The sequence below is a fragment of the Sinohyriopsis cumingii genome, unplaced genomic scaffold (assembly GCF_028554795.1).
Source record: "Sinohyriopsis cumingii isolate HCF-2022 unplaced genomic scaffold, ASM2855479v2 utg001437l, whole genome shotgun sequence".
Lineage (NCBI taxonomy): Eukaryota > Metazoa > Mollusca > Bivalvia > Unionida > Unionidae > Sinohyriopsis > Sinohyriopsis cumingii.
Window position 1 is genome coordinate 362,304 of NW_028315999.1, and position 144,179 is coordinate 506,482.

The window sequence follows — 144,179 nt, forward strand, 5'->3', positions numbered from 1 at the left end:
TGATCCCCAAAATGAAGAGTCTGGAATATTTTCATATTCTCTGCTCACGTGTATTTATGTACATGCTGAAAATAAGTATCTACAAACACAATCTGTTATTCTGTTTTCTTTACTTTATTATTTGAAGTATATGTTATGTGTCTAGCCACTTTCTTGGTATCCAATGTGACTAAGTATCCTAGTAATAGGTTGAATGCAAAATGTACAAAATGTAAGACATTGGCCTAAATATAACCATATGAAGCTGCCTTCTTGTATCCTACATTCTAAAGTACCCCATGTCGCTGCAAATTACTACACTGTACAACATTAAAACCTAATTTCCCCAGTGTTCAAACTTCATGCACAAAACCACATAAGTAAATGCAAAGTAAAGCAAAACTATCACAAAATCCCTACTCCTATGTGTTTAAGAAGTAAGTGTCAGTTCGTCCCCTATATGTGGGATATTCGAGACGCACCTGACTCCACTGCAGAAAAAAACACGTATTTATAAATGTATTGATGTCATATTCACTGCAACTAAACACGTTGCGCTATATGTAGTTTAACATTCAAGATAGTGACAGTCATACCATCTAGCAGGTCGCTATTATTAGTACTATACTTTCAATATGGAAAGTTTGATAGCCATCGCGTTACATGTATAGGTATAGTATGACTCGAGGAAGACTAAAAGGCGCCCTCATTACATGGCATCGTATTTGCCATTATATGTAAGGCCCACTTTTCTTGAAAAATGTAACGTTCGTTGTATCTTGCTTAGTTTTTGTGCAACAATATAATTACAACACAATTTGTCAATACTTTCTCAATGTCGTGATCTGAAATGCAATATAAAATTGCCTATTTTAGCTTAAAAATATACAATTTCCGTAAAACAGATTGTCCCTAAACATTTAAATAACAGTTTTTAAGTCAATGAAATACAACGTTTAACTTATTACGTACCAAACGTAATATTAGGCTATACCATACACATCTAATCCGTTAAGCCTATTCGTATTACAAATAGCACATAAATTAAATTTCTGGATAACAATTGCTCTTTAATAACAGTTGCCCATCATGTTTGCTAAGAGTTGCTCATCATCTTTAATTTTAATTTGTGACCGATAATGCGTGCAGCAAATAAAGTTACTACTCTACACAGGTAATTTCTCCCCCCCCCCCCCACGCACACACACACAATCTCACGACAAACGCAGTCATTTATTATTTCCCGATTTATTTGCATATAATTACATATAATTTGAATACGGTTCGGTTTAAAATACGTGGTTCTGAAACTCCGGTATGATAGTACCTCAGTGTATCTTATGTGATAAATGCCTTATAATTCTTTTCTAATGCACACATTAAGTATGGACTCTGAGTTGGAGGTTAATGTCTCCAGTGTGCAGACAATCAGTCATAACTACGCAGTTGTCAATTTAATGCTAATAAAGCAACATTTACAATGGACCACTTTGTAAAACATATCAAACAGTCCAACAGGTATGTGATAATTATATTGCATTCCTCGTCTAAAATGCACCCACAAACATTTGTAAAAATCGGTAAGCATTCTCAAACTGGCGTCATATTACTATCAAATTATCAGATAGTATAAGGCTTAGATAATATCATTAGATACCTTTCTTTTCGGTTATCTTTACGTAATTGATAGTCGAGTAAACTGTCTCCTAACACCTTAACCTTTGAACAGTCCAGCAGGTACGTGATACTTATATTGTATTCCTTGTCTAAAATGCACCCGCAAACATTTGTAAAAAGCGATAAGCACTCTCAAGCTGGCGTCATATTACTATCAAATAATCAGATAGTATAAGGCTTAGATAATACTTATATTTACAGAGACAAATTCCCAAGTTAGGCATGCTATCACAGGACAATATATACAAAATAATCCAAAATGTACTTTTGGATCTAGGTTAAGTATGAAACAAATAAACACAAAACTATGCAGGCGGAAACAAATTATTATCAGGCAATTGAGTACTTTGAGCAGCAATGGGACCCAATCTAATATCATTGGGTAGTCTTATATCAATGGCAGGTTCTTTTGGAATAAAAACAAGCAAAGTTACGGGTTGGTAGAAAATCAATTAAAGAAGTATCTTACTGTTGAAATGGATTCGTAGATAAAGGAAATTATATCTCCAAGGACACGGGATATAATGTTACGGCTGACTCATGCGCGTGTGCTTTTCGTCAACTGTACATACCGCCGTGTCAATACCTGTTCGCACTTAGGGCGAAAGTAGATTGAAACACTATTGATGAATTTCTAGTACCTACCCGTTGGTCACGAAAAATAGACGTTGACTAATTATGTGGCACCCATTCATGTATCAAGGGGTATGCATTATCCTCTTACACATCCCCGTTCGTAACAACAGTGCTATAGAGCGGCTTATCACGTTTTTCAGAGAGTTGCAAAGTGTGCAGCAGATCACACGGAAGCAACGTTCAACGTAAGGCTCAAGCAATAAAACGATATGTTATGTTAATGTGCACAAGGCAAACAAGCGGCTATTGATGTAACTGTGTGACGATCCAGTAGACAATTGTACATCATTCATGTTACAATTGAGAATGGTCTTGTGGGAACTTCTTTGCGAGGAGCCAGACATATGTGTGCTAAACGGAAACAGTCTCGAGGAACTCACGATGCGAGTATACGGTCAAGTTATTGCTAAAAAATGGAAGCGGACAAAAAGCGTATATAAAATTAGGCTATCATATATCCATGATACTAACGATGATGATCACATTAATGCCAAAAAATAACAACTAAACCCATATTATGGATAACACTTAAATTTCCGCTTACAAAACCGCATTTCGGGATTTGGTAGGGTTCTAACCATTCATTTCTGTGAATCTATGTATATATGTGCACAAATTTGATGTCATGTATGTGCTTGAATATCATTATTTTTTTCTTCATATATTAAATGCGTAGAATTGCCCGCACATAGATCTACATAGATCTATAGTCTGTTTAAGGAATTATAATTTAACGATCCTTAATATATTTTTCTTGTCAAAACAATAACAAGTCAGAGACGCTTCTGTCATTTCAAGTACAATACATACCATTAAACCCCCCAGAACAACAACATTACAAAACCACACGGAAAGAGAGCAAAAAAGAATACAAGACAGAAACATACAAAGATGTGTGCTCCGTGACGAAAGCGTCTCCTCGTGTTGTAACCAAGATGCTTATGAATACATGCATTTTAATTGCACAATTATATGTTTTATAATTACATTCAGCTTGGACTGTCTGTAACTGAAAGCTGTTAATATACGAGCCAGACGATCAATAAGACCTTAAAGATACTGTCACATTTTTTGGTATACCTGGGTCTACATGGCTCACTGAATAATATACAGGTAAAAGTACAAAATAAACTAACATAAAATATTTTTTTTTAAATTATTTATAAGGAACTGTGGTTATATCTGTATCTTAGCAAAGTTCCGGAGAGGAAGATCTGTTTTACTATGCTTTAGATATATAAGTGTGTTTTGTAATCGATTTATGGTTGAATTCCAAAACTTAACTGCTTTGAATTTTTGCCATCTGTAGGTGGATACACAACTATACACAAAGTGGCGGGAATTATGCACTCATATAGGTGAATTCCATAAATATGTATTTTGATTCTAAACAACTACGAAAATAATCCAAAATCAGTACTCTTAACTCATGCATATAGTTAACTTCCATATTAACACACTAAATTTAAATGTATATTTTGTAATACATTTAATTCATCCATATGTGACTGTACATGTACACAATTTTGAAGAAGCCTAGTCGTCAGAAGTTTGTAAAAATACAGAAAACACATATCCATTAAAATAAACTAATCAAACATTTGCATGCCAGGTGTTCAGTTCAAACTATTTTACTGACATGTTAATGAGTTTTTAAAGCATACTTATTTTAAAATGATTATACATGTCATAAATATAATTCATGTGTAATCAAAAATAAAATTTTAAAAAAACAGACAAAACAGTGATAATGATCGAATGAATCTGAAAAAATGTGAACCCTTTCAATAATTATAATCGGGTTATAAGGTTATTCCAAATGTTCATGCACACGTGGCATCCATAGTGCCGTGTTGCATGTGTATGGATGAGGTAGTGAGGCAGGCATAAGTTATACATCCAAATGCAACTTAAAGTTCAACAATTTATTTATTTATTTATTTATTTATTTATTTATTTATCATTTGCCCTGCGTCAAGGTTAAACTTAATCAAAATAGAGTTTTGCCTGTGCATTGAATTTCTAGATAGTAATTTAATTTTACTAGCAGGTTTCAAAGCATAATAATAATAATAATAATAATAATAATAATATAATAATGAATATTACTAGTATCATCATCATTATTATAATTGCAGTATTAATACCAGTAGTAGTACTAGCAGCAACAGCAGTAGTGGTAGTAGAATTTGTCAGATAATTGCCATAGAGACGGTATCTGCACAAGCAAGACACAAATCAATAAGCTGAACATTTTGATCAAAACAAGGTTTGTCAGTTATAAGTGGATTAACTACGACCTTATCTCCAGCGAGGTCATTGTCTAGTAATAAATGATTAAGTATGTCATAGGTCCTGAGACTTTATTTGGATGTTTAGTTTACACAAGGAAGAGGAACATTAACAAAGCCACACTTTAATCCCAAGTAAGAACACTTTCACTAGAAAAATTTCTAGATAAAGGCAAAGCACCTGAATAAAAATTGATTTGAAAAGCGTATGTGTCCCTAACAATTGTAGTAAGAATTGACATGAGAGAATCATCAATAAGTTATTAATGGTTCATACCTTTCCATAACAGAATCAAACCGGTATTATCCAAAAGTGTTATTTTTCAATATACTAATGAGACCTTGACCTATTAGAAAGAAGAGCCTTAGTAATAACAACTCATTATGTTGCTGATTTTCTACCTGTATCAATCAGAAATGACATGTTCATTATTTTTCCAATAAATGTACGTATGAAGAGATAAGGATTTCTGATCTGTCTTTTCAGACGTTTGAGTTCTAAAAGTTGCACCAGTTTGGATCTACTTGTATGAGACCTAGATGACTGTTTACCAAACGAAAAACCTGCGAAGAGTAATACTTATTGGAAAATGAATTTTTTTCGAGGAATCTTCATCATCTGCGCGATGAGCATTTTCCATAGTAGCCTTCCTTTGCTCATCAAGTTAAGTCTTGAGATCACAATGGATGGAAATAAACTCTTCAATTGTCTGAGGATATCGTAATCTTAATCAACCTTCTTGGCTAACGACCACCTATCAGATAGTTGTTCTTTTTCCTTGTAATTCGACATTGTTTGTCCAGTTTCTTTTCTACAAACCTTTGTCCAATCATTTCAAGTACTAATTCATAACCGTTCTCTCTCTCTCTCTCTCTCTCTCTCTCTCTCTCTCTCTCTCTCTGTATATTTCCTCTCTTTTTGTATCTCTTTCTCTTCCGTTCCTCTCTCTCTCTATCTGCAGTTTTACTTGCGTTTCTTTTACCTCTTTCTGTGTTTGTACCTCCCCGATTCATTCTGAAGTTGAAGCTTTAGTTCCTAATTCCAAATGTTTTTTAAAACTGTAATGTCTTTAAAATTTTATCAAACCGGACACCGACTTTCCCAACAAGCATAAAGTATGGTCATCCAATCTTTACTTTCCCGCCAAATACTGAATCAATTTAGGTATTCTTTATCTCTGTATTTATTGATAGATGCTTTCGCTTTCGAAAGATCATAGTGTCTGGCAAGCTGAAGCAATTCGTACTCTAGTCTATTATATGTAGGATTTTAAATTGTGAATGCTTATGGGTATGACTATAAGTTTCTCAAATGTGTGAAATCAATGTTATTACCAGGGAGAATGAAAACTCCGAAACAAAGTAAATTCAAATCTTAAAGGCAATTTTTAACAATTATTACATGTTTTAAAGAACTTCACTGTAAACCCTCATTAATACATTATAAACCAAGCATGCATACCGCTTTGCTGTAATTAATATATATATATATATATATATATATATATATATATATATATATATATATATATATATATATATATATATATATATATATATATATACATACATACATACATACAATTTTCTAAATAATATACATTAACGTATTAATAACAACTATTGTGTTATATTTGTGTTACAAAGAGTCGGAAAAATGTAAAATAATTACATAAAATTATAAATAAGATATAGACAGAAAGATAAAATATACACATATGACGTAAATTTTCTGTGTTTACATTCTCTGATGAAGTATGGTTTTTAAACCATAATAATATAAATTTTAATACCATAGTGTGTCAGTTTTTATATTTTTTTTTTTTATCCACAGGCTTGAGATGGAATCCGTACTGCTTTCACAATGCAAATTCATGATATTAACGTACCATTACACAACATGTAAAGTAATGGTTAAACTGGCTTCATAAATACAGCAATGTACAATTCTTCATTCAAGCTAATTTCTTTGGCGTAAAATGGTGAATAAATATTTATTACTGAATATTTTTAGTTGACTGGGTTCAATATTTATGATTCAGCTTACATTATCGGCGCGTATATTTTTATCTGTGTTAATTCTGAGAATGATAAGGGAACTGTGACATATTCTTCTGTGAAAATATACTTTGTTTTCAAATTAACATAATCAAATGATGACAAATATATGTTGATACCAAAATCTTATTTCAATATTGCAACACAGTCTTATAGTCTCACTTTTGAATGCTTAGAAAAGAACATAAGGCTCCTCATTCCTCTGAAGGTCTTGGACATGTGATGTCCAGGGCACCCCAAATCACCTGACATTCGTAAACAAATACCGCTATTCGATAGCTAAGGAGACCTGAAGTCTGGGTCAAGTCTAGATCTCGAACGTCTGTCCCAGGATCTTCATACTATTGATCGGGATCTCCTCCTGATTCTAAGCTTTCTTCACAATGACTATACCCAGCACTTCAGCACTTCAGCACCTAATCGAAAACAATGGTGCCCTCTGCACACACACACACACACACACACACACACGGCTGCTAATGTCACATTTCATATGTACTTGCTTTCTTCAATTGATGTGAAAATGAATCCAATTAAATGAAAGCGTAAATATAATAACGTAAACCTTGTCAAGTCTTCGTCCTCGGCGTTCAGATTATCCACATTATCAAGAAATCATTTACTTTTTCTTCTAAGTCTATTGTATAACATGTGAGGGAGAATGAGACGTGGATGAAGGAACCATGCCAAACGGTTCTGCAAATATATATTCCAGTTCATATTAAAATAAAAAGCAGTTACACTAAATATACTTAATGTTTGAACAAATTATGATTAGGAAAAAACAAATTAAAAAAGAAGCATCATTTACTACACAGTTAATGATTCTTCCTTTTATTTACATTTTTGTCATGGATTTTTCCCAAAAATCTAGACAAAAGTTGTTAATGTAAATAGCCAGATAACATGTTAGACTACTCCTCGTCAGATAAAATTGACATACTTTAATTTACCGAATGCGCCCAATAAAACTTCAAAATCACAGAAATTTATATCCAAGGGTCATAAAATCTCAAAGTTACAGTTTTCTATAGTAAAATAATTTTCTTTTAAGATTACGTTTACTATTTCTTCTTATTTTTATAATCAAACCGTCTAATGATTGTTAAGATTTGATGGACTTCTACAAACTTTCATTCCATGAAACTTCGTTAATAAAATCGAAGATACACGTTGTAATTGTATCATCTTCTATTCTTTTAATATTGCAATTTTCTTAAAATATTAAAGTTTCTCCAAGGAACAAAGAAAAATGAAAAATAGCTTGAAAAAGTGAAAAACAATTGATTCAAAGTTTTTAGTTTCAGATGTCCATATAATTAGAAAAATCAGAATTTGAAATATGCTCAATTATGTTTAATACGCCGTACAGTATCTATGTAAATTTATTTATAAAAAATAAATATATTGTTAAACAAATCCTTTCGGCAACATTTACGAAAGATAATCTCTTCATCATGTATGAAGCAGAAAATTCAACATATATGCGACTTTTGCATCATTGTGAGTCGTAAAGGTCATAATTTTCTGATGCTTCCGAAGATGTTGAACAAGCATCCATTCTTGATTTGCAAGGATGAGGTTATCTAGAAATAATTTCAAATGGCAACTTAACATATCGGGACAGTCACAACCGACCCTATTTTCATCGGGTAGCAGACGACATATTTTGCCTTTCTGTGATATTCCTCGTTTCCTGGCATTATCATGTACGGACGACGGAAAAATTTGCCAGTGAATGAAGACTTTAGCATGTTGTATGCATCCAGTAATTTGTCCCACAAAAGGTAGAATATTTTTCATACACATCTTGAAGATAAACCGACTCTATTTAACATTAATCCATACAGATGTAGAGTCAGTAGGGAAATTTTCGTTTGGAATTAGATAAAGATCTAGGTGGTAATTCCGATTGCCTGTTTGTGGAAGAACCACCTACTCAACTATTCTCTATACTGTTGTCCTTGTTCTATTTTGTTTGTCAGCAGTAGGAGAATACTGACGCTACGGCAAAGCAGCTTCATTAAATTTTAGTATTATGTCTTAAGGAAAGGTCATAAAAGACTCTGTGGACAAAAGACTTTGCATAAGCTGCTTCATTTTCAATCAAGGAGACTATATAAAATAGATATACATTCATGATAACCATCTCTCTAAGAAAATTCTTTATCAACGGGCTCCACAGTTCTGACTCATGAATTGTCAATGATTTGTTTTACAACCATAACTACTTCTATTTCATTCCACGACTAAATGCATACCATCTTGTGTTTCATCTCCTTGCCTGGAGGGACATGGAATATAAATGTGCCTTGAAGCTTTATGTTTGATTCCCTTTTTTACGACTATTTTCAGAAGAATATTAGAAACGTTGGTCTAGTTCGACTTTGCCTGGATCTATAAAATGGTTGTACAGTTTGGAAAGAAAGATGATGTTTTTGGTGACTGTCACCTTGCATGAAAATAATGTTTACCAACCAATAGTTTTGCCAGCTGTGGTATGATGCTATAGATTTGTTGTTACAGTATATTTTAATTCCCATGAAATGAGAACGGCCTGTAATTTGCCAAAACACAGTGAAGTTTTCCACTTCAACCAGAGGATATCCGTCTTTGTCCAGAAGATATATATTGGCATGATACGCAATCAACGTTTCCGGTACGATGTTATCTGTCGTACATAAGTATGAAAAGAGTACTCGATCACGTAGAGACTTCATTACCTTCAACCTACACATTACTACTGTAAAGAGCGGCATGGCTCCAGGTCGTGACGGAGTTATTGCATTCAAAATAAACGCACTTGTTTGCAGTGTCCAATCTAGTATGACTAGGTGAATTTGCGTGTTAGATTGTGTTGATATCATGATGTTGGTTACGTTTGGGTTCGCAATACATTCATCAGATTTTGCCCAACATTCTTCCAACAATGCGAAATATTCCTCATGTGTGAATCTGAGTTCTCTGAAATTTTACCAGCTATCGTTCTTCAAAAGACAAAACGCATATTAGGTTGTATATGAAAAAATATGCTTTGTTTGCAGCATCTCTCTAGACGAATTTGCACTTTCCTCATGACTCGAACTTTCCATTGACTTATTCTTTGAAAATTATAAAGGAATTTGAACGTTTTTCAGCTGAGATAAAAACTTATTTAATGGGTGATGTACTCACTGGAAGGACTTTACGAAATTTAATCTTACTTCTAAGTCTTGCAATATTATATTAAAGAGACATTTTCCTACCTAACATCCAATATCACCATTGCGCCAGAAACTATTTGCTCTAACAAAATGTTTAAAAACAAATGATGCTTCTTGTTCACCAGTGTTAACTTTCAATTGCTGGTCTTTTTCTTCAGTTGTTGTTGCTGTTGTACGAACTTGTGGTATTCTCATTTTTGTTTGAGGTATCAATCCTAAAGCAACCTGGAGGTATCGCAACTTTCTCTACAAAGTGATGCACTGTGTCCCTTGACCATAGCTTCCGCGTTCGGGATTAAATTCTGATTGGTAAAGAGCAACTAGCATTTATCTCCAAGATGATGTCATCTTCTGTTTTTATCGATGTAAAACATAATGCCTGATGCCCGATGTTTTAGATACAGCATAAAAACTAGTCAGGGCCAAATTTCTAAAAATATTGTCGCACCATATTGTTTTCCCGATGTTTGTACACCGTTAAAAAAATGATGTACTCTTCCTCTAATGTGCTTTCCTCCAAAATGATGACCTGATAAAATCTTCATCTTTTACCTAACCACTGCTAACGGCGGATACAACTGGTATCGATGGCATAATATCATGAATCTTTGAAAGATTCCAAGAAGTTTACTTTTGCATTTTCTACATGAAAACTATGGCATACGCAAAAGTTTTTCAACTTTACCAAACCAATGTTTCCAGTTTCCTGAAGGCGTGTGACGGTTCGCTTAATTCATTCAGTGCATTTAGAACCCCCTGATATTGGTTTGTGGTGTACAGCGATGGAAACATTGTTTCCCTTTCACATAGTTTGCAATCCATTGACCACCCACATTCTGGTGCTTCTTGCTTTCAAAAGGTAAAATGGTCGTTCGTAGATGGACTCTATGGCAGTCTTCAAACAAATCGCACAAATATAATACCCTGTAGCGATCTCTCCTATTAGCTGATGTTGCCAGTGCAGCTGAATACCATTCCATGACCCACGCAGTTCGACTGGTCAACAAGTCTTCCACCAAGCAGATGTTTAGCAAGAAACCATCTCAGGTTCGTGTGAGTACTAACAAATTCAATCTGGCACAACTTATATGAATCAAACTTCCGATAAGACTAATCAGACATCCTTATCTCTTCCTACGTGCATATAGTGCAACCAAAAGGGCACATAATTTTGATTGGACAAATTAAAAAATAAGCAACCAATTAAAGATAGATCTATTCAAATGCTCTTTTTACTAAGAGGCGAATGTCATGGTCATTTATTGGAAACAATACGTTAGTTGGGCCCATCAGACCTCCATCTGATTTTGTTATAGAGAATTATGAACTGTTCGTGTCGAAAGATTCAATATCTCTTATTGGTGATTCTTCCAACCCTATCCCTATTAAAATATCAAGGGATACGGGAGCTTCTCCTAGTCTTTTATTATTCTGTTATTAAGTATTCTTCTCAAAATCCTTTTATTCACATTCCGCTCCATAATCTTAATTTGTCATAAAAGTTAGTTTCATGACTATTGACTATCGGAGCAATGTAAAATCTGCCCCTTGAGGGTGTTAGCATATTGCAAGGCAATGACTTGACTGGAGATAAACTTGTGGTTAATCCACTTGTAACTGACAAGCCTTAGATCAAAAGATTGATCTTATTGAAAATGAAACCATGAATTATACCCTGCTTGTGCAATTATTAGAGCTATCGCACAAACGAGCTCTTAAGAATGATGTTGGTCAGAAAATTATTCATTTGGCTGACACATTTATTTGTTCCAGAACACTCACCCCTGCAGAGGATTAAATATGCACAGATAGAGAAGGAGTGCCTTGCATGAGTGTGGGCCTGTGAGAAGTTTTCATGATCTCTTGTTGGACTGGGCTCGTTCAGATTGCATACGGACCACAAACCTTTAGTGCCACTGATCAACATACATGATTTAAATAAAGCTCCTTTAAGGTGCCAACGACTCTTGATGCGGTTGAGATGCTTCAACGCAAAGGCAGAGTATGTAGCTGGGAAGCTTTTGGTAGTTCCAGACACCCAAATGAAGCCCTCTCCTGGGCCAGGAAGCCACATACGAAGGAAATAGAAGTTTTTATAGAGTCATTGGAAACATACAGGCCAATTTCCGATATGAAATTATAATAAATAAAAGAAGGTTACATGAGTGACCACCATCTGCAGACTGCAATGATTTTCACCTGAAATGAATGGCCGGATAAGAAACATCGCTGTCCCCTAGATGTACATCCATACTTTGCTGTACGCAGTGAACTCTCGATTCAGAACGACCTATTTCTCTTCAGGGACAGAGTTATCATACCTACAGTCTTAAGGCCCGGAATTCTTGATAACATTCACGAGGGTCATCAGGGATTAGCCAAATGCCGTGAAGCAGAAAGTGGTGTCAAAATAGCAAAGTCCATACTTAAGCAGGATGATGTATTCCTTGCCTTGATGGCTTATAGAGCCACACCGACGGATGCGACAGCCCAGCCCAATTGATGATGGGACGCCAGATGCCGACCACTTTGCCCATTATTGAAAAGAAGTTAAGCCCCAAGCGGCCAAACTTGATCAGGCAGAGAGACCTTAAGACAAAACAAAGATAGTAATTATTTTACAACCTGCGCCACATTACGCATAATTTGCCAGATATTACAAAAGGAGACAGTGTCAGAATCAAATGGCATGGAAATGATAACAAGTGGTCAACACCAAGCATAGTTATTGAAGCCGACAAAGACTACTTGGTAAAAAGTCCCCAAAGGATATACAGGCGCAATCGAATCCATGTACAGCGGATGAAAAGCCCTGAGAATCTACTTCAAGTCAAGACAAATACGTCTACAGACATTGCAATAGAATTGGACTTTTAGGTTTTCTATAGTATTATAATATCCTGTGCACTTTTACAGTAACCAGTTATATAAATCAATTCTGTTAAATTCTTTCAGTGGACTGTTCAGATACAAAGACAGTAAATTCATCGCTTACTTATTGGCGGAATTGATTCATTTTTTCCTATCTACTCATAAGCAAAATCTTAATCTTAAAAGAGGGGAGATGTGTGGTATCGTATTTTACTTGGTAGTTCTAACTAATAATTGCTCCCCTTTGTAACTGCAACATTAGATAGGGACTGCTCCCGGAGGCAGTGGGAGCCGCGATCCATCATGGAAGTTTATTGATGTGTACTCAGGACGTGTGTGAATAAATATTGTTTGTGTAACAACTTGAGACTCTCTCATTTTCATGACAAGTAACGACTTCGAGAAAGAAATGTCTGCAAAAGTCCCACATGTTTCCAGTATTAGCAGCGCCATCGATTACTATTAAATATCTTGCTGCATTTTAATATAATAAGACCTAGAGGACCACGCTGTTATTGTAACTTTAAGCATTATGTAAGCCCGACACTACTTGACTAGTTGCAAGGATAGTGACGCCAATATGTGTGCTTAACCCAGTTTTGGTCAATGTTAGCAGGTGCTTTGTTAGATAATATCAGTGATACGAACTTTGGGTTCAACTGTTCAAAGCTTGACAAAACTGTTGACCCGACCCTGGACCACACAAAGGTCATAACACAACGTGTATGACAGGAATGTTGTGTAAAGATACCAAATGTGTGTTATGACAAGTCTCCGTTTAGCATTATGTCCATATTGCATAACCATAGCATAAATTGTCAATATTTGTTTCTGAGGAAGTCTTTCTCATCATTTAATTTCGAAATATTAGGTCTGCTTGATGTAACCGTATTGAGGGAAAATGTTTCATTTAGATAGACAGACTGACAGATATATATATATATATATATATATATATATATATATATATATATATATATATATATATATATATATATATATATATAGAGAGAGAGAGAGAGAGAGAGAGAGAGAGAGAGAGAGAGATATGTAGGTAGGTAGGTAGGTAGGTTGGTAGGTACATAGACAGATATATATTTTATGAGAATGTTTTCTCTTAAACTCTTAGCAATGCTGATTTCCAGACCAGAGAGAGAGAGAGAGAAGAAGAAGAAGAAAAAGTTCATGGCTACATCTGGGGTATATGTCAAGCGGAGGTACGGGTTTCTGCAAGAAAAGACAGACAGAGTCTCCTGATTCCTCGACGAACGATTATTTATTTAAATAATATATATATATATATATATATATATATATAATACTACATTCTAGGAATACATCAATAAAGCTTTATATTTAAAATACACCAAATTCTTATAAGATTACACTTTTCCTTCGATCTTACCAACTTCATACTTTTGTATAATTCATGCATTGTAGAATATAATACAGATAGTTAAATCCTGATTAACTTCGTGATATCCAATGAGTCTAAAATTCAATATTTGCGATAAATGCAACAATCATTTTGAAGAAATGTATTTTATTAAATTTAAAATAGAATACTAATTTGGAATAGGTTACTAAACATTATTCTTTATTACTTAAATAATATTGTATTTCCAAATTAAATCTAAGCATGAAGTTGGTAACGCACTCGTCTTTTCCAATAATAATTTCCATATATACAAATGAATAAAATTCTTTAAAACAATTAAACGTTTCATTACATTATAATATAAAATAGAAAATCTCAGAAAAATGTTGCGAAAATATGAACTTTACCGTTAAAATCTAAAATATTAAAAAGTGCCTATTCTTTAAAGAAGTTTACTAACACAGACTATTCTTACATGCAAGAAAAGACACAGATTATCCTGATTCCTCGGCGAACGATTCTGACTTTTTATGTCCAAATATGGATACACATCTAGTTTACTTGCGTTCGTTATACACACACACACACACACACACACACACACACACTCACATATATGTGTGTGTGTGTGTTTTCATATAGTAAATATCGTCTTGATCACGGGAAAAAGTAAATTGGATTTCTGTTTGCTGTACGTCATACAGAGAAAACTGTAAATATATTGTCTGAGGTATGATTGTTGCCTAAATTATATAGCAGAAGTTCTGCTTCAAATATTTTTTCAACAAAGAAATGTCTGGAACCTCCATACATTTTTTTCGTTTGTTCGTTTTCCTTGATGTCCTCAGAGTCATAGTTTAATTGTTAATTATACAATTTATTATTGCCTTTTAAGATATAAAGACCTACATAACTAAGTTGTTATTGTAAACTGAAACACTACCTACGCCTGACATTAAATGACTAGTTGTAAGGAAGATTTCTTAACGTCGTTTTTATCAAAGTTAACGGGTGCATGTTAGATAAGGCACTCTATAAGTATCATACAAGTAGTGAAGGGGGGGGGGGCACATTAACGACAATGAAAACTACATTATAGACCCTCCCTGGGCAGGTTTAGTGACAAAATTTATAAAGACAATGGGAAAATACATTACAGACAACGCTTTTAATCACACCCTGGGCACGTTTAGCGACAATGGGAATTTAACATGGGACTATTGGGCCTGTATGGCGACAAGGGAAATTTGGGTTGTTGTATAGGTACAAGAGAAATGAAACAGAGATAACACAGACAACGGACACTAGAATTATACAAACAACTATACAACACAATAAAAACATTTTTGAGACAAGAAAGCAAATTTTTTCGAGGCACATGAGTGGCCATGAAAAGGGCCTTTGGGTTCTTCTATTTTCTCCAGTTCTTCCACCATGTCCTCACTTTGTCAAACATTCTTTTCTTCTTCTTTTTCTCTTTCTCTGGCATCCAGTCAGGATGTCCCATCAATCTAAATGTTTCTTGCATCTTCATCCAGTTTTGATTTAGTCTCTCAAACTCCTATTTTTTCCTTGTTTTCTTTTTCCTTTCTTTCCTTAGACCACCTGTCTGTTATCATTTCACTTTTTCTTTAAACACTTTTCTCATTAGTTCTTCTGCTTTCTTTAGTTGTTCCATCCCCCATTTCACAAAAGACCACTGTGTCCAATGCATTATGTCTTCCAAAAAACACCTTATTTTCATTACATTATCAAAGGCTACCTTCAAGCTACCCACTCTCAAATACGTAAGTTGAATGAAGCCTTGTAACTTTTTGACTTCCTCTTCGATCATGCCCTGAACCAGATCCCTGGCTATTTTCAGACTGGTCACTTGACTTGTCACAAAGTCCTTGGTAACTGTATACCTCCATTCCTTCTCTAGCCTTTCCACCACATAGACGGCATCCATCATCCAGTACCAACTGTCCTTTAACTGGTTAAACAGTTATATGGTCATCTTAGTTTATTCTGTGTAAGAATGGCGCAAATGACTGACTGCCTGACTGGTTGAATTAAGATCGTTTATCGCCCTTTCGGGCATGTACGACCGTTTTATTTCCCATTTGGGATTGATTGATTGGTGCCACTTCCCCCAACGCATTAATGCACTTAACAAGTGCTGTTTGATTCGTCCAATTTCGAGACATTTATGTCTCACGGGACTAGTGGTGAGTGGGAATGGTCCACACGCACTCACCTAGATGGTACACGTCTGGAGGCGGCAAAGGAGGATCGGGCTCAGTGGAACGGATTCACCCTACATCCGGTATCATTTTTTGTCCCCAATTTCCGAATAGTAAATGTTTGCCGTATTTATAATTTTGGAAAATCATTTGTGCTGTTTGCAGAAAAGATATAGAGATAGATAGTAAAATGAATCTCCTAATCTAATTTAGGGAGAAAATTATTCAATCGATTGATATTTGGTGTTTCTATTCTAAACTCTAAATGTTTCCCCCCTCTGCGAAGTGTCTGACGACTGGGTTTTTAGCCACCTTAGATCAATATTTTAAGGACATAATTCCTAATTATATAATTTGGTGCCACCTTGTTTGGCTGGTCCTGATGGCTTTGGGGTTTTAGCCACCTTATAGAGCTAGTTTTGTGTTGTTACTCTAATTTTCTAGTTAGTTTATGGTCAATGTATTGCCGCATTGTGCAGCGGGCCATAATTGCTGCGATTTAAGCCACCTTATAATTTTTAATTTTGTTGGCCAGTCATAATTAATATTTTATGTCGATTCATCATGCTTTAAGTAATGATAGAAGATAGATGTTAGTATGTATGCTGTTTCCCTGATTACCGGTTACTTGTTACATTGCCTGATAGATAGACTATACATTTGGGCAGCTCATGGCGCTGAAGTGATAGGTGCAAGTGTAGCATCAGCCCGCTCACTGGCGGTACTTGCCCCTATTCGGGCTGCAAACCGTATGCCGTACGCACGCACTTTCCCACCCAGCCGCACTAAGAGGGGTGTCTAATGATGTATGGATGTTTATTAATGTGTCCTATTTCTAAAATTATACCTTAGAATATATTGCTTATGTAGTCGCCCTAGGTGTCCGGTCGGTCTGAGTATGGATTTGGTTGGCTTATAAGTTACTGATTTTGTCAATTTCCTTAAGGAAAATCAACATAGCAGCAATTGTTTGATTGGAGTCTTGGTTAGTTTGGTAAAGAAGTTCGGAGTAGATATATGTCCTTAGTGTATTGACCAAATTGTTCCTTTGTTCGTCATGTTACGGACATATATTGAAAACAGGCCGGAGACCTTCATCATCAAGGCAATTGGGACACTTTGCTCCAAATCCACGATTAGCCAGGACATATTTCCCCATACTGCTTACAAGTAAGCTTTTTCCTGTATTGATTCGGTTAATGATCCGTTGATGATGCTTGATATTGGTTTTCGGTACTTTGGTTTTGCGACTCACTGTTTTTTAATCGAGTACAGCGTACGTCCTTTGAGGCATGTATCCCATTGTGTTTGCCATTTAGAGACAATTTTTGTGGTTATCATGCTGTACAATTCTGGAACGCTGTAATCGATGTGGGTTGGTTCAAGTTCACTTAATGCGTTCTCTGCTGCTTGATCGGCCTTCTCGTTGCCTAAGATGTTTATATGTGATGGAATCCACATGAGTTCTACAATTTTGCCTTGTTTTTCCATGTTGCTAATTAGCAAATAGTTTTCTTTAAGGAGGTTTTCACGCCCATTTGAGTTGCCTGTTTCCAGTGTTTTAAGTACACTTAGTGAATCGCTTACTATTAGTATATTCTGAATTTTCTGTTGGTATGCTATCTTTACTGCTTCGAATATAGCCTAGAATTCTGCTGTGTATATTGAGCATTTGTCCGAGAGTCGGCTTCCTATTTCGTTATTCAGTTCCGGTATAGTGAGTGCTGCAGCAGTTCTGCCTGGATTATTTGATTTGGACCTGTCTTATTTCCAAAGGATGTTCTTCTTTGGATCCGAAGGTTGTTGTGAGGGTGTGACAGTTGGTTTTTTCCTTGACAATGAGGTAGGGTCAAGAGATCGTATTGATTCTACACGAAGGCAGTCGAGTTGTAGTTCTTTACATAATATGTGGATAATTTTCCCAGATGGCGGGAATGGGACGAGTCTCCGGCTAAATGGGATGTTGCATTTGTTTATGATGTTCCTTGTTGGGTGGTTTGGATTTTGTATTGAAATTCGGGCTGCATATCTTAATATCAATTCTTCTGTCCTTAGTATTAAAGATTTTTCGCCTGTTAGGATTTGTAGAGGTATTTCGGAGTGTGCTTGTGCATATACGTAAAGATTTTCCTGGGAGTATGTCTAGGTGTTTGAGTATTGATGGTCTAGCAGATGCATAGATCTGGTATCCATAATCCATTCTGGATCTAATTAAGGCCCTGTAGAGTGTTACCAATGTATCTTGGTCTGTAAGCCTTTGATGTTTTTCAGAAGATTAATGGCGCGAACGACGAACGCTTTGACTTTATAATTGTCAAGCACGGACGTGAAGGAAAACATTCCCTACACTCACTTCACATATTATCTACTATCCACACCCAACTCAAATAAACAGTTATTTTCAGACATGTGTAGGACGACATTTTGGACTATTACCCTGGAGTCTAGGAGTACCTACCTGTGCCACGAAATTCGCCTACACCCGATCACCCGCTCGTCCCTTGCCTCGTCTGGACATCAAAACACATGCGTGCAGGGCACGAAAAATGCAGACCAAGTCATATGAGTGTGTGCTGGGTCTAATCCCAGTCATATACACTTGTAATAGATAGCAGCTGAAACAATGAGTGTGCGTGGATCTATTCCCCCTCATGTAATAGTTTTACATTCAGGTTGTTAATAGTCCTACAATCTGACGGCTAAAATTAATAAGTGTTCCTTGAACACATAAAAGCCTGGGGGATGTAAATCTCTTTCCGTCCCCCAGAAGCAATTAATAATCCTACCGTTTAGGAATAAAGCAGAGATACATGCCCAATTGGGCGCACATCTCTATAATTCAAAAGGTTTGTTAGTTACTATCCACACACGGGAATGAGCAAAAAGTAAACCTAAATATAGGGGGCCCCGTGTGACCGAGTGGTCAAAAGCGCTCTCCGTTACGGATCACTGCCTCTGTCTGCGTGGGTTCGAGTCTAGGATTCGACCAATGTGGGTATGTGAGAAAGCTTGCCAGTAGCTTCTCGTGGGTCGGTGGTTCTTCCCGGGGCTTTCCCGGGTTCTTCCTCCACCATTAATACTGGCCGCCATGCATAGCCTATCATGTGCTGAAAATGGCGTTAAACCCCACAACAACAACAACAGCAACAACACCTAAATATACTATCTACACACGAGAAGGAGAAAAACAAATCCTTATTATACTATCTACAAAACCATAATATACTATCCACACACGGGAAGGACAAAACATAACCACAAATATGCTATCCACACACGCGAAGAAGAAAAAAAACCAAGCAGCAAATATACTAACCACACACGTGAAGAAGAAAAAAACTAAACACAAAAATGCTATCCACACAAGGGAAGGAGCAAAAGCAAGCCACAAATATACTATCCACACAAGCAAAGAAGAAAAAATTAAACCCAAATATAACTATTCACACAAACCTACGCAAACGCTTACAAACCCCAAATATACTATTCACACGAGCGTACGCGAGCTCATACAAACACACACACACACACACACACACACACACACACACTACTACAGCAGTAAAGGAGTGAGTGTTTATATTCACAATACTCCACATTTACAAGATTAGCCACTTGAATAGTCTATTTTCTGCAGATTTGGTTAGCCCTGAAAAGGGCTGTCTTTTGAAACTTCATTTGTTTCCTCGTTCGTCTCCTATGTTATACCCAGAGATTTAGTGGCTACCGTGCTTGGAACTCCAAATCCCAATCCTCTGTATGAAGCACAATGAACACTGGAAAACTGGCCTCATCGGGAGGATTATGTCTTTTTCCTTCCCCTTCTCTTCTTTCTTCTTTTCTTCCTCTTCCAACTTCATTTCTTCTTCATCCTCCATTGTTACCTCGTCTATGATACGTCTGGCATTCTCCAAGTGCATTTGGAGCTCTAAGAGTTTTGAAATCCTGCTATTAATTTTCTTTGCAGTTGACTGGTCAACGATGGGTAGCCAGACTGATAATCGTTTCCTTTTATACGTGTCAAGTACGGACGTGAAGGAAAACATCCCTTACTAAAACTTACCATATCATTACCCCAACAAACCTGGATCGCGCGGACTTAAAGGAAACACTCACTCACTTTTTACTTACAAACCCTAACTAATATAAAAAATTCACTGACTATTTGACAAGCAACGGAAAAACCAAGTGATTATAGACATACTTCTAACAAAATTAAAGAAACGAAGTGCTTATAGGCACACTTTATTTTTTAAACTTACTAACATACCATTAGCAATTTACTTAGTATCTCTTTTCTAGAGTATTCGGTAGCCCTGAAAATGGCTGTTTTTGTGGACGAGGAAGTGTGGCAATCTTTTATTGTCTAAGATTGCGTCCCCGTCTGGCAGCAGGCTTTCCCACAGGATAGGGTCTGTTTCTTCGGAAAGAGAAGGAGAACTCTTTGGTGTCTACACGACAGTCGACAAATCCTCTGTCTGGTTCGTGCTGCTGTTGTTGTTGCTGCTGTTTCTGAAGTCTGTACTTCTCCGTCCATTCTTCTTTCTCCTTCTTGATTTCCTCTCTGAAGAGTTCTTCTATCAGGTCTTTAATCACTTTCAATATTCTGATATTCACTATCTCTGCACGCTTCGGTACGAGGCTTTGCCTGACACGATGCAAATTCACGTAAGCTTAGTTCAACTTCGCTAGTCTTGAGCACATCTTCATGAGTCAACAATGGATGGTCAGACAGGAGACTACTCCACTTTATATGGTTCAAAAGCGCGGACGCGATCAAAAACATCCCTTCACTGTTTAGAGTCAGAAGGCTAGGATAGTTTGATTTGAGGGAGAGGGATAGAGAGAAGTCATAGAGCATGGTTCATGATAAAAATGGAAAACAAACGACAGACGACTTTTTCAAAACACAACATTTGTATTCAAATAACTAACATCCAACAATTAACAATGAACATATTTTTAATAAACAATCTAATAAACTAACAAACATTTTTTCTAATAACAAACTATTTTGGACAAGGTTGACAACGTTGTGAACTAAGTTAGACTTCCAATGTTGGAAGTCATTGGGCCATTGATTTACACTACGTTTCCTATCTAAAGACAAAAGATAACCATAATGTTCACAAAACCATCGATCTACTTTCACATCGTTTCTAGATAAGTGACGATCGAAATAAGTCACTAAATGTTCTAAAGAATATCCAAGACTGCGTTGATGAAGAAAATACACACAATATTGTCACCACACCATGGAATATGTGCCTTGTAATTTCATATTATTGAATCGTGTTGTCTGAACATTTCTTCTCATAAAGTCGATGATGTCTTCCAAAGAGGGCAATGCATACAAATCAAAATACACCAAACAACCTTCTTTAGAATAGTGGGTTGCTGGGAGATGACTATCGTCCGTGCTGATGACATGACATAAGCTTGATGGTCTTGAGGTTTGCGACGAGGCAGTTGATCTTTTGCACACACGACATGATTCCAAAAAGCAGTGTAGGAACTGTGGTTCAAAAGGTAATAAAGTTCCCAGGTACCCATGTTTTGTGAAGCTTTTTTCTTGTTCTTTTTTCTTCACAGGTAATAATAAGTGATCAATTCAATACTGACTTTCTGTTTGAAAATGTCTGACAAGTAACCGTTTTATCGTTTTGTCTCTGTACTCTGAGCCAAGAGAGCTTCGATGTGATGGATCTCTAGAGTCATCCATGGAGGAAAGGAATGATCACGCAAGTCTTTATACCAGTGATGCAACACGGCTTCTTCCGAGATGAGACTCTAAGCTTCGTCCAGATACTCGTCCAATTTTTCTTCTTGACTAAGCATCATAAATTAATCGTGTTGAATTTGACTGGGATGATTGTTTTTACATCCTTAGCAATCTTTCTTGATCAATTCCGTAATATTTTCTGCCAGGTGTTTGGCAAAACCGGAGACTAAATGTTGTTTTTGTTCTGGCCATCTGGACTTCATCATCACATCCTTTTCGTCTTTGTCTTGGGGTTCTGCTTCCACGGGCTCCTTCCATTCCATTTCCAAAGATTATCCACCATTCAAAGAGGAATAACAGTCTTCCATAGCTTCTAATAGGCTAAAATGAATTCTCACAAACTGTTGATTTCTATGGTATTATCGAATTCAGCATACAGGATGACGTTCACCGTGTTGTTTACGAGTGTTGGCTTTGCAAACTGAAGTTCAACACGAATCTGTCCTGATTTTATAGGATGGAGATGTCTCTCGTCGCTGCCTTGGTCTGGGGTGAAATCGAAAGCCCAGAAAGTGTAACCTTCTGCATAATCCTCGTCCGTAATACTGTGATTAGTGTTGGTTCCAAACTGCCCTTGGACACATTGTAGTGCTGAAACTTAAAAGGATTTTCCTCGAAGGCTCCACTGAAGGCTGTATTTTTCACGATACCAATGATCAAACGTTTGGATAACTGTGCTTGGAACAGGTGATATTCGATCATGGATTGATGTCCAGCTGGAATGGTAAGGTTTTCGCTTTCACGCGTCGTATCGGATACTTGGCGGTCGTTCTGCTCAAAATGTGACTGATGTCGTTTCCCCCTTTAGGTAACACTTCCACTCGTCGCACGTAGAGCCTGGCTTCTTGGATGATGGTTTTGTAATAGACAGCATCACTTATCAGATGGAAAGGGACACTGCGATGATTCAGTCTCAGGCGGACATCCACACCGTTCAGCAAATACTTCTCTTGCAACCACATATCTAAATGCAAACGATCCATCAGTTCTAAATTTTTGTTGGGGCCTTTGATTTGGTTTCGTCGGGCATTGAATCCCACATTGTGGTTGGGGTCTTTATCTGTAACCAAAAGGTATCGTCACACTTGCCCGCTGTGTCAGGTTTCCATACCACACAAGCATCCAGATGGGTGTTCTTCGTTTCTTTTCTGCACGTCAAGAGATTTTCCAGGTACGCCTCGTAAGGGTTAGTGTCCATGCCGATACTGACCAGTTTGTTATTAAAATACAAATCCTCGTCCTTTACATCGGGACCGTGTGTCGACGTGTCGATCACTTTCACTTTCAAGTACAAGCAACTGCTATTCAGATCGATGTAATCTTCGGGCTGTCCTTTGATTTCAAACTCGATGGGAGCTGATCCTGAGTCCTTGACAGAAGAGATGGGATGAAATTCGACCCATTGGGATCCTTGCATCGTCATCATAGTAGGCGGCATGGCAAACAGATCCAGTTCCGACATGGAACAGACGCAAGACTCTCGGTGCATCATTTTTGTTTCTATTATTTAATCATCAAAAACGTCTAAGTCTCGAGCAATTCTTCTTTTCTTAGTCTTTCTAGCTTTATGAGTGTGATGTCTTCGTCGTCTCTTTCTGCCTTGTCCTTGCTGTGGTGTCAGGGAAACGGGAAAACCTGACTCAGTAGCGTTCATGCCATTTATAGGAGTTTCTCGTCGGCCAAAAAGGTTTTGCCCGTTTGAAGCAAGACATTTTTTCCTGTTCTCAAGAAATTTTTGTGGGGGGTTGTTTGTCAATGATGACATTTTGGAGAAATTTTTTACCCTGCGTAAATGCGGAATCATTTAAGGCGTGAAATCCTCGTGTCACCATAGGTTTTAACACCGGAGCCACCGAACGAAAGGCTGATTTCAACATATCTCCTAAATCATGTCCTCGCTGTCGAACGACTCCTCGGTACACTTGATACATGACTTACAATTCGTTAGAGAATCGTTTTCGAAAATGGAGTTTCACCGTGACTTTTCTTTTGGAGAATGGAATATTGTGTCCCAGATCTCCTTTTATAATAATGTTGACAGTGTCGAAATACTACTTACTGACGGGTAAATAGTAAGGATGTACAAATTCACGGTGAAAGTGATAGGTTTGGAAACGGCTTTACGTGTCCGATGTGCCATGAGAGTAGAAGTCGAAGATAGTGGTAGAGGTGGTGGTAATGGAATGGCTTTCGTCTTCTTTTATTTTTTACTTCTGGTTTCACTTCTTTCTTTTTCACTTCTGTCGAAGGAGGAGTGGACATTACCTGTTTAACCGAAGCTTTCATTTCTTCTCGTTGTATGTGGTGGAAGGGGTCAACAAGGACGCTGCAATCTTACTAGAAATGGGAGCTGCTGCCGGTATTTGAAAGACTTCTCGTACCTATTCTTCCTCAGGCTTTCGTGGGGTTGCATCTGCCGTGACCAATGGGGGTAGTGGTGGTGGTGTTGGTGATGGTATTTTCATCAAGACCTTAAAATCTTTCAGAGTGGGTAGACCTGTTTCGTCTAAAGCTTTCTGGTGAAAAAGTTGTAGTATTTGCAAGAGTTGACCGTACTATTGCGATTCGTGTTGTAACTGGGACATCTCGGTCAAATTTGGATTGGGAGGCAAATGCAGGGTCTGTTGTTCTTGCCAACTATGGTATTCCATCCATCGTTTGTAAGGGACTAAGCGAATGTTCGTCCTTCCTTTCGATTTCAAGGGTCACGTCTGAGATTTTTGGACTTCAGAGGTCCCTTTTATCTTTTTGATCCCGTTTTATCTTGCTCCCTCGAGTCCTCCCAGCATGGTTCCCAATACTCCTTTCAGCAAGGGTTCTAACAACAGAGGCAAAATTCATCCGCGTTGTACTAACATCTTCTTCTTTTGACGAATGGGCATTTTCTTTTAAATGATTTGGCGAAGAACGTGACGCTGTTTGGCTAAGCATTGTTTCTGGTGTTTGGACAAAGGTATCGTACCTTTCAAGACGTTCAAACGACATTGGCACACGGTATCGATGACATCTTTGGAGGCGGTTTGAATGAGTTTTTTCACATGAGTATTTTCCGCATGGGTGGAGACGCTTTGGACAGGACGGACATGTCCCCATGTTTAACTAAACGAGGAGGGAGTCCTTTCCTTTATTTCTTTTGGGGGGTGACATATTTGGGTCTTCAGGAGCACAAAAACGCTGATACCCATGCTTTGCCTCAGGCCTATTTTATACTGGAACTCGTCGCCACTGATGTCAACTTGATGACGGGCATTACGCGTCGTGGAGAAGTTCGCAACGGACTAAATCAGGACAGCTCTTGCTTGGACAAATACTGTAAACTCTGTAACATACCCAATCTCTCTTGGACTTTGATTTTGGGAGCAGGTACTTTGTGAGCAGCTGTCACTGCACCTAAAGAGGAGAGTGTCACAGCTGGTGGAGAAGTTTTGGAGACGCGGGTTTCCATTGTTTCATCAACTGAGGAAGAACAGGTGACAAATTGGGTTTGCCAGACATCACCAACAACGGAGAAGTGGAAGAACCTGAGGCTACTGGAGATGTGGTCACCGTCGCTGAAGGTCGTGGTTTGCGAATGTAAGGTTGCGTCCTTTCCGAAGTATCTCTCTCGCGGGTAGAAGCTGTTTTCTGAGGGCTTTTCTTTTTCTATGCGCTTTTCTTTTTCTGGGGCTGTGACCTGGTCTTGACACCGTTGCTCATTTTCTTCTTTGGGCTTCGTTTGGCTTTTTTGGAGTGTTTTTTTTTTCTTGGGGAGAAATTTGGGGGGGGGGGGGCATTAGGATCCTATTTTAAGAGGGAAAGAATGATGACACCTCCTAGAAAACCGCTCCCTCCAGGTTTCAAAATGGTTTGCTTTTTGGTTTGAGTGTCGATGCGGAGATCGGCCAGTTGCGTCAAGGCTACTTTGTTTCTATCAAAAAAGCTTTTGGTTTGATGAGGAATGTGAATGATACCTTGCAGTAATTGACGTGCTGTCACCGTAAACCATCGTAAGACTTCTTTGAGACTGGCTTCTAAGACACGATTTTTTCGCACGAATCAATTTGACGGGAAAATGAGACTGAAGCGACGTCATGTTGACGTTGTGTGAGAAAGACGCAAAGTGTCCGAGGTTTTATAGATATATTTTGTTGTTAAGTCGACGACGAGGACGTTTACACGAAATGCCCTCCGTCTTGACACCAGTGGTGAAACAGATGGGTACGAAATCGCAAATCATCGGTGGGGGGGGGGGTAAATCCACGAGTAAATAGGCGTGTGGGGTTTGAGTGGCATCGTCGTACGTATGAGTCAGCCAAGACGTTCTTAACTGTTTGGCTAAGACTTGCACTTGTGATTTATCTCTAGGACTTTTAAACAAGACCACGTAATGAGCATTGAAACTGATGGTACAATGGGGTTTACTTTGTTGAAACAAATTTTGAGTAATGTAAATGACACTGGCATTACGATGATGCCCTTTGCGCCTAAACTAGAGTTTAATTTCTTCTTCGTCTTCTCCTAACTTGTCATCGAAAATGACCAGATGCGTTTGACTGGGGTCAGACACGATTCCATCGTCTTCGCTTTGAATCCCTTCCACGAACACGATGGAATCGTTTTGACTTTCTCGCAAGAGGCTGTACGCCGATTGCCACTCTTTGTAACACCACACGATTCGTTGAGGTGGACGATCGATCAAATGATGTTTATGTTCGATCAAACGTTTGACAAATTCGGGTTTGACTGAACCGCTAGGTCTGGCAATTAACATGTTAAAGGGATGGCAAGATACAAGGCCTCCCAACTAGCACGATCTAAGTGTTCGTCGATGACTTTGAAAGGGGAGCAGAGACAGCAGAGGTAGCCATAGCGTAAAGAATGTCACTTTTGACACAAAGACAGACAAAACAAGAGTTGTATATATATATATATATATATATATATATAGATATAGATATATATATATATATATATATATATATATATATATATATATATATATATATATATATATATATATATATATATATATATATATATATATATATATATATATATATATTCAGGACACGTTTATTGCAAGTTAAAATGGAACAACACGAAAGACAAAAATACATAAAAGCCAAATGGTTAAGTACAACGATAAAATATACATCAAAACGATCAAATTGATATATAAACAAGTCACTGTACAACATGTTTTTGGTACCCAAGGTCTCCTAGGCACAGTGTGTAATGTTCTTACAATCTCTACATGGGGTAATGTCACACAAATGTCCTCCTGGAATGGTCTTTCGGGAATGTCCATGACAGTCCTGTCCTGAAGGGAGTGGTTGTCCTCGGTGACGGGTTATTCTGGTGCTGTCAATAACACAGGTTTAAAAGTGACTTTTTCCTTGGACGTTTGAATGAAGGATCACAACTCTTGAGCATAATGGGCCACTCCAAGCCTCAAAACTCCAATTTTTCTAGTTACGTACATCTGTCCAATGAGGGTGTAAGTCACAAGCTACACACACATCGTCATACACATCTTTGGTACCTAAAAGTTGACGAATCTTTTTTTCCCCATAGAGGTCGAGAAGTATCCAGATGAAAACGCAAGGCTTTGAACAAAATGAGTTTCTCGTGCTCATTTAAAGGGAGCACTTTCATATTTTATTTGGTGGCAAGTACTGATCGTAAAGAGTCCACAAGGAATCGGCTGGTAAACGAAATCCCAGAAAGCAAGTCACTAAGTCACACCACACGACGACCCAAATTCAATGGACACAATTCTTGTAATAAATGTTGGTAATCTTCCACCATTTTAATACTCTCATTGATTACCTTGCACGGAATTGGTTGTATCGCTTCTGATAAAGGTTGTGGCATGGTAGCCAGTTTTATACCCTCTTTTGTCGGAGGTAATAAGTGTACTTTTTGAACAGCATCGGTTTTATTTTAGTTCCGTACCAAAATGATTTAGTCAATAACTCACACACCACACTTCGTACAGAAGTTTCCTCTTCAACCAAGATTTCTTGGTGTAACAGATTTTGGTAATCCTCTGTCTCGTCCGTTGGAATTCGGTGTATGAGGATCACCTTGAAGTAGAATCAGTGGCACACAAAATTTTATGAATGTCATGCGAACCATCAATGTCCGACCAATTGAACACATTTAAATGATCAGTCCTCTTATACCATTCAGGTAACAATGGTTTAAACACCGGTGACGTAACGGATGCAATTGTTCTTTGCGTTTCACTTGTATTTTGACCAACTCTTGGTAAATGCTTTCTCTCAACTCCATAGGCAAACCACGAATGTTCTCTTGTAAATTATCCATCCAGGGATTACTGATATTGTCCCACTAAAGGCAAGTAGTGACAATCCGGAGACCATCGAGCATGTTCCAGGTATGCTGAATCTTGTTGTTCCCATTGGTGTAGTGACACACCACAACTGAAGCACTTTGACTTTATCCCCTTCGCCCAAGTAGAAAAATCCGGCTCTAGTTAATTCTTCGGGGGTAGGTCCTCCCAGGTATTTAGGCCATTTTCCTTGGAACGATTGAAAACGATTTTCAAAGTAGCAGTATTCAGGCAAACAGGGAACGAATATTCGTCTTTCACAGGTTCATGTCGATGAGGGAAGGGTGAAATAGACAGAAGTTTGCTCAGTTTTGGATGAGATCCGTAGGGTGGTAGACGCATGGCCTCACGTGAAGGTTGCCATTGACAATGAAAACCAGTAAAGAGTCCACGATAACGAATGGCATCGCTTTCGCATCAGTCAGGTTTGACACGCACAGTATCACTTTCCATGGTAGGTGTAGTTGTAGTAGTAGTTATAACAAAGTTCCCATGATGCTTTACTGCATCACTGAGGTCACAGCGTACGGCATCGCTCTCATCGCAAGGAACAGCATTGCACTCCACTTGAGAGTCCCCAAACTTCAATGATGTCTGTGTAAAAGGATTCATCTTTCTCGCTTGGTTTTCGTAGTGACAATGAACTATCGATCTAGGACGTTGTCCCTTTTTATATGCTGACCAATATCGACATGACCGTATGGTAAAGTGAAGTGGTTGGGAAGCCGCACTCGCTTCTGGTACACAATTTGATACAGCTTTTCCAAGGGTCGACTGACGATTTGGTGAGTGGGTAAACGTACAGTCTTGTGCGGTTCGTAGGTAGTCACTTTAAAGTTTCCATCCTCTCCAGACTGCAAGGCTTCTTTCAATACACCAAAGTTCACCACTCGACTGGTGCGATAATTGAGAGTCAATCCTTTCACTTTACACTCCGTGTGCACTTCACCTTGCTTGTTCCGATATTCGTAGCCGTATTTTTTAGGACCACCACTTGCAAATCTTGTCGTCGGGTTGTTCGTCTGTCCAGGCTGCTAAACGGTCTTCTTTGATGTCATGGTGATGTTGACCCGGGCGATCGATGTAGATGCAACTGTCCGTGTCAAAGTATAAGACATGATCACGTAACAGTTCTAAAGCTTCGTACAACTTTAAGCGAGCATGGGTTGTCACGTAAGCCGCAATGATGACATTTCCAAATTCGTCAGCTTGTACAAACTCCAGTTTTTTTTCGTAATTGACTAAGATCAAATCCTCACGAACGACGTCCACGTGTTTCGTGTATTTGGTTTTGTCGTGAATCATCTGGAAGTAGCGGGAAGGTTCTGTCAAATAGTCCGTCTTAGGTAAACACGGCCGTTGCGCCATTTTACCCCACAAGCAATTTAACATCACTTTGGCAAACGATCATTGCCTTCCCTTGCTTTTCACCACGTGGTCTAAAGTGGTCCACCAGCTTGTAACTTTCCACGATGCGTTTAAACTCGGGATCGGTTTTTAAACGGTGATCGTATCCGTGTTCCCACATTTCCACCACTTGGTATCCTTGCTGTTTTAACTTCAGGCGCCGTTGACAAGTGGCCTGGTACAAGTCTTTCGTTGTCGTTGTAAAAACTGATTTTTAGTGCCACTTTGAGAGTAACTGAGAGGACATCATTAAAATAAGCAACCATTAAACTCGTACACGATCTTGGTGTTTTCTAAGTCCCAACCAAATACGTTCCAATGGTTTTTTCGCCTCCTCCGTTACGGGCGTGCTGAATCCATTTGGCTTTCTTGTCACACAAGTAATGTAGCTAACGTAGGGCTTTGACCGAGTATTGACGTTTGACAAAGTTCGTCGTTTGAGGACTAATGACGGCCAGTGTTTTCTCGGGCGTGAATCGTTGACTGTACACTAAGGAACAGGCTTTGGCAATGGTGCAAGCCTCTTTCAAATGATCGATCCCTCCGTGTTCCGTTCTCGAAATTTTCCACAGCAACGTCATAAAATGTCCACGTGGGATAGACAATACTTTAACATTTCTTCCTAAAGGTCGAAGGGGTCCGAGGAGTGAGCCTAGTACCAAGCGTAGAAAGCTTCTCGTCGTTCGGTACGCATGTTATCTCGGTCGTAGTCGTGAGCCTCAGGCAAATGGGGTAGAACGGTGTTTTGAATGGCTTCGTTATTGAAAAAGTGCGCAAAGTAGCCTTTGGTCATTTCTGTTATTCCAAACGTTTTAGACATTCGAATCAAAGGCATGGCCAAGTAACTCATCGAATCTTTAAACTGTACTTGACCCACTTGCATGGAAATGATTTTGGCTTGGTTCAAAGTCACTTTCGGACGTTCGGTACTTTGTTCCGTATAGTATCTCAAAAGAAACTGTCCATCGTATCGCGAGAAATTGTGTGCCATAACCGTGCATGGCGATGACAATCACTGTAATGTTCGCTGTCCTCTTGGCTCCACGTCTCGTCGATGGGGTCTAAGATCCATTGGGCGAATGTGGTCAGCGTGTTCGGTCTCCGAAAAAATAATTCACGTCCTCCAGGAATCTTGCTGCAGTGAAGGCATTGACTAAAGATAGGCTCTTGGATGCACTTCTCGCACGCTCGATGAGCCACGCAGAAATTAGGAATGTGAATGGCAGTCTCTTGCATGCATTCGAACTCAAAAAAGATGAAATTGCTTTTCTTCTGGTCATCTTCCTCCTCTTGTTTGGAATGGTATTTTTGAATGTAGCATTGGTGTTCCAAGTCCACGATTTGGTGACAAATGTGACATCGTTTCTTTCCTGAACATACGTATGCCTTGATATTATAGGTACGTATGCCTTGTCCTCAAGTAGGGCACAATCTCAGCAGTTGACAAGCACTTTTCTGCTATGAACCTTGCGTCTTCAGATGCTGCTGGTAACAGGCAGGGCTGACAAAAGTGCGCTGACAAGCAGGGCAATGCACTCGTTGTTGTCCTTCATCCAGACAGGGTTGAGTGGGCAAACATCCTTACATTTCGATCCACAATGCTTGTGTTGCTCTCGGTTGTTATAACCATGGTCACATTTCTCGCAATAATAACTGTATCCTAGGAATGCAGTGATACTGGTGATGGCATCGAAATGTTCATCATGATAATAAACGTGAATGTGTTTTCCGTCTTTGAAGTCTTTGCTTCGAAACAACAAAGGTCTGCGCACTTCTTGAGAGTGCACTTTCAAGGTGTAGCGTGGAGCCAAAACGTCTTGCAAGTTTTGCATTTCAGGAATGCCACAGGATGTGTATTTGGACAGGTCAGCTTGCTGTAACAGGACTACTCCTTTTCTTCGTTGTTTGGCACGATTCGATTTTTGAATAGTTGTCCAGGCTTTTTTTCCATTCTACCGTGTCGTCCTTGTCGGCATACGTTCGTCCCACCACGATGGCACGGGCTAAACACATCTGGTTTTGAGAGTTGTTAACTTGAACGAGGCCCTTTTGGGTGCTGAAAAGGTGTCGTGGGTGCACAGACCGATACAGCCGTCCACATCATACGGGCACTGTTCTTCACATGGGTTCATTGAGGAGCATTTTACTTCACATGGGTTCATTAAAGTCGCCTGCCTATTCCAAACAATCTAGTGAAACCCACACCAAAAATAATATTCCAATTTTGGGGAGGGAAAAACTATATATTATCTCTCTCTTTCACCTTCTCTTACTAACCTCAAAAACAACACAGGATTGCATCAGTTTCTCTTTGGCTACAATAATCAACCAGAATTCAGAATTCACCCTACACACAAACCTGGATCCAGTGGACACCACAAAATACAACAGACGACGGCTGCCGCGCCTTGAAATAGAAAATATAATACACATTTGACATGAGTGCATGAAGGGTCTATTCCCACTCGTGTCAGCCTACCATTCAGCTAGCATGAAACATTATGTTTCGCCAGCTGACGTCTAAAATTATCAGCACTCTTTGAGGGCATAAAAGCCTGGGGGATGAGGCACTGTTTCCTTCCCTCTGGAACAATTATCAGGCTGCGGTGCAGTCATAAACCAGTGGTACATTTACCTATGTACGCACGCCGCTTTAATTTAATGAAGCAAGCAAGCAACTACCTACATGTTTTCTATCACGTCCGTGTGATAGAGATTTTCGATCCGTTTTGGGATGCTAAGGTATTTCAAAAGTAACTATGAAATGACTTGAAACATACACCAGAAAATTATAGAACTTTACTAAATCATAATTGTAATTAACAAAAGAATAACTCCCTTTTGATAAGTATACCATCATAAATGTGCACTCTAAAGAGAAATTACTAGAGAGAGATTTAGGACTAACACAGAAAAATTCAATCCCTATATCAGATGCTAAGGCACTTTCAAGTAACGTTTGTATGCAGTGTGCATAATACACTAAAGCAACAGATTCGTAATGTGTTCCGTGTAATATTGACAGCTGTTTTCGGTTATTGTTGTTAATGAGGTTACACTCTCATCGTATTTTAATTTTTTTGTACAATAGCTTCTCGTTTAAAACCTTCGCCACAAGCCCAAGTATGTTACCAAATCCATCTAAAAGTTAGAGATACATTAAGTCATGTAATTACTGCAAGATCTAATGTAACAGCCGCTATCAGGAACACTTTCCATTCCAAAATCTGCAAGTTAAACGACCAATATGCTTTGTTATAATTTTACCTGAAACTTTTGTTATGTTCTATCTCTTTATCTCTTTAACTAAATCATTCCTCATGTCATTAATTTTCATGGAGCTAAAATTTCTTCCAAGGGTATTAAGTCGTTTATCACGTAAAGCTATTCATCTATGTACCATTTAATTAATCTTTTTACATATATATATATATATATATATATATATATATATATATATATATATATATATATATATATATATATATATATATATATATATATATATATATATTCCATTTTAATATGATTATTGGGAAATTAAAATTGGATTTATTTGTGCTGCATATCATATAGAAAGATATGCAAATATTTCGGCTGAGGGATAATTAAATTACTTTAAAGAGAGCGTAAAGGAAATGTCAGTAATTTTGTTTACAACATCGGCCTGAAAAGGTTGTATTTGATAAAGCCTTCTTCGACAAGGACATGTCTATATCATCCTTGATATTTTATTTGATTCGATTATTGCATTCTAGAAATTAGAAGACAATGAACTAATTTGTTATTGTAAATTTAAGCATTATGTAAACCTGACACTAATTGACGAGTTGTAAGTATGTGGCTTCTGGTTGAGTCCTAAATCCAGTTGTTATCAGTTGTAGCGGTTACATATTAGATAAAGAAAGCTTTGAAGTATCACGAACACAAAGGTGAACTGTACTGTTGAGGACCCCACCATCGATTACGTAATGATCATAAGGAGATCAAACAGAACAGGAAATTATGTAAAAGTACATTCTGCGCATTCCCTTCTTGCAAAACAAACAAATTAATTTGCCCGAAATACTCATTAAAATATATAACCTGAAATTGTCGTCCTTATGTTTTATATTTACTTGGTTTGTAGTACCTCATTGTAATAGTTTATATGGACTACTTATATCATATTTGATGAAATCACTGTGAAATAAATTTTCAATAGTAAAGACTAACAGACTATAGCAGGAACTGCTTTTGTACTTATTTATATTGTTTTGATAATCGAGGAAAATTTATAAATGTTCCGGCTTCAGATATCCGCAACATATTTCTTATTTCGTAAAGTTATTTATTGGTCTCTAATTATTAAATCCTGGAAATTTTGCGTTGCACTTGGTTATATAAGATGAGAAATTATGGATAGGAAATATTAAAGCATTAGAGTTTGATTTCTGCTCTCCAATGTGATTTCGTCTTTCAAATATTCTTTATATTTACTGCTCAATGACGTTTGTATCCAGTGTGTATAATACACTAAAGCAACAGATTTGTAATGTGTTCCGTGTAATATTGACAGCTGTTTTCGGTTATTGTTGTTAATGAGGTTACACTCTCATCGTATTTTAATTTTTTTGTACAATAGCTTCTCGTTTAAAACCTTCGCCACAAGCCCAAGTATGTTACCAAATCCATCCAAAAGTTAGAGATACATTAAGTCATGTAATTACTGCAAGATCTAATGTAACAGCCGCTATCAGGAACACTTTCCATTCCGAAATCTGCAAGTTAAACGACCTATATGCTTTGTTATAATTTTACCTGAAACTTTTGTTATGTTCTATCTCTTTATCTCTTTAACTAAATCATTCCTCATGTCATTAATTTTCATGGAGCTAAAATTTCTTCCACGGTTATTAAGTCGTTTATCACGTAAAGCTATTCATCTATTTACCATTCAATTAATCGTTTTACTTATATTGTCTATTTGTCTGGAAATATCACTTGTGCATTTAGATAGTCAATCATCAACTGATCTTAGAAAATAAGACTATTTTTATTATTTATTCTGTACCCATGTGTGTTGCATAATTTATTGCAAGTAAAAATCTTTAGGTGAAGCAGTGTCCATTCCCATTGGAAATTAAAAGGTGCGTGATTTGGATCGCATTGAGGCATATTATTTATATTGGTCCTACACATGAAATTAATTAACAGGTTTAAGTTAGACACACAAGAAATAAAGAACCTAACAATCAAAATTAATTTTTAAGTGTTTAAACTTTGCTGTGAGAAATTATTAAATCAACCGTATTTACATTTGCATCTATACTGATGGCAAATATAATAGTTCACGTTAAACGTTCTCCTTATTTTAATAAATCATCACTAAAAATTTTGAGTCTTTATTTAATTTAATGTCATGTATAGTGTAAGGGAGATAAATGAATGAAATACATAAGTGTGGTGTTTTTATGTCCTACAACATATTATACGTGTAATATAAATTAGTATATACAAACTGGTATTTAAATGCATGTAATTAAATTATCTCAATATAAATTATTGATAAAGTGAGGAACTAAAATTCAGGTTCCTGCATGTAACGGAGACCTTTAAAATGAAATTATTTTTTTTACTGAAACGAGGCGGTTGCCCCATAACAGATGGATCATGTTCTCTAGGGTGCAGTCAGAAATAAATATGATTAATTTAAAGTCAGTAGAGTGTTATACATGGGTTTATGCAAATGTCAATGAAAAATGCTGACTTAAAGAGCTGTTTTTGTCGGCATTCCTGCTTCTTCTACAAAAGAAAACTGAAATAATTTTAAGGCAAGAAAATGTACAAAAAGGACCAACTGTTAGCAATAAAACACGAGAAGGAAGACTATATCTGTATTAAATTACTTAAAATTACTCACATCACAATATCATATATGATACAAAGTGATCAACAACAAATGAACTTCCTTTTTGTTTATGGCCCGAATTACAAGACTCAGATAGTTATTAACATGCGTTTTTCCTGACATGCTGGTAAAATAGTTAATCTTTGGCGAAAGTCATCCACACTGTGTTTACATAGCTTATCTTGTTGCACTTGCGCCAATGTTCGAGCTGACTCGGCTGAAACAAAGCCATCAGGACATACAACCCCTATCTGTCATAGCTATATGTATCAAAAAATCTTCTCCAAAGCAAACATATCCTATTTTCATATATTTTATTGCTAAAAGCCTGTCAATATTTGACCATAAATCTTAAGTGTCCATTTGTTTTCTTACATCGATCTAGTACAGTTTATAAATGGTGCCCTCATGTATGCGTTTATATGGATGCATTATGATGCCGTTGTTGCCTATAGCTATCATAATACAAATTATTTTTCCAAGGACCTCAGTGCTAACGTACGGTGAAATAAATATACTTTCTATCACACACTGTCCTAGAGGGCAATGTTAGATTGCACTGGTCAACAGTGAAATCATTACTGACTTGAAAAGGCCCTAATCTGTAGTATTTTGGTGTGCCGAACACGAATATAACCGTGAAAAATTTGTATTGGCTCTCGTTTTGAAGATATTCATATACCTCATTTTCTATGTTTCACTGTGTAAATTTCTCCAGTAGGACTGCAGCAACATCCGGAATAATGATGTAACATTGCATAATACCATCATGCTCACATCATCCACAGTTGATTGCATCATTTTCTGATGCAATGCAATACTAATGCCATGCGGCTGCTGAAGTAAGTTGACGTCAGCAGTGTACTATACATGTGTAGGCCTATTATACTAATGCCAGGCGGCTGCTGAAGCTGACGTAAGCAGTGTACTATATAAAGCCCAATCAGATAGGTTCAGCATTTAAAATATTTTAGACGTTGTGCGAGACAGTTCAAGCTACTGTTACATAAAACTTATTATTTTATCCATTTAAGAACAGTAATGCCTCGAAAGTGTGTTAATACCGCGGACAATTTTTGCTATATTTGTGGGGAAGTGACATTTGCCAACCAGAAGAAAAGTATCAATTCTCAAGTGAAGAAGGCATATCATCTTTACTTCGGATGCAAGGTTGGTGACCAAGACAAGCCTTGGGCTCCGCATATATGCTGTGCTACATGTACAACACAGCTTTCACAGTGGTTGAATTGCAAAAGGTCATCAATGCCGTTTGCAGTCCCAATGGTGTGGAGAGAGCCAAGCAACCACCTAAATGACTGTTACTTCTGCTTGGTTCCTCCTCTTTCCGGCGGAATAACGAAGCGAAAGAAGTCGAGAATAGTCTACCCAAACATTCCGTCTGCATTGAGACCAGTTCCACATGGTGAGGGACTTCCTATTCCAGAACCTCCAGCAGAATATTCTCTTGATTCATCTGACGAAGACAAAGGTGAGTCGACCTGTTCTTCTCCTGGTCCATCAGCATGCAGTGATCCAGATTTTCACTGTGGTGCATCATCAACCCCGCACAGAATAACACAGGAAGAACTAAATGACCTGATTCGTGATTTGGACTTATCAAAGAACAAGGCAGAATTGCTAGGATCAAGACTCCAACAATGGAATCTTCTAGAAGAAGATGTCACAATTACTGCATATCGAAAGCGCCACCAGCAATTGGAGCCTTTCTTCAGAAAGGAAAGTAATCTGATATTCTGTTCCGATATTGAGGGCCTCATGAATGCTTTAAAAATCACTCATGACCCACAAGAATGGAGACTATTTGTGGACTCTTCGAAACTGAGTCTCAAGGCTGTGCTTTTGCACAATGGAAACATTCTTCCATCTATTCCAGTAGCGTATGCTGTCCACATGAAAGAGACATACGATAACTTAAGGCAGCTACTGAATTCCATTGAGTATAACAAGTACAGCTGGCACCTCTGTGGTGATTTGAAGGTAGTTGCCCTTTTAATGGGACTGCAGCAAGGATATACAAAATACATGTGTTTCTTATGCGAGTGGGATAGCCGAGCAAGGGAAATGCACTACATGAGGAAGGAATGGACTCACAGGCAGAATGTAGCCATTGGAGAGAAGAATATCCAACACCCAGCTCTGGTTGAGGCTCAGAAAATCTTGCTACCACCCCTTCACATCAAACTAGGTTTGATGAAGAACTTCGTGAAAGCCATTGACCGGACTTTGCCAGCATTCCGATACCTGCATGAAAAATTCCCTCGACTCAGCGAAGCAAAGATTAAAGAGGGAGTTTTTGTGGGTCCTCAGATTCGAGAGCTTTTCAAAGATGACCGGTTCAACAACTTGCTGGAAGGTGACGCGAAACAAGCATGGAATGCTTTTCGCCTAGTTTCTACAAACTTCCTCGGAAATGTTAGGGCAGAAAACTATAAGGAACTAGTAGAAGACATGTTGATGAAGTATAAGAAACTTGGCTGCAATATGTCTCTAAAGATTCACTTCCTTCATTCCCATTTGGATTTCTTTCCTAGCAACTGTGGTATTGTTAGTGATGAACACGGCGAACGTTTTCATCAAGATATCGCAACAATGGAACAAAGATACCAGGGAAAATGGTCCACTACAATGCTGGCTGACTACTGCTGGACACTCCTCAGAGATGCTCCCGAACAGCTGTACAAGAGACAGGCGAAGAAATCTAAGATGTAGTCAATGACTTGATTTTTTATAGGTAGGCTATTACAGTTGACCTTTTACTATTGGAATGCATTTCGTTATGTAAACATTAATTTCTTGCAGATTACAAAAAAACTAGAGCCAATTTTGCAATTTGACTGTCATATTCGTGTTCAGCACATAAAAATTGATAAGAATTGACTAATTTTATTTCAGTAACATGACTTTTGTAAAAATTTGTTGTCCAGTGTTGTCAGTCTGGCAAGCACACACATGGGTACTTCATTTGCGTTTAAGAGAGATAACTCTGCTTGAACTAAACTGGGGTAGGAGTTATCCAATCACAATATATACAATTTAAAAATTATGTGTGTCACGGCTGTTTAAAAATATAAAAAAAACCAAAAAAAAAACCATGATCTATATATAAATTAACATAATCTCACATGTTGCCAAGAGTCTCATTTTTTTTAACCCTGACAGAAACTACAACCTTACATAATGCACGAATCACAGCTATTTTGTTTGTTTATTTCTGAATACAATGATTCCAACAAATTTAGTTCGGCCCCTGGGTATGTTCAGTTGGGTAACAATGAGAATTTGAAGATGGTTTTGAACGCAATTTTACCGCGGTCAGTCTAATACATAACAAATTAAACTGACTAATTCGCTAGGTACCATATTAAATTGCTAGTCTTAGACTGCGATAGTCTTAACATCCATGGCTTCGAGAGTGATTGATTTTTAACTGTGATAACGGTCAGAGAGATGGACGAGGCAAGGTGAATTTGTATTTAAGTAGCGGGAAAATGACAAAGTGGAGATGATATAGAGACAGTTTTGTTAAATTTGAACTATGTGTCATAAAGTGAAATTCTCAAAGAATCGGATTACTTAAGAAAAGAGGAATAGAGAGAATTATTCTAAGTTCGATGATAATTTCCTAATTTTCGGCGATTAGATAAATATAATCACAATTATCTAAGCTAAATAAGGAGTGTGTATTCCGAGACGAAATTCAATGTTTAAGTATTCCCCTCGCAAACTTAGTCAGTCCAAGGTATTGGCTCTGGTGGAATCGAACGTATTCTCCTCTTATAAATTATCTAAAGGACGGGTGTCTGGAGGTTTAAGAAACACGGAACGTAAAGCTAAGCAAACGAGTATTGGAAAGCACGACATAATTGTTTCCATTTCATGGTATGAGTTCATAATTATTTCCATGAATTTATTTGTATTATATTCATACATCATTTTTCCTTTGATTACTTCGGGAGATAATTGTTTGCTTTCATTCGTCTTGAATTATATATGCCTCGTTTATTCTAACAATTTCATTCATTATTTTTTATACGAGTTTGAGAGAATTCGGTGAATTCATCCGTGTTAAATGATATAAATGATATAGGCTAGTAATTGATATTACTATGTCTGGAAATGTTATGCCGATGAATTTTTAGTTAGCAAATATTGTTATAAGACATGAAGTGCATTTCGTGAATTCATTTGTATAATCAAAATTTAAACTATTTTAACCGAGAATCATTGGTATTAGCATTAAGAGCGTCTGCCGGCTGACACTTAGTACAGTTAATGATTTATAGTCCACAGCTTAGGAATGGTTCATTAAAAAGTCCAGAGTATGTCATAGTTCAATTAGGGATACTGAATAGCCGTCAGCGGGAGACATTAATCATCTGGTACTAGCCGAGTGGTCTAAAGCGCTCTCCGTTACGGATCACTGCCTTCTCACCTCTGTCTGCGTGGGTTCGAGTCAAGGATTCGGCCAATGTGGCTATGTGAGAAAGCTTGCCAGTAGCTTCTCGTGGGTCGATGTTTCTTCCCGGGGTTTACCCGGGTTCTTCCTCCACCATTAATACTGGCCGCCATGCATAGCCTATCGTGTGCTGAAAAATGGCATTAAACCCTGCAACAACAACAACATCATTTACTAAGTTTGTGTTCACTGATTTATATTAGCCTTAGTTTCTTTGAATTACGATATGACGATATATTACGTAACGAGAGAGTAAGTAATGTTCGACCTAGAAGTAAAAACCTGACAAACATTTAGTTTGCTTATTTATTTAATTTGAAAAGAGAAATAGCTCATACTATAAACACACGTACAGTGCACAAAGGGAAGAGACAACCATAATCACGGCCATGGACCGGAAAGGAAGCTGGAGAGAGAAGATGAAAAGGAATATGTCGACTATAACATATCACCAGCGTTGAATTTGGAAGGACCGGCATCTAACCAAGCTATACAAGCAGGTTAGGTAATTGAGTTCAACCAATTTCGTGATGAAGATTGTCTTATCGGTATAAACAGAACGGCAAAATTCATTGTTTATAACTTTTGTAATTTTATTTCCAAGAGAACGTCTGTCATTCCAATGTCGTGTTCAAATTCATTTTGTTTATATAATTGATTAAATTGTTATATTCAGCATACTGACACTCGTGTTGTTCTATTCTGTACTCATGCTGAGGTCTTTGATTATTCAACCCATCAATTTCATATTTTATTTGATTATTTACTCCACCCGAGCAATAACACCTTGGTGGATCATCGTCTAGGTAACGATAACCACAACCACCATGTATCAAAGTGGTATCGTTATACCTATAGTCATTTTTAATTTTTCAATAATCTCTGATATATGTCAAGAATGCACAAGTTAGCAAGTCACTTAGTCTCATTTGCCAAAAACACTTTGCTGAGGTACCAAGCTATATCTTATAGTATCGTTTATATAAATGTCATAGCGCAGTTTCAGCTGCTCTTTTCATACTTATGCTTTACTACCAAAATATTGTTGCGAATCAAATCAATTGTTTTAACTGTGAATTATGTGTTTTATTCTTATCAGCACCTATTGAACCTCTCATGAGTGATAAATCACATTATATCATATTATGTAACAACCACGTCTAATGGCAATATACCAATCAGCATGTACCTCTCTTATGTCCGAACAGAGAAAGAATTCATACAAAATAAAGCACTTTATATTTGTTTAGTATACACAGAACATAACATCAGAGGCAGGTTAACGTGACCAATTCTTATCATACAATACATGATTGCAGCTCCTGACACTGACTTTAGATACACGAGGTCACTTACCCCAAATCCTTTCAAAAATGAACAACCTACCTATCCTATTTGTAACACAACTAGAAAACTTCCCTCATTTCTGTAGAGAATAAAAATTATTAAAAAAGTATGTCACCAATTACAGTAGATCACAGCTTATGTGCAGTTATTTTAGGTTTTGGGTGATTTTTTTGGAGGGGGAATGCGGAACAATTCCAAAGAAAAACATTACGTATCTCAGGTCAAATGGACGGGAGGAAAATGTGCATCTAAAATGGACATGTCATTTATAATAAAGAAATCAAAAGATTCAACAGCAACATAGAGAAAATTAAGAAGAGGCAGTTTGATCACTTTACCTTGCATAACGTTTGCGGAGTCAGTGAAACATGGGTCCAATCACAGTATGAAGACGCTTATACTATTGCATACCTTACAAGCAGTGTGCATTTCCATCTTAGATAAAAGGGTGATCTACATTAGATCATATAGATGCATATACCTTTTGATGGTCCTACAAGTGAAAGTGCAAAAATCTTTTTGAAAATCTTTTTATTGCTACTTATCCTGTGTGGATGATTGTACCAACATATGGTTTACACCCTACATCATAACATGTAGCTGGTCAAGAATGAAAATGATGCGAATCAGATTGCAACATGTCCATGCTTTGTGAATGAGTTTGAAAGCCAAACCTGCATCACCTTGGGGTCAAGACAAAGATGACAATAATGGTCATCAACTTGTTTGTTACCATTACTTCTCTTGAAGAAGTGTTGATATTGTCATGAGGTTTTAAGTAAAACACTTTTGATTTGCAATTTCTATTTGGGATGTGAAAAGTTAATATCTGATCACCAACATGTCTGTTAAAACCCATACCTATCTTGGGGTCAGGTAAATATTTTTCTAATGCACTTGTGAACATGCTAAATTTGGCCATTAACAAAAATATTTTTGTTACCAAACTTGATATATTGGATTTTTTTGGGTTGCATGTCAGTGATTTAAATACTCAGAAGTTACAGAGAATAAAAGAAGGGTAGAAAGAGGTTTCTTTTCAGTTGTTTCAGGTTCTTTTTGACCAGTGGAACGTCAGCCCTTTCAAAGAAACAATTGAGTACAGTTGTGCATATATTTTAAATATATCAAGATTTCAAGTGTTTTTCTAAGGCTGGATTACATTTAAATTTGGTTCTAGATCATTTATTATTTAAGATATTTTGACAAAGTTTGCAGTTTGCAACTTATCTACAGATTTCTGTGGGGCCCCAAGTGGCCGAGTGGTCTAAAGCGCTCTCCATTACGGACCACTGCCATCTCACCTCTGTCTGCGTGGGTTCAAGTCTCAGATTCGGCTAATGTGGGTATGTGAGAAAGCATGCCAGTTGCTTCTCGTGGGTCGGTGGTTCTTTCCGGTTCTTTCTGGCTGCCATGTATAGCCTATCATGTGCTGAAAAATGGCGTTAAACCCCACAACAACAACAACAACAGATTTCTGTTATGGTTAGTTGAATGAAGTTCTAGTATATTTCAGACATTTTGACTGATAATTCTGCCAGTAAGCCTTAACCAAGATATGCATTGATTACAATTTTTCCTTTATATTGCATTTAAATTTAGTTTAAATTTAGTTTGACAATATTTCTTGAGGTTTGAATCTGTTTTTTTGCACATACTCTCAGGTCGTTCGTCTAGTTTATTAAATATACAATCTGTTTCAGAAAATGGTGACTCAGATAATTCCACCGATGAGCCTCCACCTCTTCCAGATAAACATTCCTCCACAGAAAGAGATGCTCCACCTGTACCTTCTCGGTCTTCCTCATTAGCAATCCCAAAAACACCACGAAAGCCCAAGGTTAGTTTCCTTGAGAAAATCAAAAGTCGTGCATCCATTTCAACAAACAGTCTGTCTCGACTTAGCCGTGAGTCATCACCTGAAAGCACTGATTGACTTCACAGCTAAGTGATGCTTGTTTATATCATACTGTTTCTTGTTCAGTACTGATTACTACTACATGAAACAAAATTTTGTTTAAATATTGAGGACTAATACCTCAACTAGTTATGTCAAAAGTGCCTTGGCCAAAATGGCAAACAGGCTGCCTCAGAAACATTGCATAGAACACACTAGAACCTTTTTTTAACAAAGTGACAGAAATTCTGGAAATGTGTCAGTTAAACAGTATTTTATGAGAAAAAAAAATAGTTAAAGATGCATTATTATATGAAAATATGAGTCAGAAATTGCCACTTTGTGACATTGATACTGGGTAATTGTGACATATTGATACTAGGTAAATTGATTATCAAGTTCATTATTCAACACATGGATGCCACTCTTGCATAAAACTTGTCATCAAAAGACAATCAATGGACTAATATAGAGGTTGATTAGGGAAAATGGAAAAATAAATTTTGATCTATATAAAGTGCTGTACTCTGTACAAAGCAGGGCTGGAAAAATTCATTGTCTAGTGGCCAGGGACAAGACAAATTCAAAACTGAGCAACCAATTAACTTAAAGTCTCAGTCAGAGAAACAGTTTTTGTTATGTTTAAGGTAAAAATGAGTATATTTGATAAAATGTAAAAGCCATAAAATGAGTTGTCAACATACAGTACAATGGAAATTTAAAATTGGAACTTTGGCCTTCATTTTCAGATGATATCCAAAACTAAATTAATCACTGTTTTAATTGGCATTTCCATTTGAAAAATTTAATTAGACAACCAGAAATCTTTGGTGATCAACCACATCCATTTCACTGAAATGTCTCAGATTTCTTCTTCAAACTGTGATTTTTTAAAAATCTTATTGCTTAGTTGATAATCATCGATTTTTCACAGAACAGCCAGTAGACATCAGGAATTAGAAACTGTAGTCATAATATCTTAAATTCTCTAGATAAAAGTCTTGCTTTATGTTGGTGGACGTTTGAAGGATTTGCTCAAATTTGAGAAATTCATAAAATTGATTTAATATCAGTAATACTTAATCTGTTGCTATTTCTTGGATTACTCTTTTTCTGGATGAAAAATACCCTCAGCCAAATGATACGGATTCATCCTCCGATAAGGTGACTTTGAGAAAGTTGTCATGTCTAACCCATGACCAATAGTCCTCATTCATTTTTGGTTGCTGCAGTTATTATGGAGGTTTAAATTACACTTCAAAGAAAATTGTCTTCACTTTCATCCATGTGTTGCAAATAGAGTACTATCATTATATGCTGTGCTTTTACAGTTGGAGTTACCGTCATATCAAGTATTATTTTTCTTCAGAATTAGCTCTCAAGAATTTTTAGCATTGTTTGGTTAGGTTTTTTTCATAACCTTGCACTTAGGTTACTACACACACACACACACACACACACACACACATCAGATGAAATCTGAAAATTTTGTGAAAACAGATGGACATGCAAAGAAAGGAAGAAAGGGCCCTCCTCTTTTTTCTTTTGAACTTTCTGGATTTTCCATCACTTATTCCCTCTGGTCTCGGCATAGATATAGAATAGATTCTTTGGATATGTAATAGACCCATGGGGCCCTTACTAGGGGAGGAACTAAGTGGTGGAGAGTGAGTTGTGGCCTCCCATTAGGGAGGAGCAGTACCCTCTCCAACCCTTTAGGGCTGAGAGCAAGTTATGACCCCCTCCCCTACAGGAGGGTAGAGCAGCACCCTCAACTGGCCCACAGCTATGGTGTTGGCTAAGAGTAAGTCTTTCAATCCTCACCCCCACAAGGAAGGAGCAAGCTCTCTTTCAGCACATGAAGCCCATTGTTGGTGATAAGATTCAGTTACTTGGGAAAGGGAGAGTTACAATACAAATCATTAAGATTTGAGGAAGGGTCTTCCTGCAGATCATTGTCACCTGACCAGTGACTGAGCACTGGGTGTCAGTCACCTGGCACCAGTCTATGAGAATTGGTTATGGGACACACACACTCCAGTATGAGGAAATGGTTCAGGTTGAGACCACCCATTTCACTTGGCTAATATTGAATCCCACGTAGGCATGGGAATCTGTGTACATGTGCCAGATAGGGAAGGGGCTCAGATCAGTTAATTCTTAAGGAATATTGGAACTTTCCACCACAAGGACTTCAGGTCTTTGGCCCAGTGGTAGAAAGTTCAATGTTTCAGTCCAGAGGCTGACATTGACCTCTTATAAGGTGAGGTCAGAAAGGAGGGAAGGGGCAGACCTTCTTCCCCTAACCAACCCAGAAAAAATGCAAGTTCTAATCTCTAATCCAACTGCTAAGTCTGCCAGAAGAGACAGAAGGGAAGGGACTCCTCATTGTGAGGAGTTATGGGTCAAGGTCCTCCCCGTACCTGCAAAATCTCCCCTGCCACAGAGATACATTGAGTCACAAAGTCCTGCACACACACACACACACACCACCAAGCTAGAGCAGGATGAGGATGTCTTGTCAGTCCTTGTAGATTCTCACAAGTTTGATGTATAACAGGAAAAAGTGGCACCTTCCCCTTTGGGTCATTTACCCTGTTTTAATCCTACATTCTAACCAAGGTTCAGGGATAGTGTACATGGGCTAAGGTCATGGGTTAGATGTGAGAAATTTCTCAAAGTCACCTAATGGGAGGGCGAATTCTCATCATATGGTCACCACCAAACTACATCTTTAGAAATTAAACATTTACCATTAATTAATTCCATTATAAAATGTACCATTTATTTTTTCCTCCTGTCCACTCTTTCTGCCTTTGAAAAAAATATTGATTTTGTATGAAATGTTATAAGCAAGATTAAGTAAAATCACATTTTGAGGAGAAATTTTGTGAAAATGGAGCTAGATTATTTTTATGCTTGTAGCTCTGTTTGATAAACATTTGTCCTTCCCTGTCTCAGAAGGCAAGTTTAATTTTATCATTTTGTGAAATTGAGATTCTTTCAGAATTCATCACTGTGTCTGTAAATCATTTGTAACTAAATGAGGTTTTCTTTCTTTAAAGAGTTTCAAAATTTAAATATAGAGAAATAGGAGGAGGACTGATAAACATGAGAGATGTTTATTGGTATACTTTTAATTATTTGGCTATGATAGATTTAGAAAAAACTGAAGAAATGTAATTCCATTTGTTGCATCTCACCCCCGTACACATTTGGATATCATGGTTAAAATATATACTCACTTATATGTTGATTCCAAGTGCAAACTGCATAGACCAGGATCTGATATTTGCAAAATGCACCATCAGTTCTGGGTGTTATCAATTTATTAGGAGTAATCAGTAGAATAAGCAAAATGGATCTAGTTTGTTTGCAGTTGGACTAAATGTATAAGAAAGCATGTATGGTATATGTTATTTCTTGATCAGTTTGCATATATTTAGGGCAAACTAACGAAATAATCCTAATGTAGTACTACTAAACTCTCACATATAAAGGTCAAGAATTTACTTGTGTACATGTGTACATATAATTGAAGTTATCAGTTTTTCTTTTTTCTTGTAGAGTATGAGAATAGTAAGCATATTCACTAGGATGACTTACAAAGACTGATCAGAGCTGTCTTAAGGCTTTTTGAATAGTACCAGTCCCTGTCACCATTTCACAAGGATCTTGTGTGCATGGTCTCTTATAAACGTCATGTATATGAACATTGTATGTCACATGTCTTAGTACCATTGTTTATCAAGTTTTATTGCAAACTCATTTAATCTTAAATGGTTGATCTGTTGTTTGATATGGATGTTAAGTCTGTATTTCCATATCGTACATCTGGACTGGCACTGTTTATGGGTTTTCACTCATGTCTGCATCTTAAAAGGCTTTGATCCTCTGAATCAAACTTTAATCAGTCTCAGATTTGTTTTGAATTTCATTCACTCTGTATAGTAGAAAGTCTGTGGACAGTATAAAAAATTCAAGGTAGTGTATATAATAACTACAAAACTGTTTTGTTTTGAGTCTAATAGAGAACTCTTTTACAGGTATATGGTATTAACAAAATTGGCCTCACTGCATCAACATATTTCTTCACCATATCAGATTTGTTCTTTCAGGTGACTCCAGACAAAACATATATTATTTTCAAATAACATACATATTAGCTTTGAAAAATCAAGCCAGTGTAATTGGTTCACTAGTGAATGCTGCACTGGTGATCTTCACATTAAATTTTCATCATTGTCCAAGTGTGAAAGACATGTTGATACCTTTTGTCTCACTGACAAAGCTGGTTAAACATATGTGTTATTTTTCCAGTAGCAGCAAGTGGAACAAATCATAATGGTCAATTTTAAGATTCTCTAGCCAAATTGTTTGAAGTTTTTGCAAAGAAGTGAGGATATGTCAGTGCATGGGTCACAAGTGAGACACCTTTCTGTGCAGAAGCACTGTAGTCAATGTTGCAGCTTTATTCTTCCAAATATATTGTTATTTATTACAAAATAGTTTTAAGGAGAAAAAAATTAAAATGAACTGCTTGAGATGATTAAAATTTGTTTCAATAGAATTTTTAAAAAAATACATAATTGAATTATGTAATTATTCAGACTTGACAAGTTTCACAATTTGTCCTTTAATTTTTTAAATCTGAGTTCATTACAGTTGAGTTTGTGTGGTCATTATGTTGCTTAGTTGAACAAATTATTGATGTGATGTTTTGAAAGGTTTCTATTTGTGCATTCTTTTGAAGACAAGAACTTGCATCGTTAAGTATGATTTAGAGATTTTGATGTTCTAGATGGAATACATGCTTAATTGAATGTGTCTATACTGTATAACATGTATTTATATGCACTGGCTAACTTACTGTTGTATGCTTCTTGTTTATCCAGAGAAACAAACACATCAGCATTTACATCTGCATATATCATAATCCATTACTTCTTGATATTTTAAGCCATACAAATGAAACAGAGATGTCAAATTGCAGCTATTCATTTTCACTTCTATTTCGTAACTGTTTACTCATTATAATTATGCAGCTAATCTTTCTAGGCTTATATCTTACTTACACAATATAATAATGGTAATAATGGAAGCATTATCTCATTAGCCTGTGATTTTAATAACAATAGTTTGTGTTATTCTAATTGAACTGTGTTGGTCCAGTCAATTAGCTACCATATATACTCATCTCTAAGTTAGGCCCAGCTGCAGACTTGACCCGGCTGGAAAAGTAGTCAAAGGAAATTGCCTCTATAAATCACTTACATATCTCACCTCTGTCCACATGAGTTCAAGTCTTGACTCAATCAATTGTATGTAAGAAGTCTTTCCAGTAGCTGCCTATTGCTTGTTGGCTCTTTCCAGGATCATCATGGGTTCCTCCTCCACCAGATATGATGACTACCATGATATCCTATCAGGTGCTGAAAAATGGCATTAAACCACTTTTTAAAAAAAAACTGCAATCTGCCATTAGCTGCATATATATAGACCATTATCCAACGCACCGGTAGCTTTGGATCAGTGCAGTTTGTTAGGAGTAATCAGTTGTACAACATGGATCTTAATCTGTTTGTGCATTATGTGATGGCAAATCAGTCTTTTCTGCAGTTGGGCTCACCTTATATGTGGGTATATAAGGTTTGATTTGTGCATTTTTCTTCTCGTTTGATTGCTGTTTCAATCAAATTAAAAGTAAGAGCATGTGTTCCAGGTGTATAGTTCTATCTCCTGTATTGGCAAAAACAAATGTCACTTGCACTATAGTCATGTGTCAGTGTCAGCACTGATGTTACTATTTGAATTGTCAGATTCCATGCTTGAATTTTGTATTAAGTGTTTGAAAATCCAACGTATTTTTGGGGTAAATCTTATCATGATGTATAAGTGCTCTGTAGCACCTTTATCATTGTTTATTCATGTTAGGTACAATTTGTTGACTAACTTTTTGGCCTTATCTAGCTGTCCGTCAAATACAGCTTCGTTACATTTTGCACTTAGGTCAGTTTTCAGGCTGTGTGTTGGGGCTTCCCTTTTCCATAATCACTTTCTAGCTTTTCAAAGTTATACATCTCATTTTCAATCAGTTCAGTAAAATTATTTTAAGCATGGTCTATGCAGTTACCCTTTCTTTTCCCCAGACATCATATTGTTGACTTTGATCAAAGTCACAATTCTTGCAAACAGTTTTAGAACTGTATTGGGGTATGCAGCTTTATATGGATGAAACCATGTGTTAGATTAATTTCAGACACTCCACATTATCGTTAAGAAGAATTATGGCTTGGTCCCTGATTGTCTGCTCTCCTTTGGTTTCTGCTGCATAACTGTACTGAGCAATGTCAAATTTCAGTCACTATCATTCTTCTTAATATTGACCTTGAATAAACTGGATTTACAGGATTCCACTGATTGTGCATTCTTCTAACTTGAGTTTTCTAACGCAAGTTCCTGTTTATTATCCTCTCAAGCAATTTGTACTGACTTGGTTTTATTTGATAAAATCCACAGGCATTTATAGTTTCCTTCACAAGTTTACTGCTGGCATCAACTGATGGCATTTATTATGGTTATTAAGTTTCACATTTTGCAGATGCTCAGTTGTTTTCTGATACAGATTTCCTCTATGTGATGGTGTCTGCATATGTCTAGTGACACCATTTTTGTCACCCATGTACTAGGATAAAATCCACTTTGCATGAAGCACACAATGCAAACTCAGGACCTTTGATACTCACCTGCACCAACTTACGCTCTAATTTTCAAGGATTGTTGAACTTGGTGTAATATTTTTAGCTGATTTTGTTTTTCAGCATCAGAAGAAAGTACACATTTCAGCATTTTGACATGAATTGACCAAAAAGATATGATATATTTCAACTATAAAAAGGTATGTGTGGTAGACAGCCTTTAGTATGGTATTTTTTGTCCACCAGCAGAGGGAGACACATGTATGGATAGGTGAATGCTTATCAGTATTGGGGTAGGTTTAACTACATTTTTACGGGCAGTTTTAGTGACATTAAAAGTAGGATTATTTTAAAGACAACACATATCAGCTGAGCTTGAATACAAGTCTTGCCTCTAGTTTTGCATGTATATCTTTTGTTTTGTTTTTCAGCCTCTTCCTCCACAACCCTCAGAATCTGAATCTGAGATGAACTTTCCTGCTATTCCACAGAAGAGGAATGCTGCTTGTCAGAATGGAACAAACTTGGAATGATCTTGCCTGCCTTAATCTTTCTCATTCAGGATCTTCCATAATCTCAACTGCTGATCTAAATTTCTTGTATAACAAATGATGAATGATGCTAATTGGAATGAACCACACAGGAAATGAGCTGATTCTTTCACATTTTACTTTTATATGTTATACAACACACTTCCTTTCCTCTTTCACAGTTAATGAAGGCAATTTGTTTGAATGGCTGAACAGGGAATGCAAAAACTTTCTCACTCTCAGTTTTCAAATAACCTACAACCATTATTCCTTTCTTTTGTCATTATGGCACATATATGTATGAATGAAGTTTTCGCTGTTTTATTTTGATCTGTTTGAATGGTCAACTATTTTGTATTCTTCATGCACTATTACTTTCTCTGCACAAGCTTAAACAGATATAATATAGAAACATCAAAGAATATTTTTCTTATATATTTGCATAAATCAGAGATTTATTTAATCTCCTTTGAGAATAAAATGTGCTTTTAGAAGGTCCAAATTTGTTGCAGTAATAGTTGTGAATAAATTCAACATTTATTGTATGCATCTAGTGCAGTAGGAAAAGGGGGCATGTTTAGTTGCTAATATTGATCCATTCATCTGTAAGTCTGAATGTAAAATCTCAAACCTGAAAGATGAGAAATTTTTTCACATTTTATCATGGTCATAAATAGATGACTTAATTAGATTTTAACACCATTGTTGCATCCTTTCAGTTCTTGTACACATTTCTATATATTTAAAACTTAGACATTTTGACAACCAATAGACTACCTAAAGATAATTTCAGGGTCCTGTTTGCCATAAATTTTAAATATATCTCCAGAACTTGAGCAACACTTGATGTAATCTTTCTGACACTTGTTAAAAGCTGTTTCATTTTTCATAGATCCCAATTTCAGTTTTTAATTATTTTTATTCGAACAAAGAAGAATGATATTTGATAAAGATTTGAGAAATATTCAAGGATAAATGAACCATAAATCAATACAATGCTCAAGTTTTAAGCAATAAAAGCTTCTAAATGTGGACTGTTAAGGCCGCATTGCTTGGAAATTGGCATTTAATTGTAGAAGTTTGAAAGTGGGAATATTATACTCTCACAGGTAGTGTTTGAATTTTTTTAATGAAATTGGTAAAAATGCCAGAACTATACTTAAAACAACTTAAGAAATATTTCTGCATTGAATACCTTAACGTACATACAGAAGCCTGAATGAGTTCATTTTTTTTCTTCTGCATTTTTAGTAAGGCTGTGCTAGAAGTGTTTGTTCCTTTTTTAAATGTTTACATTTTTATAAGACATTGGTTTTTAGCTTGATATATTTAAGTGAACATTTGTTAAAATTTTGTAAATACTTTTGGAACGTAAATAAATATTACAAGCTTTTAAAAGTTTAGTATATATTCAGCAAAGGAAACATTTCACAAAGAAAATGAAATTGAAGAGCTGGGAACCAGTATGTATTCAATATGGAGCCTTTTTTTAAATGCACCCACTGCTTGCAACCAGGGAATATTGATTTAGGCCCCACTGTCTGATGAAACTTGTAATATGGCACAAAAACACTAAACCTAAGCAGATGAATTTTTTCTATCATGTTTGTATTGATATTTTGATCACTTTGATTGTCAGTCTCATTTGATGTCAGTCTGTTAAGCAAATTTTCAGTTTTTTTAAATAAAAAAATTGAATTTTGTGGACTTAGACATTTTTGGACAAAAGCCATGCTTGCATGATACAACAAACAATACCTGAGGTAGACAAATGAAATTATTGATAATAAAATTTGAGCCATTACTGTTTGCAGACAAAATGTAGTAGAATACTTTGGATTCTAATTTCGGGATTTAGGTTTTGTGGTAAAAACTGGTTGGAACCATGCTTATTTTAATACACTGTGTATTTTATTGTCAAGTTTGGGAATCAAATTTACACCAAATCTGTGTGAAGATTTTATAGAAAGAACTGCTTCCCCCTCTCCATTTTTGTAACCAAATTAGATTACATTTTTTGCATTCATTTAATGGAAGAAAAAGATATGCAAAATATGTACTCATTTCCATTTAACATGTACATTATCATTATGCAATCTTACAGAGTATATCCATTGTTTCATTTGATGCTCAGGTCCAATAGGTAGACACTGGCAGTTCACTTGTAGTATCTGACCGATAACTTTTAAAATATGCAGGAGCTTTTAGTCACATCTAAATATTTTACTTATAATTATTAAAAGGACCATGTGCAAAGTCCAGAGGATCAAATGATATTTATGAACTTCAAATGTACTTCTGTTTGTTCTCAAGCTTGTTAACCATGAGACAAAACTTAATGAAACTTTACACAAATACACATCATCACCATATGATGTTTTGCATGGCAGATTTAAAAGCTTTAATTCAGAAAAAAATAAGCAGGCAAAATAATAAAGGGAAAAGTCTTCTGACTTGCACTTTTGTATATATTACTTTATTATATTAAAATTTATATTTAGCAAATGTTTATTTCTCTTTAAATATGTTCATAATTATTAAATGCTAAAAATGGACCATAATATGCTTTGTTATGTAAGTAGACGCTGAATAGCTATATTTAAAATGAAATCATAACACATTCCAATGCAGCTTTTGTGAGACACTTGCTAGAACCTTAGTGACTGTTGGCAATTAAGGTTGACCTTAATTGGTTAAAACTAGAATCGGGAACTAAATGGTGTTGAACTTAAAAGTGATTTTGCATTTACATGTAACCTTCATGTCAATTATTATAACTGGACAAAGTGATGAGGTATGTGAAAAGATGATTGAAAAGAAAGTGTTTACAGTAGGAAAATGTAACTGATATACATGCGAATGAAGAACCACAGTGAAAATTTGTTGCTAAAAGTTCCCATTAACAATTTTATTTACAGTTGGACATGTTTAGTTTCGGTCAGTTGTATTCATTTTCTATATGCAGATATTAATTTCAACATGAACCTATTTTTCACATATGCATATATTTGATTTTAAATATTCTGCTGAAATATGCTGTTCATGTCATCATTTAAAGCATATTCCATTATATATTACATTATGTTTTACTTCATGCACACATCTACTGCTATGATAAGTTCACCTTTACCAGTTATCTTCACCTGGTTTGATTGCGTTGCACCATTAATTTCTAATGTAATTTATTTGTCACAGACATTCTATAAATATATGATTACCAAATGACATGTTCCTTAAGTATGTCAAGGAATCAGAACAATATGTTCTGCATTTAAAACTAAGAGGTTACCTCAACTTGGAAGTACTAATGTTAGAAGATAACATTCCACTATCAGGACCTTCTTTAGATTCCTTTACTTTTTTTGCATACATGAAAGTCATTCATTGTTTTGTTCATTGCTAAATTTTGTCCTGTGAGCATTTCTGTTTCTTTGCTTCATTTTCTCATGTGAAAAGGTTGCTTTACATATAAATGTGAAAATGATTCACACTTAGTGGGTTGTTGTTTTTGTTTTTTAAGGAGTGTATTGGTTTGTAACTGTAAAGGTCAAAACTAGTCTAATAGTTTTATCTATACAAAGGTTGAACATTACATTCTGTCATTTACATTAGCTGCAGTACTTTTGCAAGGTGAACATAATTTTTGTATATAGATTCTGTATTTAAACAAATGATCATGCAAAGAAGGGTAAATGTCCAAAAATACTGCTCAGAATGTCAAACCAGTCTGCTCTGTCAAACCAGTCTGTTATGTTTTTTAAAAGTAATGTGAGTCATGTACAGAGAAATACATCTTGCCATTGGTCATATTTGCAGTGTTTGAGAATAAGTTACTTTTTTATTTAGGCTTGAAAAACCTTGCTTCGTTTAAAAGAGAAAGTGAACAGTTTTACACATGTTTTACTTAGATTGGCCTTGGTTCATTAGTTAGAAGCAAAGCTTAAGGTTTTTCACATTGAATTTGTATCCTCTTGGTTTCATTATAAAATGTATTCATATTCTTTGAGCATTTATTGATGTGCCTTGGGGAAATGTTGCACTGTGTGCAATAAAGAAAACATTATTTTTATTCTATCTTTAGGTAATAGTCAAGCAGTATTATTAGCTATGTATTCATTCATATTGAACTTCATTAATTGTATGTGGAATACTTGATGTGTCTTTTATCTTTGAAATTTTGTGGCCTAATTTTTGTTTTTATGTATTTTGCTTGAGCTTCAGTGTCAGTGTATTTGCTGTTTGCTGACATCTCTAGCTATGTCATTGTGGCCTTTTAGTTGACCCTGTAGGTTTGTTGTGTATGCTTGTTCAGATAGCATGTTCACTGTTTTTCCTTGAAAACCAATTGTTTGTACATTTCATGGTTACTGCCATCTTCACTAGCCAAGGTTTCAATATGTTAACCATATCTACACCTTGGTGGATCGAGCAGATATTTTAGTGCTTTGTCCTAGTGACATCTATTGTATTTCGTGAGTTGCATCCCTTAAAACGTGGTGCCAACTGACCAATATCATGTGACAGCAGTACGTTGTACATAGTGGAGGCAGTTGACTTCAGAAGGATACTTTGTAGGTTTAACATCAAAAGTATGACTACATACCAGAGAGAAGCCATTACTGTTGTATTTAAATGAAGGGTATTTTTACAAACACGGACCGTCAGTGGAAGTTTGCTTATTTATCAGTCCATTTGAGTTTTGTGCTCCCTTTATCTTGATCATGTAGGAACAGTGTTCAAATTTGAACAATTTAATTTTGATTAGAGGCAGTGGCTTGCCGCTGCATCCACTGAAATTCACAGACATGAAGCACAGAAATATCTGCCCGATCTGCCAAGGTGTAGAAATGGTTCATATTGGAACCTTGGCTAGCGAAGATGGGTTACTGCAAACCACAGACCCAATGAACTTCATACATGAGCAATGAAACAGTGGACTTTTGGTTGAATTCACACATTTCAGTACCAATAGAAATATAATATTTTGTGAAATCTACAAAAATTTTTTCCCACAAAAAGGAATTGAAATAACTAGTCTATATAATTAGTCTATATTAATCAAGTTCTTGTATTGACTCAAGTCCAACTGCAAACTGCACAGACCTAATGCTCTGGCAGATCGGGGTCTTTGCAGTTTGTTAGGTGTAGTCAGTAGAACAAAGAAAATTGGCCTTGATCTGCCAGCACAATATGCAGTTGCAGATGAAGGTCTGTGCTGTTTGCAGTTTGTTAGGTGTAGTCAGTAGAACAAAGAAAATTGGCCTTGATCTGCCAGCACAATATGCAGTTGCAGATGAAGGTCTATGCTGTTTGCAGTTGAACTCAACTTAAAAGTGCGGTTATGTGGTAATTAGTCCATGCCATGTGCAAAAGATGCATAATGTGCAATATCAATATTCCTGTTAGTGTCTGAAATTTCTGCATCACATGGGTAAATCTCAACATGTATTGATCTTAGGTTTGATCAGGGCTTTTTCAGAGGCATTCCATCGGCCAAATTTGTTGGTTTTTTTTTTAAAGAGGCAATGATTATATTGTTGAATGACATTATTTCTCAGATCCTGTAGTTCTCACATTTTATAGTAACCATGTCATAATACATGTGTATGAGTACAAGTGGTTCCAAAAAATGAATCCGTTTACAACAGTCTAGTAATTATTTTAGAACCTGACTTTGTAAAAGGCCACTGGTAAGATAAATTGCTAGTATTAAAAGAATGAAGCCACTAGTCAGACAGTTTTTAAGAGTTCTTTTCAGGGAGGAAAAACTGTTTACTTGGAGGATTTGAGCTGCCACGTTTATCTTTGTACAAAATGCATCTATATGTAAATGGCTGGCAGATTAGGCACCTACATCATAAAAATGACTGACTACAAATCTTAAATATTCTGAGCAAGCAAAAAGCTGTTTGTCAGTTTTAAGTAATATTTCCAAGCCGAGTAATTTTTTACTAACTCTAATGTTGAGTAAAGTTTTATGATTTAGGAACCATGATTGATGCTGTTTGTTTGTAATCATAAATAGAGCACACAGTGAGTGTAAAATCTGATCTGTCCTCTGCACCCTTATTTAGCTTCTGCCCCCTGATCTGCTATCCTTGGCAGCATGCTCTGCCATGTTTGCTGATCTGTCCATTGTTCCCTGGTCTCACATTTGTGCCCTGATTGTGCTGGCATAGATACGTTATTTGTGCAGTTGTTTGTGCATTAGGCATGAGAAAATATGTTTTAGTACATCACATGATAACTTTTCAGGTTCTGATTAACTAGGACACCATTTTTCCCAGTGACTATTGACTGTGGGATGCTATAGGCCTTTTTGATAACTGATTTATCTGTCTTTAGAGGGAAGCTCTTCATGGCTGGCAATCACGTCTGAGGGCTATGCTGTCAACAATGGCATTCATGGATAAAGGAATCTTTGAAATCAGTAATGCATACAAGAACAAATCATCAAAAGATAGGATGATATGATGTATGGTTAAATAATAGAAATGATAAAATTGGTGTCATACCAAATTTTATTAAAATTGTTCTCTGTGATTAACACAAACTGGATTGGTTATCTTTTGTAGAAATCCTCCAAAAGACAATATTTACAGTTTATATAACGGGAATCCAATTGGAAGAGTATTTGATAAAATTCCTAATAAAGTGTATTTAACCATATTGAAATTTAGGTTGTCACACCATAAATTACCTTTTGAAACTTGTCAGTGGATTGAAATTCCCTATGAAGAAAGAAAATATATTAAATGTTATTGAGCAAATTCCATGACCTCTTTCAGTGTGAATTTTTCAGGGAAGCTAGAGTGAATCTGATTAAGTAATAGTATTACCTATGACTGAATAATTTGATATTTCAAAATTTAATGACAAATAGGAACAAAAGTACTGGTTAAAAACTAAAGCAAAATTATGAATGAATTAGATGCCAAATGGAGGACTTTATTGGCTACCTATCTTGATTCCACATTTCAACTGTTTGCCACTCTTTTAATTATTACAGTGAAATGGATCAAAGCATTATCGTTTAAATCATTGATCACTTTTCTTTAGATACTTCCTGGACTTGTAAATACTTAGATGATGTAAACAGTTAGATGATCCATTCTCTCTCATTTTCTGTCTCCTAGCATTTTCTCACTTGTTTATATTACGCCAAGATGGATTCGTATATAACACAAATTTGATTGTACTTGGCTCGTATGCCATATATGTATGGCCTGAGAATGATTTTTTCAGTCAAATCAGTTTTTGTTATAGATTAGTGCTTACGAACAAGTGAATAAGAAAAATATAACACAACTGCAGAATACACCAAAATCCAAATTAATACATAGTACTTTCTCCGTGTTCAGTCTTGATTAGAAGCAGTCAACTGCCACAGTATCTGACCCTTGTATATATGAGTTCAGTATCATATCTTTTCCATGTGCATTGCTTTGATCTTTGCAAGAAGACTGATTATTATAACAGAGTGTGCTAACTAACAGTTATTTACACAGATCTCAGTAGCAATGGAAATGTCAGTGGACAAGATGTTTTTTTACATTATTCAGTCTGTCATTTGTAAACATGAAGAAAATCAATCTAAAATCAGCCATACTTATTCACATCTTTCAGTGAAATAGTATCTACTGAAATACAGTATGAAAATAATAAATATCTGAACTTAGCATTTTGGGCTTGCTTTAATTTGGGTATTTTAGATTTTACAACTTCTTATTATAACAGTGTGATAAATTATGAACATTTGGATCAGTGGTCCTGGAAATTCATGTGCCAAGGTCCACTGAGTCAACAGAAGAATTCAATTCAAGGGGTGTAATCTAGTTTCCAAAGAGGCCTGTACTTGACTTCGGGATTTATATCTGTTTCAGTGGGCACTATTGTTATACACATGATGTTATGTGATGTACTTAATCTATTATTGCCTTCTCCTTTGGAAACTTTCTTCTTTCAGAGTTTTAAGTGAAATGAAGGTGAGGGCACTACACCCTACCAAACAACATTGTAGTGTTGTTTTGTGCAGAGAAGGTGACAATAGAATAATACTATATTGCCCAAAATACAAAAATGGAAAGTGTTTATTACAGAAAGAGCTTTAAAAAAAAGAAAAATAAGGTATAACCTGGATGAGATTAGGGACACTGGCATTTTATTTTAATTATAAATTTTAGATGCATGTGTATAAATTATGTGCAAAAGAAAATGTGGAGTTCGAAGAGGCATATCCTGATTTGAAGGTTCAGAATCTATTATTTTCATGTGATCCCACCTTACGGTTTTGGATGAAGAAGCAATGCTTTTTACATGCATAGGAACAATACCAAACTATTGTTTGATGCAGATATCTCAGCTACATTATGCAGGTTCTGTGTTAAGTATCCTTACATATAACACTAGAACCAATTGTACATAAATACTTCAAAAGAAAACTTTTATCATACTTGTAATGCAATTTTTTATGAGTTTAGCTATCAGTATCACAGAGTATAAAATATTTAGTCGATGACATGTTTCTGTTGTAAGTGAAACTGTTTGCATTTTGTAAACAGTGTTGCATAATATCATAGACAAGTCCACCTTAGCAGAAGCTTGACATAGCAATCACTTTGGCATCCATGTGATTGTTCATACATCTGTCCATAGCTTAGACTCAGGTCACTGTTAAAGTTTTGTACTTTTGTAGCTAAATAAAATATGGGTTTAACAAATGGGGAGTTTGTTTTTATCTGAGTACAATGCACACACATTTAACTATAAACTGCACAGACCCCGATCTTTTTGTGATTATGTTTTGGTCCATAATATGAGGTAGCATATACCCAGATCTCTTGATGGATTATTTTCAAGTCCAGCAAATTAGGTAATATAGAACCATATTTGTTGGTGCGTTATGTTGGAGTCCAGCTGACTAAGATAACATAGACCCAGATCTGTTGGTGCAATATGTTTGTGTCCAGCTAATTAACATAACATGGACCCCAGACCTGCTACCACACTATGATCATGTCAAGCATATTAAGGTAGAATGTACACAGTTCTTTGGTGCATTATATTCAGGTCCAGGTAGATTAAGGTAGCATAGACTCTGACCTGTTGGTATATTATGTTCATGTGCAACAGATTAAGTTAGCATAGGTCTAGATCTGTTCATGCTTTATGTTTGAGTCCTGTAGATTAAGACAGCATAGGTGGCCCCGATCTGTTGGTGCATTACTTTCAAGACCACATATTAAGGTCTACAATGGTCACTTCATATTGTAAGTAGAATAAATAGCATAGCTCTAGATCTGTATGTGCATTATGTTCAGGTCCAGCAGATTAAGTAGCATAGACCCAGATCTGTTCATTCATTATCTTAAAGTTGCAGATTAAGGTCTACAATGTTTACTTAATATTGTAAATAGGACAAATAGCATAGACCCTGATCTTCATGTATTATTTGGTACACATTTGGGTGTGTGCTACAGTCTTATTTTATTAAGCCTGCCTTAACTGAAGCTCAACATAGATGTTCAATGTTTGTATGTCCATGCATCCATCCACATCCTAGATTAAGGTCAGTGTTAAATTTTGTTTTAACAATATAGCTAATAAAAGATGGACTGAACATAAAGAGGGTCTCATGTTTTCATATAAATGTTAGTGCTGTGAATACAGCAAGATCCACTTCTTAATGATCTGTATATTTTCATATTTGTACTTGCATCATGCTTCATTAATTCCGTAACCTAATTTTTTTTATGTACCAACTTGCACGTCTAATTTTATATGGAGATGTGTAATAATTATATATAGATTGTGTATTTTATTGCTTTTGTACAGATCTTTACATTTTATATGAAAAAAATGTTATAATAAAGAAATAATATATATCTACAATGTTGTCTCTTTCTTTTTCTTTATTTTCATTACAATTTCAGTGCTAAAGGAACAAGTAGTATGTGTTTATTTTATAGTTAAACATGATTAGTTTTGCAATCATTCAGTCTGTTGCATCTGTTTTTATATAAAACATTTTCTTTATTCAGATGCATTATAAATGAGTTCCATGATAAACTTTACTCAGGACTGTGTACTGGTTATTCAGACTGGAGTGTGCGTGTGTGCAGGTACATATTTATATCTACTGTTATATCTGTACATTTGGTAAATCTGTGTTATAGATTCCATTGTATAAATTAGTACATTTAAGTATGTATTTATGCCTTTTTTCCTGTTAAGGTGTCTACAGCAATATTATGTCCGATCATCTGGTTGAAGGCTTAATGGATGAACTTCTTTAGTCTCAGTTGGCAAGAACCAAGATTACTTTGAACTGATGTAAATGGGGTCCAATGCAGCTTTAAATATTTGTCCAATGACATTTAGATATGTTCTTTCTTGTGTTATGTTTCTTCTGAACTATTTTATCGACAGAAAACTTAATTGGGACCACTCGGATGTTACTAAACACATGTCTTTATTATATGCATTTAAATACCTAAGATTTAAGAACACATTCAGATAAACAAAGCATAACACACAGCACTCACACAGTCAACTTGTACAAATGGTAATGTCAATCACACATTGAAGATTCATGTGGACAACTTGTACAAATGGCACAGTTGATCACAAATTGAAGAACCACATGGACGACTTGTACAAATGGCACAGTCGATCACACATTGAAGAACCACATGGACGACTTGTATTAATGGCAATGTCAATCACACATTGAAGATTCACATGGACAACTTGTACAAATGGCACAGTCAATCACACATTGAATAACCACAGGATCAACTTGTACAAATGGCAGTCAATAACACTGAAGACTTGCATGGTCAACTTGTATAAATGGCAGTTAATCACAAAATGACAACTTACATGGTCAACTTGAACAAATGGCACAATCAATCATACACTGAAGACTGACATAGTTGAACAAATGGCACAGTCAATCACAAATTGAAGACTCACTTGGTTAACTTGTACAAATTGCAATCAATAACACTGAATACTTGCATAGTCAACTTGAACAAATTGCACACTCACATACTGAAGACTCAAATGGACAATTTGTACAAATGAAAGTCAATCACACAATAAAAGGCACATGGTCAACTTATAAAAATGGCACAGAGTTTCCAGCCAAAATAAAGCTTCCTACGAGAACTTTCTCCGTAGAAGCCTCGGATTTCATTTTTACGGCCTTCTACGGAAGCTAATTTTCGTGCATTTCAGACCGGGTGTATCGGTTGGTCGCGCCGTGTGTGTTAGTAAATATAGCGTCCGAGACAGGAAAATATCAATCAGGGAATAATTTTTTGTGTTATATTTTTTGTTGCAACGCGGGGGCTGCTTTGGTCCATTTTACGTCACATTGAAATAATATACTTGAAAATAATATGAGTCTGAAAACCAGTACAGTTGGAGAGCCTCATTCTGCCAGAATAGCGCGAGAACAATTAGCGGCACTAAAGAAACTTATCCCGGCAAAAGAATTATTTAAGAAAAAAGTGCGTGCGCACGAAGACACGGAGTACGGAATTACCGAATTATCGTCGAAATTATTGAAGCCAGTTACCGAAACAACCGAGCGAGTCTTACTTGGTGATGTAAAAGATCCAGATATCAGGAAACGTGGAATTCTTCCCGTGTTGAGAGGTATTGAGGAACACACTCGATTAGTGCCAGATCAGCTTGAACAAATTCGCCAAGCACAAATACAAGCACAAACACAAGCACAAGCGCGGCGGGAGAAGTTTCAAGAACAATTACGGCAAGAACGATTGCGGAAAGAACAAGAACAAGCACAAGCACAAGAACAACAAGAACAAATGTTGCAAAAAGAAGAAAAAAAGAAGGAAGAGAAGGGAGAAGAGGAGGAAGAAGAGGGGAAAATAATAGTAAGGGATCCTCTCAAGAAAATAAGGGAAGAATTTTCCGCTGGAGGTTGGATCACGATGAATGTAGATTTGAAAAAAATTGATCATAAAGATTTAAGAAAACTTGGAGAATTTGCGGAAAATTCTTTCGACAATAGAAGAATAAATTATTTAACCGATGAGGGACTAGACAAGATTCCTTCGCGAGAAATTTGGTATAAAAGAATATTTCGTATCAAATATAATTTAACTCAGGCAAGGGAGGACAATTCGAAATTTGTTCAATTTCGAGAATTTGCAAAAAACAGGGAAATGGAAAGGAAGGGAAAATCTTCGGTAACGCCACAACCGCAGGAATTGGGGAAAATATCCATCGAAGGATCTACGCCTCACATTTATTTTACCAATGACGCGATTAGGTATTTTAAAACGGGATAATTTGATCGACGTTGCCAAATTTGGCTTCGATAAAAGACGTAATTATTTGCTTGGGATAAGCGTCAATAAATATACCAAAGATGAATGGATTCCCGCGGTATATTTTGCAACAATGAGAAAAAATGTCGATTTTAGTGATCCGGGTTACCAAAATTTTCTAGAAGAAATAAAAAAATCAGAAGAACCGAAGGAAGAGGAAGATATAATATCATCATGGCACAGTGAACTACCTTCAGAACAAAAAACAGGAAGCGGATATACCATTTGTCCTGACAGCGTCGTCAACGACGTATCTCGCCTTGAAATATTGATCGGAGGAAAACGAGCTGGAAACAATTCTTCTGAAATAATCAACGAAGCCTCCGATATTTGCCAGCGATTGTTTCGCGGCGGTGTCATCGATTCCTACATTTACAAAGAGCTCGTTGACGAACTCATCGATTAAAACAATCGCATTTAGAATAACAATGATCGTTCACAAACATCAACGCAGACCTAGACAGGTCCGCATAGCTAATTCTCGATTGCCCGTATACAAATATATTCACGGCAATGGATTAGGCGATATCGTTAAAAGCCTCGTTACGCGGGTAGTCCCTAAAATTGGACCCGCAGCTAAGCAAATTGCATCAAAATCAATAGGAAAGATTGGCGAGACCGTCATCTCTGGTATTGGTAATTTGGCCAGTAAAGGCTTCGATGTTGTCAAAGGTAAAATATCAAATTTAATGCGTAAAAAAAAGCAGCCCGTCAAATTACCTATCACCAGTGAAATGCCCCCCCCCCCCCCCGAGGTCAGTAAAGCTATAAACGACGCAGCAAATAAAAAAATAAATGACCTAGCACAGGAAGTTGCTAACACAAATTTCGCAAATAATCTAGCAAAGGAAGTCGCGAACACAAGCTTCATATCGGGTAGCGGTCTTCGTTTTAGATGAAATTCTTAATAATAAATGTTCGCACAAGTGTCAAACGAAGTGTTCGACATGGACGAGCCTGTAGGTAGAGACACATCTGTGCGTGATTTCCAGTATTTCTCGTACGACACAGTGACACCAAATGCGACTAATCGCGTTGAAATTCAAGTTCACGATACAACGAGATATTTTCTTCCATCTGAGGCGTATATCGAATTTGTTGGTAAAATTACAAAAAATGACGGTACCAACTACGCAGAAGGTACTAAAATTGGATTCGTTAACAATGGCATCATGGCTTTATTCAAGAGTGCCACTTACATGATCGACGGAAGAGAAATCGAATCAATCACGGGCAACGTTGATTTAGCAACGACGATAATAGGCCTAGCTAGATACTCTGATGATTTTACCAGATCAGCCGGTCCTAGTATGATGTTCGCCAAAGATAACTCTGATACTGCTGATCATGTCCAATATGAAGTCAGAAAGCCGAAGAAACAAACTAACGCCGCCGAAGACGTAGATACCGAAAGTGTGATGATAAAAGTAAATACCAATTACAACCTCGGATTTGCCACGCGAAGAGCTATGTTAATAGGAAATGATCTAATGTTCTCCTGTGCAATTCCGCTATCTCATATCTTTGGATTTTGCAGGCATTTCAGGAAAGTTATTTACGGAGCGAAGCACACAATTTCCTTTGTTCGAGACGACACAGGCAATAACAGAGCTATTTGGCGAACAGGAGGCGAAGACGGTAAGGTGGTCCTTACCAAATTTACATTGTGGATGCCAGCGATAGTTCCATCGATGCTTGAGGAAGAAAAATTATTGTCATTCATGAATCAGGGTGGTAAGTCCGTTATGTCCTGGCTAACAACTACGACCGACTCTATCGACGTTAATATCAATGGAATATTTACCTGGCGAATTGCGTCACAACAAGGCGTCTCGGCGCCCAGACACATCTTTGTTGCTCTTCAAAACGCAAATAGATATGATCAAACTCACAGTCACATGATATTTGATGCATTTAACGCGACAAACGTGTCGTTGAGGATAAACGGGCAACAAGAGCCATCCGAGGAAATATCGATTAATTTTGCCAATTATTCGACGGCTCGCGCATATCATCGATTATTGTGTTTTATGGGTCGCGATCAAAATATCGATACCGGATTGCAAATATCACAGTTGGATTTTAATACTCGCTATCCTATCTATTATTTCTCTCTGGAACATCTCGATTTGGTAAAACAATCTGTCGTTGATATTCATTTCAAAGCCACAATTAACACAGCTGGAGCAGCTAGGGCAATCGCGGTTATTCTCAGCGATAGAACAATGATCCTGGAAGACATCAGTGGCAGAATGAGAATCATCGACGCTCCTGTCGAAAAAATGTAACTTTAAAATCGAAGATTTTTAAGATTTTTCTAAATTTAGATTAAAATAATATTAATATGCCATACGAACACGTCAGCGTAACTCTGACCCAGGGTCAGATGAAAAAACTTCAGTCAGCGATATCAAAGCGATGCGGTATGAAATTAACCTTGAAAAATGATCAAATTCATGGTGGGCCTAACAAACTATCGCTAACTAGGGGTCAACGTGAACGCTTCACCAAAGCCAAATCAGCGAATTCTGGCGTTCATGTGAATCTTAGTATAGGCGCCATCAGAGACATGGTCAAAGTAGGTGGATTTTTTCCTCTACTAGCCGCTATTCCTGGATTATTAGCCTCACTTGCTCCGACAATAGCAACCGGTCTAGCATCAGCCGCGGCTGGATACGCAGGTAAAAAACTACTAGAAAAAGTAGGAGGACGATACGGTAAAAAAAAGGGAAACAACCTTTATCCAAGACGACCTCTGTACGGATCCGGCCTAAGATTGGGACGACCTCCTCTGTACGGATCCGGCCTAAGATTGGCACGCCCTATTCAAATTTAGATCTGTCAAGCGAAGCAAAAAATAAAAAAATAAAATTTTTCAGAGGCGTATTTATGCGAAATCAACTACCAGAAAAACCAAACACCACCGAGACAGGAATAATAAATCTTGATTCAAATACCGGCCCCGGCACACACTGGGTTGCCTACGCGATTAATCCTCGCGAAGTTGTTTATTTTGATTCGTATGGATTAGCGCCACCAAAAGAATTTATCAATTACGTGTCAAAGTTAAATATTCCGATTTGGTACTCGACACTTCCGACGCAAACGTTAATGGATCCACCAATATGCGGTCCAGAATCAATTAACGTTCTCGATGCGATTTCAAAATCATCCGATCCGTATCATAGGATCGTATTTAAATACGCCGTAGATAAATATCATGGTTGATATTTACGGTAGATTCCTCTACAGGAAGAAGGAAGCAGCAGTGACTGACGTTGATACATCAAAATTTGCAACCAGGGATGATATTAATAATCTTCTATCGCTGTCAGAGATAGATCCTGGCGAAGTTGCTATTTTTCAAAATAGCGAAGGAAGATTACAAACAAGCAACGTCAAAATAACTGATATAATCAAGCGGGACGAATATAACAATCGTATTGATCAATTTACTAGCCTATCAGAGTCGGTATCAAAATCTATCGCTGATATCGCCGATATTGTAGCGAAGTTGCCACTGAAGGCCAATATCGCGGATGTGGAAAAAAAGGACAACGAGCTATCAGCAACGCTGCGTCTGAAGACCGATAAAACATTGTACGATGATTTTCAGGACAGAGCGACAAAAAGACTTAACAGGCTAAATAGCGATCTTAAAAAACTCGACGATACCCTAACTAAACTTAGTAAAAAAAATTGACGAGGATATAAAAGCATCCGGCGATACTTCCTCCGCAGCGCACGAACTAGCAAAGAAAAAAGTTGATCAAGAATCGCATGACGATCTTAGCGATAAGGTAGAAAAAATCAGCGAGGATGTTACTAAGATTTTCACCGATGTTACCGAAATAAAAACCGTAATGGGCCAGAAAAGCGATAAAACACTACACGACGATCTCAGCGAGAAAACAAAAAAAATAAACGAGGATATTGCCAAAATTAACAAGGATATTGACGTGATACGTGAATTGGCGCGTCAAAAGGTCGATATGTCCTTGTACGACGACCTCGACGAGAAAACAAAAAAAATCAACGAGGATATTACTAATATTAACGAGGATATTAACGCGGTACGTGAATTGGCGCATCAAAAGGTCGATAAAACATCACACAACGATCTTAGCGGAAAAACAAAAAAAATAAACGAGGATATTGCCCAAATCAACGAGGATATTAACGCGGTACGTGAATTGGTGCGTCAAAAAGTCGATAAAACATCACACGACGATCTCAGCGAGAAAACAAAAAAAATTAACGAGGATATTACTAAAATTAACAAGGAAACTTCCGAGATACGTCAAATCGCAAGTAAAAAAGTCGATAAAACATCACACGACGACCTCGACGAGAAAATAAAAAAAATCAACGAGGATATTACTAAAATTGACGAGGATATTAACGTAGTACGTGAATTGGCGCGTCAAAAGGTCGATACATCGGTGTACGACGGAGAAATTCGAGATTTGAACGCGAAACTTCTCGCCGCAACTACAAAAATTGACCCAAAGACCGATACATCACACGACGATATCAACAAGAAAATAGAAAAAATCAACGAGGATATTTATGAAATCCGTCGTGGAAAGCTTGATTCATTGTTTTTCACCAAAGAATTTTTCGGATTGGAAGATAAAATTAACGATATTAATACAAAAATATCACCAGTGAATCTTCCAAAATTGGCGCGTTTTTACGTGCCAGATCAGGTGGTAACAAAACATATTCCCTGCAATCCAACATTTGTGGTAAAAACACAGAATCTTACCTGGACACCCGAGAATAACACACTTAGCTTTACTTCGCCAATTACTGGCGTATATCGAGTATATATTATCTCGGGAGCGATAAAATTCAATGTAACGGCCGACCATCATGAAATTTATGAATATTATCCCGGGTTTTTTGTTATTTCCATAGGTGAAGATAACACGGAAACTTTTAAACTAGAACCACCAGATAGAACCACCACAGGACCAACCAATTATTTTGCAATTTTCGAATATTTATCGATATGGACTGCAATTGATTGGGTGAAATATGGTTAATATAAATGACCGCATCGGACTACCGTTACAATCAGGCGCGTTCGTGGCAGGATTCGCTAAAAAAATTTCTTGACGAGTATCAGATAAAAATAAAGAAATATCAACGTAGATTAGTTACCATCGATGTTGCCGTGTACGCGGTAAGCGCAATAGTCGCTGGTGCAGGTATAATCTTATCCGCGGTAACAACAATCGCGCCGATCGTAGCAACGATAGTAATATCATCAACATCAACAATCGCCGGTGTTCTTAATATTATCGCAAAAAAATATCCTCATGCACAAATGAGAAATTGTCCCTGTACACGAGTAAATTATCCCAGGTCAACGAAGCGTATTCGAAATTATCATCGCTGCTTTCTGAGAGTCTCAACGACGGCGTTATATCCGATCTGGAATTTTCAGCGATGGTAAATATCTACTCCGAGATTGAACGAATGAATATCAATAATGTCCGAATTGACTCAAATCGTGACAAACACAACACCGCTGATAACAACACTGATATCGGTAAGCTCAACCAAGCCAGAATTTAGTATCGATTTTCTAACGCCAATTAGCGTCAAGGAAATTGCATTATCGCAGTTACGTGTCTATAATAGTTGGCCCAATATCAGATCGAAATCGTTCGGTAGATTATTGTCAAACAATTCGCTTGTTTTTGCCAATAAAAACCGCCCTGATGGAAATCCCGATTGGACCGTCGTTAGTATACCAACAGGCAGCTATGAAATTGAGCAAATCGATAAGGAAATAACCTATAGGATATCAAATATGACCGGCGATGCTACTCCAGGAATAAAAATATTAGCACACGAACCAACGTTGTCGTCGATAATCGAAGTAAAATCGCCGTATATCGTTGACATTTACCAATCGTCGATTAGGACAGTGCTAGGTTGGCCTGAAATCGCACCTCCGGTAAAACCAAAAAAACCAGATGTTTTTATTCCAGGTTGGCACGAGGAAGCTTCTCCAGAGCCACCTGAACCAAAAAAATCTGACTTTACCACCAACGAAGGATATTACGAAACCGCTATCAGGCATAAAGATCTTGTCGAAGATGCCATCATTCTCATGAACAAACACAAATCCAACTCGGTATTTCTTGCTTTCACTCTTAAGGATAAAATTTTCTCGTGGTTGCCTCTTCCTAAGGTCCCTCAGGATGTCGAAATCGTCGATGTTTCCCAAATTAGCAGGATAAAATCCATAGACGGTACGTTGATAAGAAAAACCATCGATGATTTTAATCAGGAACATAAATTACAATTAAATTTACTAAAAAAATATTTTCATGAATGTATCTTAGACGAATCAGACTCGTGCAACAAAATTATTATCGAACGTGTGAAGATTCTAAACCAACTCGCGTTCGATGCTGAATATTATCACGGTATGTTCATTCGGGCGATAACCGACGATATATCAGTCGCTGATTATGTTCTCCCCGTCAGTAGCTTCAAGTTGATTAGAAATTCAGGAGAGAAACAAAAATTTATGACATTGTTTGGATTAACCAAGGAAACGCTACCAAATTTCAAATTTCCTGATTATAACGTTGATGAAATGAGAAAATCAGTCACTGATACCATCGATGATTTATTTCCGAAATTACATGCCGCGTGGTTGACTAAGAAATTGCAATCAAAATCAATTCTCCAGCATGATAATGATCCAGCCAAGCAGGGACGGCATATCTCACCGGGTATCGTTAACATAACGGAGGTCATCGCGATTTATCTTCACGCGGATGTCGTCGAAGATAGCTACAACGTTGATTCGTCTGTGTCAAAACAGGCACACCAGGGATTTATCTTATATTCGTTTTCACCCAGCGTCTCTCCGGGATTTTTGATAATAAAAGAGCCAGTAAATCCATTTTACCTGCGATGTCACAGTCGATTATTATCAAGGATAAATTTCAAACTGACGGATCAAAATGGAAATTTGCTTGATATACGCGAGGAAACACTAAGTATCAATTTACTTGTGAGATCGTAATCTTTCCGCCAGAAAAAAATGGCCAAAAAAAAATAAATAAAAATCAGGGAAATTTTTCAAAATTAATAAAATTTTTAATTTTTGTTTTTTTTTGTGGCAAGAATCAAGAATCTTAAGAATCTTCGATTCCAATTCTGCTTTCATCGACTAGCTATTTTAGCTGCCTGACGCGCGAGCTGGTAATTTTTCTTGACTCATATTCGTCTGATAAACTCGATCTAACTTTTTCTACCAGCGTCGATAATTTAACGAAATTCTCGATTTGATCATCGCTGACAGTCGCAAGCGATTGGTACATCGCAATCTGGATTTTCTTTACGAATTTATATTCGGACGGTAGCGTATATCTGTATTCGAGTTTTCCCTGGACGATCGTTTCAAATTCGGACCGGATTTTACCTGCGTCCAAATCCAAGGGCAAATTTATATTTTTATTTTTCAAATCCTCGATGGCTTTGATGATGTTATTTACGTTTTCCTCGTTCATTATATAAATTTTGTAATATTTAATTAATTTTCTTCGGATATTATTGGAATATAGTAAAACTCGATCCATTCGCCAAATTTATAAGAAAACGTCGCATTTTGAATTTTTTCTGCTACAAATCGCACGGAATTCGGATAAATACTAAAATATTTTGCAGCGGCGCTCATCGATGTAAATACAATTTCCTCATTTGTCTCTCGATTTATCGATTTGACTGCCTTGGCTGGTCGCTGTCCGCCACCGGTATTACCAAATTTGCAATTTGCGCTTTGGGTTACCGCGCGAAGATTAGATATCTTGTTGTTGAGTTTATTTCCGTCAATATGGTCGATAACAAGGCCAATTTTGATTAGTCCGTGAAAACATTCGAATAGAAATCTATGATTCAGATAAACCACGCTTCTTCTTTTTTTATTTTTGCTGATTGTATTTTTGAGATAACCAAATTTATCAACATTGCCAACATGATTCTTCGTTTTGATATGTCTGACAGTACGACGATTCGTATCCCGTGATTATTGGGTGAGATTTGAATTCGTGTGTCATTGTTGATTCTGGAATCGCTGATTTTGAATTCATATATGATAATCTATATGTCTAAATCGTTATTTGCTTTGAATCGATTAATATAATCTTCTTCGCATGTTATGACCGACGAGGATCTTTTTTCATAATACCGACGCAATTCTCGATAATTTTTCCCTCCACATGCCAGACACAACCGAGTTTTCCCTCGCGTGCCAACTTGGCAAACTAAGCAACGCTGTGGTCCTTTACTGCCACGCCGAATCGCATGTATGTGAGCGCCACAATAATCGCCTCTACAAGATTTATCACAAAATTTTGTTGAGCCGATTAGTATCCACTTGCATTGATTCATTATAATTTAAACATATGTCTAAAATATAATCAATAGATGCATTTGATCTTGATGAGGCAGAATATATTATTCCTGAGGTTGATCGAGCGAAGAAAGAATTCTTCGACGATGGAGCGATTCACACTTGGTCGACATGGAAAACAAATTCCATCGATGCTACGATGAACCTGGAGCGAGCTAAGAAAATAATCGAGCACATAAAAACCGAACACAAAGAAGAGCGATTTATCTTTGGAATAAAATTTATCGCACAAATGCCCGATGATACCTGGATTATTCGCGATAAACGAGATCCGGTGCGTGGTGGTAAGAAAAACGTTGTTCTTGATAAAAATTCCAAACCAGGATTGTTATTGGGAATCGATGGCCCTTATTACGCTAGATCTTATCCAGCCAGCGCTGTTGTTTATGGAATTTATCGGCTAAATAACAACCCAGATGTGAAAAATCTACCTACGATGAAAGAATCACCGATGATAAATTGCGTGGCTGAGCGTGTTATCGAACATATGAAAAACGCTCGACGTGGATCTGGTCTGACACAATTAAGGCTAGATAAAATTAACGCGTGGGCTAGGACCGTCGCTGATGGTGCATCCGTGGACGATGTAGCTGCGTTGAGTAAAAAACTTAAATTTCCAATCACGGTGAAAACGTTATCGGGGGAAATATTATACTCGTCGCCGTATAGATCTCGAGGAGCACCAATCGAGATTGTCGATCACAATTCCCATGCGTGGTCGCATTCGGTAATGATATTTCCGCGGGATCGTATGGTCAAATTTTATTCTGTAGATACTGCGAAAGATAATTCCGATGATATGTTTAGATTTATCAAAAAATTAAGCACATCTGATCCAACATCGATATGGTTGTTTTCGAGCGAAGAAAGATACGATCAATTTATTTTGCCATGCGGTGATATTTACCGGGATGAAATATTACACGAGTCGATGAAAAAACTCGCGGTGAAATATTCGTCGAATCCCGATCAGTTACTAACAAATTGTTTTACAATTCCGTCTGTGGCCGCTCACGCTGCTAGAGAGAAAAACTCGTGGAAACCTACGAGGAACGAATATCTCGCTGATATTCAACTTAGCTGTATCGAATACGGCCATGGCGGACTGTGGAATACCAGGTACGATTTCGAAGATATGATCTCCGTTGACATGAGCGCGTGTTATCCTGGAAGTTTTCTCGGATATGGCGATTGTGCAGATTATTTTGCTAAATTCGGCCATCCTACCAGCGAGATGACAAGAGTAGCAATTAACGGGCCGTTGCCTGATTTTGTCATGACCGGATTCTCTTGTGTAACGTCGTTCGAGTTTGCTGAAAATTTACATAAAATTTGCTATGTTTGGTTCGGAAGGCATTTATCTCAACGTCGTTGGGTTCCTACGGTGTTGTTGAGATATATGCTAGATTCATCGATGTTAGTGTCGTTGATGGTGAGCGAGGCGATTATATCGTATAGGAAACAGATCGATGTGTGGTTGCCAACAGATTGCGATAACGCGAAAGATATAGGAAGAAAAATAATTGGGAAATTTACTCAGGGTGGATCCGTTGATCATAAACATCGACACGCTAGATTATTCATCAACGACGCCGAGATGGATTTTATAATCGCCGATACGGTATCACGAGGAATATTTTGTAACAGAGAGAATATTATCATTGATGGAGTAAAGTTAGGTACCGTGATTAGCTACCTTGATGGAGAATCAGCACAATATACACATTTACGATCATCGATGCTCGCCTATGTAAGTATAAATTTGTTGTCGATGATAAACAAATTTTCTGATATCGCAGTAAGAGTCGCGACGGATTCGTTCTATATCGATAAAAAATACCAAGATAGGTTGGAAAACTTAATTACCGACGGTAGCTCATGGGGAACTTGGAGAATAAAAAACGAAGATATTCTAGATTATTGTGAGGACGCCGATGTTGAAGATTGCGATGAATTCCACCGAGGTAGATTTGAAGATTTTTCCAAAGCCGCATCTGCGTTCGATCCAATTTCACGCAGAAAATTCGTTTACCTAAATGGACCTGGTGGTAGCGGTAAAACAACGCGAGTAATAAACTTATTTGCAAATTCTGACATGATTGTGTTGACTCCGACACATAGATTAGCGCGAGAAATAAAGCAGCGCGGTGTTAATTCTTGCACGTATCACAGTTATTTCAAATACAGCGGTGGATCATGGGACTCGGCACGCATGGGCGATAAATATATCAACAAGATCATAATATTCGATGAGATTTGCACGGTGAATTTAGATATATTAAAATCGATATTAGCTTGGCTGGAAGGGAAAAATACCGCCGTAATAATGTGCGGCGATCATGGCCAACCTAATCCTATCGATGGCGAATCGCCTCACGAATGGCTCAGAAACTTCGTTGATTATTATGAAGAAATCGACGCTGATTATAGATCGACGGATATTTTGTTGACCGAATTTAAAAAATTGATTCGATTACAACCGAATAAGATTCAGTGTGACGTCATGAGGAAAATAATCGACGAAACTCCGATGAGCGATTTTCTAAATTTGTGGCTCCCGATCATTTGATCGTTGCTAGTAGGAAAATTGTTCGTGATATTATTCAGGAAATGTTATTCAAGCTGCATTGTGAGAAATTTCCAACGCTGCAGGTACCGTTATGCTATAGGCCCGCTAATACTCGGCGACAAAATATCAGCGTTACTTTACCATGCGGAGAAGAAAAGATTTTGGTCTTGAATGATATTATCTTTGTTGATATTAACCTTGTTAATGAAGCGCTAAATGCAGAAAAATCACCGTGGAAATTAGGCTACGCAACAACGATACACTCGTCGCAAGGATTGACCGTATATGGCCAAGTTTGGATCGTCGATGATAGAATTTCTTGGTCAAATCTAGTGTATTTGGCCGTATCGAGAGTAAGAAAATTGTCCCAGCTAGGACGAATTCGAGTAAACTACATTAGTGACGCTGGCGGTAGTTGAGTATCTTCGGGTACTATTTGCAATTCTTCTTTGGTAAATCCGCGTTGTGGCGCCAACGAATCTAGGATATAAATCGCTGGTCTTCCTGACGATCTTGTTACGGCGGATATTTTATGTGTTGTAACGCTCCAGGTTGGATCGGTTGCTCTTTTTCTTCCTCCTTCGGCCTCGCCTTCTTTATACAAATACCTGACTGACGCTACCTAGTACAGGCTGAATTGTGGAATCTCGCTTCAGAGGTATATTCGATTTTGTAATTGCAATTGCAGGTTTCATTGCTATTGTTCGAGTTATTTCGTTATTTAGCGCGTTAATTACCTGAGGCAATCTTGATACCCAATCGTGAGATCGATTATCTTGAATAAATTCACGCGCGTATTGGTATCCGAATAATCGTTCTGCGAGCGTTTTGTTGAATCTTTCGACGATAGCTTGATTGCGATGAACACCTACGATACCGCGACGGATTTTAACGTTATTTTTTTTCATCAATGAAGTAACCGCGCCAAGAAATTCTCGACCCGGATCAACCTGGAGAAGATTTGGCCATGTTAACGGGGATCGTGAATAAATTTCGTTAAACGCCTTAGCAATTTCCGTCGCTGTTTTATTCGATAATGGCTCTGCTTCTTTATACCTGCTAGCGATATCAACGATTGTCAAAACGTATTTATATGTGACGCCGTCAACGGTATCGTGAGGAAGAAACATCAGATCCGCTTGATGGACCTCATTAGGGACACTGACGGTGAAACTCGCGTACGGTATTTTCTTAGGTGGAGGAAGATATATTTGCCAAATTGCCTGTTTCGATAACCACGATTCAGCGACGGATGATTTTACTTTAGCGGCTTTGGCGAGTTTGGCGATCGCTGATTTTCCTCGCCAAAATCCTCGCGGAGAATAATATATCTGCTCCATATCTATTTACCAGCGCCGAATACTAATTTACCTTTCATCGCACCTTTTACCACCCATGTTGCCAATTTCTCTTTGAAATTTTTATCAGGAACCGCGTCTAATGCGTGAATTAGCTTGATATCAGCGAGATGTCTCTGTTGTAAATCTCCGCTGCGATATGCGAGATCGTGGTAGTAACAAGCTTCATCGATGGCGTTTACCGGATTTTCATCTTGTTTTGGTTGGTTATTATCGTCGAGTCTGATATCGAGTCTCGTTCCGGGTCCGCAATAATTATATCCAGGTAGATGCTTCTCTCCGGGATATTTTGCCCAGGGCAACCCAGGTAGATTTTTTAAGGAGGCTGCGATATCTCCTCCGGTTCTAGTTTTTTTTTTACAAATCTAAACTTGCGCGTCTTACAAACTTCGCATTCTCCTGCAATTGCGTTCCTGTTGTTGCGTGTAACGATTTCGGTTGGATTTATCGTAGCTGTGTGCTTGCGGCACTTCACACAATATAGATCCATGTATTCTAGTAACATGAATGTAATTGATTTTTCAGCCACGAAACGACGCGAGCAGGTAAAACATCATGCGGTATTACCGAATTCGATTAGAATGATAATCATTGGACCATCGGGATCTGGTAAAACGCAATTGTTATTGAATTTGATCATGAGATGGCTAAAATGGGACAAATTGTATTTAGTTGCACCATCCGTTGACGATCAACGTTGTTATCAAGTGTTAAAGGAATTTAGCGACAATACCGATGAGGGCACAATCGAATTTATCACAGACATCAATGAAACTCCAACCGTAGATAATTTGGACGCCGATATTAATAATCTTGTTGTTTTCGATGACGTTATGCTGGACAAACAAACCAACCCGGCTAGGATATTCTCGCGTGGCAGACACAAGAACACCGATGTTATTTACGTAACACAGAGATATACGCAAATTCCCAAGGTGATTAGAGATAATTGCAATATTTTATCGGTGTTCAATGGCGTAGACACGCACACGTTGAGAAATATCCATCAGACCTGGTGTAACGGTGACATGGAAGTAGTAAAGGGGGATACATTAGCGACAATGGGAATTAGCATTACAGACCCCCCTGGGACAGATTAGCGACAAGGGAAATTTAACATGGAGAAAAATCGTGGGTCAGATTAGCGACAAGGGAAATTAACATGGGAATAAATCGTGGGTCACTCTAGCGACAAGGGGAATTTAACATGGAACTATAGTGTGGGTCTGTCTAGCGACAAGGGGAAATTAACATGGGAATAGGGGACTGTATAGCGTCAAAGGAATTTAAACAGGGTGGGTCTGTCTAGCGACAAGGGGAAATTAACATCGGGAATAGAGTTTGGGCTTTTGGGATTTTTTTTTTTAAATTTAAATTTAAATTTAAAAAAAGGGGTAGGCAATGGAAAGGCTATCTCTTTTCGAGAAATATGGGGGCCCTGAAAAGGGCCTTTGGATTTATGTTAATATGCCCTTAACATAAAGGGCATCTGTGGCATCTTCTTGTCCTCAAGCTGCGTCTTACAGCAGAGCCATACATCAGAGTCCTCTTGAGGCAACCTTGTCTCTCTATGTAGACTCTTCGCATCCACAAACTGCTGGTGGTCCTGTGGACAACGGTCCACTTGGATCGGACATACATGAGCATGTCCGTCCTGAACATCATTGAAGACACGAAGGTGGAAGATTCAACGTCAGTCCACATCTTGCGGCTACGAGAATAGCTGAGTGAGTGATTGCACTGAACTGCGCTTATTTATAGGTACAGGTAGGATCGAAACGGATTGAGTTCATTCACCAATCCAAACACGCGTTACAAAATTCAGTCAGCTCACATCCAATCCGAAGAGAGCAGTCTGTGACGTCACGTAGTCTATATAGATTTGCTAGCGCTTGTGTGCAGTCAATCTATGCGACAGTGATTCAACATGACGGAAACTCAGAAAACGATCCATTGGGGTGCACCAGCAGGGGAGACTGCCCAAGGGAACCCGGACTTACTTTCAGAAGAGGTACATTGGGATTTTGTGGATTTTCTTACCTCGCAAGAATTTGTTCCGGAACCTTCGTTACCATCTTCATTACCGCAAGTGGAGAATTTTAGACAGAGACAGAAAGAAGAATTGGAGAAATTTATGCAACGACAAAAGGAAGCGGAACAAGCTTTTCTCCTACAGCAACAGCAACAGCAACAAGAAGAGGTAAGAAAAAAACAACAGCAACAACAGCAAGAAGAAGTAGCAGCAAAGAAACAAGAGGGTGAAAATCAAACGGCTACGGTACTGTTGGACATTTTAGCGGAGTTAAGAAGTCTGAAACAAATGTATCAGACTTCTTTATCACGACCGAAGAGAATACGACCTTCCCGAGCTAAACACGCCAACCCTGTGACTAAGCCTATCGTACCACCCTTAGTGATTTCAACCCAATCATCAGAAGTAGGCCTTGGCCGTGGCAAAGGCTTAAGGCAGTTAAAGTTGATTGGTTAAACTCACCCCTACACCAAAATAAAAAGGCCCTTTTCAGGGCCACCCACATTTCTCGAAAAGAAATACAATTTCAATTTGCCAATCACTCAAAAATAAACCCCACCCATTTTACCTTATAGTACGTGTCTGTGTATGAGTGCGTGAGTGTAGCTTCTTATTTTAAAATCAAAACTCAAAGACACTTACCTTATATCATTCATGTATTCTTTTATCCATTTTTTTACAATCCAATTCACAATTCACCACAGAACACTTTAATTAAAAGTTCATTGACTTCTTCTTTCTCCTTGTTTAGTCTCTCTGTTTTTTGAATTTCTTCACCGTTTTTTCCTCATTTTCTTCCCTTCTTCTTTTCTTCTCCTGTTTCTTTGCTTCTTTTAAATAGAATTGTCTTCTTTCTTCCTCTTCTTCCTCTGAAGAATCCCTCTCTTCTTTCGAAGAATCCCTCTCTTCTTCTGAAGAATCCTTCTTTTCTTCTGACTCCTCTTGTTTCTTTTTTGGGCAATCTGGAGACCAATGTCCTTTTTCTTGACAATAATAACAGGTATCTTGACTTTTGTCTTTTTTAGCCCCTGTTTTTTTTCTTTTTTGACGGTCTGGACACTCTGAAGACCAATGCCCTTTCTTCTGACAGATATAGCAAGTATCTTCACTTTTATCTCGAAAGGAAGGAGAGTAGTCCGTCGGCTGGTCTGAAGAGAATTTTCTAATGACCCCTCGCAAAGCTCTGACGAAACGTTCCATCTGGGTAGTCTCTTCCATCGTTGTGCTCGGCTTGAGAGTGAAATGAATAGTGAAAGGACAAGACACACACCCTTTTTATATACGCTGGTTTGCCAAGACTATAAATTAGTCTATGGTGTTTAAACTTGAGTCATTTGACGTTTTGCACTCAAGATGAAACGATCCCATTCATTCGAGAAGAAAGAAGAAGAAGAAGAAAGTAAGAGGCAGAAACGTGATCTATCTCCTCGTACCAGGGCTGAAATCTTGGCACAAATTCATGCCAGTGATTTTGAAGAGGACATGAGTGAACCAGAATCCGAACCCTCTAAACCAAGTTCACCACCCTTAGTCAACCCTGAAAAGTACTATTCCATTCGAGAGACGGAAAAGCGCTCCTCTAGAAAATTTAGAACCACGGCTTACACCTACACGGTGAAGTTTAAAGATTTCAAGGCCGACGTACCCTTGGAGAAAGCAGAAGGGTTTATCACCGAGATGTGGGATTCTTTGCTCACCGCACTCAAGCGACAATGTCAAGCCAAAGAAGACGATCGCTTGACACTATCGATAGATCACGACGGTTTGAAATCCCCTGTTTGGATCGAGTTTAGCAGACCCGCAGAACTGACCCCTTCCAAAGTCATGGACAAGATTCAACACGTACAACAATCTAATGACCAGTTTGACATCACCGATGGTAAAGCCACACTGAAAATGGCCCACGTCTCTCCTCCTCAAGGAACTGGATGCAAAAAGATGTTATTGGTGGACGACCTTCGCAACACCAAAAAGAGTCTCGTCCGAATTAACAACCCTCAAGACCAGATGTGTTTAGCCCGTGCCATCGTGGTGGGACGAACCTATGCCAACAAGAACGACACGGTAGAATGGAAAAGAACCTGGAAAACTATTCAACGATGCGATCGAGCCAAACAACGAAATGAAGCAGAACTCCTGTTGCAACAAGCCGGACTGTCCAAAGACACACCCTGTGGCATTCCTGAGATGCAAAAATTGCAAGATGCCCTAGCTCCACGCTACACCTTGAAAGTTCACCCTCAAGAAATGCGCGGGTCTCTGTTGTTTCGAGGCCAAGACTTTAAGGACGGAAAATACATTAATGTCTATCATCACGATGACCATTTCGATACCATTACCAGTATCACTGGATTCCTGGGATACGGTTATTACTGTGAGAAATGTGACCATGGTTATAACAATCGAGAGCAACACAAGCATTGTGGATTGAAATGTTCAGGATGTTTGGCCTCTTCACCCTGTCTGAGCGAAGAACCAGTGCCTTGTTCAACTTGTCTGCGCACATTTGTCAGCCCTACCTGTTACCAACAACATCTGAAAACGCAAGGTTCACAGAAGAAATGTGCTTGTCAACTCCTGAGATTGTGCTCTACGTGTGAACAAGTCATACGTACCAATAATACCAAGGCACACGTATGTTCAGGAAAGAAAAAATGTCACATTTGTCACCACATCGTGGACTTGGAACACCAATGCTACGTGCAAAAATACCAACCCCCACCAGAGAAAGAGGACGGTCACAAGAAGAAAGGCAATTTCATCTTTTTCGATTTCGAATGCATGCAAGAGACTGGCATTCACATTCCTAATTTCTGCGTGGCTCATCGAGCGTGCGAGAAGTGTATTCAAGAACCTATCTTCAGTCATTGCCCTCACTGCAGCAAGATTCCTGGAGGACGTGAAAAAATCTTTCGGGGACCAAACACGTTAGCCGATTTTGCCCAATGGGTCTTAGACCCCATCGACAAGACGTGGAGCCAAGAGGACATCGAACGTTACGGAGATTGTCATCGTCATGCCACGGTGATGGCTCACAATTTCTCCGGATACGATGGACAGTTTCTTCTCAGATACTATACGGAACAAGGCACCGAACGTCCTAAAGTGACTTTGAACGGAGCCAAAATAATTTTCATGCAAGTGGGACAAGTACAGTTTAAAGATTCGATGAGTTACTTGGCCATGCCTTTGAGCCGAATGCCTAAAACGTTTGGAATGACAGAAATGGCTAAAGGGTACTTTCCACACTTTTTCAATACGGAAGCCAATCAACACGCCTTTCTACCCCATTTGCCTGAGGCTCACTATTACGACCCCGACAACATGCGTACCGAACAACGAAAAGCTTTCTACGCTTGGTACCAGGCTCACGCCTCGGACCCTTTCGACTTTCAGGAAGAAATGCTAAAGTATTGTCGTTCCGACGTGGACATTTTACGGCGTTGCTGTGGAAAATTTCGAGAACTGTTCATGGAACACGGAGGGGTCGATCCTTTGAAAGAAGCTTGCACCATTGCCAAAGCGTGTTCCTTAGTGTACCGCCAACGATTCATGCCTGAAAACACCGTGGCTGTCATCAGTCCTCAAACGACCCACTATGTCAAGCGTCAATACTCGGTCAAAGCCCTACGTTGGTTACATTACTTGTGCGACAAGGAAGACAAATGGATTCAGCATGCCCGCAACGGAGGAGGCGAAAAGACCATCGGAACGTATTCGGTCGATGGCTGGGACTTAGAAAACCCCAAGATCGTGTACGAGTTTAACGGTTGCTTATTTCACGGATGTCCCATCTGCTACCCTGACCGTGACACTAAAAATCAGTTTTTGCAACGAACCATGGAAGACTTGTACCAGGACACTTGTCAGCGACGCCTAAAGTTAGAACAGCAAGGATACCAAGTGGTGGAAATGTGGGAACACGAGTACGATCACCGTTTGAAAACCGATCCCGAGTTTAAACGCCTCGTGGAAAGTTACCAGTTCATGGACCCGCTGAACCCGAGGGATAGTTTGTACGGAGGAAGGACCAATGCCACCTGTTTGCTGTACCAAGCCAACGAAGAGAAAGGAGAAGAAATCAAATACTTGAACGTGTGTTCGCTGTATCCCTACGTGTGCAAATATTGTCGCTTTCCTGTAGGGCACCCGCAATTGTTGACGGAACACATCGACCTGAAAAACATTCGACAATACGAAGGCTTGATCAAGTGCAAAGTTTTGCCTCCCACGAACCTATACCATCCCGTCTTACCTCACCATTGTCAAGGCAAACTGATGTTTCCCTTGTGCCGTACTTGTGCCGAAACGTGCAACCAGGACCAACCTTGCCATCACAGCCAGGAAGAACGTGCCTTGACGGGAACCTGGGTCAGCGTGGAATTATTCAAAGCTCTGGACATGGGATACCAACTGTTAGAAGTGTACGAAATTTGCCACTTTCCCAAGACACAACAGTACCACAAGGGTGACCCTACTCAGAAAGGCATTTTCGCCGACTACGTGGATGCCTTTTTGAAACTGAAGCAAGAAGCCAGCGGCTATCCTTCCTGGTGTCACACTCCCGAAGACCAAATACAATTCAAAGAGAAATACTATGCACAAGAAGGCATCTCTTTAGACCACATCGAAAAAAACGAAGGCAGGCGATCGTTTGCCAAAGTGATGTTAAATTGCTTGTGGGGTAAAATGGCACAACGACCGTGCTTACCCAAGACGGAATATTTGACAGAACCTTCCCGCTACTTCCAGATGATTCACGACAAAACCAAATACATGAAACACGTGGACGTCTTTCGAGAGGATTTGATCTTGGTCAATTACGAAGAAGATCTGGACTTTGTACAAGACGACCCTTTTGGAAATGTCATCATTGCGGCTTACGTGACAGCTCATGCTCGCTTAAAATTGTACGAAGCTTTAGAACTGTTAGAAGAACGCGTCCTGTACTTTGACACGGACAGTTGCATTTACATCCATCACCCGATTCAACAGCACCCTGACATCGAAGGAGACCGTTTAGGAGCCTGGACAGACGAGCATCCCGACGACAAGATTCTAAGTTTCGTCAGTGGCGGTCCCAAAAATTACGGCTACGAATACCGGGACAAACAAGGAGAAGTGCACACGATGTGCAAAGTGAAAGGACTGACTCTGAATCATCGTACCAGTCGAGTGGTCAACTTTGGGGTATTGAAAGAAGCCTTGCAATCGGGAGAGGATGGAAACTTTAAAGTGACCACCTATCAACCAAACAAGATTGTACGTTTACCCACTCACCACATCGTCAGTCGACCCTTGGAAAAAGTCTATCAAATTGTATACCAGAAGCGAGTGCGACTTCCCAATCACTTCACCTTACCGTACGGTCACGTCGGTATTGGTCTGTATATGAAAAGGAACCCTAGGCAAGATCGATAGTTCATTGTTCATTGAAGTAACTTACCATGTCGTTGACGAAGAAGAAACCAGATTGGTTAGGAGTCAAATGTTGGACATCACCGAGACCAGGGTTTTGAGGCTTGGACACAAGAGGTAGCTCAGTATGCACGAGAGTTATTCAAGGAAAAAAGTTACTTTTCAACCTGTGTTAGTGACGGTGCCAGAAGAACCCGTCACCCAGGACAGGACTGTCGTGGACAGGCCTGAAAGACCCTTTCGGGAGGACACTTGTGTGACCTTACCCCTACTGTAGAACTGGTTAGAACTTTACCCAAAACATGTTGTACAGACACTTGTGTTTATTCCACGTTCATGGTTATCATGTGCCTTTTATTCTTGTACTTAAGCCTTTGGCTTTTATGCATTTTTGTCTTTCGTATTCATGTTTGAAAAAAAAAATTCAATAAACGTATTCTGAAAAAGTATATAAACTCTTGTCTTGTTTGTTTTTTTCGTGTCACAAGTGACATTTCTCACACCATGGCTACCTCTGCTGTCTCTGCTCCCTCTTCCTCTACTGTCAAAGTCATCGACGAACACTTAGATCGTGCCAGTTGGGAGGCTTTGTATCTTCGCCATCCCTTTAACATGCTCATTGCTGGACCTAGCGGTTCAGGCAAAACCGAATTCGTCAAACGTTTGATCGAACATAAACATCATTTGATCGATCGACCCCCTCAACGAATCGTGTGGTGTTACAAAGAGTGGCAATCGGCGTACAGCCTCTTGCGAGAAAGTCAAGGCGATTCCATCGTGTTTGTGGAAGGCATTCCTAAAGAAGACGACGGCATCGTCTCTGACTCCCGTCTAACCCATTTGGTCATTTTCGACGACATGTTAGGAGAAGACGAAGAAGAAATTAAACTGTGGTTCACGCGCAAAGGGCATCACCGTAATGCCAGTGTCGTTTACATCACCCAAAATTTGTTTCAACAAAGTAAAGCCCATCGCACCATCAGTCTCAATGCGCATTACGTGGTCTTGTTTAAAAGCCCTCGAGATAAATCGCAAGTGCAAGTCTTAGCCAAACAGTTAGGAACGCCTTGGCTGACTCAGGCGTACGACGATGCCACTCAAACACCACACGCCTATTTACTCGTCGATTTGAAACCTACGACTCCCGAGGATTTGCGATTTCGTACCCACTTGTTTCACCACTGGTGCCAAGACGGAGGGCCTGTCCTGTACACGTCTCCGTCCTCGACTTCATTTCACTCCCCATAAAAAAATCTATAAAAACCTCAGACCCTTTTTCGTCTGTCTCACTCTCAGTGCGAACATGACGTCCCTTCAGTCGCATCTTCCCGTCAAATTGATTCGTGCCTTGTATGGCATCAGTCGAGAAAAAGATCCACAAACACGAGCTCGTGTCTTAGAAGCTAGTCTCAAAGAAGTCTTACGATGGTTCACGGTGACGGCACGTCAATTACTCCAAGGAATCATTCAGATTCCTCATCAAACCCAACGCTTTTTCGATCGAAACAAAGTTGTTTTGGTCCAACTGGCCGATCCCCGCATCGACACTCAAACCAAAAAACAAATCATTTTGAAACCTGGAGGGAGCGGTACTCTAGGAGGGGTCATCATTCGCTCACTTTTAAGATGGGATCCTAATGCCCCCAAAGTTATCCCCAAGACAAAAGTCCAAGGAAGCCCCAAGAAGAAAAAGAAAAAGACCAGGTCCCCAAGAAGAATAACTTCTCCAGTGGCAGGACCCTCCTCTGACCAGACACCACCACCCCGGAAAAAGAAAAGAAGCCCCCAGAAAAAGAAACAGAGAAAAAGTCCCCAGAAAAAGAAAAGTCCACAGAAGAAAACTAGTCGCAAGAGAGACACCTCGGCCAGGACGCAACCTTACACTCGCAAACCACGACCTGCCACAGCGGTGACTGCGTCTCCGGCATCCTCACGTTTGTCCACTTCTCCGTTAATGACACCAGGAACTGAAGAGTACTTGGAGACGTTGATCACACCAAGAACTTCTCCGTTGATGACCCCCAAAAGAACTTCCCCAGTGGCAGGACCCTCCAATTTAGCGGCAGTGGCTGCTGCTCACAAAGTACCTTCTCCCAAAATCAAAGTCCATGAAAGATCGGGCATGTTACAAAGTTTACTGGATTTGTCCAAACAAGAACTGGCTCGATTTAGTCCGTTGCGTACCCCTGCACGACGTGTCATGCCTGTCCTCAAACTAATACGACGTCAAGACAATCAGTGGCGACGCGTTCCAGTATAAAAAAGACCTGTGACCAAGTCGGATATCAGTGTTTTTTGGTGCTCCTGAAGACTCAAAGATGTCACCCTCCAGAAAACCCCAAGGAAAGAAAAGGAAAGGATTGCCACCACGTTTAGCCAAACATGGGGACATGTTATCTGTCCTGTCCAAAGCTTCTCCACCCCTACGAAAAAAACTCATTCAAACGGCCTCCAAAGATGTCATCGATACCGTGTGCGAATGTTGTTTGAACGTTTTGAAAGGCACGATCCCTTTGTCCAAACACCAGAAACAATGCTTAAGCAAGCATCGTCACGTTCTTCGCCAAATGGTTCGAAAGAAAATTCCCATTCGTCAAAAAAAGAAGATGTTAGTGCAACGTGGAGGTATTTTACCTCTCTTGTTAGGCCCCATACTGAAAGGAGTCTTGGGAACCATGTTGGGAGGACTGGTGGGAGCAAGATAAAAAGGCCTCGGAAGTTCCAAGATCTCAGAATCGACCCCTGACAACCCCATGGAAGGACGAAAACTAGCTTTAGTACCTTACAAACGATGGATGGAATACCATCGGTGGCAAGAACAACACACCCCGCATTTACCTCCCAATCCCCATTTGAGCGAGATGTCCCAGTTACAACGCGAATTGCAGTCCTTGATGGATCGCCAAGATTTGTCCGAAACAGAAAAATCGCAAAAGTACGGTCAACTCTTGCAACGACTGCAACTCTTTCACCAGAAAGCTTTAGACGAAACAGCTCTACCCACTCTGAAAGATTTTAAGACCTTGATGAAAAGTCCAGCACCATCACCATTACCAGTACCAGTACCAGTACCACCAGTACCCGTGACCAAGACAGAAATAGGAGAAGAAGAGGAAGGGTTTCAAACTCCACCAGAAAAAGTACGCAAGTTAACAACACCACCTACCTCCAGAATTGGATGGATTAAAAAGATGATGGCCACCCCTTCTTCCTCACAAGAGAAAAAGAAAGTGAAGACAGAAGTGAAGACAGAAGTGAAACAAGAACCGATATCCCCCGCTCAGACATCCTTCTCCTCTTCGACACCTATTGCTGGCCGCACACGCAAAGCATTACAATCCAAGAAAATACCCCAAGAGAAAAAGAGTAGCATCCTCCAAGAGTGGGTGTCTTATTAACACACCAACCAACACAAAAAAATGGAAAAAGTCTTAGCCAGCATTTACTACGATCCCTCCCATCCTGCAGGTTACGCAGGAGTTCAAAAATTGTATCGTGCTGCCAAAACGCGACTGAAAAGTCTCCGTTTACCTCAAGTGCAACGATGGTTACAAGAACAAGCTACCTACACTTTACACAAACCCATTCGACGCAAGTTTGCCAGAAGTCCCACCCGAGTGGAAGGCATCGATCATCAATGGCAAGCCGATTTAGCCGATGTCTCTCATTTGGCCAGCTACAATCGTGGCTACAAATATTTGTTTTGTGTCATCGACGTCTTCTCCAAATTTGCCTGGGTCGTGCCCTTGACTTCCAAATCGAGCAGCGAGTTAGTGCGAGCCCTGCAACGGGTGTTGAAACAAAGCGGTCGTCACCCTCTTCGATGGCAAACGGACAAAGGCACCGAATTTCTGAACCAAGCTTTCCAAAAAGAATTAAAGAAACGTGACATTCATTTTTTTACCACCGAGAATCCCGAAACCAAAGCCAGCATTGTGGAACGTTTTCAACGCACTTTGAAAGAACGCATGTGGAAATATTTTACGCATCACCACACTCTGAAGTACATCGACATCTTACCGCACCTGGTGCAAGCGTACAACCAATCTTACCATCGAAGCATCGGACGTGCCCCGCAAGACGTGACTCCCGACAACGAAGTGCTGGTGTTTGAGCGCCTGTTTGGGACGTCCCCGACGAGGGCTGTCCCCAAGAAAAGTGGAGAGTTGGCCGTAGGAGATTGGGTGCGCATTGGCAAAACCAAACGCACTTTCGACAAAGGTTACTTACCTAACTGGACGACCGAATTGTTTCGCGTCACTGGACGAGTGCATGGCCGTCATCCTGCCGTCTATAAATTGGAAGACATGAACGGAGAAGTGCTCAAAGGAACGTTCTATTTGCCCGAGTTACAACGTGACACCAAAAAAGAAGACGACGTGTACGACATCGAAAGCATTCTCGAACGCAGAACCCGTAAAGTGGGCAAACGACGTGTCAAAGAAGTCAAAGTACGTTGGAAAGGATATCCACCCAGTTTCGATTCTTGGATCGACGCTTCGCAAGTCATCGACTATAAAAAGAAGTGACCATCATGCCCTTTCACACAGCAGACGCAGCTACGTCGACCACTCCTCCTTCACCTAGTTCTTCTGTGCAAGATTTACAAAAACAACCCTTGTGGGTGTGGTGTGGAGAACGTGTGCCTAAAACGCAAATCGTCTTTTTCTGCCAAATCTTCGTGGTGTATTGTGTCATCGGGGCAGCCATTGCCAATTTGAGTTTGCAACAAGGAGACAAACAATTGTGGACCATTTTATTGAGCAGTTGCATCGGTTACCTGCTTCCTAATCCCTCCCTGAAATTCACCTCGAACGGGAACCCCGGGAACCTTGTGTCCAGTGCCAGTGCCAGTCACCACTTCAATCACAACCAGAACCCCATTTTGGGCGGAGACACGCCTCTGACGTCCACTAACCCCTCGGACAGCCACAGAACTCTGGAATTATGAGTCACCAAAACCAATTTTACTTAACCTTACCCAGTGACAGTTCCATGGAGGTGTTTCCCAAGAACACGTTGTGCTGTTACACGGCCAAATTACCTCAAGCCATCCTGTTAGATCACGAAGCCCATTGGGAAGTGGCTTTAGTAGAAATGATTCACCCGACCCAAGTCCTCAATGTCCTTCCCAATCAAAATTTTTTTGATGTGGAAGTTCATGACGAGCAAATGCAACAGTGGATGGATAGCAATGTCAAATATGACAAGAAAACCCGTACACAAAAGTACACCACCTATCACTTGTTCATTCCCCCAGGCTATTATTTTAGTGGTCAACATTTGGTCAGCACCATAACCTCCAGGTTTAATGTCGTGTTTCTGAAAGCTTTGGAGCATGTCAACAAAAATGTCACCATGGAGTACCACAAAGCAGCTCGTCGCTTCTTGATGAAATTTGAACGGAGTAAAATCCTGTCCATTTTATTTTGTCCTGAATTGTATGACATGTTGGGCGGAGACATGGACATGAGAAAGACCATGATCAAGAAAAACGAATTACCCATCGTTTACGACAACGAGTCTTTTAGCAAGTTATTTCGTGCCCCGGTAGAACTGAACCAAGGACTGAATTTGATGTTCGTGTATTCCGATGTGGTGGAGTACAACGTGGTGGGACACACCTCCGTACCGTTACTGCGTGTCATTCCTTTCAAAGTGGATTCTGCCACGAACACTGACGAGGAAGGTGGAAACACTTACCACGTCCACCGCGAATTTGTCCATCCTCACTATTTGCCTGTCAGTAAGTCGTATTTGGACACGGTCAACATTGCTATAAAAGGAGATCTGGGACAAAATATTCCATTCACCAAAGGAAAAGTCACGGTGAAACTCCATTTTCGAAAACGGTTCTCTCACGACTCTTAAGTCATGTATCCAGTGTACCGAGGGGCTGCTCGACAGCGAGGACACGGCTTAGGAGACATGTTAAAATCGGCCTTTCGTTCGGTGGCCCCGGTGTTGAAACCGATGGTGACACGCGGATTGCACGCCTTGAAAGATGCGGCACTGACGCAAGGCAAAGAATTTCTCCAAAATGTCATCATCGACAAACAAAACCCTAAAGAAGCCTTCATGAGGGCAGGCAAAAATGTCTTGCTGCAAACGGGAAAAGACATTTTAGGCCAACGAGAAACACCTATAAATGCCCTGCACGCTACCGAGTCAGGCATTCAGCAAGGACAAGGCAGAAAGAGACGACGAAGAAAACACCCTTTCACCAGACTTCAAGCGAGAAAGGCCAAGAAAAGAAGAACCGTTCGAGACTTAGACGTTTTCGATTATTGAGAAAAGAGACAAAAAAAAATGATGCACCGAGAATCTTGCGCTTGTTCCAAGACGGAACTGGATCTGTTTGCCATGCCCCCCACGATGATGACGATGCAAGAATCCCAGTGGGTGGAATTTCACCCCGTCTCCTCACTGACCGATTCCGCTCCCATCGAGTTTGAAATCAAAGGACAGCCCGAAGATTACATCGATCTGAATAGCAGTTACTTGTACCTGAAAGTCAAAATTCTAGATAAGACTGGAGGTGCTATAGACGATGAAGCAGTAGCTCCCGTCAACAATTTCATGCATTCCTTGTTCAGTGGAGTGGACTTGTACTTGAATAACAAACTGGTCAGTAGCAGCATGGATACTTACCCTTATCGTGCCTACCTGGAAAATCTCTTGACGTACGGAATAGATGCCAAGAACACTCATCTCAATGCCTGTGTGGTATGGGAAGCTGACGAACCTACCAAGTTTGAAATATTGGAAACTGATGAAAAGAAAGACAACAATGATGGATTTGTAGAACGAAGAAAGAGAATCACGGGAGCCGACACAAGTTTAGAACTGATGGATCGTTTGCATTTGGACATGTGGTTGCAAGAAAAGTATTTGCTGAACGGGGTGGATGTCCGCCTGAGACTGAATCGTAGCAGTGCCGTTTTCCATTTGATGGCTGATAGTGACGGTTACAAAACCAAAATCCTAGAAGCCAGACTCTACGTACGCCGTGTGGAAGTGTTACCTAAAGTGGGAAACGACATCAGTCAGACGTTGAGCAGAACGACTGCCAAGTATCCCATACGACGCGTGGAAGTGAAAACCTTCACCATTCCCAAGGGACAGCGATCCATGATCGAAGATCATCTGTTCCAAGGACAGTTACCCAAACGTTTGATCGTTGGTATCGTCGAGAATACAGCCTTCAACGGAGCTGCCGAAAAAAATCCTTTCTACTTTCAACACTTTGGCGTGTCCAAAATCGAAGTCAGTCGCGATGGCAAGACCTTGTGTACCCGACCTTTCGAACCTGACTTTACCAAGAAGAATTACTTGAGATCGTACTTGTCCTTGTACGAAGCCACCGGACAGTTAGGAACCAATACCAGTCACGGTATTACGTACGAGGATTATGCAGGAGGCTACGCTTTGTGGGCTTTTGATTTCACTCCAGACCAAGGCAGCGACGAGGGACATTTCCACCCTATAAAATCCGGCCAGATTCGTGTGGAAATTCAGTTTAAAGACCGAGACCCTGATGAAACGGTGAACGTCATCCTGTATGCAGAATTCGATAATACCATAGAAATCAACAGTTTGAGAGAAGTCATCCTAGATTACTAGAAACCATGGAAGACTGTTATCCCTCTTTACCTAGTGGAGAAACGTTTAGTGTTGGATTATTGTTAAAAAATGTTAGAGTTCTTGTTGTTTAGTGTTAAGTGATTTTTGAATAAAAAAATGTTGTGTTTTGAAAAAAATTGTTTGATGTTATATTGTTGGATTATTGTTAAAAATGTTAGAGTTGTTGTTTAGTGTTAAGTGATTTTTGAATAAAAAATGTTGTGTTTTGAAAAAAATGCCTTTGTCTTTTGTTTAGCTATAAGAATGTTGGATTGATGCTCTTTCATTTCTTACTATCCCTCTCATGACACTCACTAAACGTTGCGACTCAAAAACCGTATGGGGGATGTTTTCCTTCACGTCCGCGCTTTGACTTTAAGAACCGGGTTGTTTCCAGTCTAACCATCCATTGTCGACTCATCCTCCTAAGAAGATGTGCTCCAAACTAGCTAAACTCAACGAAGCCTACGTAAATTTGCATAGGGTCAGACACAGTCTGATACCGAAGCCAGAAGAAATAGAGAATGTGAGAATGTTAAAAATCACTGAAGACCTGATAGAAGAGCTCTTCAGAGAAGAAATGAACAGGGAAAAAGAAGAATGGACAGAGAAGTACAGACTTCAGAGACAGCAGCAACAACAACAACAACAAGAGCAGCAGCAGCAGCAACCTGAACCTGACAGAGGCTTTGTCGATTGCCGTATCGACACCAAAGAGTTCTTCTTTTCTTTCCGAAGAAGCAGACCTATCGCCAGAAAGTCTATCCTCAGAGGACATCGCATTCTTAGAAACTAAAAAAAGAATGCGATAGCAAACAAAAAAAAAAAACAGCCCTTTTCAGGGCTACCCCAATACTCTAGAAAAGAAATAAGGATCGATTTGCCAATGTGTGTAGGTAGAATAGTGTGAAAATAAACACTAACTCTTTTTTAAAAAATGTGAGGGTATGTGTTTGTGTGTTAGTAAGTGCTTAAGTAAGTTGGTATGAATAGTAGATTAAAATCATGGTTTTTTTTGGTGTTTGAGGTGTATATTTGGAGTTAGATTGAATTGCTTTGCGTATGTGGATAGTCTAATGAAGTGATTTATAAAAAATTTTAAAATAGTGATGGGTAGCATAAAAAAGTGAGTGAGTGTTTCTTTTAGGTCCGCGCGTTGTTGTTTTTGGTCATGATGTAGGTAACATCAATTTTATGTTTTTTAGGGGGATGTTTTCCTTCACGTCCGCGCTTTCACTATAAATTGAAACTCGCTGGGCAGTCTAGCTACCCTTGTTGATTGATCAACACCAAAAATGAACACGAGACTGTCTAAACTGTTGGAACTTCATGTGCATCTGGAATATGCCAGGCGCCTGTTGAATGAACTGGCCGCGGAAGCCATTGTGGAGGAGGGAAGGATAAGAGAGGAGGAGGAAAGAAGAAAAAAAGAAGAGGAGGAGAGAAGATATAAAGAAGAAGAAGAGGAAAGAAGATACAAAGAGGAGGAGAGAAGAAAAAAAGAAGATGAGGAGGAGGAGAAGGAAAAGAAGAGAAGAAGAATAAATTTCAGAATCCCAGAGAGCGAAAATTGGGATTCTGAAGCGACATATCCTGCCTCTGCTCTCTCCCCCAAAAAAGTAAAAAGTAACTGGGGGATAAGATGTGTATGTGGCGCCAGGCCTGGAAGGTGCCACCATTAACCAGGTGTCCATGAAGTTCCAAAAAAACAGCCCTTTTCAGGGCTACCCAATACTCTAGAAAAGAAATAACGATCGATTTGCCAATGTGTAGGTAGAGTAGTGTGAATATAAACACTAACTCTTTTCTAAGATAGTGTGAGGGTATGTGTTTGTGTGTTGGTGCTTGTAAGAGCTCAGGTATGTTTGTGTGAATAGTAGATTATGGGTTTCTTTATTGTTTCTTAGCGTATGTGGAGAGTATAGTTTGGGTTTTGTAAGCGCTCACGTACGATTGTGAGGATAGTAGATTATGGATTTTGTTTATTGTTTCTTAGCGTATGTGTTTGTGTGTTTGTGTTTGTACCCGCTCACGTAAGATTGTGTGGATAGTAGATTATGGATTTGTTTATTGTTTCTTAGCGTATGTGTTTGTGTGTTTGTGTTTGTGTGTTTGTGTTTGTACCCGCTCACGTACGATTGTGTGGATAGTAGATTATGGATTTTGTTTATTGTTTCTTAGCGTATGTGGAGAGTATAGTTTGGGTTTTGTAACCGCTCACGTACGATTGTGAGGATAGTAGATTATGGATTTTGTTTATTGTTTCTTAGCGTATGTGTTTGTGTGTTTGTGTTTGTGTGTTTGTGTTTGTACCCGCTCACGTACGATTGTGTGGATAGTAGATTATGGATTTGTTTATTGTTTCTTAGCGTATGTGGAGAGTATAGTTTGGGTTTTATTATATGAAATGAAAAAGTAGGGGATGTTTTCCTTCACGTCCGCGCGTTGTTTGGTCATGATCTAGGTAAGATCAATTTTACGTTTTAGGGGGATGTTTTCCTTCACGTACGCGCTTTAAGTATAAGAACCCACAGTATTCGTCGTTCAAACCATTCTGCAAAGAATAAAAAAAGAAGATGGCTTCTAACCAAATGGACAAAATACAAACATTACAAGACGTTTTAGACAACTTAGGAATGATGGAGCAGATGTTGATAAGACTGGTTGAAGACCATTATTCCTATAGTCCCCATCGTGTAAAGATGGAAATTAATAACTTAAAAAAGGTAAAGGACAAGATTAGTGGTGTCATGAAAGAGATCAAGGAGGAGAAGGAGGATGAAGAGGAAAGAATAAGAATAAGCAAATGGAACGAAAAGATTGAAAAAGAAGAAGAAAATGAGAAGAGGAAGAAAGAAGAGGAGGAAGAGAAGAAGAAAGAAGAGCAGGAGAAAAAGAAAGAGAAGAAGAGAAAGGGTGTTGGAGATAAAATAAGAACTTGGTGGAGAAAAAGAAGAAATTAGAAGCAGAAGAAGAAGAAGAAAACCCAAAGGCCCTTTTCAGGGCCCCCATATTTCTCGAAAAGAGATAGCCTTTCCATTGCCTATCCCTTTTTTTAAATTTAAATTTAAATTTAAAAAAAAAAATCCCAAAAGCCCAAACTCTATTCTCCATGTTAATTTCCCCTTGTCGCTAGACAGACCCACCCTGTTTAAATTCCTTTGACGCTATACAGTCCCCTATTCCCATGTTAATTTCCCCTTGTCGCTAGACAGACCCACACTATAGTTCCATGTTAAATTCCCCTTGTCGCTAGAGTGACCCACGATTTATTCCCATGTTAATTTCCCTTGTCGCTAATCTGACCCACGATTTTTCTCCATGTTAAATTTCCCTTGTCGCTAATCTGTCCCAGGGGGGTCTGTAATGCTAATTCCCATTGTCGCTAATGTATCCCCCTTTACTACTCATGGATATAAATAAATTTAAAAATTTGTTTAGCCGCGCTCAGTCAACGCCACATGGTTTCATCACGATCAATCTTCATGATCCACGAAGTCGGTATCGAATTGGTCTTGATCAAATTTATTCATGAGAAAGCAGCCGGACCATGCAACAAAAAATATAACACAAAAAATTATTCCGGATAATTTATTTTTCTGTCTCGGACGCTATATTTACTAACACACACGGCGCGACCACCCGATGCATCCGGTCTGAAATGCACGAAAATTAGCTTCCGTAGAAGGCCGTAAAAATGAAATCCGAGGCTTCTACGGAGAAAGTTCTCGTAGGAAGCTTTATTTTGGCTGGAAACTCTGGTCTGTTCAACTTCCCTGCTGCTGTCATACATTCAAGACCTGCATGGTCAACTTGTTATACGGTTAAACGCCATTTTTCAGCACAAGATCAACTTATACAAAATTGGCAGAGTCAATAACATAATGAAGACTCACATGGTCATTTTGTACAAATAGCACAGTCAATCGGACATTAAAGACTGACATGGTCAACTTGTACAAATAACACAGTCAATACACCAAAACTGCCTACCCTTCTGCACATGAGATTCTCACGTGAGATCTAACTCAGGTTAGTCTCATGTGCAATTTAACATGCAAATTAGGTAGAACTCACGTGAGCAAATAGATTCTAATAAGAAAATCACATGTGCAGGAATTGTTAACAAGAGCAATATCTTGCTCACGTGAGCCACACCTTGCTCACGTGAGCCACACCTCGCTCATGTGAGCAAGATTTTGCTCACGTGAGCAGCATCTTGCTCACATGAGCAAAAACAACAAAAAACAACTATAGTATTTAGTTTTTATTGAATACAAGAATTAAACAGATTAAGATCAATATTCAAATCTAGTAATCATAAGCATATAATTTGAGTTTGATTAGTGATCTTTTAATAAGGTAAGACAACTAGAGTATGTATGTATGTATGTATGTATGTACCTGTTATATTAATACATCACATTTATTCTAAACACTTTAAGGTCATAATGAAAGATACTGCTGGAAATTTGCTTCACATGAAGACCATTCTTCACTGTTTCAGAAAATTCGAAGCAAACAAAACGTGTAATTGACATTCCTGCTTCTGAATTTCATTATTTGCCAGTCTGCAACAATATTTTCACTTGGAGATTGTTCTCTTTGAATCAATGCACTTCCTGTTGATCACTGAATTTAAGTTAGCAGGCTCAGTTTTGAACTTTTGAAAAATGAAACCTGAAATGGAAATGAAAAAGTTGGTAGAAGTTTTTTTTCTTCTGATCACAGCATTTGAGACATTATGTAAGGTTGATTTTTAAAGATTTGTTTTACAAGGTAAAGGCAAAATACATAATTGTAGTTTGGATTAGATGGCACTTTATCACACTGTGAAAATAGGAGCCAACTGTTTTCCCAAGGACACACTTATGCAGCCAACCCAGTCTGAAAATTCATCCTTTGGACTATGAGTCAAATAGCTCTACCAATAGAATTACCATAGTTTAGTAGCAAACATATAAACTGCACTGTTGATGAGATACCTGCAAGTCATGTTGCATATTCCAAATTTGACTACTTCTGGATAAAGATGCCAATGTGTACCCGGGTATTCTCCCATAGATAATAACCTGGGTAATAGAACGAACAATTGGGTACCCGTTAAAAAAAAGGTGTTCACAGGGGCTCATATGGTTGCTTACAATTTACTTGTCATACGTGGTCTGTATAATAATACAATCCTTTCTCAAGTGACCTATTTAAGAATCAACGCTGATATTTCAAGCCTGACCATCCTAACTTCATGCCTGTCCATGGTTCATGTGCCAATTTTCTCATGACTTAAAACACTCTTGTTTTCAGATCCTGGTGACATTATCTGGGTCAAATAAAATTAAGCACAAAATGAATGTCTGGTTTAACATGGCTACTGTAAATTGCACTTCTTATACCACCATGTTAGGACAAAAAGTGAATGAAATGGACAACTATACAGACTGAAATATAAAGATAAAAAAAGTTTGCTACTTAATAACAGTTTTGAAAAAATCAAATAAAAATTGATGCATTTGTAACTTCTGCATGAATTTTACATCAAACAGTTCCAAGAAAACTGACAGGTTCTTGAATGTGAAACCATCTGCCCTAGATTCATTCTATTATGATACTACACACATAGCAGTCCAGCTTAAATAGAAAATAAATGGAACCAGGTATCATTTTTAAAAAAAGAAGAAAAAACAACAACAAAAATAACCCGGGATGTATCAATGCAACTGATGGATGTTATGTAACTGAAAAATGTTAGAGAAAAGAGATTTTGTTAAACTTAAAAACATGTTGCACTGGACCGTCGTTATGGGATGAACCATGGCAGGTTGAGGATAATACAACAATTAACATTTATGGACTTTATGACAATTCGTGAAAGTTACTGTAGACATGTACACTAGTCGAAATGACTGTTATGCACAAATAATTTATAATTTCTTTTGTGTCTATTCTCATCCATACTACTAATCCACACGAGTTCAGCTGATTTGTGACAAAAATTATAACTGCATATACATTTTTCATACAGTTTTCTGTAATAATGGCATGTAATTTATACTCGTGCTCAGATTATGATTTTTGCCACTTATGTTAGTAATAATTATGCTTACAGCTCTTTTTGGGGTTGGAACATGTGAACCTACAACAAAGCAGTTCAGCTTCACATTTAATACAATTTCTTTTTGATTGTATACTCTGGTAACCAATCATTAGGAATGATGGGTACACATTAGAAATTTCCAAAAAATTGACATCTCTACTTCTGGAACAGTCCTCTGGAAGATTTCTCCAAAACTTTTAGGATACATTTTTCCAAAATATGTACATTTGCAATATATAAAGAAATTCAAAATCTGGTTTCCAATTTTTATATTTAAAAACAAAAATGTATTGGGGGTAAAATTTTAGAGTCTGAAATGCATATGTTATCATGTGTATTACATCAAAAGATTTGAAGCGTCTTATACATACCCTTTACTGGAGTTGGAATTTCCTCTAGCATGGCAATGCAGTTTTGTCTGACTTCTTCCTGCTGCTGTCAATGTTTTGCACTTCTTTCAAATGATTTCTAACTTTGTTGTGTTCATTAAATTTTGTGACCTTCATGAAATTTAATCTGTAAAAAGAACAAAATTAGTATAATTGATCTTTTTTTAAATCTATGCAGAACAGAAAGAATGCACTGAAATGAGAAAACGATTTGGTTGGCAAAAGAGTCCTAGTCTATAAGTGTATATATGCATTAAGAAAAGCTGTAATCCTTATCCAATTAAATCTCTATTTTAAATTTACCAATCAAAATATTTGACAGACAGGGCAAATGTCTTTTAGGAATAAAATCATGAATCAAGCTACTGCATTTGGTTCTCAATCGTGTATGCTTATCTTGATCCACCCAATCAGCAATAAAATAATACGAAGAACATTTATGTTTGTACATATTGTTTCAATCGGTAACGCAAGTGCTCCTCACTGAGGCGCCCGCATTATTATTGGGGGTGGGGGTAAGAGCCATACATGGTTGCACAGTTGAATTGTGGAAGGCTTAAATATTCGATGATAGTGTGGTGTAGATATCATTTTTAGAAACAGGAGGTTGAATTATTATCTTTAAGTAAAATCTGAAACAAACCCTTGGCTCAATTTTAAACGACCATGCGAATTTATGCTTATGCTTATAATGTCGATGATTCAGGCTATCCACTTTGATCATTCTATATGCGAAAATTGTAAAAAGAAATGAGAAAAAGTAACTTACCTCTTTCTCGGCAAAGAACCAGTCTTTCATAATCCTTGAATCTTCCCTAACAGCACGTCGACGTCTTCAGTTTCGTACTGGACATTAACATCAGTACCGACGTGGACATCTTTAGATGTTGGTGTTGGTTTCTATATTTTAATGATGTCCACACTCTTGCTGTCAGAATGTTTTAAGAGCAAACATGTTGCAGGAGAATATTAAATAACTTTCTTCATGAACAGCGTGGCCCTTGCTAAGAGAACATGGCCCGCGCGTAAATTTCTGTCTGTTCGGTTTAAAAGTGCTATTCTACATGTACACTGTAGGTCAACATCCAGCATCTGTTGAGTTTATCTGAGGCGCCTTAAAGGGTAATTTATTAGTAAACACGTTGTTGTACGCATAGGGGCTTGTATCATTGATTACAATATAAAAGTCAGTCATACATTTAGTATAAAAATAATACTTTTATTATTTTATACTACTGTATGACTGACATTTAAATTGTAAGCAACCATGGGAGCCCTTCTGGTTTTACACTCCTTTGTACACATGTACTCAGGTATTTCTTAATGTTATATTTTATTTATCAAATAAATGTTATTTTATTATCTGATGTTTCATAAAAACTGAGCTATAAGTGAATTCATATCATTAATAAGTTAATTAATATAGACCAAGTTAATTTTGATGTTTTTACAGTAGCTTGTGCCGACCCATGCCCCATAGGACACTCTAATGGTTCTAACAAGCCGATTCTTCCACCGTGTACTCTTATAACCTGGGTCACAGAAAAGTTCACGGAAACGTCAGTGATTTGTTTTGTGATTATTTCAATAGGAAATTTCTTTTATAAACTTTGAAATGACACGATCAGAACATTTAAAAGGCTGCAAATAAGCAAAATTTTCCATTGCCAAGAATATACACGTGTAAAACAGTGCGAAACAGCTACACAACCAAACACGACTGGATTAGGCAGTTTCTTACGGATTTATTAAATTTTATGTACAGTACATGTTTTTTTTTTATACTGATAATGTACATATGCATAGGAAACGGGGTTGGCGTGAAACCACGATAATAATTTGTCTAATACGTAACCTGTTCGACTGTTCAGTTGGCGTTTGAATTTTGGCGGACACGAGACAAAATGTTTAATGTTACCCCGCGTATTTCTTTGATGCCAGACATTCAACGTCGGTGGACAATGTTTTATTAAACACGTTAATATTATTAATCCTTTATGGTTTCTGCGTGGATTAAACATAGGCCGTTTTATAGAATATGGGGAGGGGGGCGTCAAGCGTACGTACGCGGGGGGGGGGGCGTAAAAAAAAGTATGCATGCGTGGGGGGGGGGGGTCAAGCTTTGCCAGATTTTTGCGTACGTACTAAATGGATGACCCCTAAGCCGAATTACACAATTCAGTAAGTATAAGATTGTATTGACTTTTTGTGCGAATGTTAGGCATGGAAGAAAACGACGTAGTTTATGTAATTCTCCAATTTTTCTGGAAAATGACTTGAGAGTTTATTAGGCCAAAAGGACTGTGCATCAGTGGTTTTTTTTTTTTCCAGATATGTGGCTATGTATTTGTTTTACAATTTTATAGTGGGGTTTTAGAAGTTTGTGAATAAAGGAGCTGCATCATATGTTTATGGAACATAGGATTCATTTTAGGGCAAAAGTTTTATTTCCTTTTTATATTGTAAACTGTGTATTTTGGGGAGAGAAACATTTCACCTTTTTACGGATTACTTTATTAAACATTAACCACGATCAGTATGCAAGTTATTAACTCTATTCTTTGACAGCTGTTAAAGTTTAATGGGTAGTCTGGTTATACGAGACCTTAATTCTGAATTGTTTTGTTTTATGAACAGTGAAATGAACCTTAATATGTTCAAATACAAGGAGCCTGTTGGGTCAAAATAAGATTAAAACTCACTGTGAGAAAATAAGTTGAAGATGTTTTAAAATTTAAAAAATACAACAAAGCAACATGAACAAGTGCAAAATAGAAATTATGTCTATTTGACAATAATGGAGATGCTTGACATTCAACATTTACACAAAATATTTAAGTCCAAATTGCTCATGTGATAACTCACATGAGAAAATTCAACTTTGAATAAATTTGAAATAAGTGTTTAATCAGAATCAAAGTCCAAGTTTCTCACGTGATAACTCACGTGAGAAATTAGAACTCTGCCTTATTTTCAAACATGGTTGTATGTTATGGAAAAGAATGTTTTTCTAAGTTCTACTTTCTCATGTGAAAATTTAGATTCTCACGTGAGCAAAATCTGCTCACGTGAGAATCAGGTTAGTTTTTCCTTGGCTCACAAGATCTAACAAACTGCACACATGAGCCTGCAAAATCTACCCAATTTGCATACATTTCTAACAAGGTTCTCATGTGCAGCTTATGAGCAGCTCATGTGAACTGGTGAGATTTTTCTGTACGGGATAAAGACTGACATGGTCATTTTGTACAAATGGCACAGTCAGACATTAAAGACTGACATGGTCAACATGTACAAATGACACAGTCAATCAGACATTAAAGACTGATGTGGTCAACCTGTACAAATGGCACAGTCAGACATTAAAGACTGACATGGTCAACCTGTACAAATGGCACAGTCAATCAGACATTAAAGACTGACATGGTCAACATGTACAAATGGCACAGTCAATCAGACATTAAAGACTGACATGGTCATTTTGTACAAATGGCACAGTCAGACATTAAAGACTGACATGGTCAACATGTGCAAATGGCACAGTCAATCAGACATTAAAGACTGATGTGGTCAACCTGTACAAATGGCACAGTCAATCAGACATTAAAGACTGACATGGTCAACATGTACAAATGACACAGTCAATCAGACATTAAAGACTGACATGGTCAACCTGTACAAATGGCACAGTCAATCAGACATTAAAGACTGACATGGTCAACATATACAAATGGCACAGTCAGTCAGACATTAAAGACTGACGTTGTCAACCTGTACAAATGGCACAGTCAATCAGACATTAAAGACTGACGTTGTCAACCTGTACAAATGGCACAGTCAGTCAGACATTAAAGACTGACGTTGTCAACATGTACAAATGGCACAGTCAGTCAGACATTAAAGACTGACGTTGTCAACATGTACAAATGGCACAGTCAGTCAGACATTAAAGACTGACGTTGTCAACCTGTACAAATGGCACAGTCAATCAGACATTAAAGACTGACATGGTCAACATGTACAAATGACACAGTCAAACATGCTTAGAAGACATACATGGACAACTTGTACAAATGACACGGACAATAACACTTTGAAGACTCGTGGACAATTCTTACAAATGACAGAATTGCACATTTAAGAAACCTGGACATCTTGTACAAATGACACAGTCAATCACACAGCATCTGCCATATCACTATTCAGTGTGTACATGTAGCCATAAAGTATTCAACTGCTTAAACAAATTTTATAAGGATATTTACAATTTCAAATTTGTGGGAAATAAATTCGCAAACCAAGGACTTCAGAATGTAGTGGCATCAGAACAATATTCAAATTCTATTGGATATTCTCTTATTGAAAAAGTAATTAAAACAATAGGTTTCCACAGTCTTTGTAAGTAGGACAAGAAGGTGACTAGTCCTGCTGAATCTTCACGTCATTCCCACAAAACAATGTTAGCTACATATCTAGATTAACACTCCACGGAGAAGCAAGGCCATCAATTGTTTCTGAAATACATGTAAACATAATCTGTGCATGTGGAAATATTCCAATGATATATTAGCCAATGTTGTGTGATTTATTATTACTGTAAGTGTTGCCTATACTTTTGAGATTTGAGATTATTTGAATAAATGTTTCTGCACAATCAATAATGTTTGTAGTGTTGGGGTTGTTATCTCTGAAAGATTCTGGGCAACAATCTCAACTTATTTCACATGGAAGCCTTGTTTTCAGCAATTTCAAATTATCTGGAATCCAAGAATTGAACATCTTTGGCATCCCTTGGGTTTCACCCTCCACGGCATGAGGTTAGTTGTGGTAAGAGTGTAGAAAACCATGCAGTATCTATGAGGTGGAATCACCAGTATGACTGATGTCAGGGCCAAATGGCCAACATGCCCTATCTATGAGGTGGAATCGCCAGTGTGACTGATGTCAGGGCCGAATGGCCAACACGCCCTATCTATGAGGTGGAATCGCCAGTATGACTGATGTCAGGGCCGAATGGCCAACACGCCCTATCTGTGATGTAGAAACACCAGTATGATGTCAAGACAGAATTGCTGATGTTTGAGGCGGACTCGCTAGTATGACTGACTGACAATAAATAGATAATAGTGTAAGAACCCATGCCAAGGTGTTACTGTTCAGGGATCCATGCCTGCATACAATATTATGGTGATAACAAGACTAAAATCACAGTATATCTAAATTGTAGCTGTAAGCAATGCTGTGATGCAAGAATCTGTAAGAAAGTCATATATGACTAAACTAAGACAAATTATAATCATTTACATTCAGCAATGTTCAAGGCTTTTTCCCCGTTTGGGGTCAATGTATAAATAAAGTTTTCACAAACGGCCCTAAAATCTACTCCGCAGCCACGCATACAGTTGATGTAGTTCAATAATTAAGTCAGATGCACAAAACAGATTTGCAGTGCACAGTCTGTAAACTGATTGAACTAGAAACCTAACAGATGCAACAAACAACATTATGTAAACACGGTGTGCACACGCTACTGGTGCCATATATGGGTTGCAACTACAATGGGGTAGTTTTCCAGCAGGGCCATAGACGACTTGTCTGTGTCTAGTACGTCCAAATTGTCCGGCCACAATCCTTCAAATCATCTGCCTTGGAAATAAATCCCAAATTCGTGAGTTGATGCTGCATCAGCAAAGAGCTCAAAATCTGTAGCAATAGTAATATTAGAGTCCAAGAAAAAAGAAATTCCATTCCATTGAGCCATAAAGTCACTACACATCTTTTACATGATGATTCGATTTGGTGATGGTTGTTGACAAGGATATTCGATGTGAAAGACCGACCAGGGGCAATCACTCTACATGCATAATGTAAATGGCCCAACAGACTCAGCAATTCCCTCTTCATGCAAGATTTCCTTTGCTGGAAAGTTTTTAGCAATGCAGCTAATCTGCTCAGCTTTTCTTGTGGCAATCTAGCTTCCATTTCTTCTGAGTCTAGAATTATAGCCAAGTATTCCAGGACTGGTGACAGTCCTAAAGTCTTGTGGGGAGCAATTAGAATAAGTAATGTATTGAAAAACAGTGTGATGAATGCCATTGTTCTTTCAGCTGGAAAATCAGACTCATCAATGGACAAAAAAATCATCCAGTAATGCAAGAAATGTGATAAACCATAATTATGTTGAGCTATCCACAAAATTGCTCTGGACAGTGTATAAAAAATCTTAGGACTACTTCTACTACCAAACAGTAACTTGGTGTAGAAACAATATTTTTTCCTCCACTTGACACCATACAGAGGCCACATTGTTGGGAGTATGGGAATTAGTATGAATGCATCGGTAATATCCGTCTTGCACATATTAGCACCCTTTCCAGAATGTGAATAGCATCATCTATTTTTACGTATGAGAGAGAAAAAATCCTCTTTGCTGATTAAGGCATTTATACTTTCATGCTCGAGTGAACTGTAAAGTGCTGACAGATCTACTGTAAGTCTGTACTTGCCAGAATATTACTCTGTACTACACCCAGGGGGCTATTCCAGAATATATGAAATGGTGGACTTTCAAAGGGACCTATGAGGTAATTCTTGGATAGCTCATACTCAAGTAATATGTCAACCACATTGGGTTGTGATGTCGCTGATACCAAATTTTTACACTCGAATGAAGAAGTAGGCTGATGAGAAAGTCCTGTATGAAAACCATAGCAGAGGCCATTTATAAGATAGTCCACAAATTCTTTATCAGGATGGTGTTGCAATTCCTCTTGCAATCTAGTGATGTTGATGGGTGTGGTTGTCTGAAATGTTGTTAACGCTATATCATGATTCAGTCAATGAGGTTTTGTAGGTGGCAGTACCTGCTAAGTCCTCGGGTCGCACTTGACTGTGAATGTGTTTTTTGTAAGTCAAGCACATGTGCGCATTACCACAATTTGGTCGGAAACAACTATTTGTTTGACTGAATTCTTTGAATTAATCAAGATGTTCAGTTTAAATGACATTCATATATTCAGTTTAGAATTAAGAGGTGCCACCTCTTAATTCAGCTGCAAAAGTTGCTCGTAATTCCATTCCTTTTTGGGAGTGCTCCAAAAGTAGTGACATCATATATTCAATAAATTGTGCTTGTAACTAGCCTAATAAGAACAAAATTGATTCAACAGGGAATGAAGAGAGGTAGGCCTGCTTTTTGAAGTGGATGTTTGACCGTTTCCTTTGATTTTGTTTGCAATTTTATTATATCTGTAACAAAGTAATCTAGAATAAAATCATAAGGATAACCTACCATATTTGACATAGCATGATGTTTTCTTCTGTTTACAATGGTAATGTCATCAAATTTTGTGTTCCAGCTTTTGAATGAACTCAACTGACCCACAGATGTTGCCAATCAACATCAGATTAATTTGTACATATGTGAAAAATGCCCACCTTTTTCAGTTCAAGAGAAATTATGTGGCTCCTAAAGTGATGAAATGTCAATAATATCTAGTTTTAAAGAATGATTAATACCAATATCTTTCAAGATTCAGTATTATTCAGGTGAATGGTACATATGACATTTTGCACATAAATGTGGCATTATGAGAAAGGGCAATAACTCTAATAAAAAATTTCTGAGTGCTAAGGGATTTGTAAAAGTGTGCATCTTCAGGTGATGACCATCAAATTTATGAACTTTCAAGGTAATCCACCAAAAACTGCCGAACTAGTTGCACTAACAAGACTGTCATATACTGCTACAAAAAATGGCAATAACTGTAACAAAAATCAATGAAGCAAAGTGACTTGTCAATAAGTGCATCTTCAGGTGATGACGATAATTATTTACCAAGTTTCATGGCAGTCTATCAAAAACTGGATCTAATTCCACTTATGAGATTGATGGCAGATGAACATGAGGACTGTTGTATTCCCCTGCCATTACTGAAAGTATAAAAACAACAAGACAAGTACACGATGTGATCAGTCTATATTATACGGCATACTAAAAAACAAACCTTTTTGAGTGAAGATGCTAAAATCTTCTAATACATATTTCAAGTAGAAATGAGAAGAAAAGGAATAAAAATCAAATATAATTAATTATTTCTCAAACATGAACTTATAACCAACCCATCTATTCCTCAATAGGGATAGTAACTTAACACCCGTGAAACCACTCGTGTGCAGTAACCATTTTTATTCTTTCAACTTCAAATGAAAAAAGAAATTAGCCACCCTTGATAGTGAGGGATATTGAAATCAAGCTAGAAGGTCATATATTTTTACTGCAACATTCACAGGTCTTTCTGCACATGTGATAGTTTAACATTCATAGTAGTACACGGCACTTCTGAAATGGTGAATACCAATACATAGCTCTGCCTTCCATAACCATCAATTGTGTAATTATCAGCATTTACATTGTATTCATTATGATCTTTTTCATCAAATTATTCTATCATAAAATCAATTTTTATGAAATTAGTTCACATGCTAAATTCACTAGAATTATATGCTTGCTAAAATGCAATTTACAACAATTATAAATCCATAAATACAAATATAAAATCTTTCAATGTCATGCACAGCAGTATCTTAATATTTAAAAGGTTCATTACAACATACACATTTTAGATACTGACAAAAACTGTTGATATTATTGGAATAAATTATCAAAAGGACTCAGTGGTAAATTATCAGTTGATGCAAACAAAATATTTTCAATTACTACAATGAAAAACTGAAAGAACAAGATTCAAAGTAGATGAAGAAAAATTATTAACAGCAATAATATAAAAAATATAAATATGATGTGTGCATGCATTAAAACATGAATGTATATTCAATAATAATGCATTACACAATTACAATGGCTAACTCATATAATCATGCATTCTTCTAAGTGAAATCAAATTATAAATATTATCACAGCCTGCAAATATTCCGATTCAATAGTGATAGCTGCAGTATAACATTATATATGTTGAAAATAAATGTGCATAAACTGACAGTAGTTTAAAAATTATACAAAAGGAAATAGTAAAATCATATATTGTAACATTATTTGTGCTGACAATGAGTAAATATCAAATTTAAATACAATTTAATATAGTTCAGTTACTGTGTAATAAATATTCATAAAATTAAGGTAAGATTTGTTATAGGTCAAAGACTTCATATTCTTTATTAGGGCCCTACTTGACAAGTTGGCAGAATCCTACAGTATGTGCATCTATCTCTCCATTGTGGTTTCTTTAAAATTTGAATCAAATGTGCTGCTTTATACTTATGAGATCGTAAAAGAGTTTAACATCTTTCTTTGTTATTATTTAGAGGAGTTATGGCCCCTTATTGCCCATTATCACAACTTGCATTTGCATATCTTAACTTTATCATGAATTGTTGGATTTCAGCCAAATTTGGTATGCAGTTCTATACTGATGAAACACTGAAAGTATTAGAATTTCAGCATTCCAAGTCATCATTTGCAAGAGTGGTTCCCCCTGATTACCCAGTCTTGTTTTAACCAGCATAGTGTTTCAAAGGACTGCTGAATTTCAACCAAATTTGGTATGGACCTTTATGCTGATGAGATCTTAATGTTTTTAATTTTAGGCATTCAATGGACTGTTATACTTAATCCAAGCTTAGTATGCTGTTTAGTGTTGACAAGACCCTGAACAGATTGTTTCCTGCATTCCATGACATCATTTACCCATCCCTGCCCTAGAATGCCCTTCCCTGCATTCCTCAATATCATTTACCCATCTCTTCCCCAGAATGCTCATCTTCCTATGGTTTCCACAGTAGTTTTTTAGTGAGGTTTGATTTCAACAAAAACTTGGTATGTTTAATGCTGCTTTACATTGATGAGACATTAATTCAAATGACTTTCCATCATTACACATCATTTAAAGGAGTTATGACCCCTCAAATTTCATCTTTGTAACTTTGGTTTCTACAGCAGAACTGTTACTAGTAATTTTGGATTGTAAGCAAATTTAGTATACACATTTATACTGGTAAGCCCTTAAATTAGTTTGATTTCTAGCATTCCAAAACTTCATTTACAAGAGTTCTGTCCCCTTCCACAGCATTACTTTATTAAAAATTGTTGGATTTCAACTAAATTTGGCATCCAGTTTTATACTGATCAGACTTTTAACTGGTTGGATTTCCAGCAGTATGATTCAGAAATCAAATGAGAAAATATGTCTTATACTGAAGACTAATATAAGAATTATATAAAAACAAAAATTTATCACAGAAAAAATAAAGTACCTTAAAAATATATAGCATGTGCAGAAGCATACAATATCTTTGCAAATCATGAGTATCAGTTTTGATTTCAATCGAGTCAAGCCAGAGTCACACTGATCAGTTAAATAATAATAATAATAATAATAATAATAATAAAATATTCCTGAGAATTATTTACTAAGTGTATATATATGCTGCATTCTGAGTGATGTCATGAGGTGAACTCCATTTCAAACTATATCTATGGACTATGCACCATGAATTGTCTCCCCTTTCAAAAACTCGAATGCTGATTTCATGGCTGTGGGTTTAACTTTTCTTTTTCCTCAGTGAACTTTGGGGTCTTGAGGCTGCAGACTTGGGTCTTATGCCTGGGAAATAAAATTTTCAATACCATGAAACATATATTTTTACATTCAAAAGAACATAGCTGTAAACAATAATTTCATTACACTATACTCCATAAAATTTATTTATTTCTAAAAGAGGAAAATATTTTTTTTCTCCAAAAGTAATTATCCAACCATATTAACATTAGGAAATTACCTTCTGCTACCTCAAAATCTAACCATCCCTGGAGACAAAGAAATGTTTTTCTATCTACATGTCATACAGATGATGGGATGTAACTCAGACATATTAACTCCCCAAGTTTCCACTAGATAACCACCCATATCCTGGATATTTATTAGGTAAGCTTGAGTAAACCTGTAATGGGATGCTCTCATTTGTAGGAAAGAGTGGAAGGGTTTAATAATGATGTGACGAAGTATTTTCAGAGAAACATAATTTACTACAACATTTCTTTTCTCCATCATATGCATCACCCAAATACACTAACATTATTAGAATAGGTAAAAAGAAGGCATGCTTGAGCAACCAACTCTAACCACATCACCCTATGATGACTGCTCTTCCAAAAGGATCAGCCCCTCCTATCATGAGGCTAGTACAACTGAAGATTACATATTTCAAAGTTCACTTTTTATCCTAACTGAACAGAATATGTGGGCTTAGAAAACATGCATTTTTGAAGTCCAAAGCTGTTTCTATTTTGAGACTTTCCCATGACCATGTACTAAACCACATGTTGTATCACTACAAAAAATTAATAACACTATTGAAATTCATGTAAAATTTGCATGTAACTCATTTAGATTTACAGAATAAAAATGCTAATTTTATTCTTCTTAACTATCTATATGATAGACATCTATAAGTGTGATGCCTGCCATATTTACAAAAACGTGCAAACATTTGCACATTAGTTGGACAATGAAACAATTATGTTTAAACATTACTAATCCTCCTGCATACCGTAATTGTCACTTTGTACCAAATTAGTTTCTTTCAGTAAAGATATTGATATGAAAAGTAAAGTTTTGTTACTTAAGTCTAAAAATAAGCATTTTCCACCATAACTTAGATTACTTCGTTAAACACTGCAAAAACACCCATGGCATAACTATCTACCCACCCATACATTCAGCTGCTTCACTTTCAAGCTGTGGGGGTAAACGGAGCCATTAATAATGTTACACATAGTATAACTGCATAGAAGACTTGAGAAGATTTAGAAACTGGAACTTTGTGCAAGAGGTTCAATTCAGCACAAAATCTTTTAAAATCTTCCCCATAAAGTAAACCATGCACATTCATGATGGCAGGTTTTTTCAGCATATGACTGAACAACTATGTATAACACACTGTCTCACACCAAACCCCCCCCCATAATTTTCTTTAATCTATGGAAAAAGAAAAAACAAAAATGAGAAATTTTTTGACCACCACTATGCATGTCAGAAGCATGTGATCTCTATGAACAGTCCTACCATAGTAAAAATATCCTTGGGACAGTTTATATAGCTGATTATCATCAAGTCAATTAAAAGATGAGACAGTCAGAGATAAGCAACCACCACTTAAAAGATTAATTAATTGGCTGATGATGCTATGTCAAGTCCTTGAACCCTGTTGTGGGAGAGTTCATTGAGCTACTCAGTATGCGTAAAGTACACTAAGTGGAACAACCCAAATTGTTTGAGTTAGGTACAATTATGGAGGGGTGTGATAATGAACATAAGTTATTACACATCATTTCCTTGAATAAGAATGTTTAAGCCATCATTATTAAGGATTGCTATCAACGTTGGGATTAATGGCAACATTTCTTTTTGAAGTTGGATAACAGTAAACCTTGTCATGGCCATCTCAATAATCAAATGTGCCAAACAAAAGTACAATTTAAGTATGCTCTTAGATTATATAAGAAGGAAGAAGTAAAACATAGAGCAGACTTGCTAGCCCAAAAATTAAACAATTTTGACCAACATGAATTCTGGAAGTAAGTTAAACAAAATAAAAGACAACTTCCAATATGCTACCAATCTGCATTGATGGGAACCATGGTCAAAATAATATATGCAACATGTGGAAAATCATTTTGAAGACTTATTAAATAACGTTAAAAATGAATTGAATAAGAAGCGTGTTCTTTTGGCACTGAATACCCCTTCTGCTCATATTGAGGTAATCACACTATCTGAGACCCAACATGCAATAATAAGACAAAAAGGAGGTAAATGATCAGATTTTATAAGTGGAATATTTTAAATTTTCAGATACTAGACTTACGTGCTTTTGATGATTTTATTTAATTGTATCTTTGTACATAACTTTGTTACAGATGATTTCACAATAGTTACAATTATATTGCTACTGAAAAACAAAATTGGTAACCTGGCAAACAAAAATAACTACAGACCTATAGCTCTTAAAACTATTATTTCAAAAATATTTGAATGCATCATGATGTGAAGTTACAATCTCAGATAATCAGTTTGGTTTCAAAAAGCAACATTCAACAGATTTATGCCAATAATCCTTTAAGGAAACTGTCAGATATTATGAAGAAAATGGCTCCCCTGTATCTTCTTTAGACATTAGTAAGGCATTTGATAGGGTCAATTACTGGACACTGTTTTAAAAGCTGTTCAACATTCAAATACCTGTTACATAGTTCATACTTTTGTTAACTGGTATGGCAAAGAGTTGTACTATGTTTGCTAGGGAAGTGTAATATTTAACATTTTCTATGCAACCAATGGGGTGAGGCAGGGAGGTATTCTTTCCCCTTTATTATTTAATATATATGCATAGATGAATTAAATCGTAATCTGGGTCAGTATCATGTGTGGTTATGTCTGCCACTATATGTACTGTTTCTTAACAATTTTAGTTTCACTGATGATATGTCATCAATAAGTCCTTCTATCACAGGTTTAAGGATATTATTAAAGATATGTGAACAATACGCATTAGAGAATGATATCATCTATAATACAAAAAAATCAGTATGCGTGGTCTTTCAGTCAACTTCTTTCAAATTACCATCTCCTCCCCCTGTACATCTTAACAGCAATGCTCTTGCATATGTCAACAGTTATACATATTTGTGTCATATTTTAAAATCCAATTGGTCAGATAATGAAGATATGATGAGACATTACCAATTTTTATGTACTTGAACAAACATGCTTCTACATAAATTTAAGAATTATTCATTGAACATCAAAATTAGATTATTCAAATCTTATTACTGCACAATGTATTGTGCTCCTCTGTGGACAAACATTAGTGAATGTATGAAAAGAAAACTAGTTATTGGTTATAATAATAGTTTTTATTTTCTATAAGGCCTTCCATGATGGAACAGTGCCTCCAACATGTTTGTAAATTATAATTTATTCAGTTTTGATGAAGTAATGAGAAAGTATGTATTCTCAATGATGACAAGAATATCTAATAAAGAAAAGAACTGTATATTGAAATCTCTACGGAACTATGACATTCATTTAAATTCTCGTATTATTAGATAATGGAACAAATTTTTGCTCTTTAAATGTGCTACTTAATTTAATTCTTAACAATGCAGGGCACAGTCCATTGTTGTAGATGTACCTGTATACTTGTACATAATATATAAATGATCTTTTATGTTTACAATGTTTTTACTTTATATTTGTATTTTAATTTAGATGTATGGACTATGTAGTCTGAAATAAAGATATCTCATCTCATCTTATCTTACCTTATCTTATCTTATCTTATCTTATCTTATCTTATCTTATCTTATCTTATCTTATCTTATCTTAACTTAAATAAACCAAGTTACTATTTTTAAAATCCATTGCATAGTGGAATACAGTCTTAATTAGATTCAATCATTGTTGCTCTCAATACTTCAGTAGAATGTCTGACTATAATGCATCTCTGTTAATGTTCATCTTTCCACTCATTAGAGATTGGGAATTAATGTTGTTTAAACTTCTTTCAAGATCTTGTTGAATTTTTCTAAGCATGGAAAATAAATCTTTCTGAATCTGCAGAGCTGTGAGGGAATGACATACATGCAGGTCTGAAAAATGATCAGCTGTCAGAGAATGTCATACATGCAGATCTGAAAAATGATCAGCTGTCAGGGAATGTCATTCATGCAGGTCTAAAAAACGATCAGCTGTCAGGGAATGTCATACATGCAGGTCTGAAAAATGATCAGCTGTCAGGGAATGTCATACATGCAGGTCTGAAAAACGATCAGCTGTCAGGGAATGTCATACATGAAGGTCTGAAAAATGATCAGCTGTCAGGGAATGTCATTCATGCAGGTCTAAAAAACGATCAGCTGTCAGGGAATGTCATACATGCAGGTCTGAAAAACGATCAGCTGTCAGGGAATGTCATACATGCAGGTCTCAAAAATGATCAGCTGAGTCAACAGCAGAATGCGGTCTGCAATCAAAATGCAGAAAAGTATTTCAGTTCTTGTGACATGGTCTGTTGATGATTGGTTATACATGTTTGTTACTCCTGGGATTGGGCACTGTCCCAATGCTGTGATGCTTTAATGTCAAAAGGCGTTGTACGTTGCAGAATGACCTGTGTCAATATGGTGTCTGCAGTATGTGCAATGAATTTGGTCCACCTTGCTACTGTGATTCATTAAGTCCAAGAATTCTGAAATCTAGTTTTGCTTGGCTTTGCTCTCTTTGCAGTTATTTCACCATTCCCTTAACAACAGATGCATTTCACCATTTTGTTTAAATCACCCTTGCATGCTATCCCAACTGGTGAAATAATCTTTTAATATATTAAGTAAGATAGGACCTCAATGAAACACTGCCATTAACCACAAACTTACAATTAATTTTTGATAACAATAGCTATTGATGCTTAAAAACTTCTGTTGTTCAACACTCATTTCCATGATTAAATACCTATAATTTCAAATAAATTACATTCTTACTTTACCAATGCAAATTAGCCTCATGGACCCCCCCCCCCCCCACATCAGTGCTCATAGAACAATAAAGTAATGAGAAAGTAAGTATTCTTAATGATGACAATGAATATGTGAGATGAAGGTTGACTATTAATTATCTAAACTTTACTAAAACTTTGAGCAGGAATGTGTACTATTTATACAGGCTGGAGTGTGAGTGTGAGTAGCATGATGTCCCACCTAGTCACATTATCCTGACACCAGGCTGACCACCCCTAACACTACCCTCTTAATGCTGAGTGTCAATCGAGGCAGCTGCTAGTACCATTTTTATAAGACTTTGGTGTGAGTCAGCTGGGGTTCAAACCTATGACCTCCTGCATCCAAGGTGGATGCTCTAACCACTTAGGACACCAGAGCAGTTACAAAGCTGGAAGTTACAGTCATATATTGTGGTGATTAAGCAAGGCCTCTTAATATCTTTTATGTTTTTGTACTATGCATACAATCAGAGCGAGAGACAACATTGCCGTCGCCACCTGGAACATTAGAACTCTGGCGCAAATTGGAAGACTCCAAGAGTTGACACATGAGCTGGAACACTACACATGGCACATTCTGGGACTCTGTGAAGTTAGATGGAAAGTCGTAGGAGAACACCAAACCGAAGATGGGCATATATTATACTATAGTGGAGAGTGTGACAAGTCCATACATGGAGTAGGCTTCCTTGTAAACAAAGCCATCAAGGGATCTGTGCTTGAATGCTGTCCTATATCTAGCAGAATCATTTCCATTCGTCTGAAAGCATCTCCCTTTAACATCATAATTATCCAAGTCTATGCTCCAACTACCGATCATGATGATGAAGAAATAGAGGAGTTTTACAATAAACTACAGGGTATTCTAAACATGGTCAGTAAGAAAGATATCCTCATTGTCCAAGGAGACTGGAATGCCAAAGTTGGCAAAGATGCTCTAAAAGACTAGGAAGTACATTGTGGACCTTCTTGCAATGAACTTACCAATGAAAGAGGGTGATGGCTGCTCGAGTTCGCAAGCTACAACAACTTGGTACTAGTCAACACCCTGGGACAACATAAAGCTTCACGATGCTGGATATGGCACTCACCAAATGGAACCCATCACAACCAGATCGACTACATACTGGTTCAAAACCGTTACCGATCTGGCATCAATAGAGCAAAAACAAGGACATTCCCAGGTGCTGATGTTGGGAGTGATCACGACCTCGTGATTATGAACTTCCGAGTGAGAATGAAGAAAATTAACAAGCCAAAGAACATCAGGCTCAATTTCAACCTTGAACAACTGAAGGACCCTAACATCTGCAAGTCATTCCCGAAGAAAAAACCCTGGGTTACAGAAGAGATTCTGAAGTTGTGTGATGCCCGAAGAGAACTAAAAAACATCAGACACACAACAGGGGCATTGAAGTACTGAGAAATAAACAAGAATATCAGAAAAAAAACTTGAGCAAAGCAAAAGAAAATTGGATTGGACAAAAGTGCACGGAAATGGAGAACAGTCTGATAAAGAATAACAGCAAAAAGGCATTCCAAATTGTGAAAGACCTCACCAGACAGAAACAACCAAGAGTCAGTACCATTCAAGACAAAAATGGTAAATGCCTCTCAGAAGCGAGTGACATTGCAGAAAGATGGACTGAGTATTGCAAAGAACTCTACAACCATCAGTCCACAGGAGACCCAGAGGTGCTAGAAGTTCCAAACTCCTCAAATGATGATGACTTCCCCATTCTCAAAGAAGAGGTGGAGTCAGCAATAAGAGCACTGAAGAATAGGAAGGCAGCTGGAGTAGACAACATCCCAGCTGAACTTATCAAGAATGGGGGAGAATCAGTGAAAGAACTACTAAGAAAAATCTGCAACAAGATCTGGCAGACAGGTGAATGGCCAACACAATGGACCCAGTCACTGATTATAACACTTCCTAAAAAAGGCAATCTCCAGCTGTGCCAAAATTACAGAACTATCAGTTTGATCAGCCATGCTAGTAAGGTAATGCTGAAGATCATCTTGAACAGACTGAAACCACAAGCAGAAGAAATAATCGCTGAAGAACAGGCCGGGTTCCGGAGTGGAAGAAGCACAACAGAACAAATATTCAATCTCAGGGTTCTGTGCGAAAAGTACTCGCAACACCAACAAGACATCTATCATGTGTTCATAGATTTCAAAAGGGCCTTTGACAGAGTGTGGCATGAGACATTGTGGACCACAATGAAGAAGTATAACATGGGTCAAAAGTTAACCAATACCATCAAGCAGCTGTACGCCAAGGCTACCAGTGCAGTAATTGCCCAAGGTGCTGTGGGAGACTGGTTCCAGACAACAGTGGGAGTGCGTCAAGGCTGTCTCCTGTCACCCACGCTTTTCAACATCTACTTAGAGCGCATCATGATCGAAGCCCTGGAAACCCACTGTGGGACAGTCAGCATTGGAGGGCGTAACATCACCAACCTCCGCTTTGCAGACGACATTGATGGGCTGGCAGGCAGTGAAGACGAGCTAGCCACCTTAGTGAAGAACCTGGATGAAACATCTTCCAGATTTGACATGGAGATAAGCGCTGAGAAGACAAAACTGATGACAAATAGTGGCAAACAAATCTCAGCCAAGATTAAAGTCAGAGGACATGAACTAGAAACAGTGAGCCAGTTCAAATATCTTGGTTCCATAATCACTGAAGAGGGATCAAGAGCAGAAATTTTGTCAAGAGCAGCACAAACAATGGCAGCTATGTCAAAGCTAAGACTCATCTGGAGAGACAAGAATATCTGTCTGAAAACTAAAATTAGACTATTGCAAGCTCTAGTCATCTCAGTCTTTTTGTACTCATGTGAGGCATGGACCCTGACAGCAGAATTACAACGAAGAATCCAGTCACTTGAAATGAGATGCTACAGAACCATCCTTGGCATCTCTTACATGGACCACATCACAAATGAAGAAGTGCGTAACACCATCAGGCGCGAAGTAGGCCAATATGAGGACCTCCTCACCACCGTCAAAAAGAGAAAGCTGAAATGGTATGGCCATGTCACTAGAGCCAACAGTCTATCCACAACAGTCCTGCAGGGTAGCGTCCAGGGTGGCAGAAGGAGAGGTAGACAAAGAAAAAAGTGGACTGACAACATCACAGAATGGACCAGGAAAAGTTTTGCGGATACACAGGCATTGGCACATGATCGAGACAAGTGGAGAGAACTGGTCAGATGTTCAGCAGCACAGTGCCTCAACGACCACACTAGGTCATGAGACTGATGATGATGATGATGATGTTTTTGTATGTTATAGCACCAAGATTCATGAAAACTGTGTTTTTCAAAACATAACCATATCGGAGGATTTGGGAGTCTGAAACTTTTCTTGTATAACATGCCAGGCGTCTCTTATAATAGGTCATAACAACGTATCATCATTAAATCTGTGTTCTCAAGACATGTGGTGTCTCACAGCAGTGGTCTTTTAAGATAGGTTATACTACTATGTAATGAAAATATAACTGGCATAAATAGTAAGATAAAATGGATTTCATATTTCAGTCAGTTTTGTCAATATAATCAGTTATATACCAATTTCTTCTTCCTCATCATCTTCCATCAAGTCCACAGAAGTTTTGGCTTTGTTAATCTCCTGTCTTAACTCCTTTGCCAGTTACTGTCATATATGTGCATTACTACCAAGTCTATCTTGAAAACAAGTAAAACCGCAAAACTTAAAAGTTATTTCTTTACTGACAAATATAGCCCATGGTTGTTGCCAATATATGTTTGTTTTCTGCCATTCTGTTTGACTATTTGCATATTCGTAAATAAACTAGTTCATGCGTATCAAAGAGAATGTGCCAATTTCATCCAGTTCTAAACTTACGAAAAATACATCCATTGCAGAAATCTCTTTGACATAATACCATCAAAGTTGCTCTAGCAACCATATGCATTAAAAGACCACCCATGTAAAACGACAATTCTAGAAACACCATTTATACATACTTTACATATGCATATACAAGTTCGATCCAACAGCAAATAACTTAGACCCACTACCATATATACTCATGTTAAAACTTGATCCAACAGCATACAACAGTCTCAGTTCCATATCTACTCATGTACAAGTTTGATCCAACAGCAAATAACATAGACCCACTACCATATATACTCATGTATAAACTTGATCCAATAGCAAATGACATAAACCCAGAACTGTATATACCAGGGCCGTGCAGAGGATTTGGGGGCCCCGAGCATCATTCCGATTTTGCCCCCCCCCCCCCAAAAAAAAATAGCCGATTATAAGAAATCCAGCTTTCTTTAGTTACAAGGTCATTTTTCTTGCACTTGTTTTTGCAAATTCCTCAATGATATGGAAATCAAGTTTTCGCGCTAATTCATACTCAATACTGAAAATGGCAAGATCACTAGTTCGTTATTGTCCCAGAGTTGAGCGCAAGAAATTATTGATGAGTTTCAGTTTACTGAAAGAACGCTCACATGGTATTGAAGAGAAAATATGCAGCGCTATCACTACATTTCTGAAGAGTTCACCAAGCTTCAGTTCTGAAATCTTCAACAAGTCAAATTGGGAAAGAGGTTTCTCACCAAAATTTGCTGCATGAATTTGTTTCATATGAAGCATTTCTTCAGACAGTTCAGTTTCAGTTAGGTCACATGAATATTTCTTCGCAAAATCAGAACAGGCACTCTTAATTTCATCTTCAGATTGTTTTTAATACTCCCACAAGAAAGAGAATGTAGCCAAGATTTTTTGAATGGCTGTGAAACGAACTGTAAGTCCACCAATAACTGAATCAATAATGTGATAAAAACAGTTCTCCGAAAAGTTGCCTCTTCTTCTGATTCCATTTCCGTTGAATCTGTGATATGTTCGTCGCCTTCAATTTGTTCTCCAGCAAAATGTTTACGCTTCACTTTCCGATGGATTGGAAATTCAAAACTGATTTTTGCAGATACTGCCACTGTTTTTGGCTTTTTTCAAAATTGTTGGCCAGTCATCCCGAACAGATTTGAGGTGACTGATCAATGCCTCAATATTTTTCACCGCAACATCAATAGTTGCCTTTCTTGCCTGAATGAACTGGTTGCAGCGATCAATCAATGTGAGAACTTTCATCCAAATGCCTGCCATGATAACACATTTGAAGGAGTTCATATATTTTATGGCACCTTTCACATCAGTTCGTGCTTTTGCAGTCAGATTCAAACTCTGAACTTGTTCCAAAGAGGTAATGATTCCACACAAGTGATTAGAGAAGGGGCGAATGCTATCAAGTCTCTCAGTCCTTCGCGTCCCAGATTGCCCATGCAGAGACACACCATGCAGCTTCTTTCGTAATATTTCCCAGCGTTGTGGACTAGCAGAGAAGATGGTATACATAGTTTGAACAATTCCAAAGAAGGTCTCAGCATCTGTGCAGCTTGAGGCAGCATTCAGTCCACACAAATTCATTGAATGACAACCACATGGTGAGAATATAGAAAGTGGGTTCTTCTTTAGGAAAATTGCTTGAACACCTTTGTACTTTCCTGACATGTTGGCCCCATTATCATAGCCTTGGCCATGGCAGTCCTCAAAGCGAATTTTCAAAGTTTCCAAAGTCTCCAGGACTAATCTTGCAATATCAGATCCAGTCTCTTTTGCACAATCTGCAAAGATCAAAAACCGCTCTTCGATGGAAAATTTTCTAAGTTCTTCATGTACGTATCGTATGACAAAAGTAGTTTGTTCAGTATTACTCACATCAGGGCTGGCATCAACCATAATTGAAAAATACTTTGCAGATTCACACTCTTCTACGATTCGTCTCCGAACTTCATCAGCACAAAGTCCAATGAATTCATTTTGAGAACGATTTGAGAGATAATGCGCTTGAAGCCTTTGACCCTTTTCCTGTGACCGTTTAACTTTCATCACATGTTCCTTGAGAATTGGATCATAATGCGAAATCAGTTCTAGCAATCATAAGAAATTTCCATTATGAGGATCTCCAATAATGTCGGACTTCCCGCGAAAAGCAAATCCACGTTCACCAAGAAACAGAACCACATCCAAGAGTCGTTCTAGAATTTTTCTCCATGTAGCTGCTTCGGTGAGGATTTGGCGATCTAAAAAATATTCAATTGACCGATCATTCTTCACTCGAACTTTTAATTCACGCAACTGAATGTAGCACTGTTTATGGGCTTTTGAATGCTCATGCTCAGGAATACGATTGATAAGATTCTTCTATTTCTATCCAGGTCCCCATCATTCCGTCATTGCAAGTGATGAAGTCAAGCGTTGAATCTGAATTTCAGGTGAAAATAATCGATATGGCAAACAAAATAGTGCCATCTTTTCTCGGCTAAATACAAGCCAATCTCGCGAAAATGGTTCCCCATTTGGCATTTTACCTTTCAAATATGTGATTTCCAGTATCTTTTGGCAGCTCCAGTGGAAAGGAAATGTTACCAACCATGACAAAATTTTCCAGCTGAGTGGGTAAGAATGTTTCAGTTTCAAATTCCCCAATGTCAAATGGCTGCAACAAAACTACTCCAGTTGGCCTTGCAGAAGTATTGTCACTCTCACCAATTTCAGTGATTGGACTGTCCTCAAAAATGGCTGGTGCACCTGCACTTTGGCTTTCTGCTAAACTTTCTAAATCATGACTAGTGGTACCAGCTTCTAAACTCTCTACGGCTGCTGGAACAAAAGATCGGATGTAGGGTCATCTTCTTTCTGAGTTGATGAACTACTGGAATGGGCATCTGAGGTCTTGGGATTCGTCGTAATTCCAACATCAAATAAGGTTTGCCTCCCTTTTTGCAGAGCTGCTTTTTTTGCTTTGCTGATTTTTAGCTTTGACTCACCTGATGGATATGTGCGTTTCATTTCAATTCTTTCGACGTACTATGCAATGCTTTGACGACTTCAGGGTTATATCTTCCAACTAGAAAAGTAACGTATTGAAATGCAGTACTTGCTGAGTATTACTGTAGTACTGCTGAATCTTCAACCAAAGTACTCATTTCTCACCAGTATTTCCATATTTACGTTTTTAAATACGGTACACGTGAATTATTTTCAATTTGGAAGACATCGGCAGATCACCGCTCAGAGATCCTTTTCATGCAAAATATATGCCTGACGACTGACGTTTCAGACCAAGAGAAAGTAACGAACTGACGAAGTCATATAAAACTCACGCCAGTCAAGTGAGTCGCATTACCGGTAGAAACCAAATAGCAGGATGATTCAACCCGTCATCCCACTTCCTTTTTTCCCCGTCTTACGCACTGTCATTAGTTACTTCGTGCTGTAGTGCATGTTATAACTGGTTCTCTTTTTAAAAAAAAAATGGAAAAAAAACGCAAGCTTTCGGCCCGCAGAATTTGCCGTGTTTGACTGCGTGTGGCCCCCCCTCCCCCGCCGGGGGCGGGGCCCGAGCAAATTGCTCGGGTATCTCGGCCTCTGCACGGCCCTGGTATATACTCGTTTTTAAGTTCGATCCAATAGCAAACAACATAGTCCCAGTACTGTATATACTCGTGTATAAATTTAATCCAACAGCAAACAACAGGGGACCTGGCTTCTATTTATTTTACTTATTTAATGTGCCCAAGACATTTGCTAGTTGGATCGCCAAGTCATCAATGATCGGTAAACTCCCATTGCTTGCTGATGCATTGTATGTTTATGAGGTCAAATAATGTTCACAAATGGGGTCTGGGACCCATCTGATAAGTCATAAAAACTTGTGATGGTTATATAATCCCGGACAAAACATCAAGCTTATCAAATGAGAATGCTTGCAATATTGATTTTGATGCGTCATCCTGAAAAAAACTTGATTGTCAAATATGAATACTCATTACTGGTATTGCGGTTGTATAGAAAGAGTATTTTTTTTGTTGTTGAAAACGTTTATGGGTAAAATTTCTCAAAATCGTGCTTTTCTAAGCATGGCCATGTCGACTGGTCTGCAAGTCCAAAATTGTGATTTTTTTTAACACGGTATGTTATGCACAGGTATAAGTCTGTGTACATAATAATGCATAACAAATCACAGTATATACTGTGTTAATATTTAAATTATACTATACGAACAGGAGACTTTTTCACATTCATTGAATATTGTATTTTTGTATATTGTATTTTGTAAATATGTTTGCATATCATCACACCTATCACGTAGCTAGGAATGCGTTGGTACAGTATTGTAATGAGAAAAATCCATGAACAGTAATTTTCGTTTCATAGAAGCAAATGTTTGTTTCGTTAAAGTTTATGCTTGATTTTAAATGTTAGTGGATTTTGTAGCACCGTTAGTGTCTAAGATTTGGGGTCACACGATTCGCCTGTAATATATTCGAGGCAATTGTGGATACAATTGTGATATGTTATGAAGCATTATTGCGTGAAGACTTCCACTTGCAAGCGAAGCAGCATAACCACAACACTCAGAGCAAGCACATCTATTCATATTTCACCGAACAAGAAAGGGCCAGGCCAGGGACTCTAAAACGTGTAGGGACTAGGTCTTTAGTCGACCAGAAGACAGGAGCTACAAGGCTCATTCAAGAAATGTAGAAATCTTGCGACAATACACTTTTTAACTTAAGATGTCTCTTCTCTCATCATTTCGCACTGTTTGTCTCTCTCTGTCAATCTTAATTCAATAACGATTCTGTGACCAAGTCAGCGACACAGTCGAAGACTCGGTGACTCATTCGGCGACCTAGTCAGCGACTCTACGACTCAGTCGGCGACTCTGTGACAAAGCCAGAAACTCTTTCGCTCATTCGGCGACCCTGTTGGCGACTCTACGACTCATTTGGCGATCAAGTCGGCAACTCTGTGACACACAGAGCGACCCAATCGGTTACCCTTCGACCAAGTCAACGACTCTGCAACTCACTTGGCGACTACATGACAGTGACTCTGCAACCCAGTCTGCGACTCTGTGACCCAGACAGCGAGCCAGTTGAACACTCTGCAACCCAGTGGGGAACTCTGCGACCAAGTATGTGACCCAGTCAGTGACACAGTTGATGACTCTGCGACCCTGTCAATAACACAGTCAACAACTCTGCGACCCAATCAGTGATTATGTGACCAAGTCGGCGACATAAAGCCAGGAATAAGACAGTATTCCGTTGAAGTATAAATCTGTCGCACTCTGGAGCGCCAGTCCTCAGAAAAATACAGAGGAGTATCACTTCAAATGGAAAGACCGATCCTAAAGAACCAGAGATAGCGAGACTCCGGGTAGTGTAGCTGAGGCAGTTTCCGCTACGCTATCATGTAAGACTGGGCCTTTATATTCTACTTTTTTTCTGAACCACTCCCATAAAAATTAAAAAGATCTACTGTCTGCAAAACTTGTTTCTAACTCGGTGTATCAAGAAAAGAACAGATTTTAAACATTGCTGAAACAGTAGTACAATAAATATCTGTGAGAATTACTATGACTGTCTATTTCATTTACAAAGGGTTAATTTAACTTTACAGCAGTGCCATACAGCACTAAATCTTTCAAGACATGACATGTCTTTAGTGCTGATGTCCGCACAAGTTTTGTTTTGCCATATATTGAATTAGTACAGCACATTCCAATCTGTGACCAAGTAACTGGCTCATAATAGCCACATGGGAATATGGAGCCATTTCCGAGTCCTGTGTTTGTCAGTATGTCACCAGACATTGCTAAAATCGGTAAGGAGAATGCTGTATGTTTATGGTATGTTTTGGATTGTATCTTCTGTGTGAAAAGAGTTTGTCAATGTTTACCTTAGTAACATTCCAGCTTGTTGCAGAAAAACAACGGATAGAATTCAGTAGATCTCCATCTGATTTCATACTTCAAATCACAAGCATCACGCTAAATAATAGCAACATAGATAAAAGGATAAAGGGTTGGTGGTTTGTTTTTGATGTTCTGTATGAAGACCGCCATCTTGAATTTCCAGCCTATATTAGTGGCCGTGGAATAGTACCCTGTTTTAACAGTTTACCAATGCACGTTATGCTTTTCAGAATGAGCAATGATTTGAGGAATTTGAAAACTTTTTTGTAACATCTTTTTGGTTTACATTCCAGGTTTATATAACTCTTTTAAAACACAATTTCGAACGCTGAATTTTTCACTTCGAAAAGACTCTCTCTCTCTCTCTCTCTCTCTCTCTCTCTCTCTCTGTGATCTAACTCGACATTAGACTTCATTGTTGAAATATCATCCTCTGTATCACGAGAAACTCCAATACTTTCTTCATTCACTATCTACATTCCAGCCACCACTGATCTGAAATCCACCTGCAACATTCCTACCACCACTAACTTGACACTGAAAATAATCAGTAATTTTATATCCCACTGATTTCACTTTCCAGAAATGGACCAAAGTTTGCACATGCACATATTGAAGGAAAGGGTACAAATTGCAGCATGCATCTGGAATCAGATCACAATTATTAATTCCGGTTCAGTACCCACAAAGCATTTTTCCTGTATCCTCTTGGTGGTGATACAAGAGTTAGATTTAGACATTTTTGGGAATATGATCTAGAGGTAATTGTTTATTCCTTAGAATATGAACTTATGGTGTGGTTGTCTGTGTGTGTTTCAGCAACAGTGCACAGTGACTAATATGGTCATGGTTATGATCCGGAAATGAAATCTGTGCTCCATTGCACATTGCTTAGTTTACAGTCCAGCCTCTGAAAGACATGTCATTGACAAGAACTTTAGAATGAGATATGATATATTCTAAATTGGGTACTAAGAAAAGTTCAGTACTGAGAATGTGTGTGTGTGATTTTGATATTTAACGTAGCTTTAACAATTGTTCAGTCATATCGCTACGATGCCTGCAGTGTGGCAGATTTTAGTGATGTCTAGCACTGGGGCAGCTTGCCACAGACATGTAGCATGATGTCCCACCCAGTCATATTATCATGACACCAGGCCGACCAGTCCTAACACTGACCTCTTAACACTGGAGCGGTCAGTACTGAGAAACAAATGTAGAGAATATATAGTAACATTAATTGTGTTCTGAGTTCTGTTCAGTGCAGTATTGATTAAAGTTTGAAATGGTATAAAATGTTCAATAAAAATGACAGACACACGAAACTTGAATGTGTATATTGACTTCAAAATAGGAGAATGAAATTAAAAATTAAATAAATTAATTTTTATTTGAAAAAATCAAAGGAGATTTTTCGATCCAAAATGCACATAAATAATATTTATTGGGAATGATATTAAATATTGTCAGCGTATATGTATTCCTACACCATATACAAGATGGAATGATGGAATTTGTCAAATGTTGTCAGAGAAAATATCTTTGAATGTCAAAATGAGAGCTGTATTTAAATTAAACGAGGGCAGATTTCTATAGGATATTGTGGCTTTCATTTATTCAAACTACATATTATGGCTCCAAACAGTTAAATTATGTGTTTATGATGAAGGTCCCTTCTTGAATAACACATATCAGCTTGTAGAACGGACCAGCTGAGATATTGTGAATATAACTGATATCCAAACTTGGTGTATGTGATGATCTGTGCTAATTGCATGTTTAAACGTAATAATTTCTGTGAGGTTAGGTCGCTCGGATCGCCCTCTAGACCTGCTAGAATATCGTTTGGCAATCTAGGGTTTCACTGGGGTTTGTGCCTGTGCTTAAATTAGCACTGATCAATACAGATGCCTGTTGGACGTAAAATAATATATGAGCACTATCAGCTTATAGTATCAGATGTCTATATATAAATAAAGTATAAACTCCCAGGAAATACTACCAATGAGCATCATCTGGGTCCAGCTATCACTTTTGTGCTGTCCATATATTTTTTAAAAATTAAGGAATGTAATTATTTTTTATTTTAAACAGGCATTTTATAAAATAATGAATTACAAAAATATTAATGTGATCATTTATGCGATTGAAATGTTACATGACGATGATATAAAACTTTCTATGGAACTTGATCTTGAAAAAAATTATTTATGATTTTGAGTCAATACAAGAATGAAAATCCGAAGTTAGATATACATTACCAGCCGAATACAGGTTTATCAAATTACTCCAGCAGACAATGACGCAAATTTTGCTTGCGTCGATGACATACAAGTTGAGCAATTCGTTTCACTCGCACATGCGATTGAAAAAATTAGATTAGAGTTGTCTAGCTAGTACAAAACAAAAAAGATTGTGAATGCGCGTGTAAGACAGTTGAAAAAATTATGGCTAATCGTGAAACGATCCATTGTGAAAGTGAAATTAGTGACAATGTCACAGGAGTAGTGAATGGGGATACTAGAGCCTCAATGGGAATTAGCATTACAGACCCCCCCTGGGAACATATAGCCTCAATGGAAATTTAACATGGAGAAAAATCGTGGGAACATATAGCCGCCTCAAGGGAATTTAACATGGAGAAAAATCGTGGGACGATATAGCCTCAAGAGGAATTGAACATGGGAATAGGGGACTGTATAGCGTCAAAGGAATTTAAACAGGGTGGGACTGTATAGCGTCAAGGGAAATTGAACATGGGATTGTTTTTAAAAAAAAAATTTAAAAAAATAAAAAAAATGAAAAAAGGGGTAGGCAATTAAAAGTCATTCTCTTTTCGAGAAATGTGGGTGGCCCTGAAAAGGGCCTTTGGGTTTATGTTAATATTAATATTAACATAGATGGCATCTGTCACATCTTCTTCTTCTTCTTAAACTCCTTTTAACTGCAGGTCCATACACAAGTACCCTCTTGAGACATCCTTGTCTTTCTATGTAAACTCTTCTCATCCATAGACTAGTATCTGTCCTATCAACAACAGTCCACTTGGACCGGACATACATCAGCATGTCCGTCCTAAACATCATTGAAGACACAAGGGTGGATGATTCAGCTGTGGTCCACATCTTGAGGCGACGAGAACAGGTGAATCAATGCAGTGAACTGCGCTTATTTATAGGTAGAGGAAGGATTGAAACGGATTGAGTTCATTCACCAATCCGAACACGCGTTACAAAATTCAGTCAGCCCGCATCCAATCCGAAGAGAGCAGTCTGTGACGTCACGTGGTCTATATAGATTCGTTAGCGCTTGTGTGCAGTCAATCTATGCGACAGTGATTCAACATGACGGAAACTCAGAAAACGATCCATTGGGGTGCACCAGCAGTGGAGACCGCCCAAGGACCCGGACTTACTTTCAGAAGAGGTAAATTGGGATTTTGTGGATTTTCTTACCTCGCAAGAATTTGTTCCGGAATCTTCGTTACCTTCTTCATTACCGCAAGTGGAGAATTTTAGACAGAGACAGAAAGAAGAATTGGAGAAATTTATACAACGACAAAAGGAAGCGGAACAAGCTTTTCTCCTGCAGCAACATCAACAGCAACAAGAAGAAGAGATAAGAGAAAAACAACAAGAAGAAGAAGTAGCAGCAGCAGCAAAGAAACAAGAGGGTGAAAATCAAACGGTCACGGTACTGTTGGACATTTTAGCGGAGTTAAGAAGTCTGAAACAAATGTATCAGACTTCTTTATTACGACCGAAGAGAATACGACCTTCCCGAGCTAAACACGTTAACCCTGTGACTAAGCCTACCGTACCACCCTTAGTGATTTCAACCCAATCATCATCATCAACATTACGCAGTCCAGAAGTAGGCCTTGGCCGTGGCAAAGGCTTAAGGCAGTTAAAGTTGATTGCTTAAACTCACCCCTACACCAAAAAAAGGCCCTTTTCAGGGCCACCCACATTTCTCGAAAAGAGATAGCCTTTCAATTTGCCAATAACTCAAAAAAAATACCATTTTACCCCCTATAGTACGTGTCTTTGTATGAGTGCGTGAGTGTACGTTCTTATTTTAAAATCAAAGCTCAAAGACACTTACCTTATATAATTAATTTATTCTTTTATCCATTGTTACAATCCAATTCACAATTCATATCAGAACACTTTAAAAAAAGTTCATTGACTTCTTCTTTCTCCTTGTTTAGTCTCTCTGTTTTTTAAATTTCTTCACCGTCACAGGCTTTTCCTCTTCTTCCTCCTCACTTTCTTCCCTTCTTCTTTTCTTCTCCTGTTTCTTTTTCTTCACCTGTCTGCTTTCTTCCTCTGCAGAATCCCTCTCTTCTTCCCAATAATCCCTCTCTTCTTCTGAAGAATCCCTCTTTTCTTCTGACTCCTCTTGTTTCTTTTTTGGGCAATCTAGAGACCAATGTCCTTTTTCTTGACAATAATAACAGGTATCTTGACTTCTGTCTTTTTTTAGCCCCTTTTTTTCTTTTTTGACGGTCTGGACACTCTGAAGACCAATGCCCTTTCTTCTGACAGATATAGCAAGTATCTTGACTTTTATCTCGAAAGGAAGGAGAGTAGTCCGTGGGTTGGTCTGAAGAGAATATTCTAATGACCCCTCGCAAAGCTCTGATGAAACGTTCGATTTGGCTAGTCTCTTCCATCGTTGTGCTCGGTTTGAGAGTGAAATGAATAGTGAAAGGACAAGACACACACCCTTTTATATACGCTGGTCTGCCATGACTATAAATTAGTCCATGGTGTTTAAACTTGAGTCATTTGACGTTTTGCTATCAAGATGAAAAGATCCTATTGATTTGAGAAGAAAGAAGAAGAAAGAAAGAGGCAGAAACCTGATCTATCGCCTCGTACCAGGGCTGAAATCTTGGCACAAATTCATGCCAGTGATTTTGAAGAGGACGTGAGTGAACCGGAATCCGAACCCTCTAAACCAAGTTCGTCACCCTTAGTCAACCCTGAAAAATACTATTCCATTCGAGAGACGGAAAAGCGCTCCTCTAGAAAATTTAGAACCACGGCTTACAAATACACAGTGAAGTTTAAAGATTTCAAGGCTGAAGTGCCGTTAGAGAAAGCAGAAGTGTTCATCATTGGGGTGTGGGATTCTTTGCTCACCGCACTCAAGCGACAATGTCAACCCAAAGAAGACGTTCGCTTGAGACTTTCCATACAACATGACGGTTTGAAATTCCCTGTTTGGATCGAGTTTAGCACCCCTGCAGAATTGACCGCTTCCAAAGTCATGGACAAGATTCAACACGTGCAACAATCTAATGACCAGTTTGACATCACCGATGGAAAAGCCACATTGGACATGACCCACGTCTCTCCTCCTCAAGGGACCGGACGCAAAAAGATGTTATTGGTGAACGAGCTTCGCAGCATTAAGCGTAGCCTCGTCCAAATTCACAACCCTCAAGACCAGATGTGTTTAGCTCGAGCCATCGTGATGGGACGAACCTATGCCAACAAGAACGACACGACAGAATGGAAAAGAGCCTGGAAAACTATTCGACAATCGGACCGAGCCAAACAACGAAACGAAGCAGAACTCCTGTTGCAACAAGCTGACCTATCCAAAGACACACCCTGTGTTATTCCTGAGATGCAAAAATTGCAAGATGCCCTAGCTCCACGCTACACCTTGAAAGTGCACCCTCAAGAAGTGCGCGGACCTCTGTTGTTTCGAGGCCAAGACTTTAAGGACGGAAAATACATTCATGTCTATTATCACGATGACCATTTCGATACCATTACCAGTATCACCGGATTCCTGGGATACGGTTATTACTGTGAGAAATGTGACCATGGTTATAATAATCGAGAGCAACACAAACATTGCGGATCGAAATGCTCAGGATGTTTGGCCTCTCCACCCTGTCTGAGCGAAGGACCAGTGCCTTGTTCAACTTGTCTGCGCACGTTTGTCAGCCCTACCTGTTACCAACAACATCTGAAGACGCAAGGTTCACAGCAGAAATGTGCTTGTCAACTCCTGAGATTGTGCCCTACGTGTAGACAAGGCATACGTACCAATAGTACCAAAGCAGACGTATGTTCAGGAAAAACAAATGTCACATTTGTCATCACATCGTGGACTTGAAACACCAATGCTACGTGCAAAAATACCAACCTCCACCAGAGAAAGAGGACGGTCACAAGAAGAAAGGCAATTTCATCTTTTTCGATTTCGAATGCATGCAAGAGACCGGCATTCACATTCCTAATTTCTGCGTGGCTCATCGAGCGTGCGAAAAGTGCATTCAAGAAGCTATCTTCAGTCATTACCCTCACTGCAGCAAGATTCCTGGAGGGCGTGAAAAAATCTTTCGGGGACCGAACACGTTAGCCGATTTTGCCCAATGGGTCCTAGACCCCATTGACAAGACGTGGAGCCAAGAGGACATCGAACGTTACGGAGATTGTCATCGACATGCCACGGTGATGGCTCACAATTTCTCCGGATACGATGGACAGTTTCTTCTCAGATACTATACGGAACATGGCACCGAGCGTCCTAAAGTGACTTTGAACGGAGCCAAAATCATTTTCATGCAAGTGGGACAAGTACAGTTTAAAGATTCGATGAGTTACTTGGCCATGCCTTTGAGCCGAATGCCTAAAACGTTTGGAATGACAGAAATGGCTAAAGGGTACTTTCCACACTTTTTCAATACGGAAGCCAATCAACACGCCGTTCTACCCCATTTACCTGAGGCTCACTATTACGACCCCGACAACATGCGTACCGAACAACGAGAAGCTTTCTACGCTTGGTACCAGGCTCACGCCTCCGACCCTTTCGACTTTCAGGAAGAAATGCTAAAGTATTGTCGTTCCGACGTGGACATTTTACGACGTTGCTGTGGAAAATTTCGAGAACTGTTCATGGAACACGGAGGGGTCGATGCTTTGAAAGAAGCTTGCACCATTGCCAAAGCGTGTTCCTTAGTGTACAGACAATGATTCATGCCTGAAAACACCGTGGCTGTCATCAGTCCTCAAACGACCCACTTTGTCAAACGTCAATACTCGGTCAAAGCCCTACGTTGGTTACATTACTTGTGCGACAAAGAAGACAAATGGATTCAGCATGCCCGCAACGGAGGGGGTGAAAAGACCATCGGAACGTATTCGGTCGATGGCTGGGACTTAGAAAACCCCAAGATCATGTACGAGTTTAACGGTTGCTTATTTCACGGATGTCCCGTCTGTTACCCTGACCGTGGCACTAAAAATCAGATTTTACAACGAACCATGGAAGACTTGTACCAGGACTCTTGGGAGTGACGCCTAAAGTTGGAACAGGAAGGATACCAAGTGGTGGAAATGTGGGAACACGAGTACGATCACCGTATGAAAACCGATCCCGAGTTTAAACGCCTCGTGGAAAGTTACCAGTTCATGGACCCGCTGAACCCGAGGGATAGTTTGTACGGAGGAAGGACCAATGCCACCTGTTTGCTGTACCAAGCCGACGAAGAGAAAGGAGAAGAAATCAAATACTTGGACGTGTGTTCGCTGTATCCCTACGTGTGCAAATATTGTCACCCGCAAATGTTCACGGAACACATCGACCTGAAAAACATTCGACAATACGAAGGTCTGATCAAGTGTAAAGTTTTGCCTCCCACGGACTTGTACCATCCTGTGTTACCTCACCATTGCCAAGGCAAACTGATGTTTCCATTGTGCCGTACTTGTGCCGAAACGTGCAACCAAGACCAACCTTGTCAGCACACCCAGGAAGAACGTGCCTTGACGGGAACCTGGGTCAGCGTAGAATTGTTCAAAGCTCTGGACATGGGATACCAACTGTTAGAAGTGTACGAAATTTGCCACTTTCCCAAGACAAAACAATACCACAAGGGTGACCCCACGCAGAAAGGCATTTTCGCAGACTACGTGGATGCCTTTTTGAAACTGAAGCAAGAAGCCAGCGGCTATCCGTCCTGGTGTCACACTCCCGAAGACCAAATACAATTCAAAGAGAAATACTATGAACAAGAAGGCATCACTTTAGACCACATCGAGAAAAACGAAGGCAGGCGATCGTTTGCCAAAGTGATGTTAAATTGCTTGTGGGGTAAAATGGCACAACGACCGGGTTTACCCAAGACGGAATATTTGACCGAACCTTCCCGCTACTTCCAGATGATTCACGACAAAACCAAATACATGAAACACGTGGACGTCTTTCGAGAGGATTTGATCTTGGTCAATTACGAAGAAGATCTGGACTTTGTACAAGACGACCCTTTTGGAAATGTCATCATTGCGGCTTACGTGACAGCTCATGCTCGCTTAAAATTGTACGAAGCTTTAGAACTGTTAGGGGAACGCGTCCTGTACTTTGACACCGACAGTTGCATTTACATCCATCACCCGAGTCAACAGCACCCTGACATCGAAGGAGACCGTTTAGGAGCCTGGACAGACGAGCATCCCGACGACAAGATTCTAAGTTTCGTCAGTGGCGGTCCTAAAAATTACGGCTACGAATACCGGGACAAACAAGGAGAAGTGCACACGACGTGCAAAGTGAAAGGACTGACTCTGAATTATCGTACCAGTCGTGTGGTCAACTTTGGGGTATTGAAAGAAGCTTTGCAATCGGGAGAGGATGGAAACTTTAAAGTGACACCTATCAACCGAACAAGATTGTACGTTTACCCACTCATCACATCGTCAGTCGGCCCTTGGAAAAAGTCTATCAAATCGTGCACCAGAAGCGAGTGCGACTTCCCAATCATTTCACCTTACCGTATGGACACGTCGGTATTGGTCTGTATATAAAAAGGAACCCTAGGCAAGATCGATAGTTCATTGTGACTATCAAGACCGAGCGAACAAGATGAATACTTTCAGAGAAACACAAAACAAGTTGTTTAGAAAGGCACAATTCAAGTGTGAGGCTTCTGAAGTGGAATGCGATTGTGAGCCTTGCGATGGGTACGATGCTGTAGGTTGTGACCTTAGCGATGCCGTAAAGCATCATGGGAACTTTAGTGTCACTACCCCTATTATGGAAAGTGATGCTGTGCGTGTCAAACCTGAGGGATGCGAAAGCGATGCCGCTCGTCCTCTTGGACATTTTACTGGGTTTCGTTTTAAAGGGGAATGTTCACCTTCAGGTCTACCCCCCCCCCCCCATCGGATGTCATCCAGCCCTGAGCAAACTCCTGTTCATGTCACCCAACCCTCATCGAAACGAACCTGTGAAAGACGAATATTCGTTTCCTGTGCGTTTGTCAGAATACTGCGACTTTGAAAATCGTCTTCAATCGTTCAAAGGAAAATGGCCTAAGTATCTGGGAGGACCGACCCCCGAAGAATTAGCCAGAGCCGGATTTTTCTACTTGGGCGAAGGAGATAAAGTCAAGTGCTTCAGTTGCGGTGTGTCACTTCATTACTGGGAACCGCAAGATTCAGCCTACGTAGAACATGCTCGATGGTCACCGAATTGTCATTACTTACCCTTAGTGGGACCGAGACATTGAAGTAACTTACCATAATCTGTTCATGGATACTTTACACGAGAACATTCGTGCTTTGCCTGTGGAGTTGAGAGAACGCATTTACCGAGAGCTGGTCAAAATACAAGTGAAACGTAAAGAACAATTGCATCCGTTACGTCACCGGTGTTTGAACCACTGGTACCTGAATGCTATACAAGGACTGATTGAGTTGAAAGTATTCCATTGGACAGACATTGATCAACGACTTCCTGGTAATAAAAAGAATTGGTTTGGTATGGATGATTCTATCTACTACATTGTAAACGTACTAGATCCAATTCCAGAGGAAGAGTTAACGAATTACCAACATCTTTTACGCAATGTCAACTTAGTGAAAGAGGAAACATCTGAACGAATTTTAATGTGTAGATTAGTGATGAAACGACTTAGATTCGACAATGAATTAAAACCATGTCTGTGCAAACAGTACATTTCTTGTGTCAGACAAAAGAGGATTTAGTATGACCTATTCATGGATACTTTGCTAGAGAACATTCGTGCTTTGCCTGTGGAGTTGAGAGAACGCATTTACAGAGAACTGGTCAAAATACAAGTCAAACGTAAAGAACAATTGCATCCGTTACGTCACCAGATCTTTAAGCACTGGTACCTGAATGGTACAAGAGAACTGATTCGTCAGAAATTGTTTCAGTGGTCAGACCTTGTTCAATACTTCCAGGCTCCCGATGATCCACGTGTTGATCATTTTGGTTACTTCGAGATTCACCTAGTACAACACATTGAGGAAGACAAGGTAAAGGATTACCGACATATTTTACGTGGAATCTACTTAGCGGAAGAGGAAACTTCTAAACGAAGTCTGACGTTTCGGTTACAGTATGCAACATTTAAATTCCCCACTGGAGAACGAAGATGTCTGGCTAGAAAGTACGTGTATTGTTTTCGAAACAAAGAGACTATAAAAACAGGCTGCCATGCCACGACTTTTATCGTATGTAATCCAACAGATTCCGTGGAAGGAACTCAATGACCATATTCAAACCGTGGATCATTACCATCGATTATTACAAGAACTGTATCCATTCAATTTGGGTCGACAAGTGGTGTGTGTCTTAGTGACTTGTTTTCTGGGATTTCGTTTACCAGCCGATTCTTTGTGGACTCTTTACGAACAGTACTTACCCCCCCCACCCCCCATGGCCTTAAATGGTCACGAAAAACTCCTTTTGTTCAAAGCCTTGCGGTTTCATCTGGATACTTCTCGACCTCAACAGGAAAAAAAGATTCGTCAACTTTTAGCTACCCAAGACGTGTATGACGATGTGTGTGTAGCTTGTGACTTACATTCCCATTGGACAGATGTCCGTGCCTGGAAAGAATGGGATTTTGAGGTTTGGACCCAAGAAGTGGCCCAGTATGCACGAGAGTTGTTCAAGGAAAAAAGTTACTTTTCAACCTGTGTTAGTGACGGTGCCAGAAGAACCCGTCACCCAGGACGGGACTGTCGTGGACAGGCCTGAAAGACCCTTTCGGGAGGACACTTGTGTGACCTTACCCCCTACTATAGAACTGGTTAGAACTTTACCCAAAACATGTGGTTGTTGTACAGACACTTGTTTTTTATTCCACGTTCATGTGCCTTTTATTCTTGTACTTAAGCCTTTGGCTTTTATGTATTTTTGTCTTTCGTATTCATGTTTGAAACATTCAATAAACGTGTTCTGAAAAAAGTATATAAACTCTTGTCTTGTCTGTTTTCGTGTCACAAGTGACATTTCTCACACTATGGCTACCTCTGCTGTCTCTGCTCCCTCTTCCTCTACTGTCAAAATCATCGACGAATACTTAGATCGTGCCAGTTGGGAGGCTTTGTATCTTCGCCATCCCTTTAACATGCTCATTGCTGGACCTAGCGGTTCAGGCAAAACCGAATTCGTCAAACGTTTGATCGAACATAAACATCATTTGATCGATCGGCCACCTCAACGGATCGTGTGGTGTTACAAAGAGTGGCAATCGGCGTACAGCCTCTTGCGAGAAAGTCAAGGCGATTCCATCGTGTTTGTGGAAGGCATTCCTAAAGAAGACGACGGCATCGTCTCTGACTCCCGTCAAACCCATTTGGTCATTTTTGACGACATGTTAGGAGAAGACGAAGAAGAAATTAAACTGTGGTTCACGCGCAAAGGGCATCAGCGTAATGCCAGTGTCGTTTACATCACCCAAAATTTGTTTCAACAAAGTAAAGCCCATCGCACCATCAGTCTCAATGCGCATTACGTGGTCTTGTTTAAAAGCCCTCGAGATAAATCGCAAGTGCAAGTCTTAGCCAAACAGTTATGAACGCCTTGGCTGACTCAGACGTACGACGATGCCACTCAAACGCAACACGCCTATTTACTCGTCGATTTGAAACCTGCGAGTCCCGAGGTTTTGCGATTTCGTACCCACTTGTTTTACCACTGGTGACAAGACGGAGGGCCTGTCCTGTACACGTCTCCGTCCTCGAGTTAACTTCACTCCACAAAAAAATCTATAAAAACCTCAGACCCTTTTCGTCTGTCTCACACGGTGTAAACATGACGTCCCTTCAGTCGCATCTTCCCGTCAAATTGATTCGTGCCTTGTATGGCAACAGTCGAGAAAACAAATCCACAAATTCGAGCTCGTGTCTTAGAAGCTAGTCTCAAAGAAGTCTTACGATGGTTCACGGTGACGGCACGTCAAATACTCCAAGGAATCATGCAGATTCCTCATCAAACCAAACGCTTTTTTGATCGAAACAAAGTCGCTTTGGTCCAACTGGCCGATTCCCGCATCGACACTCAAACCAAAAAACAAATCATTTTGAAACCTGGAGGGAGCGGTACTCTAGGAGGGGTCATCATTCGCTCTCTCTTAAGATGGGATCCTAATGCCCCCAAACTTCTCCCCAAGAAAAAAGTCAAACGAAGCTCCAAGAAGAAGAAGAAAAAGACCAGGTCCCCAAGAAGAAGAACTTCTCCAGTGGCGGGACCCTCCTCTTACCAGACACCACCCCGGAAAAAGAAAAGAAGCCCCCAGAAAAAGAAAAGTCCACAGAAGAAAACTAGTCGCAAGAGAGGCACTTCGGCCAGGACGCAACTTTACACTCGCAAACCACGACCTGCCACGGCGGTGACACGGTCAGCGGCAGCCTCACGTTCATCCACTTCTCCGTTGATGACACCAAGAACTGAAGAGTACTTGGAGACGTTGATCACACCAAGAACTTCTCCGTTGATTACCCCAAAAAGAACTTCCCCAGTGGCAGGACCCTCCAATTTAGTGGCAGTGGCTGCTGCTCACAAAGTACCTTCTCCCAAAATCAAAGTCCAAGAAAGATCGGGCATGTTACAAAGTTTACTGGATTTGTCCAAGCAAGAACTGGCTCGATTTAGTCCGTTGCGTACCCCTGCACGACGTGTCATGCCTGTCCTCAAACTGATACGACGTAACGACAATCAGTGGCGACGCGTTCCGGTATAAAAAAGGTGTGTGACCAAGTAGGGTATCAGTGTTTTTGGTGCTCCTGAAGACTCAAAGATGTCACCCTCCAGAAAACCCCAAGGAAAGAAAAGGAAAGGACTGCCTCCTCGTTTAGTCAAACATTGGGACATGTTATCTGTCCTGTCCAAAGCTTCTCCACCTCTACGAAAAAAACTCATTCAATCGGCCTCCAAAGAGGTCATCGATACCGTGTGCGAATGTTGTTTGAACGTCTTGAAAGGCACGATCCCTTTGTCCAAACACCAGAAACAATGCTTAGGCAAACATCGTCACGTTCTTCGCCAAATGGTTCAAAAGAAAATTCCCATTCGTCAAAAGAAGAAGATGTTGGTCCAACGTGGAGGCATTTTACCCCTCTTGTTAGGTCCCTTACTGAAATGAGTCTTGGGAACCATGTTGGGAGGACTAGTGGGAGCAAGATAAAAAGGCCCTCGGAAGTCCCAAGATCTCAGAATTGACCCTTGACAACCCCATGGAAGGACGAAAACTAGCTTTAGTGCCTTACAAACGATGGATGGAATACCATCGTTGGCAAGAACAACGCACCCCGCATTTACCTCCCAATCCCCATTTGAGCGAGATGTCCCAGTTACAACACGAATTGCAGTCCTTGATGGATCGCCAAGATTTGTCCGAAACAGAAAAATCGCAAAAGTGGACGCCATTACTTCCAGGTTCGAGCTAGCCTTTGGCAAAGCCCTGAACAGAATAAAAAAAAGTGTCACCCTGGAGTACCATAAAGTGGCTCGTCGCTTACTGATGAAATTTCAGGATACCCAAACGTTGTCCATCAGTTTTAATCGTGACTTGTTTGATATTTTAGGTGGAGACACAAAAATGGCTCCAAATATTAAACCGAAGATCAACAGCAATACGGAATTTTACAAGTTTTTTCGATTTCCTGTAGAACTGAACCAAGGACTGAATTTGATGTTCGTGTACTCCAATGTGGTGGAGTATAACGTGGTGGGACACACCTCTGTGCCGTTACTGCGTGTCATTCCTTTCAAAGTGGATAGTACCACGAGCAGTGACCAGGAAGGTGGAAACACTTACCACGTCCACCGCGAATTTGTACATCCTCACTATTTGCCTGTCAGCAAGTCCTATTTGGACACGGTCAACATTGCTATAAAAGGAGATTTGGGACAAAATATTCCATTCACCAAAGGAAAAGTCACGGTGAAACTCCATTTTCGAAAACGGTTCATGTATCCAGTGTATCGAGGGGTTGCTCGGCAGCGAGGACACGGTTTAGGAGATATGTTAAAATCGGCCTTTCGTTCGGTGGCCCCAGTCTTGAAACCGATGGTGACACGCGGATTGCACGCCTTGAAAGATGCAGCACTGACGCAAGGCAAAGAATTTCTCCAAAATGTCATCATCGACAAACAAAACCCTAAAGATGCCTTCATGAGGGCAGGCAAAAATGTCTTGCTGCAAACGGGCAAAGACCTTTTGGGCCGCCGAGAAACACCTATAAATGCCCTGCACGCTACCGAGTCAGGCATTCAGCGAGGACAAGGCAGAAAGAGACGACGAAGAAAACATCCTTTCACCAGACTTCACACGTCTAAAGCTAGAAAGACCAAGAAAAGAAGAACCGTTCGAGACTTAGACGTTTTCGATTATTGAGACACAGCAACAAAAAAATGATGCACCGAGAGTCTTGCGCCTGTTCCAAGTCGGAACTGGATCTGTTTGCCATGCCACCCACCATGATGACCATGCAAGAATCCCAATGGGTGGAATTTCATCCCGTCTCCTCATTGGCCGATTCCGCTCCCATCGAGTTTGAAATCAAAGGACAGCCCGAAGATTACATCGATCTGAATAGCAGTTACTTGTACTTGAAAGTCAAAGTTCAAGATAAGGATGGAAATGCTATAGACACTGAGCCAGTAGCTCCCGTCAACAATTTCATGCATTCCTTGTTTAGCGGAGTGGACTTGTACTTGAATAACAAACTAGTCAGTAGCAGCATGGATACTTACCCTTATCGAGCGTACCTGGAAAATCTCTTGACGTACGGAATAGACGCCAAGAACACTCATCTGAATGCCTGTGTGGTATGGGAAGCTGACGATGCAGGCGAATTTGAAACATTCAAAACTGATACAACCAAAGACCACAATGCGGGATTTGTAGAACGAAGAGACAAAATCAAAGACGGACACAGTTTAGAACTGATGGATCGTTTGCATTTGGACATGTGGTTGCAAGAAAAGTATTTGCTGAACGGGGTGGATGTCCGCCTGAGACTGACTCGCAGCAGTACCGCTTTCCATTTAATAGCTGATAGTGACGATAATTACAAAACCAAAATCCAAGAAGCCAGACTCTACGTACGCCGTGTGGAAGTGTTACCTAAAGTGGGAAACGACATCAGTCAGACGTTGAGCAGAACGACCGCCAAGTATCCGATCCGACGTGTGGAAGTGAAAACCTTCACCATTCCTAGGGGACAGCGATCCATGATCGAAGATCATCTGTTCCAAGGACAGTTACCCAAACGTTTAATCGTTGGCATGGTCGAGAATACAGCCTTCAACGGAGCTATCGCTAAAAATCCTTTCTACTTTCAACACTTTGACGTGTCCAAGATCGAAGTCAGTCGCGATGGCAAGACCTTGTGTACCCGACCTTTCGAACCTAACTTTGACAAGAAGAATTACTTGAGGTCGTACTTGTCGCTGTACGAAGCCACGGGACAGTTAGGAACCAACACCAGTCACGGCATTACGTACGAGGATTATGCAGGAGGCTACGCTTTGTGGGCTTTTGATTTCACTCCAGACCAAGGCAGCGACGAGGGACATTTCCACCCTATAAAATCTGGCCAGATTCGTGTGGAACTTCAGTTTGCAAAGCCACTGGACGAGAAAGTGAACGTCATCCTGTATGCAGAATTCGATAATACCATAGAAATTAACAGTTTGAGAGAAGTCATTCTAGATTACTAGAAACCATGGAAGACTGTTATCCCTCTTTACCTAGTGGAGAAACTTTGGAGATGAAATGTGAGGAGACCTTGGAAAAAGAAGAAGTGATCATGATAAAGTCAAGATGGCCAGAACAAGAAGCCCATTTAGTTTCCTGTTTTGCCAAACACTTGGTCGAAAAAATGACGGAATTGATCAAGAAAGATTGCTATGGATGTCAAAACGATCATCCCAGTCAAATTCAACACGATAAATGCCTGATGCTGAGTCAAGAAGAAAAATTGGACGAGTATCTGGACGATGCTTGGAGTCTCGTCTCGGACGAAGACGTGTTGCACCAGTGGTATAAAGACTTGCGTGAACATTCTTGTCCACCATTAACCACTCAAGAGATCCATCGTATCGAAGCTCTCCTGAATCAGAGTGAGGAGACGAAACGAAGAAACGTTTATTCGTCAGACATTTTCAAGCAAAAAGTCAGGATCGAATTGATGACTTATTATTACCTGTGAAGAAGAAAAAACCACACAAAACATGGATACCTGGGAACTTTATTACCTTTTGAACCACAGTTCGTATACGGCTTCTTGGAATCCTGTCGTCTGTGCTAAAGATGAACTCCCTCATCGCAAACCTCAAGACCATCAAGCTTATGTCATCAACACGGACGACAGTCATCTCCCAGGAACCCACTGGGTAGCCGTCTACTTTCCTCAAGAAGGATGTGTGGAATATTTCGATTCGTACGGATTGCCCCCTTTGGAAGACGATATCATTGACTTTATGAGAAGAAATGCTCAAACCACCCGATTCAATAATGTGAAATTACAAGGCACAGATTCCTTGGTGTGTGGACAATATTGTGTGTATTTTCTGCATCATCGCAGCCTGGGCTATTCCTTAGAACATTTAGTGACTCATTTTGATCCTCGTTCTTCTTCAAGAAACGATGTGAAAGTAGATCGATGGTTTTGTGACCATTATGCTTATCTTTTGTCTCAAGCTAGGAAACGTAGTGTCCATCAATGGCCTAATGACTTCCAACAGTGGAAATCACAATTTCATTCACAACGTTGTCAGCCCTGTGTAAAATGTTTGTGATTTGAAAAATTGTTTGATGTTATATTGTTGGATTATTGTTAAAAATGTTAGAGTTGTTTGTTAGTGTTAAGTGATTTTTGAATAAAAAATGTTGTGTTTTGAAAAAAATGCCTTTGTCATTTGTTTGGCTATAAGAATGTTGATTCATGCTCTTTGACTTCTTACTATCCCTCTCATGTCACTCATTGAACGTTCCGACTCGAAAACCGTGGAGGGATGTTTTCCTTCACGTCCGCGCTTTGACTTTAAGAACCGGGGATGTTTCCAGTCTAACCATCCATTGTCGACTCATCCTCCTACGAAGATGTGCTCCAAACTAGCTAAGGTAAACGAAGCCTACGTGAATTTGCATAGGGTCAGACACAGTCTGATACCGAAAGCTGAAGAGATAGAGAATGTGAGAATGTTAAAAGTCACTGAAGACCTGATAGAAGAGCTCTTCAGAGAAGAAGTGAACAGGGAGAAAGAAGAATGGACAGAGAAGTACAGACTTCAGAGACAGCAGCAACAGCAACAGCAGCAGCAGCAGGAACCTGAACCTGACAGAGGCTTTGTCGATTGTCGTATCGACACCAAAGAGTTCTTCTTCTCTTTCCGAAGAAGCAGACCTATCGTCAGAAAGTCTATCCTCAAAGGAGGTCGCATTCTTAGAAATGAATGAGTGTTTCTTTTAGGTCCGCGCGTTGTTTTTGGTCATGATCTAGGTAAGATCAATTTTATGTTTTTAGGGTGATGTTTTCCTTCACGTCCGCGCTTTCACTATAAATTGAAAACTCGCTGGGCAGTCTAGCTACCCTGTTCATTCGTTGACAAAACAATGAATACCAGAATTGTGAAACTGCTAGAACTCCAGATGCACCTGGAATATGCCAGGCGCATACTAAATGAACTGGCCGCGGAGGCCATTGTCGAAGAAGCAAGGATGAAAGAGGTGGAGGAAAGAAGAAAAAAGAAGAGGAGGAGAGAAGAAACAAAGAAGAGGAGAGAGGAAATTTCAGAATCCCAGAGACAGAAAATTGGAATTCTGAAGCCACATATCCCGCCTCTGCACTCCCAAGAAGAAAGGTGAAAGGAGACTGGGGAAGAAGATGCGTGTGTGGCGCCAGGCCAGGAAGGTGCCATCATTAGATAGGTGCATCTGGAGTTCAAATAAAAAAACAACAGCCCTTTTCAGGGCTACCCAATACTCTAGAAAAGAAATAACAATCAATTTGCCAATGTGTGTAGGTAGAGCAGTGTGAATATAAACACTGACTCTTTTTTCATAGTGCGAGTGTATGTGTTTGTGTGTTTGTAACCGCTCACGTAAGTTTGTGTGAATAGTAGATTATGGGTTTGTTTATTGTTTCTTAGCGTATGTGGAGAGTATAGTTTGGGTTTTATTATATGAAATGAGAAAGTAGGGGATGTTTTCCTTCACGTCCGCGCGTTTTAAGTAATGATCTAGGTAATATCAATTTTGTTTTAGGGGATGTTTTCCTTCACGTCCGCGCTTTCACTATAAGAACTCACAAGGTTTGATGTTGGAACCATTCTACAGAATAAAGACAAGGAAGATGGTAGCTGTAACAGAATTGTTTAACCAGTTGAAGGACATTTGGTATTGGATGGTGGATGGAGCTTATGCAGTGGAAAGGATTGAACGAGAATGGAAGCATGAAGTTACCCGAGATTTTGTCAGAAGACAAGTGACCAACCTGAAATTAGCTATGGATCTGGTGAAAGAGATGATAGAAGAAGAAGTAAAAAGACTAAGAGGCTTTATAGATCCAGAGTATGTAAAGATTGGTCACTTAAAGGAAGCCATGGATAATGTGATAGAGGTAAGGTGCTTTTTGGAAGACGTAATGGAATGGACAGAGTGGTCCTTTGTCAAAAAAGGCCTAGACCAGCTTAAGAAATCGGAAGAACTTATGAGAAAAGTAATGGAGGAAGAAGTAAAGAAGATCAAAGACAAGTGGAATAAAGAACGAAAGGATAAGGAAAACTTAAAGAAAAAAGAGGCCCTTGACAAACTCAACAACAATTGGATCATAATACAGGAGAAATTCCGAGCAATAGGTCATCCAGACTGGATGCCAGAGAAAGAGAAGAAGAAGAAAGGAATACTGGTAAAAGTGAGAACTTGGTGGAAGCAGTGGAGGAAATAAAAGAAGAAGATGATGATGAACCAAAGGCCCTTTTCAGGGCCACCCACGTTTCTCGAAAAGAGAATGACTTTCAATTGCCTACCCCTTTTTTCATTTTTTTTATTTTTTTAAATTTAAAAAAAAAAAAAAATTCCATGTTCAATTTCCCTTGACGCTATACAGTCCCACCCTGTTTAAATTCCTTTGACGCTATACAGTCCCCTATTCCCATGTTCAATTCCTCTTGAGGCTATATCGTCCCACGATTTTTCTCCATGTTAAATTCCCTTGAGGCGGCTATATGTTCCCACGATTTTTCTCCATGTTAAATTTCCATTGAGGCTATATGTTCCCGGGGGGGGGGGGTCTGTAATGCTAATTCCCATTGAGGCTCTAGTATCCCCATTCACTACTCACTGGTAACGGATTGTAAACACATTCACTTTGTCAAGGGTGAAAGTGGTGACACAGTTCGGATATTAGAAATTCCTCCGTGAATTCTATTGTTATTGTTCGCGATGAAACCTTGATCAGTGGCAGGGTCAGAAAAATCATTGTTTTCCTGCCCGACTTTATCAGGTGGTTAAGTTTCATTGCTTTTAAGTCCGATTGTAAATATTTTGATGGCGAAAACCCCAGCCCGTCTTCTAATCGATCTATTAGAGAAATTGAAAAGTCTTTGGAAAATTCAGTGAAAATATATCCGAATTCAGTGAAAACTGACCCGGAAATCAGTGAAAATCCATTCAATTTTACTGATTTTTCCAAAGACTTTTTAAATTCTCTAATAGATCAGTTAGAGAAGGGGGTCGGGGTTTTGCCCGAAAAAAATATGAAATTGGACTGAAAACTGATTTTTTTCGACCTTTTACCCTGAAAATGACGAAACTGGTCCAACAACAAAATATTTCAGACTTAACAGAGAAAATTGTGATATTTATTTTATTCTAATACCCTTTTTGAGATTATCAGGTTTAATACAAGAATGTGCAGAATTCAGAATTTGATCTCCATTACATGCAACTGTAATAATATGTTCTCGTTACAGAACATTTAACTGCTCCCGTGTTAACAAAACATTTTCATTGCCATAATCATCAATAAGTATATTAACACTCAATTTTTCTGTGTGATGAAGTGTCAAGATTGTTCTCACGCCATTTTCGAGTACATCTTTATTGTGTATGAAAAACTCTTGTGTGTTGGTACATTAAATAACATCACACAAATAATTCTTCGTAAGATCTTTAAACTCAGAAACAGATTTTTAATTTACAAAATCCTGATTTTGTCAAGATGTCATCGAAACGTATTTTAAATCTGTATAAAATATATCCTTGCTGTGCTTGTTTGGATTTTTCTATATCAACTTGATAGCGGCCATCAATTGTATCACATACAAGATTAACGTCGATCGTAGAATCGCTGGAAAATATTCGTCGACACTATCATTGACGGGTTTTGTCAACTCGTCGACGTTAAATCCTAGAAGTTTAAATGTAGGTAAATCTGCTTCTGTAGTCGCATAATGACTGAGAAACAACTGCCTGAGTGTTGTTACGTACGGGAATTCAAAATCAAAGATTCATCACCGGTGACAATCACTGTTTCAATGATAACCCGATTGACAAACTTGAGGTCCGATGCAACTTGGTTTAGATGTGGTATCGTTTTAATGATTTTATTTTAACTATTGTCATCTGGATACTCCGGCACGTAGCCTTGAAATAACAACCATAAATACACGGATACATCTGTGTGTTCAGATTTAATGACGTCGGAAAATGATATAATACATTTTTCGTCGATACGTGGACATGTGGTGTCAAAATCATATACATTTATTTTACTAATTTATGAAGTCTTGTACCATCAGATGCAATAAAATGAAATTTCTCACCAGCATCTATATCAAGTGCTTCCATGTATTTCCATGGATGAATTTTTCGATATTCTGGAAATTTTAAAAATATTCTTTTATCTGAAATATAATCGGATCGTTGCTGTTGCTGTGGTAATGCAGTAGTTAGTGGTGGTATTTCTGGCCATCATAACACAGTTCGTTTCGACAACTCATATATATCGATGCTGTAGCCAAGTGCTCATATTTCTATCGCGGATGATAGCGTTGGTTCATGAGCCGTAATAACGATTTTGGATTCCGCGGTGGAATTCATCATTTATCTGTTCGATTTGACAACTGTCCGTAGGTATACTCACAACATTCCAGTCTGGTGTTCCATTGTTTTGTTTTTTTATACGCAAATACCAATGAATTATTTGCTTTCAACAAACCGAATGGTTTTGATCTAATATTTGGCCAGCTCTGATATGCTTACAATTGTACTAGTGCTATTTCGTCAAACTCAGGCTTGGTTCAGCTTGCTGATATCATCGTGGTTTGTGGAGGTGTGCTAATAGCAACAATCTGTTGTAGTAATTCTTGCGACATTATTATTTAAATCAGGGTGGTCTAATTTAAGCGACGACGTACATTTTATATTGTTTCCTGACACAGTCAGGGCCTCATGGTAAATTTTAATCATTTTTGCGAATTCCTGATTATTCCATCATTGAGACCCGATGATATCAACGAAGATAATTTGGCATGTGCTTGCG

The 144,179-nt window shown here is 38.5% G+C and overlaps 1 protein-coding gene and 1 long non-coding RNA gene across 2 annotated transcripts; one reads left to right on the forward strand and one right to left on the reverse strand.

Moving 5' to 3' along the window:
- Positions 1-24,178: 24,178 nt before the first annotated feature.
- LOC149772488 (uncharacterized) lies at positions 24,179-60,571 on the forward strand. The gene is made up of 3 exons (XM_089947700.1): positions 24,179-24,275; positions 43,259-43,395; positions 50,582-60,571. The coding sequence occupies exons 1-3, from the start codon at positions 24,179-24,181 to the stop codon at positions 50,681-50,683; spliced, it is 336 nt and encodes a 111-aa protein (XP_089803826.1). The 3' UTR covers positions 50,684-60,571.
- A 34,318-nt stretch (positions 60,572-94,889) lies between these two features.
- LOC149772489 (uncharacterized) lies at positions 94,890-98,070 on the reverse strand. Its single transcript, XR_016417688.1, has 3 exons — positions 97,732-98,070; positions 96,945-97,089; positions 94,890-95,159 (listed from the first exon to the last, which is right to left on the reverse strand). It is a non-coding gene; the product is annotated as an uncharacterized LOC149772489 (long non-coding RNA).
- Between the last annotated feature and the right edge of the window lie 46,109 nt (positions 98,071-144,179).

Bases quoted from the DNA above. Each gene is read 5' to 3' on its own strand.
- LOC149772488 (XM_089947700.1), top strand. From the start codon at position 24,179: ATGTACAAATTCACGGTGAAAGTGATAGGTTTGGAAACGGCTTTACGT. The intron at 24,276-43,258 runs GTAATGGAATGG...AATCTGTTTCAG, and splicing joins AGATAGTGGTAGAGGTGGTG to AAAATGGTGACTCAGATAAT. The intron at 43,396-50,581 runs GTTAGTTTCCTT...TTTGTTTTTCAG, and splicing joins AAACACCACGAAAGCCCAAG to CCTCTTCCTCCACAACCCTC.